The 144179-nt window shown below is 47.5% G+C and overlaps 1 protein-coding gene across 1 annotated transcript; it reads left to right on the forward strand.

Moving 5' to 3' along the window:
- The first annotated feature begins 37652 nt into the window (after positions 1-37652).
- On the forward strand, positions 37653-100367 carry LOC135563662 (uncharacterized). The gene is made up of 2 exons (XM_065006749.1): positions 37653-39708; positions 99711-100367. Exons 1-2 carry the CDS (start codon positions 39016-39018, stop codon positions 100365-100367), a joined length of 1350 nt encoding a protein of 449 aa, XP_064862821.1. The 5' UTR covers positions 37653-39015.
- The last annotated feature ends 43812 nt before the right edge of the window (positions 100368-144179 follow it).

A 144179-nucleotide genomic window follows, 5' to 3' on the forward strand; every position in this document is an offset into this window, starting at 1 on the left:
AAATATGCCAACATTTCTTTTTTTGCCATAATGGGCTATCATATGTAACGTTAGATGGGTGAGAAAAACATATTTAATTAATTTTGAATTCAGGCTGTAATACCGTTCAAAGTTTGGGGTCACTTAGAAATGTCCTTGTTTTTGAAAGAAAAGCAAAAATAAAAAACCATTAAAATAACATCATATCAATCAGAAATACAGTGTAAATATTGTTAATATTGTAAATGACTATTGTAGCTGGAAACCGATGATTTTTAACGGAATATCTACATACAGTAGGCGTACAGAGGCCCGTTATCAGCAACCATCACTCCTGTGATCCAATGGCACGTTATGTTAGCTACTCCAAGTTTATAATTTTAAAAGGCTAATTGATCATTAAAAAATCATTTTGCAATTATGTTAGCACAGCTGAAAACTGTTGTTCTGATTGAAGAAGCAATAAAACTTGCCCTAGTTGAGTATCTGGAGCATCAGCATTTTGTCGATTACAGTTTCAAAATGGCCAGAAACAAATAACTTTCTTCTGAAACTCATCAGTCTATTCTTGTTCTGAGGAATGAAGGCTATTCCATGCGAGAAATTGCCAGGAAACTGAAGAACTCGTACAACACTGTGTACTACTCCCTTCACAGAACAGCGCAAACTGGCTCTAACCAGAATAGAAAGAGGAGTGGGAGGCCCCGGTGCACAACTGAGCAAAGGGACAAGTACATTAGAGTGTCTAGTTTGAGAAAAAGGCACCTCACAAGTCCTCAACTGGCAGCTTCATTAAATAGTACCCGCAAAACACCAGTCTCAACGTCAACAGTAAAGACGCGACTCCGGGATGCTGGCCTTCTAAAAAGAAAAAGTGCTTTTAAACTGTAGTGTATATTTATGTATGTTATGTATTTGTTGTTTGTTGTGTTGCCTTGGCAGCAGCTAATTGGGGGTTCTAATAAATACTAAATACTAAGCTGTGCATCAAGGTTCAGATCAAACCAATTATCTATATTTATGGAAAGCTGCTCTCCCTGCCTAACTGTGACCATTTTCCATCACCAGTTTTCAAAGCTCTATGTGGCTGTTTGGTTTTCTGTCTGTTGATATTCCTGTGGTGTTAAGAGGATACTCACAGGTAGCTACGCTTGTTTATGGGTTAATTAGCCTATTCCTGTGTCTTGTTGACAAAGTACAGTATCTGCCTCTTTGTGGCTTAGGGTGATCATGAAGTGAAGACATACTCATGCACACACATGCACATATTTCCATTGTGTTTTCCAATATTGTTGTTTTGTATTTCTGTTTCATCACATCTAACTCATACCTTTCTATAGGAACAGGTGGCCATGTTTGGAACACACATGTGCATCCAGTAATTGACTGTGTTACAGAGTTCTGCATAGAGCCTCTGACTGATGGTCCAACGCTCTACACAAGTTAACGCTAATCACTTCTCTGATGAATTGTCCCCCGCTATAGCACTAATAGCATCATTAGAGCTGTTGTGGCGGTCTCAGCTCCTTGCCTTTCTATTCCCACAAGGAAGTTTTCTTTTCGTTTCCAGAGCAGGATCGGACAGGTTCACTTTCCACATCTAATTGGTTTTGATTCCGTGGGTAAAGCCAAATCTTCGCAACAGCTCAGTCTTAAAGGAAAGTTTTCCTCTTGCTAACGGCCCTGCTCACACCTGGCCTACAGCTGGGCCGGACAGCCGGTGTTCCTGTTACCAGGGCAACCTTATGAAAAAAGGTAGAGGGAATGAGAAAAGGAAAATTGATGATAATGATGAGGACGGTTTCGAGTGGCTCGTGTCACCCTGTACCCTCGTAAACAAAAGATTAAGCTGCAACAAAAGAATAGAGAATGTTTGTAATGAGAATTGCCATTTGTCAAGTCTAAGCAAGTTGTTATTTCAGGCGTCAAATCCATTACTGCCCACGGACTGAGCCAGTGCTCAGATAATATGCTCAGTCTACCACCCAGGTTTCAACCACCTGTTACTGCCAACGGACTGAGCCAGTGCTCAGATAATATGCTCAGTCTACCACCCAGGTTTCAACCACCTGTTACTGCCCACGGACTGAGCCAGTGCTCAGATAATATGCTCAGTCTACCACCCAGGTTTCAACCACCTGTTACTGCCAACGGACTGAGCCAGTGCTCAGATAATATGCTCAGTCTACCACCCAGGTTTCAACCACCTGTTACTGCCAACGGACTGAGCCAGTGCTCAGATAATATGCTCAGTCTACCACCCAGGTTTCAACCACCTGTTACTGCCAACGGACTGAGCCAGTGCTCAGATAATATGCTCAGTCTACCACCCAGGTTTCAACCACCTGTTACTGCCAACGGACTGAGCCAGTGCTCAGATAATATGCTTGGTCTACCACCCAGGTTTCAACCACCTGTTACTGCCAACGGACTGAGCCAGTGCTCAGATAATATGCTTGGTCTACCACCCAGGTTTCAACCACCTGTTACTGCCCACGGACTGAGTCAGTGCTCAGATAATATGCTCAGTCTACCACCCAGGTTTCAACCACCTGTTACTGCCCACGGACTGAGCCAGTGCTCAGATAATATGCTCAGTCTACCACCCAGGTTTCAACCACCTGTTACTGCCCACGGACTGAGCCAGTGCTCAGATAATATGCTCAGTCTACCACCCAGGTTTCAACCACCTGTTACTGCCAACGGACTGAGCCAGTGCTCAGATAATATGCTCAGTCTACCACCCAGGTTTCAACCACCTGTTACTGCCCACGGACTGAGCCAGTGCTCAGATAATATGCTCAGTCTACCACCCAGGTTTCAACCACCTGTTACTGCCAACGGACTGAGCCAGTGCTCAGATAATATGCTCAGTCTACCACCCAGGTTTCAACCACCTGTTACTGCAACGGACTGAGCCAGTGCTCAGATAATATGCTCAGTCTACCATCCAGGTTTCAACCACCTGTTACTGCCAACGGACTGAGCCAGTGCTCAGATAATATGCTCAGTCTACCACCCAGGTTTCAACCACCTGTTACTGCCAACGGACTGAGCCAGTGCTCAGATAATATGCTCAGTCTACCACCCAGGTTTCAACCACTTGTTACTGCCCACGGACTGAGCCAGTGCTCAGATAATATGCTCAGTCTACCACCCAGGTTTCAACCACCTGTTACTGCCCACGGACTGAGCCAGTGCTCAGATAATATGCTCAGTCTACCACCCAGGTTTCAACCACCTGTTACTGCCCACGGACTGAGCCAGTGCTCAGATAATATGCTCAGTCTCCCACCCAGGTTTCAACCACCTGTTACTGCCAACGGACTGAGCCAGTGCTCAGATAATATGCTCAGTCTACCACCCAGGTTTCAACCACCTGTTACTGCCCACGGACTGAGCCAGTGCTCAGATAATATGCTCAGTCTACCACCCAGGTTTCAACCACCTGTTACTGCCAACGGACTGAGCCAGTGCTCAGATAATATGCTCAGTCTACCACCCAGGTTTCAACCACCTGTTACTGCCAACGGACTGAGCCAGTGCTCAGATAATATGCTCAGTCTACCACCCAGGTTTCAACCACCTGTTACTGCCAACGGACTGAGCCAGTGCTCAGATAATATGCTTGGTCTACCACCCAGGTTTCAACCACCTGTTACTGCCCACGGACTGAGCCAGTGCTCAGATAATATGCTCAGTCTACCACCCAGGTTTCAACCACCTGTTACTGCCAACGGACTGAGCCAGTGCTCAGATAATATGCTCAGTCTACCACCCAGGTTTCAACCACCTGTTACTGCCAACGGACTGAGCCAGTGCTCAGATAATATGCTCAGTCTACCACCCAGGTTTCAACCACCTGTTACTGCCAACGGACTGAGCCAGTGCTCAGATAATATGCTTGGTCTACCACCCAGGTTTCAACCACCTGTTACTGCCCACGGACTGAGCCAGTGCTCAGATAATATGCTCGGTCTACCACCCAGGTTTCAACCACCTGTTACTGCCCACGGACTGAGCCAGTGCTCAGATAATATGCTCAGTCTACCACCCAGGTTTCAACCACCTGTTACTGCCCACGGACTGAGCCAGTGCTCAGATAATATGCTCAGTCTACCACCCAGGTTTCAACCACCTGTTACTGCCCACGGACTGAGCCAGTGCTCAGATAATATGCTCAGTCTACCACCCAGGTTTCAACCACCTGTTACTGCCCACGGACTGAGCCAGTGCTCAGATAATATGCTCAGTCTACCACCCAGGTTTCAACCACCTGTTACTGCCAACGGACTGAGCCAGTGCTCAGATAATATGCTCAGTCTACCACCCAGGTTTCAACCACCTGTTACTGCCCACGGACTGAGCCAGTGCTCAGATAATATGCTCAGTCTACCACCCAGGTTTCAACCACCTGTTACTGCCAACGGACTGAGCCAGTGCTCAGATAATATGCTCAGTCTACCACCCAGGTTTCAACCACCTGTTACTGCCAACGGACTGAGCCAGTGCTCAGATAATATGCTCAGTCTACCACCCAGGTTTCAACCACCTGTTACTGCCAACGGACTGAGCCAGTGCTCAGATAATATGCTCAGTCTACCACCCAGGTTTCAACCACCTGTTACTGCCAACGGACTGAGCCAGTGCTCAGATAATATGCTCAGTCTACCACCCAGGTTTCAACCACCTGTTACTGCCCACGGACTGAGCCAGTGCTCAGATAATATGCTCAGTCTACCACCCAGGTTTCAACCACCTGTTACTGCCAACGGACTGAGCCAGTGCTCAGATAATATGCTCGGTCTACCACCCAGGTTTCAACCACCTGTTACTGCCAACGGACTGAGCCAGTGCTCAGATAATATGCTTGGTCTACCACCCAGGTTTCAACCACCTGTTACTTCACTGAAGGACAAAGCGTCTATAAAGAAGTGACTTGCGGTGACTGTTCCCTATGATTGTTCTAGTCTATTTTTCACCAGAGGTCTGGAGATTTCCAAACCTCAGGCGCCATTAACGCCACCTCAGTGTCACTGAAGCTCAGACAATAACTAACATTTAACATTATTCTTGACCACACTATCACTAACAAAATTGAACATACCTCGACTGGACATGATATGAATTGTTAAGAGGTTCTCAGTAATGACTCTTCTTTGACCTCCTTAAAGCTAGAATCTGCATTAGGAGACAGCATCACTGTTTGCCCCAACACATTGGTTATTCTTTTTGTTTTGTTTATGAAACCGGAGAAGAGGGACATCCAGCATCATGGTATGAAAAAAACATTGCAGTACATACTCTGCTGTTCTATCGCGAGCGCAATGATGTTCAATGATGTGCGATGATCAGTTTCACCATTACTGATTACAGCTTATACTGGGTCTGCGGACATACACCCCTCATTACCATAGATAAGATTAATGTCAACAATCACAAACATCTTAATCAATACCCTTCTGACCCCTGCCATTATATTAACGCCTGGCACTATTTATATATATGATTACACCTCTGACCCCTGCCATTATATTAACGCCTGGCACTATTTTTATATACTATTTCTCCTTGAAGCAGTCCCCTGTCTAATGAATATGGATCATCAGGCAAGCTACCACCCTCTAGATTTATGAGCAATATATTGTACACATTTAACCTCTGGTTGAAGAGGGAAAACTGAAAAGCTACAGAGTTGTGATTTTTCTCATTGGCTTCATGATGGTCATAATAACCACTACAGTCGTTTATACAGTATTACAGTTTGAATAATGGATATTGAAGCAAGGGGAATACCCCTGCCAGGGATAAAAAATGCATGGTTTGTTAACAGATGCAGTGTGGCCCTCTGGGAACTGTTGTTCCAGCCTCAATTGCACTTGAACTCAGCGTGATTGGTCACGGCTGAGTGTGTCAGGGAGAATACAAAGGTATCTCTTTGGGATTCAGGTCACGTCAGCTCCTGCATCGCTTGACACAGCATGGTGGCCTTGCCAAGCATGTCGCCACGGCTACAGTCTGATGAATAGATCACTCCCTGGCCATTGTCTCATAAGGGAGTGATAAATAGCGATCCATTCACTCTCTGATCCAGTACAGTGATGATGATATACACAGACAATATACAGACGAAGAAGCATGCATGTACAAACAACATACAAGCTAGGCCTATACACACCTACACACACAGCACACTGGCGGTTTGAGGAAGTTCAGTATAGTCCTGTACCATCCTTACCTACAGTAGGTAAAGTGATGCCTCAACCCAACTGTGTAATCATGGACTCAGAGCCACCCAATTAAAATAGGATTGGCAGAAAAATCCATTGTTGAAATGCTGTGGTTTTTGCTCTCTCCCCTCTCCCCTGTCCCTCTAACACCTTTTGTCAATTTTTTATTTAACCTTTATTTAACTAGGCAAGTCCCTCTAACACCTAGTTAAGCCCTGGGTATGCTGGACTGGTTTTGAAAGGTCGATGTCGGTGGAGTGCATAGACTGGAATGTGCTTAGACTTTTCAAACTGGGTAGAGGGCTACAGGGTACTGAAAGGGGAGGTGGGTAGAAGGCTACAGGGTACTGGAAGGGGGAGTAGGTAGAGGGCTACAGGGCACTGGAAGGAGGAGCAGGTAGAGGGCTACAGGGTACTGGAAGTGGGAGTAGATAGAGGGCTACAGGGTACTGGAAGGGGGAGTAGGTAGAGAGCTACAGAGCACTGGAAGGAGGAGTAGGTAGAGGGCTACAGGGTACTGGAAGGGGGAGTAGGTAGAAGGCTACAGGGTACTGGAAGGGGGAGTAGGTAGAGGGCTACAGGGTACTGGAAGTGGGAGTAGGTAGAGGGCTACAGGATACTGGAAGGGGGAGTAGGTAGAGGGCTACAGGGTACTGGAAGGGGGAGTAGGTAGAGAGCTACAGGGTACTGGAAGGAGGAGTGGGTAGAAGGCTACAGGGTACTTGAAGGAGCAGGGGGAGTAGGTAGAGAGCTACAGGATACTGGAAGGGGGAGTAGGTAGAGGGCTACAGGGTACTGGAAGGGGGAGTAGGTAGAGGGCTACAGGGTACAGGAAGGGGGAGTAGGTAGAGGGCTACAGGGTACAGGAAGGGGGAGTAGGTAGAGGGCTACAGGGTACTGGAATGGGGAGTAGGTAGAGGGCTACAGGGTACTGGAAGGGGAGTAGGTAGAGGGCTACAGGGTACTGGAAGGGGGAGTAGGTAGAGGGCTACAGGGTACTGGAAGGGGGAGTAGGTAGAGGGCTACAGGGTACTGGAAGTGGGAGTAGGTAGAGGGCTACAGGGTACTGGAAGGGGGAGTAGGTAGAGGGCTACAGGGTACTGGAAGGGGGAGTAGGTAGAGAGCTACAGGGTACTGGAAGGAGGAGTGGGTAGAAGGCTACAAGGTACTTGAAGGAGCAGGGGGAGTAGGTAGAGAGCTACAGGGTACTGGAAGGGGGAGTAGGTAGAGGGCTACAGGGTACTGGAAGTGGGAGTAGGTAGAGAGCTACAGGGTACTGGAAGGAGCAGGGGGAGTAGGTAGAGAGCTACAGGGTACTGGAAGGGGAGTAGGTAGAGGGCTACAGGGTACAGGAAGGGGGAGTAGGTAGAGGGCTACAGGGTACTGGAAGGGGAGTAGGTAGAGGGCTACAGGGTACAGGAAGGGGAGTAGGTAGAGGGCTACAGGGTACAGGAAGGGGAGTAGGTAGAGGCTACAGGGTACTGGAAGGGGGGAGGTAGAGGGCTACAGGGTACTGGAAGGGGGAGTAGGTAGAGGGCTACAGGGTACTGGAAGGGGGAGTAGGTAGAGGGCTACAGGGTACTGGAAGGGGGAGTAGGTAGAGAGCTACAGGGTACTGGAAGGAGGAGTGGGTAGAAGGCTACAGGGTACTTGAAGGAGCAGGGGGAGTAGGTAGAGAGCTACAGGGTACTGGAAGGGGGAGTAGGTAGAGGGCTACAGGGTACTGGAAGTGGGAGTAGGTAGAGAGCTACAGGGTACTGGAAGGAGCAGGGGGAGTAGGTAGAGAGCTACAGGGTACTGGAAGGGGGAGTAGGTAGAGGGCTACAGGGTACAGGAAGGGGGAGTAGGTAGAGGGCTACAGGGTACTGGAAGGGGGAGTAGGTGGAGGGCTACAGGGTACTGGAAGGAGGAGTAGGTAGAGGGCTACATGGTACTGGAAGGGGGAGTAGGTAGAGGGCTACAGGGTACTGGAAGGAGGAGTAGGTAGAGGGCTACAGGGTACTGGAAGTGGGAGAAGGTAGAGGGCTACAGGGCTACAGGGTACTGGAAGGGGGAGTAGGTAGAGGGCTACAGGGTACTGGAAGTGGGAGAAGGTAGAGGACTACAGGGCTACAGGGTACTGGAAGGGGGAGTAGGTAGAGGGCTACAGGGTACTGGAAGTGGGAGAAGGTAGAGGGCTACAGGGTACTGGAAGTGGGAGAAGGTAGAGGGCTACAGGGTCCTGGAAGGGGGAGTAGGTAGAGGGCTACAGGGTACTGGAAGTGGGAGAAGGTAGAGGGCTACAGGGCTACAGGGTACTGGAAGGGGGAGTAGGTAGAGGGCTACAGGGTACTGGAAGTGGGAGAAGGTAGAGGGCTACAGGGCTACAGGGTACTGGAAGGGGGAGTAGGTAGAGGGCTACAGGGCTACAGGGTACTGGAAGGGGGAGTAGGTAGAGGGCTACAGGGTACTGGAAGTGGGAGAAGGTAGAGGGCTACAGGGCTACAGGGTACTGGAAGGGGGAGTAGGTAGAGGGCTACAGGGTACTGGAAGTGGGAGAAGGTAGAGGGCTACAGGGTACTGGAAGTGGGAGAAGGTAGAGGGCTACAGGGTCCTGGAAGGGGAGTAGGTAGAGGGCTACAGGGTACTGGAAGGGGGAGTTGGTAGAGAGCTACAGGGTACTGGAAGGAGGAGTGGGTAGAGGGCTACAGGGTACTGGAAGTGGGAGAAGGTAGAGGGCTACAGGGTACTGGAAGTGGGAGAAGGTAGAGGGCTACAGGGCTACAGGGTACTGGAAGGGGGAGTAGATAGAGGGCTACAGGGTACTGGAAGGAGGAGTAGGTAGAGGGCTACAGGGTACTGGAAGTGGGAAAAGGTAGAGGGCTACAGGGTACTGGAAGGGGGAGTAGGTAGAAGGCTACAGGGCACTGGAAGGAGGAGTAGGTAGAGGGCTACAGGTTACTGGAAGGGGGAGAAGGTAGAGGGCTACAGGGTACTGGAAGGGGGAATAGGTAGAGGGCTACAGGGTACTGGATGGGGGAGTTGGTAGAGAGCTACAGGGTACTGGAAGGAGGAGTGGGTAGAAGGCTACAGGGTACTGGAAGTGGGAGAAGGTAGGGGGCTACAGGGTACTGGAAGTGGGAGAAGGTAGAGGGCTACAGGGCTACAGGGTACTGGAAGGGGGAGTAGGTAGAGGGCTACAGGGTACTGGAAGGAGGAGTAGGTAGAGGGCTACAGGGTACTGGAAGTGGGAAAAGGTAGAGGGCTACAGGGTACTGGAAGGGGGAGTAGGTAGAAGGCTACAGGGCACTGGAAGGAGGAGTAGGTAGAGGGCTACAGGTTACTGGAAGGGGGAGAAGGTAGAGGGCTACAGGGTACTGGAAGGGGAATAGGTAGAAGGTTACAGGGCACTGGAAGGAGGAGTAGGTAGAGGGCTACAGGGTACTGGAAGGGGGAGTAGGTAGAGGGCTACAGGGCACTGGAAGGAGGAGTAGGTAGAGGGCTACAGGGTACTGGAAGTGGGAGAAGGTAGAGGGCTACAGGGTACTGGAAGGGGGAGTAGGTAGAGGGCTACAGGGCACTGGAAAGAGGAGTAGGTAGAGTACTACAGGGTACTGGAAGTGGGAGAAGGTAGAGGGATACAGGGTACAGGAAGGGGGAGTAGGTAGAGGGCTACAGGGTACTGGAAGGGGGAGTAGGTGGAGGGCTACAGGGTACTGGAAGGAGGAGTAGGTAGAGGGCTACATGGTACTGGAAGTGGGAGTAGGTAGAGGGCTACAGGGTACTGGAAGGAGGAGTAGGTAGAGGGCTACAGGGTACTGGAAGTGGGAGAAGGTAGAGGGCTACAGGGCTACAGGGTACTGGAAGGGGGAGTAGGTAGAGGGCTACAGGGTACTGGAAGTGGGAGAAGGTAGAGGACTACAGGGCTACAGGGTACTGGAAGGGGGAGTAGGTAGAGGCACAGGGTACTGGAAGGTGGGAGAAGGTAGAGGGCTACAGGGTACTGGAAGTGGGAGAAGGTAGAGGGCTACAGGGTCCTGGAAGGGGAGTAGGTAGAGGGCTACAGGGTACTGGAAGTGGGAGAAGGTAGAGGGCTACAGGGCTACAGGGTACTGGAAGGGGAGTAGGTAGAGGGCTACAGGGTACTGGAAGTGGGAGAAGGTAGAGGGCAGGGCTACAGGGTACTGGAAGGGGAGTAGGTAGAGGGCTACAGGGCTACAGGGTACTGGAAGGGGAGTAGGTAGAGGGCTACAGGGTACTGGAAGTGGGAGAAGGCAGAGGGCTACAGGGCTGGGGTACTGGAAGGGGAGTAGGTAGAGGGCTACAGGGTACTGGAAGTGGGAGAAGGTAGAGGGCTACAGGGTACTGGAAGTGGGAGAAGGTAGAGGGCTACAGGGTCCTGGAAGGGGAGTAGGTAGAGGGCTACAGGGTACTGGAAGGGGGAGTTGGTAGAGAGCTACAGGGTACTGGAAGGAGGAGTGGGTAGAGGGCTACAGGGTACTGGAAGTGGGAGAAGGTAGAGGGCTACAGGGCACTGGAAGTGGGAGAAGGTAGAGGGCTACAGGGCTACAGGGTACTGGAAGGGGGAGTAGATAGAGGGCTACAGGGTACTGGAAGGAGGAGTAGGTAGAGGGCTACAGGGTACTGGAAGTGGGAAAAGGTAGAGGGCTACAGGGTACTGGAAGGGGGAGTAGGTAGAAGGCTACAGGGCACTGGAAGGAGGAGTAGGTAGAGGGCTACAGGTTACTGGAAGGGGGAGAAGGTAGAGGGCTACAGGGTACTGGAAGGGGGAATAGGTAGAGGGCTACAGGGTACTGGATGGGGAGTTGGTAGAGAGCTACAGGGTACTGGAAGGAGGAGTGGGTAGAAGGCTACAGGGTACTGGAAGTGGGAGAAGGTAGGGGGCTACAGGGTACTGGAAGTGGGAGAAAGGTAGGGCTACAGGGTACTGGAAGGGGAGTAGGTAGAGGGCTACAGGGTACTGGAAGGAGGAGTAGGTAGAGGGCTACAGGGTACTGGAAGTGGGAAAAGGTAGAGGGTACAGGTACTGGAAGGGGGAGTAGGTAGAAGGCTAGGGCACTGGAAGGAGGAGTAGGTAGAGGGCTACAGGTTACTGGAAGGGGGGAGAAGGTAGAGGGCTACAGGGCAGGTTACTGGAACTGGAAGGGGGGAATAGGTAGAAGGTTACAGGGCACTGGAAGGAGAAGTAGGTAGAGGGCTACAGGGTACTGGAAGGGGGAGTAGGTAGAGGGCTACAGGGCACTGGAAGGAGGAGTAGGTAGAGGGCTACAGGGTACTGGAAGTGGGAGAAGGTAGAGGGCTACAGGGTACTGGAAGGGGGAGTAGGTAGAGGGCTACAGGGCACTGGAAAGAGGAGTAGGTAGAGTACTACAGGGTACTGGAAGTGGGAGAAGGTAGAGGGCTACAGGGTACTGGAAGGGGGAGTAGGTAGAAGGCTACAGGGCACTGGAAGGAGGAGTAGGTAGAGGGCTACAGGGTACTGGAAGGGGAGTAGGTAGAGGGCTACAGGGCACTGGAAGGAGGAGTAGGTAGAGAGCTACAGGGTACTGGTATGGGAGAAGGTAGAGGGCTACAGGGTACTGGAAGGGGGAGTAGGTAGAGGGCTACAGGGCACTGGAAAAGGAGTAGGTAGAGAGCAGGGTACTGGAAGGAGGAGTGGGTAGAAGGCTACAGGGTACTTGAAGGAGCAGGGAGTAGGTAGAGAGCTACAGGGTACTGGCGGGGGGAGTAGGTAGAGGGCTACAGGGTACTGGAAGGGGAGTAGGTAGAGAGCTACAGGGTACTGGAAGGAGCAGGGGGTAGGTAGAGAGCTACAGGGTACTGGAAGGGAGTAGGTAGAGGGCTACAGGGTACAGGAAGGGGAGTAGGTAGAGGCCACAGGGTACTGGAAGGGGAGTAGGTGGAGGGCTACAGGGTACTGGAAGGAGGAGTAGGTAGAGGGCTACAGGGTACTGGAAGGAGGAGTGGGTAGAAGGCTACAGGGTACTGGAAGTGGGAGAAGGTAGGGGGCTACAGGGTACTGGAAGTGGGAGAAGGTAGAGGGCTACAGGGCTACAGGGTACTGGAAGGGGGAGTAGGTAGAGGGCTACAGGGTACTGGAAGGAGGAGTAGGTAGAGGGCTACAGGGTACTGGAAGTGGGAAAAGGTAGAGGGCTACAGGGTACTGGAAGGGGGAGTAGGTAGAAGGCTACAGGGCACTGGAAGGAGGAGTAGGTAGAGGGCTACAGGTTACTGGAAGGGGGAGAAGGTAGAGGGCTACAGGGTACTGGAAGGGGGAATAGGTAGAAGGTTACAGGGCACTGGAAGGAGGAGTAGGTAGAGGGCTACAGGGTACTGGAAGGGGGAGTAGGTAGAGGGCTACAGGGCACTGGAAGGAGGAGTAGGTAGAGGGCTACAGGGTACTGGAAGTGGGAGAAGGTAGAGGGCTACAGGGTACTGGAAGGGGGAGTAGGTAGAGGGCTACAGGGCACTGGAAAGAGGAGTAGGTAGAGTACTACAGGGTACTGGAAGTGGGAGAAGGTAGAGGGCTACAGGGTACTGGAAGGGGGAGTAGGTAGAAGGCTACAGGGCACTGGAAGGAGGAGTAGGTAGAGGGCTACAGGGTACTGGAAGGGGGAGTAGGTAGAGGGCTACAGGGCACTGGAAGGAGGAGTAGGTAGAGAGCTACAGGGTACTGGTATGGGAGAAGGTAGAGGGCTACAGGGTACTGGAAGGGGGAGTAGGTAGAGGGCTACAGGGCACTGGAAAGAGGAGTAGGTAGAGAGCTACAGGGTACTGGAAGGAGGAGTGGGTAGAAGGCTACAGGGTACTTGAAGGAGCAGGGGGAGTAGGTAGAGAGCTACAGGGTACTGGAAGGGGGAGTAGGTAGAGGGCTACAGGGTACTGGAAGGGGAGTAGGTAGAGAGCTACAGGGTACTGGAAGGAGCAGGGGGGGTAGGTAGAGAGCTACAGGGTACTGGAAGGGGGAGTAGGTAGAGGGCTACAGGGTACAGGAAGGGGGAGTAGGTAGAGGGCTACAGGGTACTGGAAGGGGGAGTAGGTGGAGGGCTACAGGGTACTGGAAGGAGGAGTAGGTAGAGGGCTACAGGGTACTGGGAGGAGGAGTAGGTAGAGGGCTACAGGGTACTGGAAGGAGGAGTAGGTAGAGGGCTACAGGGTACTGGAAGTGGGAGAAGGTAGAGGGCTACCGGGTACTGGAAGGGGGAGTAGGTAGAGAGCTACAGGGTACTGGAAGGAGGAGTGGGTAGAAGGCTACAGGGTACTTGAAGGAGCAGGGGGAGTAGGTAGAGAGCTACAGGATACTGGAAGGGGGAGTAGGTAGAGGGCTACAGGGTACTGGAAGGGGGAGTAGGTAGAGGGCTACAGGGTACAGGAAGGGGGAGTAGGTAGAGGGCTACAGGGTACAGGGAGGGGGAGTAGGTAGAGGGCTACAGGGTACTGGAAGGGGGAGTAGGTAGAGGGCTACAGGGTACTGGAAGGGGGAGTAGGTAGAGGGCTACAGGGTACTGGAAGGGGGAGTAGCTGGAGGGCTACAGGGTACTGGAAGGGGGAGTAGGTAGAGGGCTACAGGGTACTGGAAGTGGGAGTAGGTAGAGGACTACAGGGTACTGGAAGGGGGAGTAGGTAGAGGGCTACAGGGTACTGGAAGGGGGAGTAGGTAGAGAGCTACAGGGTACTGGAAGGAGGAGTGGGTAGAAGGCTACAGGGTACTTGAAGGAGCAGGGGGAGTAGGTAGAGAGCTACAGGGTACTGGAAGGGGGAGTAGGTAGAGGGCTACAGGGTACTGGAAGTGGGAGTAGGTAGAGAGCTACAGGGTACTGGAAGGAGCAGGGGGAGTATGTAGAGAGCTACAGGGTACTGGAAGGGGGAGTAGGTAGAGGGCTACAGGGTACAGGAAGGGGGAGTAGGTAGAGGGCTACAGGGTACTGGAAGGGGGAGTAGGTAGAGGGCTACAGGGTACTGGAAGGGGGAGTAGGTAGAGGGCTACAGGGTACTGGAAGGGGGGTAGCTGGAGGGCTACAGGGCACTGGAGGGCTACAGGGCACAGGGTACTGGAAGGGGGAGTAGGTAGAGGGCTACAGGGTACTGGAAGGGGGAGTAGGTAGAGGGCTACAGGGTACTGGAAGGGGGAGTAGGTAGAGAGCTACAGGGTACTGGAAGGAGGAGTGGGTAGAAGGCTACAGGGTACTTGAAGGAGGAGTAGGTAGAGGGCTACAGGGTACTGGAAGTGGGAGAAGGTAGAGGGCTACCGGGTACTGGAAGGGGGAGTAGGTAGAGGGCTACAGGGTACTGGAAGTGGGAGAAGGTAGAGGGCTACAGGGCTACAGGGTACTGGAAGGGGGAGTAGGTAGAGGGCTACAGGGCTACAGGGTACTGGAAGGGGAGTAGGTAGAGGGCTACAGGGTACTGGAAGTGGGAGAAGGTAGAGGGGCTACAGGGCTACAGGGTACTGGAAGGGGAGTAGGTAGAGGGCTACAGGGCACTGGAAGTGGGAGAAGGTAGAGGGCTACAGGGTACTGGAAGTGGGAGAAGGTAGAGGGCTACAGGGTCCTGGAAGGGGAGTAGGTAGAGGGCTACAGGGTACTGGAAGGGGAGTTGGTAGAGAGCTACAGGGTACTGGAAGGAGGAGTGGGTAGAGGGCTACAGGGCTGGAAGTGGGAGAAGGTAGAGGGCTACAGGGTACTGGAAGTGGGAGAAGGTAGAGGGCTACAGGGCTACAGGGTACTGGAAGGGGAGTAGATAGAGGGCTACAGGGTACTGGAAGGAGGAGTAGGTAGAGGGCTACAGGGTACTGGAAGTGGGAAAAGGTAGAGGGCTACAGGGTACTGGAAGGGGGAGTAGGTAGAAGGCTACAGGGCACTGGAAGGAGGAGTAGGTAGAGGGCTACAGGTTACTGGAAGGGGGAGAAGGTAGAGGGCTACAGGGTACTGGAAGGGGAATAGGTAGAGGGCTACAGGGTACTGGATGGGGAGTTGGTAGAGAGCTACAGGGTACTGGAAGGAGGAGTGGGTAGAAGGCTACAGGGTACTGGAAGTGGGAGAAGGTAGGGGGCTACAGGGTACTGGAAGTGGGAGAAGGTAGAGGGCTACAGGGCTACAGGGTACTGGAAGGGGGAGTAGGTAGAGGGCTACAGGGTACTGGAAGGAGGAGTAGGTAGAGGGCTACAGGGTACTGGAGTGGGAAAAGGTAGAGGGCTACAGGGTACTGGAAGGGGGAGTAGGTAGAAGGCTACAGGGCACTGGAAGGAGGAGTAGGTAGAGGGCTACAGGTTACTGGAAGGGGGAGAAGGTAGAGGGCTACAGGGTACTGGAAGGGGGAATAGGTAGAAGGTTACAGGGCACTGGAAGGAGGAGTAGGTAGAGGGCTACAGGGTACTGGAAGGGGAGTAGGTAGAGGCTACAGGGCACTGGAAGGGGAGTAGGTAGAGGGCTACAGGGTACTGGAAGTGGGAGAAGGTAGAGGGCTACAGGGTACTGGAAGGGGAGTAGGTGAGGGCTACAGGGCACTGGAAAGAGGGTAGGTAGAGTACTACAGGGTACTGGAAGTGGGAGAAGGTAGAGGGATACAGGGTACAGGAAGGGGGAGTAGGTAGAGGGCTACAGGGTACTGGAAGGGGGAGTAGGTGGAGGGCTACAGGGTACTGGAAGGAGGAGTAGGTAGAGGGCTACATGGTACTGGAAGTGGGAGTAGGTAGAGGGCTACAGGGTACTGGAAGGAGGAGTAGGTAGAGGGCTACAGGGTACTGGAAGTGGGAGAAGGTAGAGGGCTACAGGGCTACAGGGTACTGGAAGGGGGAGTAGGTAGAGGGCTACAGGGTACTGGAAGTGGGAGAAGGTAGAGGACTACAGGGCTACAGGGTACTGGAAGGGGGAGTAGGTAGAGGGCTACAGGGTACTGGAAGTGGGAGAAGGTAGAGGGCTACAGGGTACTGGAAGTGGGAGAAGGTAGAGGGCTACAGGGTCCTGGAAGGGGGAGTAGGTAGAGGGCTACAGGGTACTGGAAGTGGGGAAGGTAGAGGGCTACAGGGCTACAGGGTACTGGAAGGGGAGTAGGTAGAGGGCTACAGGGTACTGGAAGTGGGAGAAGGTAGAGGCTACAGGGCTACAGGGTACTGGAAGGGGAGTAGGTAGAGGGCTAGAGGGCTACAGGGTACTGGAAGGGGAGTAGGTAGGGCTACAGGGTACTGGAAGTGGGAGAAGGTAGAGGGCTACAGGGCTACAGGGTACTGGAAGGGGAGTAGGTAGAGGGCTACAGGGTACTGGAAGTGGGAGAAGGTAGAGGGCTACAGGGTACTGGAAGTGGGAGAAGGTAGAGGGCTACAGGGTCCTGGAAGGAGTAGGTAGAGGGCTACAGGGTACTGGAAGGGGAGTTGGTAGAGAGCTACAGGGTACTGGAAGGAGGAGTGGGTAGAGGGCTACAGGGTACTGGAAGTGGGAGAAGGTAGAGGGCTACAGGGCACTGGAAGTGGGAGAAGGTAGAGGGCTACAGGGCTACAGGGTACTGGAAGGGGAGTAGATAGAGGGCTACAGGGTACTGGAAGGAGGAGTAGGTAGAGGGCTACAGGGTACTGGAAGTGGGAAAAGGTAGAGGGCTACAGGGTACTGGAAGGGGGAGTAGGTAGAAGGCTACAGGGCACTGGAAGGAGGAGTAGGTAGAGGGCTACAGGTTACTGGAAGGGGGAGAAGGTAGAGGGCTACAGGGTACTGGAAGGGGGAATAGGTAGAGGGCTACAGGGTACTGGATGGGGGAGTTGGTAGAGAGCTACAGGGTACTGGAAGGAGGAGTGGGTAGAAGGCTACAGGGTACTGGAAGTGGGAGAAGGTAGGAGGCTACAGGGTACTGGAAGTGGGAGAAGGTAGAGGGCTACAGGGCTACAGGGTACTGGAAGGGGGAGTAGGTAGAGGGCTACAGGGTACTGGAAGGAGGAGTAGGTAGAGGGCTACAGGGTACTGGAAGTGGGAAAAGGTAGAGGGCTACAGGGTACTGGAAGGGGGAGTAGGTAGAAGGCTACAGGGCACTGGAAGGAGGAGTAGGTAGAGGGCTACAGGTTACTGGAAGGGGGAGAAGGTAGAGGGCTACAGGGTACTGGAAGGGGGAATAGGTAGAAGGTTACAGGGCACTGGAAGGAGAAGTAGGTAGAGGGCTACAGGGTACTGGAAGGGGGAGTAGGTAGAGGGCTACAGGGCACTGGAAGGAGGAGTAGGTAGAGGGCTACAGGGTACTGGAAGTGGGAGAAGGTAGAGGGCTACAGGGTACTGGAAGGGGAGTAGGTAGAGGGCTACAGGGCACTGGAAGAGGAGTAGGTAGAGTACTACAGGGTACTGGAAGTGGGAGAAGGTAGGGGCTACAGGGTACTGGAAGGGGAGTAGGTAGAAGGCTACAGGGCACTGGAAGGAGGGGAGTAGGTAGAGGGCTACAGGGTACTGGAAGGGGGAGTAGGTAGAGGGCTACAGGGCACTGGAAGGAGGAGTAGGTAGAGAGCTACAGGGTACTGGTATGGGAGAAGGTAGAGGGCTACAGGGTACTGGAAGGGGAGTAGGTAGAGGGCTACAGGGCACTGGAAAGAGGAGTAGGTAGAGAGCTACAGGGTACTGGAAGGAGGAGTGGGTAGAAGGCTACAGGGTACTTGAAGGAGCAGGGGAGTAGGTAGAGAGCTACAGGGTACTGGAAGGGGAGTAGGTAGAGGGCTACAGGGTACTGGAAGGGGAGTAGGTAGAGAGCTACAGGGTACTGGAAGGGCAGGGGGTAGGTAGAGAGCTACAGGGTACTGGAAGGGGGAGTAGGTAGAGGGCTACAGGGTACAGGAAGGGGGAGTAGGTAGAGGGCTACAGGGTACTGGAAGGGGGAGTAGGTGGAGGGCTACAGGGTACTGGAAGGAGGAGTAGGTAGAGGGCTACAGGGTACTGGAAGGAGGAGTGGGTAGAAGGCTACAGGGTACTGGAAGTGGGAGAAGGTAGGGGGCTACAGGGTACTGGAAGTGGGAGAAGGTAGAGGGCTACAGGGCTACAGGGTACTGGAAGGGGGAGTAGGTAGAGGGCTACAGGGTACTGGAAGGAGGAGTAGGTAGAGGGCTACAGGGTACTGGAAGTGGGAAAAGGTAGAGGGCTACAGGGTACTGGAAGGGGGAGTAGGTAGAAGGCTACAGGGCACTGGAAGGAGGAGTAGGTAGAGGGCTACAGGTTACTGGAAGGGGGAGAAGGTAGAGGGCTACAGGGTACTGGAAGGGGGAATAGGTAGAAGGTTACAGGGCACTGGAAGGAGGAGTAGGTAGAGGGCTACAGGGTACTGGAAGGGGAGTAGGTAGAGGGCTACAGGGCACTGGAAGGAGGAGTAGGTAGAGGGCTACAGGGTACTGGAAGTGGGAGAAGGTAGAGGGCTACAGGGTACTGGAAGGGGAGTAGGTAGAGGGCTACAGGGCACTGGAAAGAGGAGTAGGTAGAGGCTACAGGGTACTGGAAGTGGGAGAAGGTAGAGGGCTACAGGGTACTGGAAGGGGAGTAGGTAGAAGGCTACAGGGCACTGGAAGGAGGAGTAGGTAGAGGGCTACAGGGTACTGGAAGGGGAGTAGGTAGAGGGCTACAGGGCACTGGAAGGAGGAGTAGGTAGAGACAGGGTACTGGTATGGAGAGGTAGAGGGCTACAGGGTACTGGAAGGGGGAGTAGGTAGAGGGCTACAGGGCACTGGAAAGAGGAGTAGGTAGAGAGCTGGGGTACTGGAAGGAGGAGTGGGTAGAAGGCTACAGGGTACTTGGAAGGAGCAGGGGGAGTAGGTAGAGAGCTACAGGGTACTGGAAGGGGGAGTAGGTAGAGGGCTACAGGGTACTGGAAGGGGAGTAGGTAGAGAGCTACAGGGTACTGGAAGGAGCAGGGGGTAGGTAGAGAGCTACAGGGTACTGGAAGGGGGAGTAGGTAGAGGGCTACAGGGTACAGGAAGGGGGAGTAGGTAGAGGGCTACAGGGTACTGGAAGGGGGAGTAGGTGGAGGGCTACAGGGTACTGGAAGGAGGAGTAGGTAGAGGGCTACAGGGTACTGGGAGGAGGAGTAGGTAGAGGGCTACAGGGTACTGGAAGGAGGAGTAGGTAGAGGGCTACAGGGTACTGGAAGTGGGAGAAGGTAGAGGGCTACCGGGTACTGGAAGGGGAGTAGGTAGAGGCTACAGGGTACTGGAAGGAGGAGTGGGTAGAAGGCTACAGGGTACTGGAAGGAGCAGGGGAGTAGGTAGAGAGCTACAGGATACTGGAAGGGGGAGTAGGTAGAGGGCTACAGGGTACTGGAAGGGGAGTAGGTAGAGGGGGCTACAGGGTACAGGAAGGGGAGTAGGTAGAGGGCTACAGGGTACAGGGAGGAGTAGGTAGAGGGCTACAGGGTACTGGAAGGGGAGTAGGTAGAGGGCTACAGGGTACTGGAAGGGGAGTAGGTAGAGAGGGCTACAGGGTACTGGAAGGGGAGTAGCTGGAGGGCTACAGGGTACTGGAAGGGAGTAGGTAGAGGGCTACAGGGTACTGGAAGTGGGAGTAGGTAGAGGACTACAGGGTACTGGAAGGGGGAGAGGTAGAGGGCTACAGGGTACTGGAAGGGGGAGTAGGTAGAGGCTACAGGGTACTGGAAGGAGGAGTGGGTGGAAGGCTACAGGGTACTTGAAGGAGCAGGGGGAGTAGGTAGAGAGCTACAGGGTACTGGAAGGGGAGTAGGTAGAGGGCTACAGGGTACTGGAAGTGGGGTAGGTAGAGAGCTACAGGGTACTGGAAGGAGCAGGGAGTAGGTAGAGAGCTACAGGGTACTGGAAGGAGGAGGGTGGTAGAGGGCTACAGGGTACAGGAAGGGGAGTAGGTAGAGGGCTACAGGGTACTGGAAGGGAGTAGGTAGAGGGCTACAGGGTACTGGAAGGGGGAGTAGGCAGAGGGCTACAGGGTACTGGAAGGGGAGTAGCTGGAGGGCTACGGCAGGGTACTGGAAGGGGAGTAGGTAGAGGGCTACAGGGTACTGGAAGTGGGAGTAGGTAGAGGGCTACAGGGTACTGGAAGGGGGAGTAGGTAGAGGGCTACTGGAAGGGGGAGGGTACTGGAAGGGGAGAAGGTAGAGAGCTACAGGGTACTGGAAGGGGAGTAGGTAGAAGGCTACAGGGAACAGGAAGAGTAGGTAGAGGGCTGTACTGGAAGTGGGAGTAGGTAGAGGGCTACAGGGTACTGGAAGGGGAGTAGGTAGAGGGCTACAGGGTACTGGAAGGGGAGTAGGTAGAGGGCTACACTGGGTACTGGAAGGGAGTAGGTGGAGGGCTACAGGGTACTGGAAGGGGAGTAGGTAGAGGGCTACAGGGTACTGGAAGGGGAGTAGGAGGGCTACAGGGTACTGGAAGGGGAGTTGGTAGAGAGCTACAGGGTACTGGAAGGGGAGTAGGTAGAGGGCTACAGGGCACTGGAAGGAGGAGTAGGTAGAGGGCTACAGGGTACTGGAAGTGGGAGAAGGTAGAGGGCTACAGGGTACTGGAAGGGGAGTAGGTAGAGGGCTACAGGGTACTGGAAGGGGAGTAGGTAGAGGGCTACAGGGTACTGGAAGGGGGAGTAGGTAGAGGGCTACAGGGTACTGGAAGTGGGAAAAGGTAGAGGGCTACAGGGTACTGGAAGGGGAGTAGGTAGAGGGCTACAGGGCACTGGAAGGAGGAGAGGCAGGGGCTACAGGTTACTGGAAGGGGAGAAGGTAGAGGGCTACAGGGTACTGGAAGGGGGAATAGGTAGAAGGCTACAGGGCACTGGAAGGGGGAGTAGGTAGAGGGCTACAGGGTACTGGAAGGGGAGTAGGTAGAGGGCTACAGGGCACTGGAAGGAGGAGTAGGTAGAGGCTACAGGGTACTGGAAGTGGGAGGGGTAGAGGAGCTACAGGGTACTGGAAGGGGAGTAGGTAGAGGGCTACAGGGCACTGGAAGGTAGGGAGTGGAAGGGGGTAGAGTGCTACAGGGTACTGGAAGTGGGAGAAGGTAGAGGGCTACAGGGTACTGGAAGGGGAGTAGGTAGAAGGCTACAGGGCACTGGAAGGGGAGTAGGTAGAGGGCTACAGGGTACTGGAAGGGGAGTAGGCACTAGTGGGAGGGCTACAGGGCACTGGAAGGAGGAGTAGGTAGAGAGCTACAGGGTACTGGAAGTGGGGAGTAGGTAGAGGGCTACAGGGTACTGGAAGGGGAGTAGGTAGAGGGCTACAGGGCACTGGAAGTGGGAGTAGGTAGAGAGCTACAGGGTACTGGAAGGAGGAGTGGGTAGGAGAGGCTACAGGGTACTTGAAGGAGCAGGGGGAGTAGGTAGAGAGCTACAGGGTACTGGAAGGGGGAGTAGGTAGAGGGCTACAGGGTACTGGAAGTGGGAGTAGGTAGAGAGCTACAGGGTACTGGAAGGAGCAGGGGGTAGGTAGAGAGCTACAGGGTACTGGAAGGGGAGTAGGTAGAGGGAGGGCTACAGGGTACTGGAAGGGGGAGTGGAAGGTAGAGGGCTACAGGGCACTGGAAGTGGGAGTAGGTAGAGGGCTACAGGGTACTGGAAGGGGAGTAGGTAGAGGGCTACAGGGTACTGGAAGGGGGCAGGGGGAGGGTAGGTGAGAGCTACAGGGATACTGGAAGGGGAGTAGGTGAGGGCTACAGGGTACTGGAAGGGGAGTAGGTAGAGGGCTACAGGGCACTGGAAGGAGGAGTAGGTAGAGGGCTACAGGGTACTGGAAGTGGGAGAAGGTAGAGGGCTACAGGGTACTGGAAGGGGAGTAGGTAGAGGGCTACAGGGTACTGGAAGGGAGTAGGTAGAGGGCTACAGGGTACTGGAAGTGGGGAGTAGGTAGAGGGCTACAGGGTACAGGAAGGGAGTAGGTAGAGGGCTACAGGGTACTGAAGGAAGGGAGTAGGTAGAGAGAGCTACAGGGATACTGGAAGGGGAGTAGGTAGAGAGCTACAGGGTCCTGGAAGGAGGAGTGGGTAGAGGCTACAGGGTACTTGAAGGGGGAAGGGCACTGGAAGGGGAGTAGGTAGAGAGCTACAGGGTACTGGAAGGGAGTAGGTAGAGGGCTACAGGGTACTGGAAGTGGGAGTAGGTAGAGAGCTACAGGGTACTGGAAGGAGCAGGGGAGTAGGGTAGAGAGCTACAGGGTACTGGAAGGGGAGTAGGTAGAGGGCTACAGGGTACTGGAAGGGGGAGTAGGTAGGGAGGGCTACAGGGCACTGGAAGGGAGAAGGTAGAGGGCTACAGGGACTGGAAGGTAGAGGGCTACAGGGTACTGGAAGGGAGTAGGTAGAGGGCTACAGGGCACTGGAAGGAGGAGTAGGTAGAGGGCTACAGGTTACTGGAAGGGGAGAAGGTAGAGGGCTACAGGGTACTGGAAGGGGAATAGGTAGAAGGTTACAGGGCACTGGAAGGAGGGGAGTAGGTAGAGGGCTACAGGGTACTGGAAGGGGAGTAGGTAGAGGGCTACAGGGCACTGGAAGGAGGAGTAGGTAGGGCTACAGGGTACTGGAAGTGGGAGAAGGTAGAGGGCTACAGGGTACTGGAAGGGGGGGTAGCTAGGGGCTACAGGGCACTGGAAGGACAGGAAGAGGAGTAGGTAGAGTGCTACAGGGTACTGGAAGTGGGAGAAGGTAGAGGGCTACAGGGTACTGGAAGGGGAGTAGGTAGAAGGCTACAGGGCACTGGAAGGGGGAGTAGGTAGAGGGCTACAGGGTACTGGAAGGAGGAGTAGGTAGAGGGCTACAGGGCACTGGAAGGAGGAGTAGGTAGGAGAGCTACAGGGTACTGGAAGTGGGAGAAGGTAGAGGGCTACAGGGTACTGGAAGGGGAGTAGGTAGAGGGCTACAGGGCACTGGAAGGGGAGTAGGGAGCTAGGTACTGGAAGGAGGGAGAGGTGCAGAGGCTACAGGGTACTGGAAGTACTGGAAAGGGGTAGGAGAAACTAAGGTAGGGCTGGAAGGGGCTAGGTGGAGGGTACTGGAAGGGGGGAGTAGGTACTGGAGGGGAGCTACAGGGTACTGGAAGGGGAGTAGGTAGGGGCTACAGGGGTACTGGAAGGGAAGGTAGGGGCTACAGGGTACTGGAAGGAGCAGGGGAGTAGGTAGAGGGCTACAGGGCACTGGAAGGGGGAGTAGGGAGGGCTACAGGGTGGAAGGGGAGTAGGTAGAGGGCTACAGGGTACTGGAAGGGGAGAAGGTAGAGGGCTACAGGGTACTGGAAGGGGAATAGGTAGAGGGCTACAGGGCACTGGAAGGGGGAGTAGGTAGAGGGCTACAGGGTACTGGAAGGGGGTAGGTGGAGGGGCTACAGGGTACTGGAAGGGGAGTAGGTAGAGGGCTACAGGGTACTGGAAGGGGAGTAGGTAGAGGCTACAGGGTACTGGAAGGGGAGTAGCTAGGGCTACAGGGTACTGGAAGGGGGAGTAGGTAGAGGCTACAGGGACTGGAAGAGGAGTAGGTAGAGGGCTACAGGGCACTGGAATGGGAGTAAGAGGGCTACAGGGTACTGGAAGTGGGAGGAGGTGGGCTAGAGGGCTACTGGAAGGTGGGTACTGTAGAAGGAGGGTACTGGAAGGGCAGGGGAGTAGGTAGAGAGCTACAGGGTACTGGAAGGGGAGTAGGTAGAGGGCTACAGGGTACTGGAAGGGAAGTAGGTAGAGAGCTACAGGGTACTGGAAGGAGCAGGGGGAGTAGGTAGAGAGCTACAGGGTACACAGGGAAGGAAGGGAGTAGGTAGAGGGCTACAGGGTACAGGAAGGGGAGTAGGTAGAGGGCTACAGGGTACTGGAAGGGGAGTAGGAGAAGGGCTAGGTGGGGCAGGGTACTGGAAGGGGAGTAGGTAGGGGCTACAGGGTACTGGAAGGGGAGTAGGTACTGGAGGGTAGGTACTGGAGTGGGAGTAGGTAGAGGGTACTGGAAGGGGTAGAGTACAGGCACTGGAAGGGGAGTGGGCTACAGACAGGGTACTGGAAGGCAGGATTAAGGTGAGGGGAGGTACTGGAAGGGGTACTAGAGGGCTACAGGGCTGGAAGGGAGAAGGTAGAGGGCTACAGGGTACTGGAAGGGGAGTAGGTAGAGGCTACAGGGTACTGGAAGGGGAGTAGGTAGAGGGCTACAGGGTACTGGAAGGGGGAGTAGGTGAGGGCTACAGGGCACTGGAAGGGGAGTAGGTAGAGGGCTACAGGGTACTGGAAGGGGGAGTAGGTAGAGGGCTACAGGGTACTGGAAGGAAGGGGAGTAGGTAGAGGGCAGGGGTACTGGAAGAAGGAGAAGGTAGAGGGCTACAGGGTACTGGAAGTGGGAGAAGGTAGGGGCTACAGGGTACTGGAAGGGGGAAGTGGGAGACTGGAAAGTAAGAGCTACAGGGTACTGGAAGGGGAGTAGGTAGAGGGCTACAGGGTACTGGAAGGAGGAGTGGCTACAGGTAGAAGGGGCTACACAGGGTACTGGAAGGGGAGTAGGTAGAGGGCTACAGGGTACTGGAAGGAGTAGGTAGAGGCTACAGGGTACTGGAAGGGAGTACAGGGCTATAGGGCACTGGAAGGGGAGTAGGTAGAGGGCTACAGGGTACTGGAAGGGGGAGTAGGTGGAGGGCTACAGGGTACTGGAAGGGAGTAGGTAGGGGCTACAGGGTACTGGAAGGGTGGGAGTAGGTAGAGGGTACTAGGTAGAGGAAGGTAGAGGGTACTGGAAGGGGAGTAGGTAGAGGGCTACAGGGTACTGGAAGGGGAGTAGGTGCTGGAGGGGGAGTAGGTAGAGGGCTACAGGGTACTGGAAGGAGGAGTAGGTAGAGGGCTACAGGGTACTGGAAGGGGAGTAGGTAGAGGGCTACAGGGTACTGGAAGTGGGAGTAGGTGGAAGAGAGCTACAGGGTACTGGAAGGGGGAGTAGGTAGAGGGCTACAGAAGGGGTACAGGAAGGGGAGTAGGTAGAGGGCTACAGGGTACTGGAAGGGGGAGTAGGTAGAGGGCTACAGGGTACTGGAAGGAGGAGTAGGTAGAGGGCTACAGGGTACTGGAAGGGGAGTAGGTAGAGGGCTACAGGGTACTGGAAGGGGAGTAGGTAGAGGGCTACAGGGTACTGGAAGTGGGAGTAGGTAGAGGGCTACTGGAAGGGTACTGGAAGGGGAGTAGGTAGAGGGCTACAGGGTACTGGAAGGGGAGTAGGTAGAGAGCTACAGGGTACTGGAAGGAGGAGTGGGTAGTACTGGAAGGCTAGGGGCAGGGTACTTGAAGGAGCAGGGGAGTAGGTAGTGGGAGCAGGCTACAGGGTACTGGAAGGGGAGTAGGTAGAGGGCTACAGGGTACTGGAAGTGGGAGTAGGTAGAGAGCTACAGGGTACTGGAAGGAGCAGGGAGTAGGTAGAGGGCACAGGGTACTGGAAGGGGAGTAGGTAGAGGGCTACAGGGTACAGGAAGGGGAGTAGGTGAGGGCTACAGGGTACTGGAAGGGGAGTAGGTGGAGGGCTACAGGGTACTGGAAGGGGGAGTAGGTGGGGCTACATGGTACTGGAAGGAAGCAGGGGAGTAGGTAGAGGGCTACAGGGTACTGGAAGGGGATTAGGTAGAGGGCTACAGGGTACTGGAAGTGGGAGAAGGTAGAGGGTAGGTACAGGGTACTGGAAGGGAGTAGGTAGGGAGCTACAGGGCACTGGAAGGGGAGTAGGTAGGGCTACAGGGTACTGGAAGTGGGAGTAGGTAGAGGGCTACAGGGTACTGGAAGGGGAGTAGGTAGAGGGGCTACAGGGGTACTGGAAGGGGAGTAGGTAGAGGGCTACAGGGCACTGGAAGGGGGTAGGTAGAGGGCTACAGGGTACTGGTGGGGACTGGGGGAGCTACAGGGTACTGGAAGGGGGAGTAGGTAGAGGCTACAGGGCACTACAGGGTACTGGAAGTGGGAGAAGGTAGTAGGGGCTACAGGGTACTGGAAGGGGAGTAGGTAGAGGGCTACAGGGTACTGGAAGGGGAGTAGGTAGAGGGCTACAGGGTACTGGAAGGGGGAGTAGGTAGAGGGCTACAGGGTACTGGAGGTGGGAGTAGGTAGAGGGCTACAGGGTACTGGAAGGGGAGTAGGTAGAGGGAGGGCTACAGGGTACACTGGAAGGGGAGTAGGTAGGGGGCTACAGGGTACTGGAAGGGGGAGGGTGGAGGGTACAGGGCTGGAAGGGGAGTAGGTAGAGGGCTACAGGGTACTGGAAGGGGAGTAGGTAGAGGAGGGGGCTACAGGGTACTGGAAGGGGGTAGGTAGAGGGCTACAGGGTACTGGAAGTAGGGGAGCTACAGGTAGAAGGGGGAGAGAGGGCTACAGGGTACTGGAAGGGGAGTAGGTAGAGGGCTACAGGGTACTGGAAGGGGAGTAGGTAGGAGAGGTAGAGGGCTACAGGGTACTGGAAGGAGGAGGGGTAGAGGGCTACAGGGTACTGGAAGGAGGAGTAGGTAGGGGCTACAGGGTACTGGAAGTGGGAGTAGGTAGAGGGCTACAGGGTACTGGAAGGGGACAGGGTACTGGAAGAGGGGAGGCTAGGTGGAAGAGGTGAGCTACAGGGTACTGGAAGGGGAGTAGGTAGAGGGCTACAGGGTACTGGAGAAGTAGGTAGAGGGGGGGGACAGGGCACTGGTAGGTGAGGGCTACAGGGTACTGGAAGGGGAGTAGGTAGAGGGCTACACTGGAAGGGGGAGGGTACTGGAAGGGGGTACTGGAACTGGGGGACTGGAAGGAGGGGAGTAGGTAGAGGGAGCTACAGGGTACTGGAAGGGGAGTAGGTAGAGGGCTACAGGGTACTGGAAGGGGGCTACAGCACTGGAAGGGGGTAGAGGGCTACAGGGTACTGGAAGGGGAGTAGGTAGAGGGCTACAGGGTACTGGAAGGGGAGTAGGTGGAGGGCTACAGGGTACTGGAAGGGGAGTAGGTAGAGGGCTACAGGGTACTGGAAGGGGAGTAGGTAGAGGGCTACAGGGTACTGGAAGGGGAGTAGGTAGAGTGGGGAAGGGGAGTAGTGAGGGCACAGGGAAGTGGGAGTAGGTAGAGGGCTACTGGAAGGGGAGTAGGCAGAGGGCTACAGGGTACTGGAAGGGGGAGTAGGTAGAGGGCTGGGGTACTGGAAGGGGAGTAGGTAGAGGGCTACAGGGTACTGGAAGGAGGAGTAGGTAGAAGGCTACAGGGTACTGGAAGGAAGGTAGACAGGGCACTGGAAGTGGGAGTAGGTAGAGAGCTACAGGGTACTGGAAGGGGAGTAGGTAGAGAGCTACAGGGTACTGGAAGGAGGAGTAGGTAGAGGGCTACAGTAGGTACAGGGTACTGGAAGGGGAGTAGGTAGAGGGCTACAGGGTACTGGAAGGGGAGTAGGTAGAGGGCTACAGGGTACTGGAAGGGGAGTAGGTAGAGGGCTACAGGGTACTGGAAGGGGAGTAGGTAGAGGGCTGGGGTACTGGAAGGGGAGAAGGTAGAGGGCTACAGGGCACTGGAAGTGGGAGTAGGTAGAGGGCTACAGGGTACTGGAAGGGGAGTAGGTAGAGGGCTACAGGGTACTGGAAGGAGTAGGTAGAGGGCTACAGGGTACTGGAAGGAGGATTAGGTAGAGGGCTACAGGGTACTGGAAGTGGGAGTAGGTAGGAGTGGGGCTACAGGGTACTGGAAGGGAGTAGAGGGCTACAGGGTACTGGAAGTGGGAGTAGGTAGAGGGCTACAGGGTACTGGAAGGGGAGTAGGTAGAGGGCTACAGGGTACTGGAAGGGGAGTAGGTAGAGGGCTACAGGGTACTGGAAGGGGAGTAGGTAGAGGCCACAGGGTACTGGAAGGGGAGTAGGTAGAGGGCTACAGGGTACTGGAAGGGGACTGGTAGAGGGCTACAGGGTACTGGAAGGGGAGGTAGGGAGTAGGGGCTACAGGGTACTGGAAGTGGGAGAGTAGGTAGAGGGCTACAGGGTACTGGAAGGGGAGTAGGTAGAGGGCTACAGGGTACTGGAAGGGGAGAAGGTAGGGGCTACAGGGTACTAGGTAGAGGGCTACAGGGTACTGGAAGGGGAGTAGGTAGAGGGCTACAGGGTACTGGAAGGGGGAGTAGGTAGAGGGCTACAGGGTACTGGAAAGTAGGGAGGGCTAAGGGTACTGGAAGTGGGAGTAGGTAGAGGGCTACAGGGTACTGGAAGTACAGGGACTGGAAGGAGGGTAGGGAGGGCTACAGGGTACTGGAAGTGGGAGAAGGTAGAGGGCTACAGGGTACTGGAAGGGGAGAAGGTAGAGGGCTACAGGGCTACAGGGCTACAGGGTACTGGAAGGGCCACAGGGGAGTAGGTAGAGGGCTACAGGGCACTGGAAGTGGGAGAAGGCTGGAAGAGAGGGCTACAGGGTACTGGAAGTGGGAGTAGGTAGCTACAGGGCACTGGAAGGAGCCAGGAGAAGGTAGAGGGCCACAGGGTACTGGAAGTGGGAGAAGGTAGAGGGCTACAGGGTAGGTAGAGGGCTACACTGGAAGGGGGAGGTAGGTAGAGGAATTGGGCTAGGTAGAGGGCTACAGGGCACTGGAAGTGGGAGGGCTAGGTGGAAGTGGGAGGGCTACAGGGTACTGGAAGGGGAGTAGGTAGAGGGCTACAGGGTACTGGAAGTGGGAGAAGGTAGAGGGCTACAGGGTACTGGAAGTGGGAGAAGGTAGAGGGCTACAGGGTACTGGAAGTGGGAGAAGGTAGAGGGCTACAGGGCTACAGGGTACTGGAAGGGGGAGTAGGTAGAGGGCTACAGGGCACTGGAATTGGGAGTAGGTAGAGGGCTACAGGGTACTGGAAGTGGGAGTAGGTAGAGGGCTACAGTACACTGTGAAGGGAGTAGTACACAGCGTTGTACGAGATCGTCAGTTTCTTGGCAATTTCTCCCATGGAATAGCCTTAATTTCTCAGAACAAGAATAGACTGACGAGTTTCAGAAGAAAGCTCTATGTTTCTGGCCATTTTGAGCCTGCAATCGAACCCACAAACGCTGATGCTCCAGATACAATTCTAAAGAAGGCAAGTTTTATTGCTTCTTCAATCAGGACAACAGTTTTCAGCTGTGCTAACATAATTGCAAAAGGGTTTTCTACTGATCAATTAGCGTTTTAAAATGGTCAACTTGGATTAGCCATTGGAACACAGGAGTGATGGTTGCTGATAATGGGCCTCTGTACGCCTAAGTAGATATTCCATGAAAAATCAGCCGTTTCCAGATACAGTAATCATTTACAACATTAACAATGTCTACATTGTATTTTTGATCGATTTGATGTTATTTTAATGGACAAAAAAATGTGCTTTTCTTTCAAATACAAGGACATTTCTAAGTGACCCCAAACTTTTGAACGGCAGTGTACATGCACACACACACACACACACACCACATGCACTCTCAAATCAGTGCAGTGTTGTCTCTGTCCATTCCTCTGTCGTGTGGACCAGGATGATACTCTAGACTAGAGTACTGTGACAGAGAGGGTTGTAGTGACCACTATTAGTGACCACTATCCACAACACCCTGAGGCCTAGCTAATGCACTGTCAGCAGGGTTGGAGCGTAACTGATTACATGTAATCTGATTGAAAAATAACTGTAACTGTAATCAGTTACAACACCAGAAAAAAATACATTGATACCTTTCTGACATTCAATGCAGCGTTAAAAAAAGGAGCACATTTAAGTTTGTTCCAGCTGAGTGAATCTGACCATAAGTCAGAGACTACTACAATAACACACCAAATGTGTTTGATGGATCCTTTTTGACTTCTTCTAATGCCTCTTAAGGGGAAAGTCATCCACAAGTAATGGAAAGTAATCAGATTATGTTACTGAGTTTGGGTAATCCAATCTGATTACTGGACTGATAACTAGTAACTCTAACAGATTACTTTAAGAAAGTAACCTACCCAACCCTGACTGTCAGGACTGGCTCAACAGGTGAAATCCTCTCACAGGCAGGTGGGAAACACAAACAAACAGTTACAACATGACCACTCTATTCACAGAGAGCAGATTAGTACAGCTCCTGTTTGGTTTCTGTCTGCAACCGTTTCACCATCAAAGACTGAGCCCAGAGAGGGAACAATATGCTAGCTTTTATCAGAGGGAAACAGCCGTCCCCCCCCACACACGGACAGCTCTCTCTTCTCTCAGTGTCAGGGCTGTGTGATGCAGGCAGCCATCCACACTCTCCTCTCCTTTAGCCTGTTGCCGTGTTCTTCAGCTGCAGTATCCTGAGCAGCAGGCACAGCAGCACAGAGCTACTGTCGACCATACCCCTCTACCTGCTCTGTCTATTTCCCTTCCCTAATGAATTCACCTCCTTACTCCCCACGCAGCCCTGATGACAGACTCAGGATGACAGAGACAGGAATTGAAAAGGGGAATTAAGGGACTCAGGAGAGAGCATGGGGTTGGTGTTGTCACACCCCCATTCACTCTAAATTATAGCACCCCTGAGCATGTATATCACAGCACCAGTGTACATACAGTACTCCTGTTTGTGAGACGGGTTTACGACCTCTTTCTAGTTCATTTCAGTGCACCTTAATCAGAGAGATGGCATCTCTGCATTGATAGGACCCCCATCAGACAATATGTGCAGTCATGTACCTGTTTGTGGGTGGAGACATGACAGGCACAGATGATGAAAGCACGATACAACAGGAATGACTTTTTCTTCACACAAACCTTGAGATACAAAGGCATTGAGCTGTGTAAAAATGTTGGCCATTGCTTTGCCAAATGTATAGTAGTATATATGTATAGTAGTATATATGTATAGTAGTATATATGTATAGTAGTATACATGTATAGTAGTATACATGTATAGTAGTATATATTTATAGTAGTATATATGTATACTAGTATATATGTATAGTAGTATATACATATAGTAGTATATATGTATAGTAGTATATACGTATAGTAGTATATATGTATAGTAGTATATATGTATAGTAGTATATACTTATAGTAGTATATATGTATAGTAGTATATACGTATAGTAGTATATATGTATAGTAGTATATACGTATAGTAGTATATACGTATAGTAGTATATATGTATAGTAGTATATATGTATAGTAGTATACATGTATAGTAGTATATATTGTATAGTAGTATATATGTATAGTAGTCCTGGATGCCTTCCTATTGGTCCTATTGATTCCTCAATAAATTGCACTGAACAAAAAATATAAACGCAACATGTAACAATTTCAAATATTTTACTGAGTTACAGTTCATATACGGAAATCAGACAAATGAAATAAATAAATTAGGCCCGGATCTATAAATTTCACATAACTGGGAATATAGATATGCATCTGTTGGTAACAGAAAGCTTAAAAGAAAAGTAGGGTCGTGTATCAGAAAACCCGTCAGTATCTGGTGTGAACACCATTTGCCTCATGCAGCGCGACACATCTCCTTCGCATAGAGTTGATCAGGCTGTTGATTGTGGCCTGTGGAATGTGGTCCTACTCCCCTTCAATGGATGTGCGAAGTTGCTGGATATTGTGGAGATATGGATAGCACTGTCTTACACGTCGATCCATAGCATCCCAAACATGCTCAATGGGTGACACGTCTGGTGAGTATAAACATGAGGTGATGTCGGCGGATGAATGACACGACAATGGGCCTCAGGATCTCATCACGGTATCTCTGTGCATTCAAGAGCACACTTCACAGATGAGCATTTGCTAGCTGAAATCGGTTACGACGCCAAACTGCAGTCAGGTCAAGACCCTGGTGAGGACGACGGCAAATGAGCTTCCCTGACAGTTTGTGCAGAAATGATTTGGTTGTGCAAACCTGTAGTTTCCTCAGCTGTCCAGGTGACTGGTCTCAGATGATCCCACAGGTGAAAGCCAGATGTGGAGGTCCTGGGCTGGCGTGGTTACACTTGGTCTGCGGTTGTGAGGCTGGTTGGACGTACTGCCAAATTCTCTAAAATTACCTTGGAGGTGGTTTATGGTAGAGACATTAACATTCAATTCTCTATTAACAGCTCTGGTGGACATTCCTGCAGTCAGCATGCCAATTGCACGCTCCCTCAAAACTTGAGACATCTGTGGCATTGTGTTGTGTGACAAAACTGCACATTTTAGAGCGGCCTTTTATTGTGCACAACGTGCACCTGTGTAATGATCATGCTGTTTAATCAGCGTATTGATATGCCACACCTGTCAGGTGGATGGATTATCTTGGCAGGAGAAATGCTCACTAACAGGGATGTACAAATTTGTGAACAACATTTGAAATAAATTATATTTCCGTGTGTATGGAACATTTCTGTGGTATTTTAATTCAGCTCATGAAACAAGTGACCAACACTTTTATGTTGTGTTTATATTTTTGTTCAGTGTATTTTGTGTATTTTGAATAACTGCAGCTGAACTCTCAGGGGGACCCTTCATCACCATCACACCTTGTACAGTATGCTGGTAACTAGCCCAGTTTGATTTGATTTGATTTGATTTGAGATCATTGACGTTGTTTCAAATGGGAGCAAATGAAGCATAGTGTGCAGAACAAGCAAGAAGGTGGGCAGAGCCAAGCACAAGCTAGCAAGATCCTATTGGTGTGTTCTAACATATATTTGCATATTTCCATTAGGGAACGCCTACTCTGTGAAGTGTGCATTGTGAAGTTACTCAAGTCGTCCTTGCGCTCCTTCTAAACAATGCAATGTTTAGAAACGTTTTTAAAGGGTCAAGTCTACAAAACTTAGTGCGCTCTGTTCATAACCGGATTGTAGTTTTGGGATAAAGAAAACTGTATTGAGATCGAATGTTACATCAATGAGAAAATGTGCGGAATGTCGGCCAAGTTTCATCTAGCTCATCTTCTCCCACTTCCCTCCACTGGTCTTATTTGGTGGTGAGAAGAAGTTGTAAACGGATGCTTCAGATTTATACATCACATCCGGTGAAGTATCTGGCTCCTACTTCTTTCTGTGGTATGACAGTCTTTCCCTGGTATACTGGCGGACCAGGAGTCATTTATCTCACCTCATTCTCTAGAGCCAGATTAGCTATAACACCAGCATGGATCAAGCTTCAGAAGAAGCTTCGTCTTCCACTGCAGACAATCTAAACGGGCTAAAGCATGTTTCACATGCTGTCTCTCTACAAACCAACAGTAGCTGTTGGTCTATGCACTATAACTAAGGCGCTGTAATGGCGTCGATCTATTTGAAAGATCAATATCTTGCACAGTAAGAAATAAGAAGTGAATATATTTATACATAAATAACACAGTGACCTGATGAAGATCTTTGCAGGATGGAAACGTAGTTTGTTTATGAATAAAGGTATTGTGGTGGGGCTTATGAGTGCCAGCTCTATTTCTATTGGCCCTGCACCCCACTAAGGAATGTTGGATCACACTTGACTATATAATTAACATAGCAACAACATGAAGTGTGTCTACACCAGACCAGATCACAGTAGACAAACAAACACCTGAATGATCCTGAGGCATCCCATCCATTTGGAGAGGTTGAGTGTGGTCGATACCAGATTGCATAGCTATTACTGTCCTCGCTCTGTGGTGTTGGTGAAGATGATGGCTGTCGTACAACATCTAATCAGAGACTACACACTACAGAGCAGCAGGGTTATGATTGGGATACAACAAACAGACCCAATCCCCCTATCTCCTCTCATTTCATCAAGCCAACTGATGATTATTCCATGCCATGACAACAACTAATAGCCATAATGACTGCAGTGAGCTCGAAGAACTCACCCACAAAGGGAACGTTCGATCTATTACCACCCTACAGCTCAGCAGCAGCCCTCCCTTTCATTTAGAGAGGAGGCGGTGTTTGAAGCCAGGGGAGGCCCTGCTACACCTACAGCCAGACAAGTGTGACTACGCTCGATTAAAAAACTCCTAAAATACAGAAAAGCCATTGATCGCCTGTTGTTGGTGTCATCTTAATGCATGCTGTGGATTTGATGGATGGCAGTGCTGCACAAAATACACTGTCTCCTCATCCTGCTCATCTTTCATCCTCTCCCCACGTCACTGCTTCTCTCCCTCATAGGGGGTAAAGGGTTAGCGACCCTCAAGCCGTCTTTTTGTGATTCAAATCCTTTAGCAACACGTAGAAAATGCTTGTATGAGGGAATCTGTATGTGTGTGTTGATTTTCTGTCTGCCTCGAAGTCCTGAGAGAAGAGATGCAATTCATCTATGGAAATCATAATAGCCTTTATACCCTTTCCGCACATCATTTCTTCATGGTTATTGTAGTATTGTTCAGTCCTTGAATCCTGGACAGTGTTTGTTGATGAAGGACAGGGGGTATTACACAGTAGATGCACACATCATTGTGGACAGAAGAATGCGTGTAATTGAATCAGATGGTTCAGGGATATATCTCTGATTAATCTCGGACTCCCCTGATGTTTTGGAGGCTGGCTAATTGGATATTTATGTTGAACCTTTGAGCTGTTCTCCTCTATACTGATGCTAGCTGGGCTACCCTGAATAACACTCCTCGTCTAATTATGCTGCTGTTGGATGGATTCAGACTGGATAAAGGACTGGCTCTGCAGTCCTTTAGGCTGCAAGGCGGTGCATTAGAAGAAACGGGTGCATGTTCATGATATGTGTGTGTTCCTATGGGTGAGATATACATTATACATTATTTTACATCTTCTATGTGTTTACAATTTTCCTTTTACGTGATTGTTATTTGTGGTTTTGTGTGTGTGTGTGTGTGTGTGTGTGTGTGTGTGTGCGTGATCCTCTATGTGAAGGGTTTTTCTAGGCGTGTCTGTGCGTGTGTGTGTGTGTGTGTGTGTGTGTGCGTGATCCTCTATGTGAAGGGTTTCTCTAGGCGTGTCTGTGCGTGTGCGTGTGTGTGTGTGCGTGCGCTTGTGTGTGCGCGTGTGTGTGTGTGTGTGCGTGGTCCTCTATGTGAAGGGTTTCTCTAGCCGTGTGTGTGGGCTGGGTGTGTGTGTGCGTGGTCTTCTATGTGAAGGATTCTCTAGCCGTGTGTGTGGGCTGGGTGTGTGTGTGCGTGGTCCTCTATGTGAAGGATTCTCTAGCCGTGTGTGTGGGCTGGGTGTGTGTGTGCGTGGTCCTCTATGTGAAGGGTTTCTCTAGGCATGTGTGTGGGCTGGGTGTGTGTGTGCGTGGTCCTCTATGTGAAGGGTTTCTCTAGTCGTGTGTGTGGGCTGGGTGTGTGTGTGTGTGTGGGCTGGGTGTGTTTGTGCGTGGTCCTCTATGTGAAGGGTTTCTCTAGGCATGTGTGTGGGCTGGGTGTGTGTGTGCGTGGTCCTCTATGTGAAGAAGGGTTTCTCTAGGCATGTGTGTGGGCTGGGTGTGTATATGACCCCTCAGTGTAGAAGGTTTTCATCACGTCTCCTGTGATCAGATCCTCATGGAGCTGTCAGAAATGTGTGTGGGCATTGACCCCTCAGGTTTTACAGCACAGATCACATGGAGCTGTCAGAAAGTCATACAACTGCAAGTCGGCCAAGCCAACGCAATGAGTTATAATGCTGCACATTACACATTTTCTCTTTCGATGTTGCTGTTTGTGTTTCCATAACAGCTACACAATTCACTTAGCCCCAGTGAGTCATACAAGATAAGCACAGATACCAGTTGTTATTCAGCTTGATAATGACTTAGTCATAGGGGACACACAGAGGGCAGATTCTACTGTACTTATAGTGTTTGTCCCAAATGGCACCCTATTCTCCATAAAGTGCACCACTTTTGACCAGGGCCCATAGAAAATAGGCTGCCATTTGAGACATAGTCTCTGCTGTTTTTTGAGCTGGGCTCCTATTCAACTCTCTCCTCTCTGTTAGCTGAGAACAGCTAGGAGCAACTCAATTAAACAAGTGAAAAATAATCCTCTCACTTGGAGGGAAAAAAAACCTTGTCATTAGCAGATGGATGCTCTGTCAAAAGCATTTCGGAGAATTCTTCCTCATCTTAAATGCAAATGAAGCAATATTACAAACCGAGATATTCAAATATGAATGTGTCTGAGATTATAGTTTCATTAGCGATTTTCTTTTTCCCAAAAAGAGATATGTGTAACCATAATCTGTTCCTCCTAAATAATCAATATGGTTATTGTATATAATATCTATATATCTTATTATATATCTTTTTCAACAGTTAAGAGGTACTAAATGACTGCATTGTTATGATGACGTTATAACTGCTACAGGCCAACTGGACAGTACTGAGTGGACTGTAGCTGGAACTGTCTGAGGTGCCCAGTAACACCACTGACTGAGTCAGACATGCAGGTGCAGCACTTTCTGTTGACCTATTATGATGATGCTTCTTCTTTTGTACTACACTCATGTCTCACTGTCTCATGCATTGTTTATTTGCCAGAATTGTGCTTCCAGTACTATGACCCCTGCAGTTCTCTAACACTCCAACACTCTCCATACTTATCAGAAGGGATGTAGTATCTACGCTACTGCTCATTTCGTTGTGTTGCACACAGTACATGTGTGTGGCGTCTTTGTGAATAAAAACGTCCACTATGTGAACGTGTGCAGATGTAAATGGGATGTAAATGTTAGGGGAAGGATAGTGGTCATGTGATTTCACTGAAGAGCACAGCTGAGCCAATGCTGTTAGGAGACATGACAAGTCAAAGTTGTCATGAGAGTTAGTTGGTGATGAGAAGCCATATGTACAGTGCAAACCAAGCCTGAAGCTCTACTAAGACGACCACAGAGCTTTTCAATGTTGCACTTAGGTGTTACTCTTGTTTGTCTTGTCATATTTCATTCAATCACATCCTTCCCTCCATCTGTCTAATGTCTTGATGTTGTCTACCCCCTATGTTGACAACATAATTCAAGATCATGTATGTTTCACAAACAGGCTGGAAATACTTTCCCCACATTCTGTAGGGCTGTTTTGTGTTTATTTGACAAAGGGAGACAGAGAGAGAGAGAGAGAGAGAGAGAGAGGGAGAGAGAGAGAGAGAGAGAGAGAGAGAGAGAGAGAGAGAGAGAGAGAGCGAGAGAGAGAGAGAGAGAGAGAGAGAGAGAGAGAGAAGACTAGGTTGAAAGAGGGTAAAGCAGCCAAAGCAATAATTCAGTATGATGCTGTTTGTCTCAGGCTCCCTCTCTGAGTGCACACACACTCTCCTGCTCTCCCATTCTGCTCCTGTTGTGTAAGTTGTGGCAGCAGCCGACAAACATAGGGGGAGGAGAGAGAGACAGAGAGAGAGAGAGAGAGAGAGAGAGAGAGAGAGAGAGAGCGCTGGCGTTCTCAGACTGACACTCATCACTCGCTCTCTCACTGGCTGGGTGGACAGAGCTGTGGCGCAGGAGGAGAGGAGCACAGAGAGGACACGCTGCCCGATGAGAGAGAGGGGACCAGAGGAACAGTCTGTCTGCACAGGAGGAAGAGAATACAGAAAATAACAGGGCAATATCCAAAGGAGGGGAAGTGAGAGAGAGAGAGAGAGAGAGAGAGAGAGAGAGAGAATGCACACATCTACTTCATGGGAGGAGGAGGAGCCTGGTTGGGGGTGGAGCTGAGATGGATTGACGGACATCGGCACAAGAGGAGGAGGAGCGTGAGGGCAAGTTAATGAATTTGATTTGGAGAGAAGTATTTTTAGAAAAGGAAGAAAACAAGAGGAGCGTTACGATTGGAAATGCCACAGTTCTGAGGGAGAGAAACAGAGAGTGAAAGAAAACTGGAGCGAGAGAATGAGGGAAAGAGAGATCTGGATCTGACCAGGATCTGAGCGTGACTGAACAGATTTTCCATCAACTCTGGTCAGGTTTCCCACAGGAAACGCAGTGTGTGTGCATGTGCTCCTCTCTCAGTGTGAATGAGTGTTTGCGTGCGTCTGGGACTAAGAAGCGTCTGCTCCTCGCACAAGACGGGCTGGCCGTACATTATCACCCGCAGGACACACACCCGCTCCTCCAGTCAAGAGAGGAGGAGAAGAGAAAGGAGAACGGAGGGGGGAATAGGGAGAGAGTGACAGATGGGAAGAGGGGAAGGCTGTAAATCAAGAAGATAAAAGTGAGCTCACAAAAAAAGCCGGAGAATAAATTAGCGAGGTAGACTCACAAAGGCAATTAGTGATGTACGGCTGCTCGTTTTAGCGGTGTCATGTAAACAAGTCCAGCCTCTGGCCGTGGTGGTGTTGGAGGGTTAGCAGGTTGAACGAGGCTGAGCATCACTGATCGAAGTGGAGCGACGGCAAAGTCCCAAAAGACAGCAGCCTCGGTCGGCAGAGAGAGGAGCGCCGACAGAGCAGAGGGAACCGGCAGGACGAGCCGTTCTTTGACAGACGGCACCAGAACCACAACAGACTCACTGCTCTCTTCTTTAACCTTCCGTTCTTTCATTTTGTCTGTGCTTCTCAGCCCATCTTGCCTCTCTCTCTCTCTCTCTCTCTCTCTCTCTCTCTCTCTCTCTCTCTCTCTCTCTCTCTCTCTCTCTGTGTCTCTTCCTCTCTCGCTCTGTGCTACACTAACTGGTGCGGATGCTGGAGTCGCTCATGTAGAAGCTGCACCGCTTGGTGCATATTTGCATGGCTGAATGTATTTTTTACTGCTGAGTTGGGTGAGTGGAGTACTTTCAGGTCAAGGGAACCAGATGGACTGAGTGGGAGAAGCCCAACAAGTAGCTAAAGAGTAAAACAGGAAACCAACAACAACAAACAGAAGACACTGTGACAGAGAGAGAGAGTTAGTATGTGTGTGTGTGAGTGAGTGAGGTTGTGTGTGAGGAGCTTGTACGGATTGTGTGTAACAGCAGAGTCAGATAAGCACAAATCCAGGTGTGGATTACATCAGTGGGGATATCGGTGCCCTGGAGCTCCATGTGGGGCCCAGCCCCTGAGGCCTGGCTGGGAGATGAAGCCTTTCTCTCTGTACTAGGAGCGGTTTGGGCAGCCATGGCTCTGGAGGGGCGATGTCTCCAGCGGGGATCCCCAGCCGTGGTGAGGAGAGGCCGCCGGCGCCTCCCTGCAAGGCCAGGCCTGTCCTCAATCACCTCCACCCTGCTGGCTGGGACAAGTCTGCATGGCCTCAGGCATGTTTGTGTGTCCGGTGGCTCCATAGGCCGTCGGGCCTTCTGGCTGCTGGCCCTGTGCACCTCATTGGGCCTGCTCCTGTCCTGGTCCTCCAACCGCCTGCTCCACTGGCTCTCCTTCCCCACCTACACACGGATCCACACAGAGTGGGCCAAGGAGATGGCCTTCCCCACAGTCACTATCTGCAACAACAACCCAATCCGCCTCTACAAGCTCACCAAAAGTGACCTGTACTTTGCTGGTCACTGGCTGGGCCTACTGCTGGCCAACCGGACAGTGAGACCCATGGTGCTGGATTTGCTGCAGGAGGACAGCCAGGCCTGGTTCAGCAAACTGTCTGACTTCAGGCTGTTCCTGCCTCCCAGAAACTTTGAGGGCAGCAACCTGGAGTTTATGGACCGGCTGAGCCACCAGCTAGAGGAAATGCTTCTCTCCTGCAAGTACCGAGGAGAAGCGTGCGGTCCCCAGAACTTCACCTCTGTAAGTCTCAGCATAGCTCCCTCTTAAATCACTTCTTCATTGACAGTTTAGCTCTGTGTGGTGGTTGAACCTCCCAGACTGTTCATCTGATTTCACCTGTTGTCTCTCCTCTTTTCATGGAGTTTCATCTCTTTCCTTGAAGTTCACAGTAGTTAACCGCAGGGTTTGGAACCCCAAAAAATGTCCAATCCTTTGTTCCGACCTGCAAAAGTTCTGAAAAAAAGTACCAGTTTATATCGTTCCTTTCTGTTTTCTTTTAAATGTCTGAAGTAATTGTCTTTTATTACATTAGCTCAGCATTACATTTCTTTACCAATCGGTGAGGATAAGGCTTGCAATGGAGCGGGCAAGCTATATTTGTTTTAGCCTAGGCAGCCAATGGTAGAGTTTTCATTGGGGCTGAACATTTTAGCCTGGTCCGACCCAAGCCCGATGAGCTGAAGCCCGAGCCCAGGCCTAGTCCGACATCCCATAAATGTAATGAGCCCGAAACCGAAACGATATCTGCTCTTTTGTTCAAGTTAAGTAGACTATTAATTTACAATGGTTTTTACAACAACGTGAGATGTTGTTGGAAGCGAGCAAAGTGAGGAGTGAGTGAAAAGCCCTAGCCTTGTCTAAGAGAAGTGATGAGAGGGGAAAACCCAACTTGAATATAATCAACAACTGTTGTATGTGGATCTCAGGGTTTATACAGTAAGACATCCATACTGTTGTATGTGGATCTCAGGGTTTATACAGTAAGACATCCATACTGTTGTATGTGGATCTCAGGGTTTATACAGTAAGACATCCATACTGTTGTATGTGGATCTCAGGGTTTATACAGTAAGACATCCATACTGTTGTATGTGGATCTCAGGGTTTATACAGTAAGACATCCATACTGTTGTATGTGGATCTCAGGGTTTATACAGTAAGACATCCATACTGTTGTATGTGGATCTCAGGGTTTATACAGTAAGACATCCATACTGTTGTATGTGGATCTCAGGGTTTATACAGTAAGACATCCATACTGTTGTATGTGGATCTCAGGGTTTATACAGTAAGACATCCATACTGTTGTATGTGGATCTCAGGGTTTATACAGTAAGACATCCATAATGTTGTATGTGGATCTCAGGGTTTATACAGTAAGACATCCATACTGTTGTATGTGGATCTCAGGGTTTATACAGTAAGACATCCATACTGTTGTATGTGGATCTCAGGGTTTATACAGTAAGACATCCATACTGTTGTATGTGGATCTCAGGGTTTATACAGTAAGACAACCATACTGTTGTATGTGGATCTCAGGGTTTATACAGTAAGACAACCATACTGTTGTATGTGGATCTCAGGGTTTATACAGTAAGACAACCATACTGTTGTATGTGGATCTCAGGGTTTATACAGTAAGACATCCATACTGTATAATAAGTATCTTCAGAAATGAGACAAATGCTTCTTCTGTTGTCTGTTTGGAAGTGTGTGTGTGTTTGGTTCCGTGAAGTGTGTGTGTGTTTGGTTCCGTGAAGTGTGCGTGCGTTTGGTTCCGTGAAGTGTGCGTGTGTTTGGTTCCGTGAAGTGTGTGTTTGGTTCCGTGAAGTGTGTGTTTGGTTCCGTGAAGTGTGCGTGTGTTTGGTTCCGTGAAGTGTGCGTGCGTTTGGTTCCGTGAAGTGTGCGTGTGTTTGGTTCCGTGAAGTGTGTGTTTGGTTCCGTGAAGTGTGTGTTTGGTTCCGTGAAGTGTGTGTTTGGTTCCGTGAGCTAATTGTTTTCGTTAGATCAGATTATCTGTGATTTCTTATCATTTTTTCAGCATTGTTTACACTGTTCCAAACGGTCAGAAAACAAATATTTGAATAATAGCCTACCTTTATGGGTCACACAGCGCTCAATCCTCTCCTCCTTCTTGATCTCTTTCTTCTTTTTGTTGTTGTGGTTATTATCAGAATTATAAAAGTATGTAAGCTAATATCATCAACAGTAGGCTTAGTTTTAAAATGAAATAACAAGGCAGCCTTGAATAATTAAACAAATGAACCACAACATGTCAGCAACTGTCGGAATGCAACTGTGTTTAATCTTTGTAGGCAGAAAAATGCATTTGTTCCTTAGAACAGACTCTGGAGGATTTCTTATTGGTTAGCTGTTGTTTACACGGTTCCATTTCAATGTTCAAGACTCCATGTCTAACACCTGTTTGGCAGTGGCACACAGCGCTCGGCTTACCCACCTTCTTCGGGTTCTTCTTAGGATTATTATTATTATTATGCAGTAATATAGTAGCCCATATAAGTACGAGTCAGTCAGTCATGACTTTAAATACAATCAAGCTTTTTATTTAGAAAATAAAATAAAACATGAAATGTTCTGCCTAATTAGGCCATGGTCTAGGCATTAAGGAAACAGAACAGAACACAACAAATGAACACATCAATTAAACAACACTGGAGCCATGGAGTCTTGAAGATTGAAATAATAAATACATGTTCTGGATATTATAAACCAGCCTATGTCCTAACGGGTGCATGTGTCACGTGAACAGAGCATGGCAGGGAAAGGCACATTTAGCAAATAGGGAATATTTTTGCATTCTCAACAAATTAGGTAACATAACTTTTCAGTCAGAGAAACAACAAGTAAGAAACTAGTGAATTACTGTAGTTAGATTGCAGCTTCAGCACCTCGGACAGCGCAATACACATGGCTGCCTGTAGCTGCTCCTGCAACTGACAGGGAGGAGAGAGAGACAAGGGTTCAGGCTGAAATTGAGAACTCTAGTGCATGGGCGCTATCAGCTGACTAAGCTATAGTTGTTTACATGCACGATGGACAGACAAGTGTAGGGTGCGAGATGCGACAGCGCTAGTGGTGACACCAGAGACTCTGGGTTCGCACCCAGGCTCTGTCGCATCCGGCCGCGACCGGGAGGTCCGTGGGGCGACGCACAATTGGCCTAGCGTCGTCCGGGTTAGGGAGGGTTTGGCAGGTAGGGATATCCTTGTCTCATCGCGCACCAGCGACTCCTGTGGCGGGCCGGGCGCAGTGCACGCTAACCAAGGTCGCCAGGTGCATGGTGTTTCCTCCGACACATTGGTGCTGCTGGCTTCTGGGTTGGATGCGTTCTGTGTTAAGAAGCAGTGCGGCTTGGTTGGGTCTCTCCCGAGCCCGTACGGGAGTTGTAGCGATGAGACAAGATAGTAACTACTAATTGGATACCACAAAATTGGGGAGAAAAGGGGGTAAAAAAAAAGAAAATAAAGAGCTGTTTACAAAACAGATAAGGGGGAATTATCTCTACTTCCTTAAAGCATTCAAACAAATAAAAGCAGGTTCTAACCAGTTCTCACAGACTATGTGTCAAAGATAGGGGAGTGATAAGATCTTTTGAACCTACAAAGACAGAACAAGAATCAGACTGTTTAGGCATTTACGGCCCCAGAGATAAGGGCCAATAACACATCCCTCCTTTGTGGGGTGTATGAAGAGGTTACTGGACAGCAGGGACAATTCCCAGTGAAAAACATTATTCAGCTCAAGGATTTTCATAGAATTTAGATTGTGACAAAACGATTTTGCCTCCACATAACTGTTACCCAGTTTTCACTTTGTACAGTATTTACTTATCCTTAGCAAAAATATAAATGCAACATGCAACAATTTCAAAGTTTTTACTGAGTTACATTTCATACCATATAAGGAAACCAGTAAATTCATTAGGCCCTAATCTGTGAATTTCACATGACTAGGTAGGGTCGCAACCATGGGTGGACCAGGGAAGGCATAGGCCCATCCACTGGGGAGCCAGGCCTATTCAATCAGAATGAGATTTTCCCAACAAAGTGGCTTTATTACAGACAGACAGGTCTCAGACGATCCCGCAGGTGAAAAAGCCGGATGTGAAGGTCCTGGGCTGGCGTGGTTAGACGTGGTCTGCAGTTGTGAGGCCGGTTAGACGTACTGTACTGCCAAATTCTCTAAAACGATGTTAGAGGCGGCTTATGGTAGAGACATTAACATTAAATTACCTGGCAACAGCTCTGATGGACATTCCTGCAGTCAGGTGGATGGATTATCTTGGCAAAGAAGAAATGCTCACTAACAGGGAGGTAAACAAATTTGTGCACAGAATTTGAGAGATTTTTTTTTTTTTGTGCATATGGAACATTTCTGGGATCTTTTATTTCCGCTCATGAAATATAGGACCAACACTTTACATGTTGCGTTTATATTTTTGTTCAGTATAGTATCTGCTCTGTTTATTGTAGTTTCTTCCGTGCTCGTTAGTGCCTGTTCATGGTTCTGTTGATTAGAGTTGGGCAATACTGTTGATCCATGTGGTGGCCTTGGCCTGGGAGCCATTTCATATCACAAGGTACAGTCTCTATTGCCAACCCCATGAGAACTGTATTGCCTCTCTCTCTCTCCCTCTCTCTCTCTCTCTCCGTGTTTGTGCTTCTCATGGTGCTGTGACAGTGACAGATGTTTTCTCTGAGGTGACACAAATACTCAAACACTCTTTGAAATGTTATTTTTGCATTTCATTTTTCTCTTCTTATCTCCCTCCATTGGCCCTAGATCCTGTAAAAGTCACTGGAGAACAGAAAGGGAGTGTCAAATGAAGGTGATGTGTGCAGTACTGTGTTTGTGAAGACAGAGTGTATGTGCCCATGTGTTCATGTGGGACTACTGCCACAGTCCTCACTGATGTGTCAATCATTATAGCACAAGTTGTAGGCTCTCAGCCACTCTCACTTCACTTTACATGTTGAGCAGCTGTGCATTAAAACCTACTAACAGAGCAATATTAACCTCCACCCCTTCAATAAATACAGTTGAATGAGTGCAAAGCAGTGGTCTCACTCTTCATGCTCCTTCATGGCCCCATTGAGTTGGTCAGCTTTGTGTCCATGGCTTCATAGAAATGGATGACTTTCATTAAGTTTAAACACAGCGTCCGATCAGCACTAGCTCTGTAATGATCCTGCTATCAGTCCTCTGTATCGGCGGCCTCCCTGTCCGGAACAGGACGAGGAGCAGAGCAGCACGCCGTCAAACAATGTGCTACTTAATCAGAAACATGCCCTCAGGCCAAGGCCCTGTAATAATGTCTCAAACCAATCTCAGTCATCTGGAGTGAGGTGCTCATCCTGATTGCAACACAGACATCAATTTATTTAGGATTCTCACCATGGTGGCTCCTGAAGTTTTGTGACTGAGCAATCTATACAGGGTATAGACAGGGTGGCAGACAGGGTGCGGACAGGGTATAGACAGGGTATATACAGGGTACAGGCAGTGTGTAGACAGGGTGGCAGACAGGGTGCGGACAGGGTATAGACAGGGTATATACAGGGTACAGGCAGTGTGTAGACAGGGTGGCAGACAGGGTGCGGACAGGGTATAGACAGGGTATATACAGGGTACAGGCAGTGTGTAGACAGGGTGGCAGACAGGGTGCGGACAGGGTATAGACAGGGTATAGACAGGGTACAGGCAGTGTGTAGACAGGGTGGCAGACAGGGTGCGGACAGGGTATAGACAGGGTATATACAGGGTACAGGCAGTGTGTAGACAGGGTGGCAGACAGGGTGCGGACAGGGTACAGGCAGTGTGTAGACAGGGTGGCAGACAGGGTGCGGACAGGGTATAGACAGGGTATATACAGGGTACAGGCAGTGTGTAGACAGGGTGGCAGACAGGGTGCGGACAGGGTATAGACAGGGTATAGACAGGGTACAGGCAGTGTGTAGACAGGGTGGCAGACAGGGTGCAGACAGGGTATAGACAGTGTGTATATACAGGGTACAGGCAGACAGGGTGGCAGACAGGGTATAGACAGGGTATAGACAGGGTACAGGCAGTGTGTAGACAGGGTGGCAGACAGGGTGCAGACAGGGTATAGACAGGGTATAGACAGGGTACAGGCAGTGTGTAGACAGGGTGGCAGACAGTGTGTAGACAGGGTATAGACAGGGTATATACAGGGTACAGGCAGTGTGTAGACAGGGTGTTTTTTATAAATTTGTTTTATTTTATTTAACCTTTATTTAAATTAACTAGGCAAGTCAGTTGAGAACAAATTCTTATTTACAATGACCACCTACCCCGGTCAACCCTAACCCGGACAACGCTGGACCAAATGTGCGCCGCCCTATGGGACTCACAATCATGGCCGGTTGTGATACAGCCTGGAATTGAACCAGGGTCTGCAGTGACGCCTCTAGCACTGAGATGCAGTGCCTTAGACCGCAACACCACTCGGGAGCCCTGCTGTAGAGAGGGTGTAGACATGGTATATAGACAGGGTATAGAAAGGGTGTAGACATGGTATATAGACAGGGTGTAGACATGGTAAATAGACAGGGTGTAGACATGGTATATAGACAGGGTGTAGACAGGGTGTAGACATGGTATATAGACAGGATATAGACAGGGTGTAGACATGGTATATAGACAGGGTGTAGACATGGTATATAGACAGGGTATAGACATGGTATATAGACAGGATATAGACAGGGTAAAAGAGAGCCGCACACTCTAGGATCTCAGATGCAAAAATGTAATTACCAACGTTTCGACAGCCAAGCTGTCTTCATCAGGTATTCTGGATAAGAGCGTCTGCTAAATGACTTAAATGTAATGTAAATGTAAATTATACCCTGATGAAGACAGCTTGGCTGTCGAAACGTTGGGAATTACATTTTTGCATCTGAGCTCCTAGAGTGTGCGGCTCTTTTATTTTCAAGTTTTCTACTCAGCTAGCCAGCACCTCGTCTTAATAGGTGTGCGTTTCTTTTTCTTCTATAGACAGGGTGTAGACATGGTATATAGATAGGATATAGACAGGGTGTAGACATGGTATATAGACAGGGTATAGACATGGTATATAGACAGGGTATAGACAGGGTGTAGACATGGTATATAGACAGGATATAGACAGGGTGTAGACATGATATATAGACAGGATATAGACAGGGTGTAGACATGATATATAGACAGGATATAGACAGGGTGTAGACATGGTATATAGACATGGTATATAGACAGGGTATAGACATGGTATATAGACAGGATATAGACATGGTATATAGACAAGGTGTAGACATGGTATATAGACAGGGTATAGACATGGTATATAGACAGGGTATAGACATGGTATATAGACAGAGTATAGACATGGTATATAGACAGAGTGTGGACATGGTATATAGCCAGGATATAGACAGGGTTTAGACATGGTATATAGACATGGTATAGACATGGTGTATAGACAGGGTATAGACATGGCATATAGACAGGATATATACAGGGTGTAGATATGGTATATAGACAGGGTATAGACATGGTATATAGACAGGATATAGACAGGGTGTGGACATTGTATATAGACAGGATATAGACAGGGTGTAGACATGGTATATAGACAGGATATTGACAGGGTGTAGACATGGTATATAGACAGGGTGTAGACATGGTATATAGACAGATTGTAGACATGGCATATAGACAGGGTGTAGACATGGTGTAGACATGGTATATAGACAGGGTGTAGACATGATATATAGACAGGATATAGACAGGGTGTAGACATGATATATAGACAGGATATAGACAGGGTGTAGACATGGTATATAGACATGGTATATAGACAGGGTATAGACATGGTATATAGACAGGATATAGACATGGTATATAGACAAGGAGTAGACAGGGTATAGACATGGTATATAGACAGAGTATAGACATGGTATATAGACAGAGTGTGGACATGGTATATAGCCAGGATATAGACAGGGTTTAGACATGGTATATAGACATGGTATAGACATGGTGTATAGACAGGGTATAGGCATGGCATATAGACAGGATATAGACAGGGTGTAGATATGGTATATAGACAGGGTATAGACATGGTATATAGACAGGATATAGACAGGGTGTGGACATTGTATATAGACAGGATATAGACAGGGTGTAGACATGGTATATAGACAGGATATTGACAGGGTGTAGACATGGTATATAGACAGGGTGTAGACATGGTATATAGACAGATTGTAGACATGGCATATAGACAGGGTGTAGACATGGTGTAGACATGGTATATAGACAGAGTGTAGACATGGTATATAGACAGAGTGTAGACATGGTATATAGACAGGGTGTAGACATGGTATATAGACAGGGTGTAGACATGGTATATAGACAGAGTGTAGACATGGTATATAGACAGAGTGTGGACATTGTATATATACAGGATATAGACAGGGTGTGGACATTGTATATAGACAGGATATAGACAGGGTGTAGACATGGTATATAGACAGGGTGTAGACATGGTATATAGACAGGATATAGACAGGGTGTAGACATGGTATATAGACAGGGTGTAGACATGGTATATAGACAGGGTGTAGACATGGTATATAGACAGGATATAGACAGGGTGTAGACATGGTATATAGACAGGGTGTAGACATGGTATATAGACAGGGTATAGGAAGGGTGTAGACATGGTATATAGACAGGGTGTAGACATGGTGTAGACATGGTATATAGACAGGGTGTAGACAGGGTGTAGACATGGTATATAGACAGGGTATAGACAGGGTGTGGACATGGTATATAGACAGGATATAAACAGGGTGTAGACATGGTATATAGACAGGGTGTAGATATGGTATATACACAGGGTGTAGACATGGTATATAGACAGGGTATGGACATGGTATATAACCAGCATATAAACAGGGTGTAGACATGGTATATAGACAGGATTTAGACCGGGTGTAGACATGATATATAGACAGGATATAGACAGGGTGTAGACAGGGTGTAGACATGGTATATAGACAGGATATAGACAGGGTGTGGTCATGGTATATAGGCAGGATATAGACAGGATATAGACATGGTATATAGACAGGATATAGACAGGGTGTAGACATGGTATATAGACAGGATATAGACAGAGTGTAGACATGCTATATAGACAGGATATAGACAGGGTGTAGACATGGTATATAGACAGGATATAGACAGGGTGTGGACATGGTTTAATAGACAGGTTATAGACAGGGTGTTCACATGGTATATAGACAGGGTATAGACAGGATGTGGACATGGTATATAGACAGGGTATAGACAGGATGTGGACATGGTATATAGACAGAGTGTAGACATGCTATATAGACAGGATATAGACAGGGTGTAGACATGGTATATAGACAGGATATAGACAGGGTGTGGACATGGTTTAATAGACAGGTTATAGACAGGGTGTTCACATGGTATATAGACAGGGTATAGACAGGATGTGGACATGGTATATAGACAGGGTGTGGACATGGTATATAGACAGGATATAGACAGGGTGTGGACATGGTATATAGACAGGGTATAGACAGGATGTGGACATGGTATATAGACAGAGTGTAGACATGCTATATAGACAGGATATAGACAGGGTGTAGACATGGTATACAGACAGGATATAGACAGGGTGTGGACACGGTTTAATAGACAGGTTATAGACAGGGTGTTCACATGGTATATAGACAGGGTATAGACAGGATGTGGACATGGTATATAGACAGGGTGTGGACAGGGTGTGGACATGGTATATAGACAGGGTGTGGACAGGGTGTGGACATGGTGTATAGACAGGATGTGGACATGGTATATAGACAGGGTATAGACAGGATGTGGACATGGTATATAGACAGGGTGTGGACAGGGTGTGGACATGGTATATAGACAGGATATAGACAGGGTGTGAACATGGTTTAATAGACAGGTTATAGACAGGGTGTTCACATGGTATATAGACAGGGTATAGACAGGATGTGGACGTGGTATATAGACAGGGTGTGGACATGGTATATAGACAGGGTGTGGACATGGTATATAGACAGGATATAGACAGGGTGTAGACATGGTATATAGACAGGATATAGACAGGGTGTAGACATGGTATATAGACAGGATATAGACAGGGTGTAGACATGGTATATAGACAGGATATAGACAGGGTGTGGACATGGTATATAGACAGGGTATGGACATGGTATATAGACAGGATATAGACAGGATGTGGACATGGTATATAGACAGGATATAGACAGGGTGTGGACATGGTATATAGACAGGATATAGACAGGGTGTGGACATGGTATATAGACAGGATATAGACAGGGTGTGGACATGGTATATAGACAGGGTGTGGACAGGGTGTGGACATGGTATATAGACAGGATATAGACAGGGTGTGGACATGGTATATAGACAGGGTGTGGACAGGGTGTGGACATGGTATATAGACAGGATATAGACAGGGTGTGGACATGGTATATAGACAGGGTGTGGACAGGGTGTGGACATGTGTTACAGGAATTAAATTGCTCCATGTTTTAATACCCAATTAAAATTAAACACTCTGTCAATTCGTAAGGATTTGTTGGACCCTTATTCTATAGTAATGGACAGAGCCCAGTCTTAAGGTCAAACAGCAGAGTTTATTCACGAGAGTACTGAACACGATACAGGTTACCACAGGTTATAAACTGAAAATGACGTCATTAGTTCCAGTACCAACCCGTCTCTTCTCCCACCCTGGTACAAAGGCAGTATCTCAAGCCTTCCCACATCGTCTCCCTACCAATTTAATATAATTTATGGTCGAGCCAAGGTCTTGTGTAGATAAGCATTCTAGCCAGTCTGAAGATATAGTTCATTCATTTCTACCAAGGAACAGACAGTCATTGTTCTAATTCTTGATTATATTTACACACATTATATTCAGTACTAGGATTAAGAAAGAAAATTCATACATATACAGTAACATAATAGTATTCTGATTAGTACATATACAGTAACATAATAGTATTCTGACTAGTATATATACAGTAACATAATAGTATTCTGATTAGTCAGTCCTGATTGAAATGTATACATAATTAGTCATTATTGATTAAAATTCCCTTAACAACATGGTATATAGACAGGGTATAGACATGGTGTAGACATGGTATGTAGACAGGGTGTAGACATGGTATATAGACAGGGTGTAGACATGGTATATAGACAGGGTGTAGACATGGTATATAGACTGGATATAGACACAGTGTAAACATGCTATATAGACAGGATATAGACAGGGTGTAGACATGGTATATAGACAGGATATACACAGGGTGTAGACATGGTATATAGACAGGATATAGACACAGTGTAGACATGCTATATAGACAGGATATACACAGGGTGTAGACATGGTATATAGACAGGATATAGACACAGTGTAGACATGCTATATAGACAGGATATAGACAGGGTGTAGACATGGTATATAGACAGGATATAGACAGGGTGTAGACATGGTATATAGACAGGATATTGACAGGGTGTAGACATGGCAGTGCCTTAGACCGCAACACAGGCAGTTAACCCACTGTTCCTAGGCCGTCATTGAAAATAAGAATTTCTTCTTAACTGACTTGCCTAGTTAAATAAAGGTAATAATAAAAAATAATAATAATAAATAAATGCCACTCAGGAGCCCTGCTGTAGAGAGGGTGTAGACATGGTATATAGACAGGGTATAGACATGGTATATAGACAGGGTATAGATGACTTCAAGCCAGTTCTCTCAGGATGTAAGTGGCTGTGTTTGATTTTGACTTTGTACATGTGCAGTGTCTGTTACAGTCAGACTGTGTAAAGATGTCCGTTACAGTCAGACTGTGTAAAGATGTCCGTTACAGTCAGACTGTGTAAAGATGTCCGTTACAGTCAGACTGTGTGAAGATGTCCGTTACAGTCAGACTGTGTGAAGATGTCAGACTGTGTGAAGATGTCCGTTACAGTCAGACTGTGTGAAGATGTCCGTTACAGTCAGACTGTGTGAAGATGTCCGTTACAGTCAGACTGTGTAAAGATGTCCGTTACAGTCAGACTGTGTGAAGATGTCCGTTACAGTCAGACTGTGTAAAGATGTCCGTTACAGTCAGACTGTGTAAAGATGTCCGTTACAGTCAGACTGTGTAAAGATGTCCGTTACAGTCAGACTGTGTAAAGATGTCCGTTACAGTCAGACTGTGTGAAGATGTCCGTTACAGTCAGACTGTGTGAAGATGTCCGTTACAGTCAGACTGTGTGAAGATGTCCGTTACAGTCAGACTGTGTGAAGATGTCCGTTACAGTCAGACTGTGTGAAGATGTCCGTTACAGTCAGACTGTGTGAAGATGTCCGTTACAGTCAGACTGTGTAAAGATGTCCGTTACAGTCAGACTGTGTAAAGATGTCCGTTACAGTCAGACTGTGTAAAGATGTCCGTTACAGTCAGACTGTGTTACAGTCAGGCTGTAAAGTCAGTTACACTCAGACTGTGTGAAGATGTCCGTTACAGTCAGACTGTGTGAAGATGTCCGTTACAGTCAGACTGTGTGAAGATGTCCGTTACAGTCAGACTGTGTGAAGATGTCCGTTACAGTCAGACTGTGTGTAAAGATGTCCGTTACAGTCAGACTGTGTAAAGATGTCCGTTACAGTCAGACTGTGTAAAGATGTCCGTTACAGTCAGACTGTGTGAAGATCCGTTACAGTCAGACTGTGAAGATGTCGTTACAGACAGTGTAAAGATGTCCGTTACAGTCAGACTGTGTAAAGATGTCCGTTACAGTCAGACTGTGTGAAGATGTCCGTTACAGTCAGACTGTGTGAAGATGTCCGTTACAGTCAGACTGTGTGAAGATGTCCGTTACAGTCAGACTGTGTAAAGATGTCCGTTACAGTCAGACTGTGTGAAGATGTCCGTTACAGTCAGACTGTGTAAAGATGTCCGTTACAGTCAGACTGTGTAAAGACTTACAGTCAGACTGTGTAAAGATGTCCGTTACAGTCAGACTGTGTAAAGATGTCCGTTACAGTCAGACTGTGTAAAGATGTCCGTTACAGTCAGACTGTGTAAAGATGTTCGTTACAGTCAGACTGTGTAAAGATGTCCGTTACAGTCAGACTGTGTGAAGATGTTCGTTACAGTGAGACTGTGTAAAGATGTCCGTTACAGTCAGACTGTGTAAAGATGTCCGTTACAGTCAGACTGTGTGAAGATGTCCGTTACAGTCAGACTGTGTGAAGATGCCAATCTGCAGTCACTGTTTAGTAATTTCTGCGTCTGTTTCTCTTTGTGTCCACAGAGCCTTGTGCCTGGATTGGGTTGTGTTGGTTGTATCGGTGGTGTGGGTGTCGTTCTTTGTATGCACAGTATGTAGCATTGAGCCGTGGTTGAGTTGTATTGTAATGGTGGTGGGTGTGTTTCTCAGCTGGCTGTGTGTTTAAGCCTACTGTACAGTAGTGATTGATCTCAGTCTCCTGAGCCAGTAGGATTCCAGTGAGGCTCTCCTCTCTCCTCTCCATCCACTGTTATAACACAGGAGGAAGCCTGATGTGATGTCTGTATCTGGCCCCCTCAGTGTCAGTGTGCACATCTCATTAGACCATCAGTGCATCAGAAAAAGGCTTCCCTCAGGCCAAATCATATATATATATATATATATATATACATACACACACAGTGGGGCAAAAAAGTATTTAGTTCTCCCACTTAAAAAGATGAGAGAGGCCTGTAATTTTCATCATATATACACTTAAACTATGACAGACAAAATGAGGGAAAAAATCCAGAAAATCACATTGTAGGATTTTTTATGAATTTATTTGCAAAGTATGATGGAAAATAATTATTTGGTCACCTACAAACAAGCAAGATTTCTGGCTCTCACAGACCTGTAACTTCTTCTTTAAGAGGCTCCTCTGTCCTCCACTCGTTACCTGTATTAATGGCACCTGTTTGAACTTGTTATCAGTATAAAAGACACCTGTCCACAACCTCAAACAGTCACACTTCAAACTCCACTATGGCCAAGACCAAAGAGCTGTCAAAGGACACCAGAAACAAAATTGTAGACCTGCACCAGGCTGGGAAGACTGAATCTGCAATAGGTAAGCAGCTTGGTTTGAAGAAATCCACTGTGGGAGCAATTATTAGGAAATGGAAGACATACAAGACCACTGATAATCTCCCTCGATCTGGGGCTCCACGCAAGATCTCATCCCGTGTGGTCAAAATGATCACAAGAACGGTGAGCAAAAATCCCAGAACCACACGGGGGGACCTAGTGAATGACCTGCAGAGAGCTGGGACCAAAGTAACAAAGCCTACCATCAGTAACACACTACGCCGCCAGGGACTCAAATCCTGCAGTGCCAGACGTGTCCCCCTGCTTAAGCCAGTACATGTCCAGGCCCGTCTGAAGTTTGCTAGAGAGCATTTGGATGATCCAGAAGAAGATTGGGAGAATGTCATATAGTCAGATCAAACCAAAATATAACTTTTTGGTAAAAACTCAACTCGTCGTGTTTGGAGGACAAAGAATGCTGAGTTGCATCCAAAGAACACCATACCTACTGTGAAGCATGGGGGTGGAAACATCATGCTTTGGGGCTGTTTTTCTGCAAAGGGACCAGGACGACTGATCCGTGTAAATGAAAGAATGAATGGGGCCATGTATCGTGAGATTTTGAGTGAAAACCTCCTTCCATCAGCAAGGGCATTAAAGATGCCAATGATCCCAAACACACCGCCTGGGCAACGAAGGAGTGGCTTCGTAAGAAGCATTTCAAGGTCCTGGAGTGGCCTAGCCAGTCTCCAGATCTCAACCCCATAGAAAATGTTTGACATCTGTCATTGCCAACAAAGGGTATATAACAAAGTATTGAGATAAACTTTTGTTATTGACCAAATACTTATTTTCCACCATAATTTGCAAATAAATTCATAAAAAATCCTACAATGTGATTTTCAGGATTTTTTTTTCTCATTTTGTCATAGTTGAAGTGTACCTATGATGAAAAATAACTTGCACAATTGGCGGCTGACTAAATACTGTTTTGCCCCACTGTAGAGAGAGAGAGAGAGAGAGAGAGAGAGAGAGAGAGAAAATTTAAATGCGGGACCATAATTCTGCCCAAACTTCGGTGGTAGCCTCCCTTGTGCCAAATCTATCACAGAGAACAGGAGCTAAGGGACAGCTCCCTGATCAATAAATCCATTAGATGTTTGTTATAGTTTATGGAGGTCCATTTCCCTCTCCCCCTCAGCCTTACGTCACAGACAGAAATATACACTGAACCAAACCACTCTCTTCCCCACTTCATTGTCAAGGATTACTGAGCCACAGTGATTTTTCTGCCATTGAAATCCCTGAGCGGGCCGCTTTAGTGTTTTTTTGTGCCGCCTATGTCCAAACAGTGGCTAAAAAAGTAAATGTCAAGCCCTGCACATTGACTCACAGATGTGTGGAAGCGAAGCTCATTGCCATTCACTCCCAGGGCTCTATTTTCGTCTGGCATTAAGTCAGCACAATTGTCAAACGCACGCTCGCAATGTCTGAAGTGGGGGCCTCTAAAGTTGAGCCACACCCATTGCCATGCCCCCTGCCACGCCCACCCACCTAAACCCATAAGACCCATAACCCAATAAACTCCCAGATGGCCTTAGCATCCCCCAAATGATGATGTGTATCATACCTGATCAAAGCTGTGCAGACGTAGTAGATAATCCATTCTCTACTGTATATCACATGTACAGATCTATACCCTACCTAACCAAGCCCCTGTGTGAAACAGATGTGGCACCTCAGATGATACATTCAAACAATGCTCAGAGATGGAGATTACTAGCAAATCAAGCACTCTCAACAGGACACATAACACTTCTGCCTTGACTAACCACTATAATCTATCAGCTATGTCCCTGGAGAAGTCTTAGAACCACGTTAACTTATTAACAGCTTTGCTGCTAGGTGTGCTGTTGCACTGTGTGTGTGTGTGTGTGTGTGTGTGTGTGTGTGTGTGTGTGTGTGTGTGTGTGTGTGTGTGTGTGTGTGTGTGTGTGTGTGTGTGTGTGTGTGTGTGTGTGTGTGTGTGTGTGTGTGTGTGGCAAAGGCCTGTAGGATTCAGTTAGTTATCGGTGTAGACGTGAATCGATTTTTCCTCATTGCAAGCCATTTTTCCATAATATTTCTTAATATTAAGAGGCTTTGTGGATAATTTGTGGATAATTCATTTTATAGAGGCAGGGTAAACTCACAGTGCCTCAGAGTGATCTATGTTCTAGATGGAGAAATGAAAGCATATTCACTGAGTGGATTGCCATGAAGTCACAAAGTTACTCCAGTCACAGTACCTTGAATAAGCTCTTGCTTTGCACTGCACGTCAAGTCTAACCTCAAACAATATCATTTTTTCAAACTTTTTTTGTGCAAATGTCAGTTTGGTTTTTCACATCTCTTATGAAGCCTACTGTTGCCACTGTTTCTTTGTATAGCAGAAAGCTTCCTCCACCTGTTGTTTCCCAGACCAAGTAGATCACCTCCCTGTTTGGACATGAAGACAGTGTGAGGTGATTGACATGGCCCTGTTTAGACATGAAGGCAGTGTGAGGTGATTGACATGGCCCTGTTTAGACATGAAGGCAGTGTGAGGTGATTGACATGGCCCTGTTTAGACATGAAGGCAATGTGAGGTGATTGACATGGCCCTGTTTAGACATGAAGGCAGTGTGAGGTGATTGACTTGGCCCTGTTTAGACATGAAGGCAGTGTGAGGTGATTGACATGGCCCTGTTTAGACATGAAGGCAGTGTGAGGTGATTGACATGGCCCTGTTTAGACATGAAGGCAGTGTGAGGTGATTGACATGGCCCTGTTTAGACATGAAGGCAGTGTGAGGTGATTGACATGGCCCTGTTTAGACATGAAGGCAGTGTGAGGTGATTGACATGGCCCTGTTTAGACATGAAGGCAATGTGAGGTGATTGACATGGCCCTGTTTAGACATGAAGGCAGTGTGAGGTGAGTGACATGGCCCTATTTAGACATGAAGGCAGTGTGAGGTGATTGACATGGCCCTGTTTGGACAAAGCTAGTCCAGTTACCATGGGGCCTGGGAGAGCAAGCGATGGCATTTAAAAAACACCTGGTTAAGAAAGCCAAGCTCTCCTTTGGTCTTTCGTCATTGACCTTTCAGTGTAGCTAATAGTAAAATCTATACCATTGACATGTGTTACGGACGGCGTGATGCTCAGGCTGCTGGTCATTTATATGCTAGTAGGAGTGATGCTCAGGCTCCTGGTCATTTATATGTTAGTAGGAGTGATGCTCAGGCTCCTGGTCATTTATATGCTAGTAGGAGTGATGCTCAGGCTCCTGGTCATGTATATGCTAGTAGGAGTGATGCTCAGGCTGCTGGTCATTTATATGCTAGTAGGAGTGATGCTCAGGCTGCTGGTCATTTATATGCTAGTAGGAGTGATGCTCAGGCTGCTGGTCATTTATATGCTAGTAGGAGTGATGCTCAGGCTGCTGGTCATGTATATGCTAGTAGGAGTGATGCTCAGGCTGCTGGTCATTTATATGCTAGTAGGAGTGATGCTCAGGCTCCTGGTCATGTATATGCTAGTAGGAGTGATGCTCAGGCTGCTGGTCATTTATATGCTAGTAGGAGTGATGCTCAGGCTGCTGGTCATTTATATGCTAGTAGGAGTGATGCTCAGGCTGCTGGTCATGTATATGCTAGTAGGAGTGATGCTCAGGCTGCTGGTCATTTACAGTTGAAGTCGGAAGTTTACATACATTTAGGTTGGAGTCATTAAAACTTGTTTTTCAACCACTCCACAAATTTCTTGTTAACAAAACTATAGTTTTGGCAAGTCGGTTAGGACATCTACTTTGTGCATGACACAAGTAATTTTTCCAACAATTGTTTACAGACAGATTATTTCACTTATAATTCACTGTATCAGAATTCCAGTGAGTCAGAGGTTTACATACACTAAGTTGACTGTGCCTTTAAACAGCTTGGAAAATTCCAGAAAATTATGTCATGGCTTTAGAAGCTTCTGAAAGGCTAATTGACATCATTTGAGTCAATTGGAGGTGTACCTGTGGATGTATTTCAAGAACTACCTTCAAACTCAGTGCTTCTTTGCTTGACATCATGGGAAAATCAAAATAAATCAGCCAAGACCCCAGACAAAGAATTGTAGACCTCCACAAGTCTGGTTCATCCTTGGGAGCAATTTCCAAATGCCTGAAGGTACCACGTTCATCTGTACAAACAATAATACGCAAGTATAAACACCATGGGACCATGCAGCCGTCATACCGCCCATACCGCGTTCTGTCTCCTAGAGGTGCGAAAAGTGCAAATCAGAACAACATTAAAGGAACAACATTAAGAACAACATTAAAGGACCTTGTGAAGATGCTGGAGGAAACAGGTACAAAAGTATTTATATCCAGAGTAAAACGAGTCCTATATCGACATAACCTGAAAGGCCGCTCAGCAAGGAAGAAGCCACTGCTCCAAAACCGCCACAAAAAAGCCAGACTACGGTTTGCAACTGCACACGGGGACAAAGATCGTACTTTTTGGAGAAATGTCCTCTGGTCTGATGAAATAAAAATAGAACTGTTTGGCCACAATGACCATCGTTATGTTTTGGAGGAAAAAGGGGGAGGCTTGCAAGCCGAAGAACACCATCCCAACCGTGAAGCACGGGGGTGGCAGCATCATGTTGTGGGGGTGCTTTGCTGCAGGAGGGACTGGTGCACTTCACAAAAGCAGGAGGGACTGGTGCACTTCACAAAATAGATGGCATCATGAGGCTGGAAAATTATGTGGATATATTGAAGCAACATCTTAAGACATCAGTCAGGAAGTTATAGCTTGGTCGCAAATGGGTCTTCCAAATGGACAATGAACCCAAGCATACTTCCAACGTTGTGGCAAAATGGCTTAAGGACAACAAAGTCAAGGTATTGGAGTGGCCCTCACAAAGCCCTGACCTCAATCCTATAGAAAATGTGTTGGCAGAACTGAAAAAGCGTGTGCGAGTGTTACGCCCCTGAAAACAGGGGAGAAATAATCATAAGAGTGATACGGTGTTGTTTTCTCAATTCAACTTTTAGTGCAATGAGAAAAGACCGCAATTTCCCCAGGAATATGGGTGGAGACCAGAGCAATCGATCTCAGGCTCATAGATTAAGAGCATTTAGTAGATCACAGATTAACACTTTTAGGCACCACAAAATAAAGTAATCAATATAACGTTTACACATTACTCTCACAATTCGTACCCTTTGTACGCTTGACAGATTTTAACTTTAACACAATTATATGAATGTTATCAATCTCTATCAACTAATACTGAATGCATGATCTTTTTAACCTTAGATGTTTTAAGATCCTCAAATACTATGAATTTACTAATACTTTTTAATGTATAACAGGATATGAATATTTCCTTTAACCTGTCACACTCTCCATGACAAAATAAATGTTGTCCCAACATTACCAACATTGTCTTCTTCAACAGTCCGTATGCACTGGACCTAGAAAATCCTCTTCTGTAAGGTAGTACTTGAGCAGAGGTCAAGGGTCACAGTTCAAATATAACTAACCAGTTATATTCACAGTCCTATCTGTTGACCAGCTATAGAACATAAGCAGTCTTTTCTCATACTATTGATCAACAGTCCATACATTTTAATGATCTATATGCATGGTCTCTTTTGACAGTCTGTGAAATCAGACAGTAGTCCATGGTCAAACATGTCAACTCTGTAGCCTCATGTTTGCTGAAGCCCATACATGTAAGGTGGCTGAAAGTAACATTGCTGTAGTGATGGCAGCCATGGAACCAGTCCTGGTGCAGAGTAGACAGGGAACAACTGTGGCTGTGGCTGGATACTGTAGCAGGAAGGGATACCAAGCTGATCATAGGTGATACGTCTTGGAGGGTGTCTCTCTCTTTGTGGCAGCCTGTAGGCTGGTTCCTCAGGTTCAGCAGCATCAGTTAATGAAGGAAAGGCACTTGGTGGACGATCATCAGGCAAATTTTCAGCAGGCAAGTTCATCTCCTCAGCAGGCAGATCTTTAACTGTTGTTGTCTCCTCCAGCCGCTTTTCAACAAGAGGCTGTGCTGGTAGCTTATCAGGGACTGGCACTGTAACTGTCTGTTTCACTGTTGGGGGCCTGTGTTCCCACTCTCTCGCTGGTTCAGCATTCCTCTCCTCAGGTACTGTAGGAGATGTGGGAACCTGTAGCGGCTCATGATGAAGGTCATATTCATCCCAGCTGTCTTCATCAGAATTTAGAGGCTGTGATGCAGGCTGGTGTCTCCTCGTTTTCTGACTTTTGTCCACTTTGGTCATTTCTGGTTGTGTCTCAAAAGGTAAGTGGTCACAGGACATGAGCAGGACCCTGGAGTGTCCCCTACCCTTTTCTGGTCTCAATTCATAAATCGGCAGGTCTGAACCCATTTGTCTCACCACTGTGTGAATTGTATCTTCCCAATAGTTACAGAGTTTTCCTGGTCCTCCTCTTGGTGTCAGGTTTTTAATCAGAACTCTCTCGCCAGGCTGTAGCACTGAACTCCTAACTTTAGTGTCATAGTACTTCTTACTTCGTTCAGCGGCTTTCTGAGCATTTTCATTTGCAATGGCGTATGCTTCTTCCATCCCTTGTTTCCAGTTCTCCACGTAGTCTCGCTGGTTACTGGAACCTGCCTCTGTGCACAATCCAAAGAGCATATCAACTGGAAGCCTGGGTGATCTCCCAAACAGAAGATGAAATGGTGAATAGCCAGTCACTTCGCAACGGGTGCAGTTATAGGCATAAACCAGTTTGTTCAGAGACTCCTTCCAATTTGACTTTTGTGTCTCAGTTAGTGTCTTCAACATTTGCAACAATGTTCTGTTCATGCGTTCCACTTGACCGTTTCCCATCGGGTGATAGGGTGTTGTCCTGGACCCCGCCATGCCACTGAGTTTCTTTAACTGATGGAACAACTGATTTTCAAATTCTCCCCCTTGGTCATGGTGGATGCGGGACGGGAACCCAAACTTCAGGGCAAAGTCATTGAAGATGAGATTTGCAGCAGTTTTACCTGACTTTGATGTGGTGGCGTAGGCTTGAGTGAAACGTGTAAAATGATCAACAATCACGAGGATGTACTCATATCCCCCTTTGCATCTGTCGAGATGAAGGAAGTCTATACATACCAGTTCAAATGGCTGTGTTGTCACAATGTTTGTCAGAGTAGCTCTTGTTTCATGGGTTGGCTTTTTCTGCTTGACACAGCTTCAAGTTTTAGTCACATAGTGCTCGATGTCAGATTGCATATATGGCCAGAAGAAGCGGTCACGTACTAGTGATACAGTGCGGTCAGTACCTTGGTGTCCCATGTTATTGTGCAACTCTTCCATCACTTTACCTTTGTACTGCTCTGGTAGAACTAACTGCTTGCGGGCTGTAGTGATTCTGTACAGAATGCCATCACTATCTATTGTCAATTTGTCCCATTCTCTGAATAGGCATTTTGTCTTTGGACTGAATTTCTTTTGCTCTTTAACTGGCGGTTTGGAACCAGACAGTTTGAAATTGAGCACAGGACGGATGACCGGATCAGATTCTTGTGCTTCTCTTATCCCATCTTTTGGGATCGAGCTGGTTGTTGCAGTGGTTGTCTCACCTTCAGCTGATACTGACATAGATGCAGCTGAAAGTGACCAAGGTACAACAGCCTCTTTCTGTACCTCAACTGCTTGTATCGTGGCGGCAATGGTGTCTGGTGGAAGCTCCTCAGAACATTCTCTCATCAGTGACTCTACATCCAGTGGCATCCTTGACAAAGCATCTGCATCACCGTTCTCTCTGCCTGGTCTGTACTTTATTGTAAAGTGGAAATCAGCCAAGTCTGCAACCCACCTGGAAGTGGTTGCGTTCAGTTTTGCAGTAGACAGAATGTAGCAGAGCGGGTTGTTATCGCTGTATACAGTGAAGGTCGGAGCATAGTACAAATAGTCATGGAACTTATCAGTGATTGCCCATTTTAGAGCTAGAAATTCTAGCTTGCTCGAGTGGTAGTGATAGTTCTTCTCAGCTGCTGTTAAGGTTCGAGAGCCATAAGCAATGACCCTAAGCTTCCCATCTTGCTTTTGATAAAGAACTGCTCCCAAGCCTTGGTGTGAAGCATCAGTGTGTACAACAAATGGCTGCGTGAAATCAGGGAAACCTAAAACTGGTGGGTGAAGCAAACACTCAATCAGCTGTTCAAGTGCCTGTTGATGCTGGTCAGTCCACAGGATTGGCTTGTTTGAGGGCACCACATGACTTACTTTCTTTGTTTTTGTTTTCCGTGGGTGGTCAGGTAATTTCTCTGAATCTGCTTTCAGGAGGTCATCCAGGCAGCTGGCACTCCTAGAAAAGTCTTTGATGTACTGTCTGTAGTAAGTGAGTAAACCAATCATTTTTCTGAGCTGGCCCACAGTCTCTGGTCTGATTTCTTTCAATGCTCTTACTGCTTCAAAATCGGCTGGGTCAACTCGGCTGCCCTCTGCAGACACTATTCTGCCCAAATAACGGACCTGGGGTTTAAAGAGATCACACTTAGTTGGTTTGAATTTAATGCCATACTCTCTGAGACGCTGCAAAACTTTTCGCACATCATTCACATGGCTGTTGAATGTTTTACTGAAAACTAGCGTGTCGTCCAGATAAGGAATGCAGATGTTATCCCAGAGCCCTTCCAAACACTCCTCCATACACCGCTGAAAAGCTGCAGGAGCGTTCATGAGGCCGAATGGCATACGTATCCACTCATAGAGTCCCCACGGTGTCACAAATGCTGTCAGTGGTCTGCTTTCTTCAGAGATGAACCCCTGGCGATACGCTTTTCGCTGATCTAAGAGGGAGAACCAGGAATTACCACCTAAACTGTCCATGATGTCTTGGACTCGAGGGATGGGCTGGCGGTCAGGATATGTCTTTCTGTTCAGGTCTCTGTAATCTATACACAACCGGAGGGTCCCGTCCTTCTTACGAACGCACACGACAGGTGAAGAATATGAAGAGTTTGACTTCCTAACCCAGCCCTGGACTATGAGGTCATAAAGGTAACCCTTCATCTCCTGATACAGTGGCCTGGGCACTGACATGTATGTGCGCTTTACTGGTTCAGAGTCCTTTAGAGAAATAGTCATTTTCAATCGTTCAATGCAGCCAACATTTTAAACTCTGCTGACGCAGAGAATCACTGGCTTTGGCTGCAGTAATCTGCTCAGTTCCCACCCCTTGTTGTGGGGTTACAGTTCTCAGTTCCTCTATTCTGTGATGTGTTCCGGCTGGTTCAATATCATGGTCAATTTGCCCTGTTTTGTTATATATGCCACTGATCATCTCTGTCATTTCGCCTTTAAGTAGCAACAATTCCGACATACCGCCATCTTCTAACTCTGCAACTTCCTTTCTTTCAAGGAACATCATAATGCGAGTCATTAATGTTATGCGGGATTTGTCTTTAACATCTCTTCTCTGTTCGCCTGATATTTCAAGGAAATCACATACCTCTAGTAATTTGTCTTTAGTCAGGGTGTGCAATTCTCCTACTACCTCTTCCTGTAGTTCGTCCAAGGCGCTTGTCATGTTGACAGAACAGGAGGAACTTTTACTGTGCAGGAGTTGACTCTGAATTAGATGGTCCTTACTGTCTCTGATGGTCGATCAATGGCCTCAGTTGACACGTACTTAAACACTAACTTCCAACTTCCCTCGAACAGCAACACTTTCCTCACTGCAGCCTGCCTGAGTTGTTATGTGGAGATTTAGCTGGCTCAGAATTCAGCGACCAGGGTGTGGAAACTGGACATCTGAGCAGCAATCTCAGCGGAGCCTCCAAAAATGTTACGCCCTTGAAAACAGGGGAGAAATAATCACGAGAGTGATACGGTGTTGTTTTCTCAATTCAACTTTTAGTGCAATGAGAAAAGACCGCGATTTCCCCAGGAATATGGGTGGAGACCAGAGCAATCGATCTAAAGCTCATAGATTAAGAGCATTTAGTAGATCACAGATTAACACTTTTAGGCACCACAAAATAAAGTAATCAATATAACGTTAACACATTACTCTCACAATTCGTACCCTTTGTACGCTTGACAGATTTTAACTTTAACACAATTATATGAATGTTATCAATCTCTATCAACTAATACTGAATGCATGATCTTTTTAACCTTAGATGTTTTAAGATCCTCACATACTATGAACTTACTAATACTTTTTAATGTATAACAGGCTATGAATATTTCCTTTAACCTGTCACACGAGCAAGGAGGCCTACAAACCTGACTCAGTTACAACAGCTCTGTAAGGAGGAATGGGCCAAAAATTCACCCAACTTATTGTGGGAAGGTTGTAGAAGGCTACCCGAAAACGTTTGACCCAGTTAAATAATTTAAAGGCAATGCGACCAAATACTAATTGAGTGTATGTAAACTTCTGACCCACTGGGAATGTGATGAAAGAAATAAAAGGTGAAATAAATCATTCTCTCTACTATTATTCTGACATTTCACATTCTTATAATAACGTGGTGATCCTAACTGACCTAAAACAGGGAATTTTTACTAGGATTAAATGTCAGGAATTGTGAAAAACTGAGTTTAAATATATTTGGCTAAGGAGTATGTAAACTTGGATCTTCATCTGTATATGCTAGTAGGAGTGCAGACTGCTATAGTAAACCAGCACTACCACCACAGGCTGTCTGACAACACCCCCAGCCCTTTGATAACTTGTTGGTATTCAAGGTCATGTCTATGCAAAGCCCCCAGTACTCCTAAAAGGTTAGTGTTGGAATGGAAGACTAATGGACGGTGTTCTCCTCAATGAATATCATTCGCTGTCTTCATCTGGTCTATCCTCAGCTACACCCAGCCGGAGTCATGCTTGACCTGCTTCACATGTTCATGCACACTACCTGAACAGTGACGCGCTCCAGCGTTGAGTCGAGGTTGAGCTTTCGAGAAAGAGAGATCGAGGTTACTGTTAAGTGAACAACATGGAGAAGATCCAAGGTCTCTTCTCTCCCACACCGCCTCCCCCGTCCCCAGCCTACACCTCCCCTGCATAAATAAAGCAGCCACACACACACACACACACACACACACACACACACACACACACACACTCTCAGAGGCTTTATTAACATTCATACCAACAAGCAGCACAAACACCCAATCATACTCACCCAGCATCCATCCACGGCATCCATCTAGCCATATGAGAGACGCGTGGCCAGTGACGACCACAGCCAACCAGCCAGCCAGCCAGCCAGCCAACCACAGCCAGAGCAGAGGGCAGTCCACACACCCAGAGACAGAGACATAATGAGGCCTTACAGCTGTCTCACCCACTGTATGAATCGCCATACTCTCTGTCCTCAGGTAGACAATTACAAATAAAGTCTAGAACCTATAGCCCTCAGGTCCCAACGGGACGTTAAAGGGGGTTCATTTAAGAAATGTGCCTGTGTCCAGATCTGCCCAAGCACTGGTTCAGAACATTTCAGATCAGCATAGTATCTGTCTATTCTTCAAATCTCTTGTCATCGTCTACACCCTAGCATTCAGGATCTGTCAGCTGTATAAAGCATGTGTTTAGTATGGTAGGGTAGTAGTGTGTGTTGGCCATTTACGGTCCTGAGAGATTGGCCTGCCGGCTGTGAACGTAGTGGAAGATTAGGTCAGATAGCAGGGCTGCTCAGCATCAGAAAAGGTTCCAGCCTGCTGCCTGAGCCTTGAGATGAAACACAAACGCATTAATATGATGGATATTATCTCACCTTGCTGCATCTTCCATAACTCACCGCTCTGTAACATGAATCCCTGACATGCATAACAACACCCCCAGACGGGATCAAATACTACTATATCATTATGGTGCTGTTGTCAGCCGCCACAGCCCAAAACGCAGTAAACTGAACCCAGCGGTTCTTTATTTCAGATTTCTGTATGTGATGCGCATGTTTTTTTATCCCAGGAATATGCTTACTGGCAGCGTCTTGTGACTCCCAGAGTTATCTGTCTAAAGCAGCTTGAATCTGTTTTATGCCCCAGAAGGTCTCTGTTCCAAACCCTGGTTGTTGAGCTCCCTTTGCCACAGCAGAGAGGCAGTGACATGAAAGGCATAGCAGGTTTTTCTACCCAGCTCATTATTTGCTGACGGTACTGTGAGGGAGAATGAACATAACCTGACAGAGGGTGGATGCTCCTGACAACTTTCTACCTGAATCTTTCCATTGATTCCATATCTGACACACGCTGCACACGCAGCAGCTTTACAGCTTCCTGTCTCAGGTAAAAAGGATGTCCAATGACCTTTCCTCTGACCTTTCTGGACTCATTGGTCACCCAAGGTATCTGGACTGGATAATCCCCTCCATAATCCATATTTTATTACCTTTCCATGTATCCATCTATCAATATGAGGAAATGCAGCAAGGCAACATATTTAGATGCATAGAAGGCTGTGGTTGATGCATACATGTCAATCTCCCTTCTATAAACCCATAGTGTACAGTCTGGGGTTGGACATGTCCATCTCCCTTCTATAAACACATAGTGTACAGTCTGGGGTTGGACATGTCAATCTCCCTTCTATAAACCCATTGTGTACAGTCTGGGGTTGGACATGTCAATCTCCCTTCTATAAACCCATTGTGTACAGTCTGGGGTTGGACATGTCAATCTCCCTTCTATAAACCCATAGTGTACAGTCTGGGGTTGGACAAGTCTATCTCCCTTCTATAAACCCATAGTGTACAGTCTGGGGTTGGACATGTCCATCTCCCTTCTATAAACCCATAGTGTACAGTCTGGGGTTGGACATGTCAATCTCCCTTCTATAAACCCATAGTGTACAGTCTGGGGTTGGACATGTCAATCTCCCTTCTATAAACCCATAGTGTACAGTCTGGGGTTGGACATGTCAATCTCCCTTCTATAAACCCATAGTGTACAGTCTGGGGTTGGACATGTCCATCTCCCTTCTATAAACCCATAGTGTACAGTCTGGGGTTGGACATGTCAATCTCCCTTCTATAAACCCATAGTGTACAGTCTGGGGTTGGACATGTCCATCTCCCTTCTATAAACCCATAGTGTACAGTCTGGGGTTGGACATGTCCATCTCCCTTCTATAAACCCATAGTGTACAGTCTGGGGTTGGACATGTCCATCTCCCTTCTATAAACCCATAGTGTACAGTCTGGGGTTGGACATGTCCATCTCCCTTCTATAAACCCATAGTGTACAGTCTGGGGTTGGACATGTCAATCTCCCTTCTATAAACCCATAGTGTACAGTCTGGGGTTGGACATGTCAATCTCCCTTCTATAAACCCATAGTGTACAGTCTGGGGTTGGACATGTCCATCAGGCCTGTAGAGGACTGTTGTCTCTGTTTTATTACCTTACCTTATACACATCTGATCCTTTAATACACTGCCAATAAAAGGAGATGGGAGAGAGAGAAAGAAAGAGACAGCAAGAGAGAGACAGAGTGAGAGAGAGTGAGTGAGAGAGAGAGTGAGTGAGAGAGAGAGAGAGAGAGACAGAAAGAGAGAGAGAGAGAGAGAGAGAGAGAGAGAGAGAGAGAGAGAGAGACAGAGTGAGTGAGTGAGTGAGTGAGTGAGTGAGTGAGTGAGTGAGTGAGAGCGTGCGAGAGAGGATATAAAGAAAGAGGGGGGAGAAGGGCATTATGAAGGAAATGGAAAGACAGTGTATAGAGGGAAGTGAGGGGGAGAAATAGAATAAAAACAAAGAACAGACAGACAAGCTGAACAATATGAAAGAGAAATTCCTCACTGAGATTTGGAGTGCCTGTCAATAATTGAACATGCAGAATGTCTCAGTGTTGTGTTCTTCCCATGGAATCTTCATGAATTATGGAAATACAGGAGCATTTCCACAGCAAGACATCCTCCTGTCTTAGTTGTTCTGCTAAATCTAGTGAATAGTATACAGTACATCACCAATTAAAATCCATAGACAAAAGAGGTCATGTTTGAAGTTGACCCTCACAGTGCATTGCTTATGAGCTCAACTATAATGTTGGAAATAATGAGGATTATTTTTCTCAAATCTAATTGATAGGGCCTTTATTCAAAGTTTCTTCGCCAAAACATGCATATTCCTTTTGGAAAATATTGACTTTACAATTGTAATACCCCTTCGATGTCAAGTGCAAGTTCACATTTTCTCTCTGTGTCCCCATCAGTGACTTCAACCTGGGATTAGGGTTCTATTATTTAGCAACAGCCACCACAGAGTAACTTTAGAATACCCCAAAATAATGGGGTTAAATAGTGATAATAATAATGATAATAATAATAATAGGCTGGAGGATGTCTTTAAATATCTCCCACTCAAAGCACTGTCTGAAGTGCATGATTAAATCTACCCAAAGTAGCTTCAGATCCAGCCTTGCAGCACAGTCTGTTAACTATGCAGACAGGGTGCTTAGCTGGTGGCTGGGATTTGATTTAGACAGGTTGAGATAGAATAGGCCCTGCAGCCAGACGTGATCCAGGATCAGGCCATGAGAGGAGCAGAGAGGAACACAATCCAAGGTTAGTAGAGTAAACTAAAACTAAAATAAAGCAAACATTTGAAAAACTGTTTAGTAAACTGAAAAAAAACTAAACTGAAACTCTTATCTTTGACTGCAAAACAAACTAAACTGAAACTCTTATCTTTGACTGCAAAACAAACTAAAACACTGTGACGTCCGTCGTTGGAATGAGACCAAGATGCAGCGTAACCCTAACCCTAACCTTAACCCTAACCCTATCACTAGGATACTCATATTCTTTAATGATAACCAAGAAAGACAAGAACGCCTTGTAGGGCTCAACAGCAACAATACAAGAACAAGATCCCACAACATAGGTGTGGGAAAAAGGCTACCTAAGTATGATTCCCAATCAGAGACAACGATAGACAGCTGTCCCTGATTGAGAACCATACCTGGCCAAAACAGAAATAAAGAAACCTAGAAAACTAAAAATAGAATGCCCACCCCACATCACACCCTGACTGAATCAAATAGAGAAAGAAAAGGGCTTCCTATGGTCAGGGCGTGACAAACACTTATGAATTATGTTTAGTTTGAGTTGTTTTCTTCTAAATCCAATTTAGGTTTTCGAGCTTTTTTAAAAATGGGTTTTTATGAATTTCTGAATTTGGTGGGTAAATGCTGCCTGTATATGCCGATGTTTCAAATAGGCCTAGCTTGTGGATCACTATCACTAACTAACAGGGAAGAAATCCGAGGGCGACCACGGAGCGTGGCTGGGCCAAGCTAGAGCAGCGTGTGAAGTTGCTGGAGCCATTCACAATCCACACAGACCTTCAAACTGATGTGCCTTCTCAACCTTGGGGCACACTTGCAGTCAACTACTGTTGCAAAACAGTTGGCACAGGTCCACCTGAAGTCAATGTGTGAGCACTTCCCATGCATACTGAATCCTCTAGCAGCCAACTTTGATCTAACCCCTGCAGCAGCTTGCCTGATGGGCCAAAGTGTGTCTCTGGCACTTCGCTCAACAGAGGCACTGATGAGGGAAGCAGTCTTTTTTACGTCAGCAAATCAGAGAGGACAGCTATGGAGCAGCAGGACCCCAGCATGAGGCCAGTACGTTGAATCCAGCAAGCATCTTGACCACAGTTCTTCAGAAATATATGTTGCTTCCTCGCATTGAAGATTGTGTCTCTGTCCAGCCGGAGGGTCAACCAGGCAGGGCATTAAGTGCCCCGTGTGAGCTGCAGAAGTAACTGAAAGAGGTAAAGGGGGGCATGTTTATAGAGTCACCTTTCCAGTATTTGCAGGCAAGGATGGCTGTTTATCCAAAGATGTGCCCTGTGGCACTGTATCTGGTTTCTGCACCTGCATCCCAAGCGTTCGTGGAGAGAATATTCAGCCTGTCAACAGGCTTGAGAAACCGAGCGACCACCCCTCTGGAGCCTTGAAGATAAACCAGAAAATCTTTGTTTGGTTGAACAGAAACACACACAGACAACCTGGCAGGTTGTGAACTGATATATTTGTGAAGAAGTGTTGTGTTGTTTCTGCTTTTGCTGTTGTTGCAGCTGTTTTTATTAACCCTATTTAGTCAGTGATACATGTTTAATATTACATTTCATATCATGTCAAATGTGCCATAAATGTATTTGTTGTTTTTTCCTCTTTCTGTCAGAGAAATGTAAAAGTACTTGATTATTCTTACATCTACTACTAAAGTTAAAAAAGCATTGGATTTGTCAAAAGTCTAGTTGATGCAGGTAAGGCAGAGTCAGGAGCAGGACACAGAGATGAGTAATAACCGTAACTTTACTCAAAAACAATATTCCATAAAGGAGACAAATAATCCAGGTCACAAAACGAGACAACTTGACAATAACAAACACGCACAAAACCAAGGGGGAAACCAGAGGGTTAAATAGGGAACAATGATTATGGAATGGAAACCAGGTGTGTGTAATGAAGACAAAACAAATCAAAAATGAAACGTGAATAGGTGGTGACTAGAAAACCGGTGACGTCGACCGCCGAACGAGAGACACTCTGGTAAGAGAGACACTCTGGACCCCGGACATTGAACTGCTTTCTGTGTCACTGCGACCTTACTATCTGCCCCGTGAGTTCCCCCAATTGTTTGTGACCGTTGTGTACATTCAACCTAAAGCTAATATAACAAAGGCATCAGAGATTATTTAGAATCTGTCACAGAAACTGGAATCCATCTCCCCGACGCACCCAAATTTATTTTAGGGGATTTTAACAACTCTACCTTGCACAAAGTCTTGCACACATACCATCAGTATGTGAAATGTCACACTAGGAAAAATAGGACTCTTGACTTGTGCTATAGAACAATACCAAAGGCATTCATTCTCTGCCACCACCAGACCTCCCCTGGGGACATCAGACCACAATGTGGTCTACCTCAGGCCAACCTACTGTCGGCTCCTGGAGAGGGAGAAACCTACAGTTAAAACTACCTCAGGCCAACCTACTGTCGGCTCCTGGAGAGGGAGAAACCCACAGGTAAAACTACCTCAGGCCAACCTACTGTCGGCTCCTGGAGAGGGAGAAACCTACAGTTAAAACTACCTCAGGCCAACCTACTGTCGGCTCCTGGAGAGGGAGAAACCTACAGTTAAAACTACCTCAGGCCAACCTACTGTCGGCTCCTGGAGAGGGAGAAACCTACAGTTAAAACTACCTCAGGCCAACCTACTGTCAGCTCCTGGAGAGGGAGAAACCTACAGTTAAAACTACCTCAGGCCAACCTACTGTCGGCTCCTGGAGAGGGAGAAACCTACAGTTAAAACTACCTCAGGCCAACCTACTGTCGGCTCCTGGAGAGGGAGAAACCCACAGTTAAAACTACCTCAGGCCAACCTACTGTCGGCTCCTGGAGAGGGAGAAACCTATAGTTAAAACTACCTCAGGCCAACCTACTGTCGGCTCCTGGAGAGGGAGAAACTTACAGTTAAAACTACCTCAGGCCAACCTACTGTCAGCTCCTGGAGAGGGAGAAACCCACAGTTAAAACCGTCCAGATCTGGAACAACAACCGTACCACTTGTCTCCAGGGGTGTTTTGACTGTACAATGTGGGAGGTATTTGGTCTCCAGGGGTGTTTTGACTGTACAATGTGGGAGGTATTTGGTCTTCAGGGGTGTTTTGACTGTACAATTTGGGAGGTATTTGGTCTCCAGGGGTGTTTTGACTGTACAGTGTGGGAGGTATTTGGTCTCCAGGGGTGTTTTGACTGTACAATGTGGGAGGTATTTGGTCTTCAGGGGTGTTTTGACTGTACAATGTGGGAGGTATTTGGTCTCCAGGGGTGTTTTGACTGTACAATGTGGGAGGTATTTGAGGACAGCAGCTCTGATCTGGATGAACTCACAGATGTTATTTCAGACGATGTAAACTTCTGTGTTAAGTCAGTTGTGCCTACTAAGACCTGTAAAATCTTCCCTAACAACAAGCCTTGGGTATCAAAACATCTAAAATCACTACTTGATAGTAAGAAGGCAGTTTATGCTGGGGGTGATAGACAGGCTTTAAGAGATGTACAATGTGAGATCAAAAGACAGATACTGGTGGACAAGGAGGCAAACAAGCAAAGGGTGGAGAGGACCCTCTCCTCAGGAAACGCAACGGTGGCCTGGCACGGGATTAAATCCATGGCTAGCGCCCCCATTATAGGCAGGGGGAAAACCAGTGCTGACCTTGGGGGATATGAGGGCCAGAACATGGCTAACGAACTGAATGTTTTCTTCTCAAGATTTGAATCAGACATCTTTGTGTTGGTGGTAAAACAAATGGAAGCAGCATTACAAATGCTTGAGGATGGATGTAACACATACAAAAGCCCAGGCCCAGACAAAATAAGTGGACATGTGTTAAAGCACTGTGCTGAACAATTGGCTGGTGTTTTTACAGACATTTTCCAATCCTCACTTGACCAGCAACACGTGCCAGTATTGTGGGAAAACTCAATAATTATACCAATTCCTAAAGCATCTAATCCCTCTTTGGTGAATGACTACCACCCTGTCACTTTGACATCCTTAGTAATGAAATGCCTTGAGAAAATTGTGAAAAGTCATATTCACAGTGTCACCCAGCAGTTCCTCGACCCATTTCAGTTTGCCGATCAGCCTAGCAGAGGAGTTGATGATGCCATTCTTACCCTCCTTAATTAACATGGTCTATAGACATCTAGAGGGTGCCAAATCCCAAGTCAGGGTTCTGTTTGTTGACTTGTCTTCTGCCTTCAACACAATCCAGTCTTACATTCTGGCACAGAGACTCATTCGGGACTTCTTCTTAGACAGGGGGCTGGTTTTGTGGCTGTTGGACTTCCTGAGCCAATGCTCACAGCGAGTCAAAATAGGTCCCCATGTGTCGGATATACGCAATACCAACACAGGCTCTCCTCAGGGATGTGTTTTGTCCCCACTTCTGTACATCTTGTACACTAATAGTTGTACTAGTTCCCATTCTGACAGACACCTCGTTAAGTTAGCTGATGACACTGCCTTGATCAGCCTGTTGCATGATGACGAGGAACATCATGGCCCGGTCCTAGATGACTTTGTAGAGTGGTGTGAGGAATCACACTTGGTCCTCAATACCAACGAGACCAAAGAGATGTGCATAGACTTCAGGAAGCGTACAACACCTACCTCTGCAACATCTATCAGAGGTCTGAACATAGAGATTGTAGAGGAATACTAATACCTGGGTGTCCTCTTGGACAATAAGCTTCAGTGGAGTAAATGTACAGACCTGATCTACAGAAAGAGCCAACAGAGACTGTACTTTCTCAAAAAGTTGGGTTCTTTTAATATAGACTGTACTATACTGACTCTGTTTTACAAATCCTTTATTGAGAGTATTTTAACTTGTTGTATTGTTTGTTGGTTTGGCAATGCCACTGTCAGCCAGAGAAACATGCTGAGAAGGATTATTACCACAGCAAGCAAGGTACTTGGAGTCAAACAGACAGGCCTGGATGAGATCTTTAAGGTCAGGACCCTCCGTAAGGCTCACAAAATAATTTTAGACCCAAGTCACCCCCTGTACCTGGACTTTGAATTACTCCCCTCTGGGCGCAGGTATAGGGCACCCCTCAGCAGGAAAAACAGAACGAGACCATCATTGTGCCAGGTGTGATATCCCTCCTAAATAGCTCGGGGAATGTTCCCATTGACTCCGTAAACCCAGCAGGCTAGTCTTTTCTGCTTTTTTATTTCATATCTTTTTTCTGACTATCATTATTTTTATTGGTGCGTAACTGTTATGAAAGTTGTATTGTCAATTTTGTTTTGTATTTAAATGCCACTTTATGTGTACATGACACTGCAACAAAATTTCCCCATGGGGACAATAAAGTCAGTTAGTAAGTAAGAACGCCGCCCGAACAAGGAGAGGGACCAACTTCGGCGGTAGTCGTAACAGGATTGGTTTAAACACGGGCGAGAGAGTTTCCTTCCACCATATTTCTTACATTCCTTAAAATCCAAGTCACATTAGGATTGTTTTATAATTGAATCTTAACCCAACCTATGTCCTGGCCATGGAGTTGTATGGAGTTCTCTAGTGGCGGAAACCCCGTCTTAGCATGGGCAGCGCCACTGAGGACGTTTGCCGTTTTGATTTAGTCAACTGTGTGGGACTTCCTACTTCATTGGCTGATCCCTCCTGATGACCCGGTTAGAATGACTCATGACCCGTTTGGAGGGTGCCATCAGGAGGGAAAAGCCAATTAATTTTAATATGAAGAAAATATACTATTTCATGATGAAGGCCTCAATGGCGTTGCCCATGCTCTCACAGACGCCATCATGACACAGATACGGTCCTGGCCCATCACCGTATGTATTACTGCCCCCCAGTAGCAAGAAGTGACATCCCCAATAAGTCAGACTTATTGAGGTAGTATGTACATGTAGGTATGTTAACTGTGCATATATGATTAACAGAGAGTAGCAGTAGCGTAAAAGAAAGGGATGGCGGGAGGTGGGACACAATGCAGATAGCCCAGTTAGCCAATGTGTGGGAGCACTGGATGTTCAGACCAATTGAGGTAGTATGTACATTGATGTATTGTTAAAGTGACTATGCATATAAGATAAACAGAGAGTAGCAGCATCGTAAAAGAGGGGGTGGAGGGGGCACACAATGCAAATAGTCCGGGTAACCATTGGTTACCTGTTTATAAGTCTTATGGCTTAGGGGTAAAACTGTTGAGAAGCCTTTTTGTCCTAAACTTGGCCCTACGGTACCGCTTGCCATGTGGTAGTAGAGAGAACAGTCTATGACTAGGGTGCCGGGGGTCTTCCTCTGACACCGCCTGGTATAGAGGTCCTGGATGGCAGGCAGCTTTGCCCCAATGATGTATTGAGGCCGAGCAATTGCCGTACCAGGCAGTGATGCAACCGGTCAGGATGCTCTCGATGTTGCAGCTGTAGAACCTTTTGAGAATCTCACGACCCATGCCAAATCAGTTTAGTTTCCTGAGGGGGAATAGGCTTTGTGGTACCCTCTTCCGACTCTCTTGGTGTGTTTGGACCATTCTAGTTTGTTGTTGATGTGGACACCGAGGAATTTGAAGCTCTCAACCTGCTCCACTACAGCTCCTTTTCCTGTAGTCCACAATAATCTCCTAATTATTGGTTACGTTGAGGGATAGGTTGTTATTCTGGCACCACCCGGCCAGGTCTCTGACCTACTCCCTATAGGCTGTCTCGTCATTGTCGGTGGTCAGGCCTACCACTGTTGTGTCGTCTGCAAACTTAATGATCGTGTTGGACTCGTGCCTGGCCATCCAGTCGTGGGTAAACAGGGAGTACAGGAGGGGACTGAGCACGCACCCCTCGGGAGCTCCAGTGTTGAGGATCAGCGTGGCAGATGTGTTGCTACCTACCCTCACCACCTGGGGGTGACCCGTCAGAAAGTCCAGTATCCAGTTGCAGAGGGAGGTGTTTAGTCCCAGGTTCCTTAGCTTAGTGATGAGGTTTGAGGGTACTATGGTATTGAACGCTGAAATGTAGTCAATTAACAGCATTCTCACATAGGTGTTCCTTTTGTCCAGGTGGAAAAGGGCAGTGTGGTGTGCAATAGAGATTGTATCATCTGTGGTTCTGTTTGGGTGGTATGCAAATTGGAGTGGGTCTAGGGTTTCTGGAATAATGGTGTTGATGTGAGCCATTACCAGCCTTTCAAAGCACTTCATGGCTACAGACGTGAGTGCTACGGGTCTGTAGTCATTTAGGCAGGTTGCCTGCTTGAAGCATGTTGGTATTACAGACTCAATCAGGGACATGTTGAAAATGTCAGTGAAGACAGCTGCCAGTTGGTCAGCACATGCCCGGAGCACACGTCCTGGTAATCAGTCTGGCCCCGCAGCCTTGTATATGTTGACCTGTTTACGGAGAACGTGATCACACAGTTGTCCGGAACAGCTGATGCTCTCATGCATGCCTCAGTGTTGCTTGCCTTGAAGCGAGCATAGAAGTGATTTAGCTCGTCTGGTAGGCTCGTGTCACTGGGCAGCTCGCGGCTGTGCTTCCCTTTGTAGTCTGTAATAGTTTGCAAGCCCTGCCACACCCGACGAGCGACGGAGCCGGTGTAGTATGATTTAATCTTAGCCCTGTATTGACGCTTTGCCTGTTTGATGGTTCGTCGCAGGGCATAGCGGGATTTCTTGTAAGCTTCCGGGTTAGAGTCCCGCACCTTGAAAGCGGCAGCTCTACCCTTTAGCTCAGTGCGAATGTTGCCTGTAATCCATGGCTTCTGGTTGGGGTATGTACGTACAGTCACTGTGGGGACGACGTCCTCAATGCACTTATTGATAAAGCCAGTGACTGATGTGGTGTATTCCTCAATGTCATCGGAAGAATCCCGGAACATGTTCCAGTCTGTGATAGCAAAACAGTCCTGTAGTTTAGCATCTGCTTCATCTGACCATTTTTTTATAGACCGAGTCACAGGTGCTTCCTGCTTTAATTTTTGCTTGTAAGGTCGGATTTACCAAATGGAGGGCGAGGGAGAGCTTTGTACGCGTCTCTGTGTGTGGAGTACAGGTGATCTAGAATTTTTGACCCTCTGGTTGCACATTTAACATGTTGATAGAGATTTGGTAGAACTGATTTAAGTTTCCCTGCATTAAAGTCTCCGGCCACTAGGAGCGCCGCCTCTGGGTGAATAGCATTCTCCTCATCAGCATTCTCCTCATCAATTAGCTTTGGAGACCGGGCTGCAACTAGCAGTTCAGTCCGGTCTCCAAAGCTAATTGATGCATCCCTCAGTGTAGTAATTGCATATTTCTAAATGTTTGTGAATAGAGAGTTACATAGGCACGGTCCAGCAAGGGGAAAAGCTCACAGTTGGGGGAGTGAGACAGAGGGGTGGAACAGCGGAATAGACTGGCACATGGGTCTTCAGACACTAGTCTCAACAATGGCACTGCCCTATTACCCAACCCCCCGCGGACCATCCCATGAATGACAGGAATATAAACCTATTAGTACTGCTACTGCTGCGCTCTGCAGTATTTACAGTGTGTGTGTGTGTGTGTGTGTGTGTGTGTGTGTGTGTCATCTCCATGTCAGCCATCTCCATGTTCTTTTCAGACCAGAATAAACAACAGCTCTCACTCATTAAAAAAACAACCAAGATTGATGTTAATAAAAACTCAAAAGAGTAAACATACTAGTGGAGTCTCTATGTTCCTTTGTATGAGAATAGTACTGGTTACTGTTAATATAGTGGGAGAAAAAAAAGAGAGAAAAAGAGAGAGAGAGAAAGAGGCCAGCAGGAAAATAGGGCAAGAGATAAATTCACAAAGACAGAAGTGCAGAGATAGAGAAGTTTATATTGAATCCATACTAGACTAGGCAGAATGGAAGAGTACTGGGACACTGTTATAACACACACACACACATCCATATACACTGTACATACATGAAATGCCAACACAAGCATCTTCAATCTGGCCCAGCAATGAATGATTCATAGACATAGCAGAGGGAGGGTGTTATTGGCATTCATGTCTTCGATCCTCCCTGTTATCAGGTGGTAATCATGCTCTCCTCCACCTGTACCACTGACTACCAGTCTCATAAGTCAGCATTAAGACTGGAAGGGAACACTGCCAGGGATAAAACACTCCTCTCCTCACTCAGGCTCCCAGCCCAGTGCCAGACTATGTCTATGTCTCAAATGGCACTCTATTCCATTTTTAGTACACTGCTTTTTAACCAGGGTCCATAAGGCTCTGTTGAAAAGTAGTGCACTATATAGGGAATATGGGGTCATTTGGGATGCAGGCTACATCTCTGCTCCAGCCTGTTTCACTCCTGGCCAGATGGGTCTATTTCATGGGTTCAGACGCTGGGTAATCACTGTAAAATCAAATCAGAACTATCCTAGTGGTGCTTCCCTTCCTCGTTTTGTAATGGTGTGTTTGGTGTCTTGGTTGGATCCAGTGGCTGACTCCTCTCACTCTCTCACCCAGTCACTGTGGGTGAGAGAGTGAGAAAACTATCTCAGGCCCCTGTTTTGAACGGACAGGGTTGGAGAGCCAGGGGAGGGGTGGAGAGCCAGGGGAAGGGTGGAGAGCCAGGGGAGGGGTGGAGAGCCACGAGAAGGGTGGAGAGCCAGGGAAGGGGGGAGCCAGGGGAGAGGTAGAGAGCCAGGGGAGGGGTGGAGAGCCAGGGAGGGGTGGAGAGACACGAGAAGGGTGGAGAGCCAGGGGAGGGGTGGAGAGCCACGAGAAGGGTGGAGAGCCATGAGAAGGGTGGAGAGCCAGGGAGGGGTGGAGAGCCAGGGAGGGGTGGAGAGCCAGGGAAGGGTGGAGAGCCAGGGGAGGGGTGGAGAGCCACGAGAAGGGTGGAGAGCCAGGGGAAGGGTGGAGAGCCAGGGGAAGGGTGGAGAGCCAGGGAGGGGTGGAGAGCCACGAGAAGGGTGGAGAGCCAGGGGAAGGGTGGAGAGCCAGGGGAAGGGTGGAGAGCCAGGGGAGGGGTGGAGAGCCACGAGAAGGGTGGAGAGCCAGGGGAAGGGTGGAGAGCCAGGGGAGGGGTGGAGAGCCAGGGGAGGGGTGGAGAGCCAGGGGAGGGGTGGAGAGTCACGAGAAGGGTGGAGAGCCAGGGAAGGGTGGAGAGCCAGGGAGAGGTAGAGAGCCAGGGAGGGGTGGAGAGCCAGGGGAGGGTGGAGAGCCACGAGAAGGGTGGAGAGCCAGGGAGGGGTGGAGAGCCAGGGAGGGGTGGAGAGCCAGGGGAGGGGTGGAGAGCCAGGGGAGGGGTGGAGAGCCAGGGGAAGGGTGGAGAGCCAGGGGAGGGGTGGAGAGCCAGGGAAGGGTGGAGAGCCAGGGAGGGGTGGAGAGCCAGGGAAGGGTGGAGAGCCAGGGGAGGGGTGGAGAGCCACGAGAAGGGTGGAGAGCCAGGGAAGGGTGGAGAGCCAGGGGAGGGGTGGAGAGCCACAGGGTGGAGAGCCAGGGGAGGGGTGGAGAGCCAGGGAAGGGTGGAGAGCCAGGGAGGGGTGGAGAGCCACGAGAAGGGTTGAGAGCCAGGGAGGGGTGGAGAGCCACGAGAAGGGTGGAGAGCCAGGGAAGGGTGGAGAGCCAGGGGGCCAGGGGAGGGGTGGAGAGCCAGGGGAGGGGTGGAGAGTCACGAGAAGGGTGGAGAGCCAGGGGAAGGGTGGAGAGCCAGGGAGAGGTAGAGAGCCAGGGGAGGGGTGGAGAGCCAGGGGAGGTGGAGAGCCACGAGAAGGGTTGAGAGCCAGGGGGGGTGGAGAGCCACGAGAAGGGTGGAGAGCCAGGGGAAGGGTGGAGAGCCAGGGGGAGAGCCAGGGGGGTGGAGAGCCAGGGGAGGGGTGGAGAGCCAGGGGAGGGGTGGAGAGCCAGGGGAAGGGTGGAGAGCCAGGAGGGGTGGAGAGCCACGAGAAGGGTGGAGAGCCAGGGAAGGGTGGAGAGCCAGGAGGGGTGGAGAGCCACGAGAAGGGTGGAGAGCCAGGGGAGGGGTGGAGAGCCAGGGGAAGGGTGGAGAGCCAGGGGAGGGGTGGAGAGCCACGAGAAGGGTTGAGAGCCAGGGGAGGGGTGGAGAGCCACGAGAAGGGTGGAGAGCCAGGGGAAGGGGAGCCAGGGAGGGGTGGAGAGCCAGGGGAGGGGTGGAGAGCCAGGGGAGGGTGGAGAGTCACGAGAAGGGTGGAGAGCCAGGGGAAGGGTGGAGAGCCAGGGAGAGGTAGAGAGCCAGGGAGGGGTGGAGAGCCAGGGAGGGGTGGAGAGCCACGAGAAGGGTTGAGAGCCAGGGGAGGGGTGGAGAGCCACGAGAAGGGTGGAGAGCCAGGGGAAGGGTGGAGAGCCAGGGGAGGGGTGGAGAGCCAGGGGAGGGGTGGAGAGCCAGGGAGGGGTGGAGAGTCACGAGAAGGGTGGAGAGCCAGGGGAAGGGTGGAGAGCCAGGGGAGAGGTAGAGAGCCAGGGAGGGGTGGAGAGCCAGGGGAGGGGTGGAGAGCCACGAGAAGGGTGGAGAGCCAGGGGAGGGGTGGAGAGCCAGGGGAGGGTGGAGAGCCAGGGGAGGGGTGGAGAGCCAGGGGAGGGGTGGAGAGCCAGGAGCCAGGGAGGGTGGAGAGCCAGGGGAAGGGTGGAGAGCCAGGGAGGGGTGGAGAGCCACGAGAAGGGTGGGAGAGCCAGGGAAGGGTGGAGAGCCAGGGGAGGGGTGGAGAGGGAAGGGTGGAGAGCCAGGGGAAGGGTGGAGAGCCAGGGGAAGGGTGGAGAGCCAGGGGAGGGGTGGAGAGTCACGAGAAGGGTGGAGAGCCAGGGGAAGGGTGGAGAGCCAGGGAGAGGTAGAGAGCCAGGGGAGGGGTGGGGCCAGGGGAGGGTGGAGAGCCACGAGAAGGGTGGAGAGGGGAGGGGTGGAGAGCCACGAGAAGGGTGGAGAGCCAGGAGAAGGGTGGAGAGCCAGGGGAGGGTGGAGCCAGGGAGAGGTAGAGAGCCAGGGGAGGGGTGGAGAGCCAGGGAGGGTGGAGAGCCACGAGAAGGGTGGAGAGCCAGGGGAGGGGTGGAGAGCCAGGAGGGGTGGAGAGCCACGAGAAGGGTGGAGAGCCAGGGTGGGGAGGGAGGTGGAGAGCCAGGGAGGGGTGGGGAGGGGGTGGAGAGCCAGGGGAAGGGTGGAGAGCCAGGGGAAGGGTGGAGAGCCAGGGAGGGGTGGAGAGAAGAAGGGTGGAGAGCCAAGGGAAGGGTGGAGAGCCAGGGAAGGGTGGAGAGCCAGGGAGGGGTGGAGAGCCACGAGAAGGGTGGAGAGCCAGGGGAAGGGTGGGGAAGGGGTGGAGAGCCCGAGAACGAGCCAGGGAGGGTGGAGAGCCAGGGGAGGGGTGGAGAGCCAGGGGAAGGGTGGAGAGGGGAAGGGTGAGAGCCAGGAGAGCCAGGGAGAGCCAGGGGTGGAGAGCCAGGGAAGGGTGGAGAGCCAGGGAGGGGTGGAGAGCCAGGGAGGGGTGGAGGAGAAGGGTGGAGAGCCAGGGGAGGGGTGGAGAGCCACGAGAAGGGTGGAGAGCCAGGAGAAGGGGGGAAGGAGGGGTGGAGAGCCAGGGAAGGGTGGAGAGCCAGGGGAGGGGTGGAGAGCCACGGGAAGGGTGGAGAGCCAGGGAAGGGGTGGAGAGCCAGGGAGGGGTGGAGAGCCACGAGAAGGGTGGAGAGCCAGGGAGTGGTGGAGAGCCACGAGAAGGGTGGGAGCCAGGGGGGTGGAGAGCCAGGGGAGGGGTGGAGAGCCAGGGGAGGGGTGGAGAGCCAGGGGAGGGTGGAGAGCCAGGGGAAGGGTGGAGAGCCAGGGAGGGGTGGAGAGTCACGAGAAGGGTGGAGAGCCAGGGGAAGGGTGGAGAGCCAGGGGAGGTAGAGAGCCAGGGAGGGGGTGGAGAGCCAGGGGAGGGGTGGAGAGCCCGAGAAGGGTGGAGAGCCAGGGGAGGGGTGGAGAGCCACGAGAAGGGTGGAGAGCCAGGAGAAGGGTGGAGAGCCAGGAGGGTGGAGAGCCAGGGAGAGGTGATGGGGAGGGGTGGAGAGCCAGGGAGGGGTGGAGAGCCACGAGAAGGGTGGAGGCCTGGGTGGAGAGCCAGGGAGGGGTGGGAGCCAAGGGGTGGAGAGGAGAAGGGTGGAGAGCCAGGAGAAGGGTGGAGAGCCAGGGAAGAGAGGGGGAGGGTGGAGAGCCAGGGAAGGGTGGAGAGCCAGGGGAAGGGTGGAGAGCCAGGGAAGGGTGGAGAGCCAGGGAAGGGTGGAGAGCCAGGGAAGGGTGGAGAGCCAGGGGAAGGGGTGGAGAGCCAGGAAGGGTGGAGAGCCAGGGGAAGGGTGGAGAGCCAGGGAAGGGTGGAGAGCCAGGGAAGGGTGGAGAGCCAGGGGAGGGGTGGAGAGCCACGAGAAGGGTGGAGAGCCAGGGGAAGGGTGGAGAGCCAGGGAGGGGTGGAGAGCCACGAGAAGGGTGAGAGCCAGGGGAAGGGTGGAGAGCCAGGGGAAGGGTGGAGAGCCAGGGGAGGGTGGAGAGCCAGGGAAGGGTGGAGAGCCAGGGAAGGGTGGAGAGCCAGGGGAGGGGTGGAGAGCCAGGAAGGGTGGAGAGCCAGGGAAGGGTGGAGAGCCAGGGGAGAGCCAGGGGTGGAGAGCCAGAAGGGTGAGAAGCCAGGGGGGGGGAGAGCCACGAGAAGGGGAGCCAGGGGAAGGTGGAGAGCCAGGGAGGGGTGGAGAGCCAGGGAGGGTGGAGAGCCAGGGAGGGTGGAGAGCCAGGGAAGGGTGGAGAGCCAGGGAGGGGTGGAGAGCCACGAGAAGGGTGGAGAGCCAGGGGAGGGGTGGAGAGCCAGGGGAGGGGTGGAGAGCCAGGAGAAGAGTGAGAGCCAGGGAGGGGTGGAGAGCCACGAGAAGGGTGGAGAGCCAGGGAAGGGTGGAGAGCCAGGGAAGGGTGGAGAGCCAGGGGAAGGGTGGAGAGCCAGGGGGGTAGAGAGCCAGGGGAGGGTGGAGAGCCAGGGGAGGGGTGGAGAGCCAGGGAAGGGTGGAGAGCCAGGGGAGGGGTGGAGAGCCACGAGAAGGGTTGAGAGCCAGGGGAGGGTGGAGAGCCAGGGAGGGGTGGAGAGCCAGGGGAAGGGTGGAGAGCCAGGGGAGGGTGGAGAGCCAGGGGAAGGCTGGAGAGCCACGAGAAGGGTGGAGAGCCAGGGGAGGGTGGAGAGCCAGGGAGGGGTGGAGAGCCAGGGAAGGGTGGAGAGCCAGGGGAAGGGTGGAGAGCCAGGGGAAGGGTGGAGAGCCAGGGGGTGGAGAGCCACGAGAAGGGTGGAGAGCCAGGGAAGGTGGAGAGCCAGGGAAGGGTGGAGAGCCAGGGGAGGGGTGGAGAGCCACGAGAAGGGTGGAGAGCCAGGGAAGGGTGGAGAGCCAGGGAGGGTGGAGAGCCACGAGAAGGGTGGAGAGCCAGGAGTGGTGAAGAGCCACGAGAAGGGTGGAGAGCCAGGGGAAGGGTGGAGAGCCAGGGGAGGGTGGAGAGCCAGGGGAGGGTGAGCCAGGGGAGGGGTGGAGAGCCAGGGGAAGGTGGAGAGCCAGGGGAGGGGTGGAGAGTCACGAGAAGGGTGGAGAGCCAGGGGAAGGGTGGAGAGCCAGGAGAAGAGAGCCAGGGGAGGGGTGGAGAGCCAGGGAGGTGGAGAGCCAGGGGAAGGGTGGAGAGCCAGGGGAGGGGTGGAGAGCCAGGGGAGGGGTGGAGAGCCAGGGGAAGGGTGGAGAGCCAGGGGAGGGGTGGAGAGCCAGGGGAAGGGTGGAGAGCCAGGGGAGGTGGAGAGCCAGGGAAGGGTGGAGAGCCAGGGGAGGGTGGAGAGCCACGAGAAGGTGGAGAGCCAGGAGGTGGTGGAGCCAGGGAGGGGTGGAGAGCCAGGGAGGGGTGGAGAGCCAGGGGAAGGGTGGAGAGCCAGGGGAGGGGTGGAGAGTCACGAGAAGGTGGAGAGCCAGGGAGGGGTGGAGATCCAGGGAGGGGTGGAGAGCCAGGGAAGGGTGGAGAGCCAGGAGGGGTGGAGAGTCACGAGAAGGGTGGAGAGCCAGGGGAAGGGTGGAGAGCCAGGGGAGAGGTAGAGAGCCAGGGGAGGGGTGGAGAGCCAGGAGGGGTGGAGAGCCAGGGGAAGGGTGGAGAGCCAGGGAGGGGTGGAGAGCCAGGGGAGGGGTGGAGAGCCAGGGGGAAGGGTGGAGAGCCAGGGGGGGTGGAGAGCCAGGGGAGGGGTGGAGAGCCAGGGGAAGGGTGGAGATCCAGGGAGGGTGGAGAGCCAGGGAAGGGTGGAGAGCCAGGGGAGGGGTGGAGAGCCAGGGGAAGGGTGGAGAGCCAGGAGAGGGTGGAGAGCCAGGGGAGGGGTGGAGAGACACGAGAAGGGTGGAGAGCCAGGGGAGGGGTGGAGAGCCACGAGAAGGGTGGAGAGCCAGGAGAAGGGTGGAGAGCCAGGAGGAGGGGTGGAGAGCCAGGGGAAGGGTGAGGAGCCAGGGGAGGGGTGGAGAGCCACGAGAAGGGTGGAGAGCCAGGGAAGGGTGGAGAGCCAGGGGAGGGTGGAGAGCCACGAGAAGGGTGGAGAGCCAGGGGAAGGGTGGAGAGCCAGGGAAGGGTGGAGAGCCAGGGGAGGGGTGGAGAGCCACGAGAAGGGTGGAGAGCCAGGGAGGGTGGAGAGCCAGGGAGGGGTGGAGAGCCACGAGAGGGTGGAGAGCCAGGGAGGGTGGAGAGCCACGAGAAGGGTGGAGAGCCAGGGGAAGGGTGGAGAGCCAGGGAGGGGTGGAGAGCCAGGGGAGGGGTGGAGAGCCAGGGGAAGGGTGGAGAGCCAGGGGAAGGGTGGAGAGCCAGGGGAAGGGTGGAGAGCCAGGGGGGGTGGAGAGCCAGGGAGGGAGAGCCAGGGGAGGGGTGGAGAGCCAGGAAGGGGTGGAGAGCCAGGGGGGGAGCCAGGGGAAGGTGGAGAGCCACGAGAAGGGTGGAGAGCCAGGGGAGGGTGGAGAGCCAGGGAAGGGTGGAGAGCCAGGGGAGGGTGGAGAGCCAGGGGAGGGTGGAGAGCCAGGGAAGGGTGGAGAGCCACGGGAGGGTGGAGAGCCAGGAAGGTGGAGAGCCAGGGAGGTGGAGAGCCAGGGGAAGGGTGAGAGCCAGGGGAGGGTGGAGAGCCAGGGGAGGGTGGAGAGCAGCCAGGGAAGGGTGGAGAGCCAGGGGAGGGGTGGAGAGCCAGGGGGAAGGGTGGAGAGCCAGGGGAGGGGTGGAGAGCCAGGGAAGGGTGGAGAGCCAGGGGAGGGGTGGAGAGCCAGGAAGGGTGGAGAGCCAGGGAGGGTGGAGAGCCAGGGAGGGTGAAGGGTGGAGAGCCAGGGAGGGTGGTGAGAGCCACCAGAAGGGTGGAGAGCCAGGGAAGGGTGGAGAGCCAGGGAGGGGTGGAGAGCCAGGGAGGGGGTGGAGAGCCAGGGGAGGGGTGGAGAGCCAGGGGAAGGTGGAGAGCCAGGGGGGGTGGAGAGCCAGGGAAGGGTGGAGAGCCAGGGGAGGGGTGGAGAGCCAGGGGAGAGGTAGAGAGCCAGGGAGGGTGGAGAGTCCAGGGAGCCAGGAAGGTGGAGAGCCAGGGGAGGGGTGGAGAGCCAGGGAAGGGTGGAGAGCCAGGGGAAGGGGTGAGAGCCAGGGGAGGGGTGGAGAGCCAGGGGAGGGTGGAGAGCCAGGGAAGGGTGGAGAGCCAGGGGGGTGTGGAGAGCCAGGGTGGAGAGCCAGGGGAGGGGTGGAGAGCCAGGGAAGGGTGGAGAGCCAGGGGGGGTGGAGAGCCACGAGAAGGGTGGAGAGCCAGGGAGGGTGGAGTTAGAGAGCCAGGGAGGGGTGGAGAGCCAGGGAAGGGTGGAGAGCCAGGGAGGGTGGAGAGCCAGGGAGGGGTGGAGAGCCAGGGGAAGGGGAGCCAGGGAGGGGTGGAGAGTCCAGAAGGGTGGGTGGGTAGAGAGCCAGGGGAGGGGTGGAGAGCCAGGGGAGGGTGGAGAGCCAGGGGAAGGGTGGAGAGCCAGGGGAGGGTGGAGAGCCAGGGGAGGGGTGGAGAGCCAGGGGAAGGGTGGAGAGCCAGGGAGGGTGGGCCAGGGGAAGGGGAGAGCCAGGGGAAGGGTGGAGAGCCAGGGGAAGGGTGGAGAGCCAGGGAAGGGTGGAGAGCCAGGGAGAAGGGTGGAGAGCCAGGGAAGGGTGGAGAGCCAGGGGAGGGTGGAGAGCCACCGAGAAGGGTGGAGAGCCAGGGGGTGGAGAGCCAGGGGAAGGGTGGAGAGCCAGGGAAGGGTGGAGAGCCAGGGGAGGGGTGGAGAGCCAGGGAGGGGTGGAGAGCCAGGGGAGGGGTGGAGAGCCAGGAGGGTGAAGAGCCAGGGGAAGGGTGGGGAGGGGTGGAGAGCCAGGGAGGGGTGGAGAGCCAGGGGAGGGTGGAGAGCCAGGGGAAGGGTGGAGAGCCAGGGGAGGGGTGGAGAGCCAGGGGAAGGGTGGAGAGCCAGGGGAGGGTACGGGGCCTCTGGAGTACTGCCTGATGGAGATGATGGGGATGGTTACTGGCTGGGTGAGCAGGGGAAATTGAGAGAGCGAGAGGACATCTAATCAACAGTAGCTAGAGGGGAAAGAGTTCTGTTTTTCTAAACCTAGTAGCCAAATCAAAGCTTCCCATCCCTTATGTCCACCCTCTTACCCTGTAGAACCTTGAGATTGCCTGTGGGGGTCCAAGTCTCTGTCCCTCAGTGAGTCATACCGGCCTGTCTGTGGCTCCTAGAACTCCTGTTCCTGTCTGAGTGACTGCACTTCTCCAAGGGGATAATAGTACACCTCTGTCACTAGCCAAGGGGATAATAGTACACCTCTGTCACTAGCCAAGGGGATAATAGTACACCTCTGTCACTAGCCAAGGGGATAATAGTACACCTCTGTCACTTGCCAAGGGGATAATAGTTCACCTCTGTCACTAGCCAATGGGATAATAGTTCACCTCTGTCACTAGCCAAGGGGATAATAGTACACCTCTGTCACTAGCCAAGGGGATAATAGTTCACCTCTGTCACTAGCCAAGGGGATAATAGTACACCTCTGTCACTTGCCAAGGGGATAATAGTACACCTCTGTCACTAGCCAAGGGGATAATAGTACACCTCTGTCACTAGCCAAGGGGATAATAGTTCACCTCTGTCAATAGCCAATGGGATAATAGTTCACCTCTGTCACTAGCCAAGGGGATAATAGTACACCTCTGTCACTAGCCAAGGGGATAATAGTTCACCTCTGTCACTAGCCAAGGGGATAATAGTACACCTCTGTCACTTGCCAAGGGGATAATAGTACACCTCTGTCACTAGCCAAGGGGATAATAGTACACCTCTGTCACTAGCCAAGGGGATAATAGTTCACCTCTGTCACTAGCCAAGGGGATAATAGTACACCTCTGTCACTAGCCAAGGGGATAATAGTACACCTCTGTCACTAGCCAAGGGGATAATAGTACACCTCTGTCACTAGCCAAGGGGATAATAGTACACCTCTGTCACTAGCCAAGGGGATAATAGTACACCTCTGTCACTAGTCAAGGGGATAATAGTACACCTCTGTCACTAGCCAAGGGGATAATAGTTCACCTCTGTCACTAGTCAAGGGGATAATAGTACACCTCTGTCACTAGCCAAGGGGATAATAGTACACCTCTGTCACTAGCCAAGGGGATAATAGTACACCTCTTTCACTAGCCAAGGGGATAATAGTACACCTCTGTCACTTGCCAAGGGGATAATAGTACACCTCTGTCACTAGCCAAGGGGATAATAGTACACCTCTGTCACTAGCCAAGGGGATAATAGTACACCTCTGTCACTAGCCAAGGGGATAATAGTACACCTCTGTCACTAGTCAAGGGGATAATAGTACACCTCTGTCACTAGCCAAGGGGATAATAGTTCACCTCTGTCACTAGTCAAGGGGATAATAGTACACCTCTGTCACTAGCCAAGGGGATAATAGTACACCTCTGTCACTAGCCAAGGGGATAATAGTACACCTCTTTCACTAGCCAAGGGGATAATAGTACACCTCTGTCACTTGCCAAGGGGATAATAGTACACCTCTGTCACTAGCCAAGGGGATAATAGTACACCTCTGTCACTAGCCAAGGGGATAATAGTACACCTCTGTCACTAGCCAAGGGGATAATAGTACACCTCTGTCACTAGCCAAGGGGATAATAGTTCACCTCTGTCACTAGCCAAGGGGATAATAGTTCACCTCTGTCACTAGCCAAGGGGATAATAGTTCACCTCTGTCACTAGCCAAGGGGATAATAGTACACCTCTGTCACTAGAGTGATTTCACTAAAAGCCACACATGCTGGAATCTTCGTTTGAACAGATTTTTTAAAGAACATTTTCAGAGTTTATCATGGTTTTGTAACATAAGGGAGAGGGTGATGCAGAGAGGAGCTTTGGGGGATTTTTCTGTACATTTAATATGTTTTCCTTTGCTTACCTTTCCTTCACTGTTAGAGCAGTATAGCGAGACAGACTAGCTGACATGTTTTATTTAAAGCTGCCAATCTAATCTATGGGTATTTGGTTGGAGCGATGTAGCTTCAGCTTTAAACTGTTATTCATTATTTGAACCCTTCCATCTGAGATGGTGAAGATTCCTCATGTAATGAAAATATGATCTTGTGTTTACTTTCCACTGGGCTGTAGAGAGATATACAGCATGGCTAGCTGGGGCAACACCGAGAGGAACACAGTAATGAAAGATAGATGCCACCATGATAAAAGACAGGAGAATAACAGAAATGACAAGGAAAGATGGTGGTTTGGATGCTGTTATTGACTCTCTTCTCTTCACTGCGTTTTGAAAATGATTTGACTCTTGATTTATGATCCTGTTTACCACCGTAGTTAGAATTCTACTCTCAAAGATGAAAACTCATCGAACATGAAGTTATAAAACCTGAACTTCTCATTTAGTGTGTGATGCTGCATGATGAATGTTGGGTGATGAGAGACAATACAATCAGTGCAGGGTACAGCAGCCTCACTCTAACTGAGGCCCTGGGACTCCCATCTCAACCATTTAAAGGTGCTTCAACATTTCACTGATTGATTGGATGAAGCGTTGAGAAGACAATTGCAGAAGTCTACACTAATTAAATTGAAATTAATCACAAATGGCATTTTATATTTAAAAAGAAGAAAAACTAACCTGATTGTAAAAAATGTCTTCATTATTTACTTCTTTTTGATCTGAATGTATAGTTTGTCTTCATTATTTACTTAGTTTTGATCTGAATGTATAGTTTGTCTTCATTGTTTACTTCTTTTTGATCTGAATGTATAGTTTGTCTTCATTATTGACTTAGTTTTGATCTGAATGTATAGTTTGTCTTCATTGTTTACTTAGTTTTGATCTGAATGTATAGTTTGTCTTCATTGTTTACTTAGTTTTGATCTGAATGTATAGTTTGTCTTCATTATTTACTTCTTTTTGATCTGAATGTATAGTTTGTCTTCATTATTTACTTCTTTTTGATCTGAATGTATAGTTTGTCTTCATTATTTACTTAGTTTTGATCTGAATGTATAGTTTGTCTTCATTATTTACTTCTTTTTGATCTGAATGTATAGTTTGTCTTCATTATTTACTTCTTTTTGATCTGAATGTATAGTTTGTCTTCATTATTTACTTCTTTTTGATCTGAATGTATAGTTTGTCTTCATTATTTACTTAGTTTTGATCTGAATGTATAGTTTGTCTTCATTGTTTACTTAGTTTTGATCTGAATGTATAGTTTGTCTTCATTGTTTACTTAGTTTTGATCTGAATGTATAGTTTGTCTTCATTATTGACTTATTTTTGATCTGAATGTATAGTTTGTAGAAATGTGTTTTGACTCTTGGCCTTTCAATACTGTATAGCAGCTGCAATTAAAACAATTTGAGACAATTTACGAGTTCCAATTAAGTCTAATCAACTAGTGCTGACTGATAATTGTACATTAGTTAGAGTGCTTTGTTTATTTCCATGTTTTCAAAGCACTAAATGTTTCATTGTGCAGTGGCTGAAGAAATGTATTATGTCTATTTTCAAGTGAGACTAGTGTAATTTCAAAAAAATTCAGGCTGGTATTTTATAATTAGTAGGAAATGTATATTATTTTACACCTACATTAGGCAGACGTGGAAGAGCTAGTGTAACTTGTTGAAAGTTTGCCAGGAGGTCACAAAACATCCATTAGAATTTCTCCTCTCTCTGTGAACAAAAATAAATGACACTATTTAAGGTGTAAATTATCAACTGTCACTCCGTCAGCCATTTTGAAACTTCAAAGCTGGTGTGGTGAAAAGCATTAGTAGACACCTGCTGTAACCATGAAGACCACAGCAGCATGCGGTGTACCGTACAGTCCTTTAAAGCTTTTCCCCGCTCTCACTTCCTACCTCTCCCTCTCCCTCCCCCTCTCTCCCTCTCCCCTCCCTCTCCCTCTCCCTCTCCCCCTCCCCCTCCCCTCTCCCTCTCCCTCTCCCTCTCCCCTTCCCTCCCTCTCCCTCTCCCTCTCCCCCTCCCCCTCCCCTCCCCTCCCTCCCTCTCCCTCTCCCTCTCCTCTCTCTCTCCCTCTCTCCCTCTCTCCCTCCTCTCCCTCTCCCTCTCCCTCTCCATCTCCCTCTCTCTGTCTCTGTCAGAAGGACTTAGTATCACAGACAGTCAGCATGTTTTCTCCCCAGTGCGTTGTGTTTGATCACACACTCAGGGTGTGTAAGAGGAATGACAGGCGCCCCTTTGGTGTGCCACTTTTTTGAAGTCATGTCCAAACTCTGAGGCATCCCTCCTCCATGTGGCTCCCCCTACCTTTACCTAGCAAGCCACTGGAGCGTAAGGCCAGGGCAGCCTTGGTGAACAGACCTACTGCTCTCTCAATTTCAATTCAAAGGGCCTTATTAGCATGGGAAACAAATGTTTACATTGCCAAAGCATATGAAATATAATAATAATAAACTAAAGTGAAATTATCATTATAAAATGAACAGTAAACATTACACTCACAAAAGTTCCAAAGGAATATAGCCATGGCAAATGTCATATTATGTCTATATACAGTGTTAAAGTACAAAAAGGAAAATAAGTAAACATAAACATGGGTTGTATTTACAATGGTGTTTGTTCTTCACTGGTTGCCCTTTTATTGTGGCAACAGGTCAAAATGTTGCAGCTGTGATGGCACATCACGCATTTCACCCAATAGATATGGGAGTCTGTCAAAATTGGATTTGTTTTCTAATCCTTTATGGGTCTATGTAATCTGAGGGAAATATGTTTATCTAATATACATTTGGTAGAAGGTTAGGAAGTGCAGCTCAGTTTCCACCTCGTTTTGTGGGCAGTGTGCACATAGCCTGTCTTCTCTTGAATACCAGGTCTCCCTTCGGCAGACTTTCTCAATAGCAAGGCTATGCTGACTGAGTCTGTACATAGTCAAAGATTTCCTTCATTTTGGGTCAGTCACAGTGGTCAGGTATTCTGCCACAGTGTATCCTCTGTTTAGGGCCAAATAGCATTCTAGTTGGCTCTGTTTATTTGTACATTTTTTCCAATGTGTCAAGTAATTATCTTTTTGGTTGGATCTAATTGTGTTGCTGTCCTGGGGCTCTGTGGCGTCTGTTTGTGTTTGTGAACAGTGCCCCAGGACCAGCTTGCTTAGGGGACACTTCTTTGTTTCATTTTAGGTGGTTGTAGAATTTACCTGCTCTTTTCTGGATTTTGATATTTAGCGGGTATCGACCTAATTCTGCTCTGCATGCATTATTTGGTGTTTTACGTTGTACATGGAGGATATTTTAGCAGAATTCTGCATGCAGAGTCTCAATTTGGTGTTTGTCCCATTTAGTGAATTCTTGGTTGGTGAGCGGACCCCAGACCTCACAACCATAAAGGCCAATGGGTTATATAACTGATTCAAGTATTTCTAGCCAGATCCTAATTGGCATGTCGAATTTGATGTTCCTTGCCTTGTCTGTCAGACCGTTCACAGCTTACCTGTTACCTGTGGCACTGATGTTTAGGCTGAGGTATGTATAGTTTTTTGTGTGCTCTATGGCAATGGTCTCTAGATGGATTAAGGAGCAAATTAGAGAGATTGTTGTTAACATCATTGTAAGTCTTTACCTTCCCTCTCCTCTACTGTGTTGTGACCTCTATCAGTGTGTTGGTGTTGGTGTTTGTGTTTGTGTTGTCTGTTTCTGTGTTTGAGAGGGTTAGATAGAGATAGATGGGGGTGAGAGAGACGGGGGTGAGAGAGAGAGAGACGGGGGTGAGAGAGAGAGACGGGTGAGAGAGAGAGAGAGAGAGAGAGAGACTTGGGGGTGAGAGAGAGAGGAAGCAGTCTAAATTCATTCTGTAAATTATAAATTCCCCTCTTGTTCTGGTTAAGGGCGATTCTATTTCATTCAAACAAAGTCAGAGAATTCTTTTAGATTCAGGCCATTTGAATTTATTTTAATATACATAATTTCTAGGGCTCTGGTCAAAAGGAGTGCACTATATAGATAATAGGGTGCCATTCTGGACTCATACATTGAGTGAACTCATCAGGGAATGTGGAAGGGAGTGATTGGGTTAACAGTATTTATCTAAGTCACTGGTCTGATTGACTTGGTGATAAGAACATGCAGGGAGGGACACAATCTGTCTCATCAGACATTATTCATGAATTGATCAATCATATTAAAGTGTTGTATTAAAGTGTTGAATCAGATTTCCATAACTGCCAATCACCCACCTCTGCATATGTAAGAATATGAGAGTGTAACCAACCGTTCGCCCAGCGGCCAGGTGGCATGTTATGGATTTATTTTGGATGATGAGTGGATGAGGAGTGTTGCATGTTACACAAAATATGTGAATGAATGTGAATGAATCAGTTGGATTGTTTTATGAACTGCCAAACAAGGAGTTTGAGATTGGTTTCATGGTTTTCAAACTAAATGTGCCGTGAAGAGGAAAATGGACATGAAATAGGTTTATAGGTTGTGCAAAACATGTAAACAGTTTATAGACTGTAGTTTTCAGGTGGTAAAATGTTCAAGCATAAACAATAAAATGTCCAGTTAACCCTCTTGGTGTGTTATGTATACCCTCCTCTCCCTTTATCCTCTCCATCAATCCTCTCTATCCTCTCCCTCCATCCTCTCCCTTTATCCTTTCCCTTCATCCTCTCCCTTCATCCTCTCCCTCCATCCTCTCCCTTCATCCTCTCTCTCCATCCTCTCCCTCCATCTTCTCCATCCTCTCCCTCCATCCTCTCCCTTCATCCTCTCCCTTCATCCTCTCCCTCCATCCTCTCCCTTCATCCTCTCCCTCCATCCTCTCCCTCCATCCTCTCCCTTCATCCTCTCCCTCCATCCTCTCCCTTCATCCTCTCCCTCCATCCTCTCCATCCTCTCCCCCATCCTCTCCCTACTCCATCCTCTCCATCCTCTCCATCCTCTCCATCCATCCTCTCCATCCTCTCCATCCATCTTCTCCATCCTCTCCATCATCTCCATCCTCTCCCTCCATCCTCTCCCTCCATCCTCTCCCTCCATCCTCTCCATCCTCTCCCTCCTCTCCATCCTCCTCCTCCTCTCCATCCTCTCCATCCTCTCCCTCCATCCTCTCCATCCTCTCCCTCCATCCTCTCCATCCTCTCCCTCCATCCTCTCCATCCTCTCCCTCCATCCTCTCCATCCTCTCCATCCTCTCCCTCCTCTCCATCCTCTCCCTCCTCTCCATCCTCTCCATCCTCTCCCTCCATCCTCTCCATCCTCTCCCTCCATCCTCTCCATCCTCTCCATCCTCTCCATCCTCTCCCTCCATCCTCTCCCTCCATCCTCTCCATCCTCTCCTTCCTCTCCATCCTCTCCCTCCATCCTCTCCATCCTCTCCATCCTCTCCATCCTCTCCCTCCATCCCTCCATCCTCTCCATCCTCTCTATCCTCTCCATCCATCCTCTCCATCCTCTCTCTCCATCCTCTCCATCCTCTCCACGTGTTATTTTCCATATGAACATGCAGTTAAACTCATAGGACGTGTCTGACTCTATATCCCCCATGACTTCCTTGTTGAGTGGGTGGGCCGCTAACTCGCTTTACCTTCTTTTATCTGACTTACTCTCTCCTCGTTCTGTCATCCCTCTATTCCTGATCTAGCCTCTTCCTGATCTAACTTCAACATATGCTAGGTGGTTGTGACAACCTTGTAAAAGCTTGGTAAAGCTCAAGTCTGGTCTGTTGGTAGGACTATACAGTCAGCTCAATGAGAATCAAAGCCTCCCAGCTTAGTACCTTCAGCTGCTGCACGTGTGTCACCCTAGGAGGTAGGATTTATACTGCACACCCACCCACACCCCACCCCTCCACACACACACACACACACCCCACCCCACACACACAATTAGGTAGGTTGTTAGGATGGGCTTTAATACAGCGGGGAGATGATTCCTGTTTAAGAGCTAATAAATCAGATAGATCAATCTCATTAGAGATGAATTATCTTCTTAATCGCAGAGCACAGCACTTCTTCACCAGCAGGCTCTTGTAGGCTTTTATGAGCATCATCTATTTTCTGCTGCACAATATCCTTCACTGTTTTTCATAATGGGCCCGTCAACCCACTGGGGAGCATTACTGAAAACATAGAAAGGGATTGAGTTGACATTTGGGATCAGTCTTATTTGTAAGGTTTATACCCCAGTGGTTTGCTGGAAACAGAAAGGGATTGATTTGGCATTTGGGGACAGTCTTATTTGTAAAGTTTATACCCCAGTGGTTTGCTGGAAACATAGAAAGGGATTGAGTTGACATTTGGGGGCAGTCTTATTTGTAAGGTTTATACCCCTGGAAACATAGAAAAGGATTGATTTGGCATTTGGGGGCAGTCTTATTTGTAAGGTTTATACCCCAGCGGTTTGCTGGAAACATAGAAAGGGATTGATTTGGCATTTGGGGGCAGTCTTATTTGTAAGGTTTATACCCCAGCGGTTTGCTGGAAACATAGAAAGGGATTGATTTGGCATTTGGGGGCAGTCTTATTTGTAAGGTTTATACCCCTGGAAACATAGAAAGAGATTGAGTTGACATTTGGGGGCAGTCTTATTTGTAAGGTTTATACCCCAGCGGTTTGCTGGAAACATAGAAAGGGATTGATTTGGCATTTGGGGGCAGTCTTATTTGTAAGGTTTATACCCCAGTGGTTTGCTGGAAACATAGAAAGAGATCGAGTTGACATTTGGGGGCAGTCTTATTTGTAAGGTTTATACCCCTGGAAACATAGAAAGAGATTGAGTTGACATTTGGGAGCAGACTTATTTGTAAGGTTTATACCCCAGTGGTTTGCTGGAAACATAGAAAGGGATCGAGTTGACATTTGGGGGCAGTCTTATTTGTAAGGTTTATACCCCTGGAAACATAGAAAGAGATTGAGTTGACATTTGGGGGCAGTCTTATTTGTAAGGTTTATACCCCTGGAAACATAGAAAGGGATTGATTTGGCATTTGGGGACAGGTCTTATTTGTAAGGTTTATACCCCTGGAAACATAGAAAGGGATTGAGTTGACATTTGGGGGCAGTCTTATTTGTAAGGTTTATACCCCAGTGGTTTGCTGGAAACATAGAAAGAGATCAAGTTGACATTTGGGTACAGTCTTATTTGTAAGGTTTATACCCCAGCGGTTTGCTGGACACTTTTAACATGCTTTAGAAAGTAATTTGGAAAAAGTGTGATGCCTTTCAGCCTCTTCTGCCCTCTGTTTTTCATTGTACCAAGAGACATGTTTTAAGTCTAAGTGCACATTGCTGTCTTTACTCTTGTAAACTTGTTATTTATTCTTTATTAAGAATAAATATGTCTTTAACATGTCCCCTTAGGATTACCTTAAATGTAATTTTTTGAACCAACTTACCAAGAAGCGGAACTTTCAAAGTTATCCAAGTGTACCGGCCTGGTGAAGTGTAACATATCATCAGTAAGTGTACAGCAGACCTACTCCTTCATAAGCCCTTTGTCCTGGTTAACTGGTCTCACAGGTGTGTGAGAGGTGGATATTAGCCCTTGGCCTCTCTAAGTAGCCTACGTGGGGAGATTACTCTCCAGGATCAGGTAGAACTCTCCCCTCCCTCTGCCGCTGTGCCAGTGTGGCTCTTCTGTCCATCGATCCCCCGCCCGCCCCCCTGCTGCTGTGAAGAGAGACTCCAGCCTGCCATGTGAGAGGACTGCCTATCGATCAGAAGAATTTAATTTCTGTGCCTTTTAAAAAGGAGAAAAGCATGTCGGGTCCAGAAACGCAGTAACAACTCACCTTCCCAAGGTCAATGTCCTCAGAACGTGGTCTGAATTCATATGTCAATCTCCACTCACACACAAACACACACAAATTCATTTGTACTTTAAAATTATATTAGTTCTGCTTCGGAGTCAGCTGCATCAAAGTCAGTTGACATTTTTCTCTTATTGGGTAATTGCTTATTAATAGATTCAAATCTCTGCCGGGCAAGCCGGGCCAATTGACATGTTCACTACTATTTCAAAGAGAAGCTCAGAAGAGAACGATGAGAAGAGAGAGGAAAAAAGGAGATCAAGGTAAGAGTAATTAAAAGAGAGAAGACGGGGATAGAGCCATAGCGAGGTAAAGTGTAATTCTGATAAATGGAGAGAGGGAGGCTTTTATGAGCATCATCTATTTTCTGCTGCACAATATCCTTCACTGTTTTTCATAATGGGCCCGTCAACCCACTGGGGAGCATTACTGAAAACATAGAAAGGGATTGAGTTGACATTTGGGATCAGTCTTATTTGTAAGGTTTATACCCCAGTGGTTTGCTGGAAACATAGAAAGGGTTTGAGTTGACATTTGGGATCAGTCTTATTTGTAAGGTTTATACCCCAGTGGTTTGCTGGAAACATAGAAAGGGATTGAGTTGGCATTTGGGGGCAGTCTTATTTGTAAGGTTTATACCCCTGGAAACATAGAAAGGGATTGAGTTGACATTTGGGGGCAGTCATTGTCATCCTGCAAGAAACCTGGTATAGAGGAGATGGACCCACTGGTTGCCCTCTAGGTTACAGAGAGCTGGTAGTCCCATCCACCAAACTACCAGGTGTGAAACAGGGAAGGGACTCAGGGGGTATGCTAATTTGGTATAGAGCAGACCTAACTCCATTAAATTAATCAAAACAGGAACATTTTACATTTGGATAGAAATTCAAAAGGAAATGATCTTAACAGAGGAAAAATGTCCTCCTGTGTGCTACCTATATCCCCCCCATCTAGAATCTCCTTACTCTAATGAAGACAGCTTCTCCATCCTGGAGGGGGAAATCAATAATTTACAGGCCCCGGGACATGTACTAGTCTGTGGCGACCTAAATGCCAGACCCGGACAAGAACCTGACACCCTCAGCACACAGGGGGACAAACACCTGCCTGTAGGTGACAGCATTCCCTCCCACATATGCCCCCCAGGCACAACTATGACAACATAACCAACAAAAACGGGTCACAACTCCTGCAGCTCAGTCGCACACTGGGTATGTACATAGTCAATGGTAGGCTTCGAGGGGACTCCTATGGTAGGTACACCTATAGCTCATCTCTTGGCAGTAGTACTGTAGACTACTTTATCACTGACCTCAACCCAGAGTCTCTCAGAGCGTTCACAGTCAGCCCACTGACACCCCTATCAGCCCACAGCAAAATCACAGTCTACTTGAACAGAGCAATACTCAAGCATGAGGCATCAAAGCCAAAGGAACTGAGTAACATTAAGAAATGCTATAGATGGAAGGAATGCCGTTTGGAAACCTACCAAAAAACAATTATGCAACAACAAATTCAATCCCTTTTACACCATTTCCTGGATAAAACTTTCCACTGTAATAGTGAAGGTGTAAACTTGGCAGTAGAAAATCTTAACAGTATATTTGACCTCTCAGCCTCCCTATCAAATCTAAAAAATCTCAAATAGAAAACCAAAGAAAGTAAACAACAATGACAAATGGTTTGATGAAGAATGCAAAAATCTAAGAAAGAAATTGAGAAACCTGTCCAACCAAAAACATAGAGACCCGGAAAACCAGAGTATACACCTTCACTATGGTGAATCACTAAAACAATACAGAAATACACTACGGAAAAAGAAGGAACAGCATGTCAGAAATCAGCTCAATGTAATTGAAGAATCCATAGACTAACCACTTCTTGGAAAATTGGAAAACACTAAACAAACAACAACACAAAGAATTATCTATCCAAAATGGAGATGTATGGGTAAACCACTTCTCCAATCCTTTTGGCTCTATAACAAAGAACAAAGAGCAAAAACATATACAGGATTAAATACAAATCTTAGAATCAACTATTAAACACTACCAGAACCCACTGGATTCTCCAATTACCTAGAATGAGCTACAGGACAAAATAAAAACTCTCCAACCCAAAAAGGCCTGTGGTGTTGATGGTATCCTTAATGAAATGATCAAATATACAGACAACAAATTCCAATTGGCTATACTAAAACTCTTTAACATCATCCTTAGCTCTGGCATCTTCCCCAATATTTGGAAACAAGGACTGATCACCCCAATCCACAAAAGTGGAGACAAATTTGACCCCAATAACTACCGTGGAATATGTGTAAACAGTAACCTTGGGAAAATCCTCTGCATTATCATTAACAGCAGACTCGTACATTTCCTCAATGAAAACAATGTACTGAGCAAATGTCAAATTGGCTTCTTACCAAATTACCGTACAATAGACCATGTATTCACCCTGCACACCCTAATTGACAACCAAACAAACCAAAACAAAGGCAGTCTTTTCATGCTTTGTTGATTTAAAAAAAGAGAAGAGTCCCCTAAGCAAGCTGGTCCTGGGGCTCTGTTCACAAACACAAACATACCCCACAGATCCCAAGGACAGCAGCACAATTAGACCCAACCAAATCATGAGAAAACAAAAAGATAATTACTTGACACATTGGAAAGAATTAACAAAAAAACAGCGCAAACTAGAATGCTATTTGGCCCTAAACAGAGAGTACACAGTGGCAGAATACCTGACCACTGTTACTGACCCAAACTTAAGGAAAGCTTTGACTATGTACAGACTCAGTGAGCATAGCCTTGCTATTGAGAAAGGCCACCGTAGGCAGACATGGCTCTCAAGAGAAGACAGGCTATGTGCACACTGCCCACAAAATTAGGTGGAAACTGAGCTGCACTTCCTAACCTCCTGTCCAATGTATGACCATATTAGAGACACATATTTCCCTCAGATTACACAGATCCACAAAGAATTTGAAAACAAAGCCAATTTTGAGAGACTCCCATATCTACTGGGTGATATTCCACAGTGTGAAATCACAGCAGCAAGATTTGTGACCTGTTGCCACAAGAAAAGGGCAACCAGTGAAGAACAAACACCATTGTAAATACAACCCATATTTATGCTTATTTATTTTTCCTTGTGCACCCTTAACCATTTGTACATCGTTACAACACTGTATATATACGTAATATGACATTTGTAATGTCTTTATTGTTTTGAAACTTCTGTATGTGTAATGTTTACTGTTAATTTTTATTGTTTATTTCACTTTTGTATATTTTCTACCTCACTTGCTTTGGCAATGTTAACACATGTTTCCAATGCCAATAAAGCACCTTGAATTGAATTGAAGAGAGAGAGAGAGAGAGAGAGAGAGAGAGAGAGAGAGAGAGAGAGAGAGAGAGAGCTCCTTGTAATGCAGGTCATGTCCTCCCTGTATATCTTGGCCAGTGGTAGCATGGTTCTGGGCCCAAGGCACTGGATGAGACTTAAATTGCTCCTGAGTATTACAGTTCAGAACTCTCGCAGCAACCTGAGGCAAAATCCCCCTAAGTTTTTTCCCCTGAGGCAAAATATATCTCCCATCCTCCTGGGAGACATGAATCAATGGGAGCTTATGCCCACTTTAAATGTTCTTTACTCTCTCTCTCTCTCTCTCTTTTTCTACTCTACTCTTACTAAGCCGCATGACTCAGACAGACAATTCATTTCAACCACTTATGCTTTTCAATTTCCTTATATCTCATAGTTTTCTTTGTTCTTGGATTGTCTGGGCAGTTTGGGATCAGTTGCAGTATCCAATAAGTCTATGAGTAATATTTATAAATTCTTGTGGTAGACAGTCCTCAGCAGCCCATTATCTTGAGATGTCAGTTTGCTCTGCCAGCCAGTCCATAGTCCATCACAGTAATGTGTCTGCATCAGCAGCCCCGTTGTGACAGGGTCTCTTGCGGGTTCACACAAGACTGGCTACTTAACTCAAACACAGTGACTCAGACCCACACCCCCCTCTCCATGTCTGTGGCATTACGTATCACACCTCAGAGACGGGCCCTTACCTACACATCTCAAAGAGGAAAGAAGGGAGAGATGGAAGGAAGGAGGAAAAGAGAACGTCTTTATAGTGTAGAAATTAAAGTTGCTGAGATTCAGATACGCCTACACCAACACCCATGCCCCTACCAGCCCCCCAGCAGTCTCCCAGCCCTCCCCCAGCAGTCCCCCAGCCCCTACCAGTCCCCAGCAGTCCCCCAGCCCCCCCCAGCAGTCCCCCAGCCCCTACCAGTCCCCAGCAGTCCCCCAGCCCCCAACAGTCCCCAAGCCCCCAACAGTCTCCGAGCCCCCTACCAGTCCCCAGTAGTCCCCAGCCCCTACCAGTCCCCAGCAGTCCCCCAGCCCCCCTACCAGTCCCCCAGCCCCCCAACAGTCCCCCAGCCCCCAACAGTCCCCAAGCCCCCTACCAGTCCCCAGCAGTCCCCCAGCCCCCAGCAGTCCCCCAGCCCCCACCAGTCCCCAAGCCCCCTACCAGTCCCCAGCAGTCCCCCAGCCCCCCAGCAGTCCCCCAGCCCCCCAGCAGTCCCCAGCCCCCAACAGTCCCCCAGCCCCCAACAGTCCCCAAGCCCCCTACCAGTCCCCAGCAGTCCCCCAGCCCCCAGCAGTCCCCCAGCTCCCCAGCAGTCCCCCAGCCCCCTAGCAGTCCCCCAGCCCCTACCAGCCCCCCACCAGTCCCCAAGCCCCTATCAGTCACCAGCAGCCCCCAGAAGTCCCTTAGCCCCTCAGCAGTCCCCCAGCCCCTACCAGCCCCCCAGCAGTCCCCCAGCCCCCAACAGTCCCCCTGTGTGAAGATTGAATTACCTGATGGGAATAGAAGCCTCTGTCAATTAGAGCAGCCTGTGATGAGTTTATTACTGGTGCAGCCATATTGGTGATTTATCAAAGTGTAACACTGCTGCCAGGCATGGATGCAGACCAGCAGAGCAGTGCTTTTAAATATATATATATATTTTAAGGGGTGGATCAGCTTAATATTGCGGAAAGAATGTTGCTTCCAATGTAATTGTCTGCATCATTTCCAATCCCCCATATTTTTTGGGTAAATATACATATCCATACACGCATGCATACATATACACATATATATATACACATACCTACAGTATATAGACATACATACTTTTTTAAAGAATATACCTTTATTATTATTCCCCGCAAAACCTACCGCCGATCCCCCAATTGGAGTTAACTAATAAACACTTCTTCTTTTACCTTCAATTTATACATCTTATACACATTTTACAGACACAGTCTACTTTACAATAGTTCTCTCTTGTTTGTACTTAGTCCTTCCTCTATTTATGATGTCCATCCAGTTTGATTTATATTTGTAACTATGATATTTCACAAAAGTTCCGAACCTATATACATTTTACAGATCCCGTATGCTTTACATTGTTTATCTTGTTATTAGTCCCACCCTTCAGCTCCATTCAACCCCTCCCATCTGTCTCTCAACATCATCTATTTCGGATTTCTATTTGCCATATATTTTTCAACTGTGCTGTGATGCTTCACAAAATAATTGAACCTTCCTATTCTCATAGCTTCTACAGATTATAAATTAAAAATAAACATTTTTGCCAAAATAATTATTAGATTATTGATTAATTGACTATGGCTTTTCAAATCACCCAGTATTGCTATCTGTAGCGTTAGTTCTAGGCAAATGTTGCAATTCTTCAGCCATTCCTGGACCTGTGACCCAAAAATTTGCTACATATGGACAATACCAAAATACATGATCTAATGACTCTGCCTCATCACAGCAGAATCTGCAGAGCTGGGAAGATTATATCCCCCATATATATAACATTGTATTAGTTGCAAGAATTTTGTAAATTGAAAAATGTGAAGTTTTGAATCCGGTGTTGTTTTGCATATCAATTCATAAACCATGTGCCATGGAACGGGTACATCGAAAATCTCTTCCCAACTATTTTGCCATTTATATGGCACCAGCTGTCAATTTTTGGTCCTTACATGAAATTGGTATGTTTTTATTTATCACACTTTTCTTTAACCATTTATGTTCTTTAATACAGGGCCAACATACAAGTTCCTTACTTTTTTCCCCTTCTACTTGCCTCTTCCATTTTTGTGGTAATGCTGCAATTAATTGGTTGTAATTTTGGGTAGAGCAGAAATTTCCATGTGTCTGTGTTAGCTGCATGTGTGACATAACTCCACCAGTCCTATTTATGATATCATTCACTGAAAGTATACATTTTTTAAACATTTCTTCGATATATACAGTTTTTTAAATCAATTATATTTTAATTTAACCACAATATTTGTTGTACTATTTGTACTTTCTAATGCTTAAAAAGGTTTAAAAAATTAAGATATTTTGGAGAAACAACCAAAAGTGAGCAGGTGTAATCTGAATAAAGGGGAAAAGGCCCTTCCTGAATATAGGATGAGACATTCGTACCAATTGACTAGAGAACCAGTTTGGAATTAAGTATAACTTTTGTATGACTGATGCCTTTAGTGAGAGGTCTAATGCTTTAATATTTAATCATTTCTGCCCACCGAATTCATATTCGTTATATAAATAGGCCCATTTAATTTTATCTGGCTTGCCATTCCAAATAAAATGGAATATTTTTTGTTCATATAATTTAAAAAGCAGGTCACTAGGTGTAGGTCAAACCATAAGCAAATAGGTAAACTGTGATATAACTAGAGTTAATCAGGGTGATTTTTCCACAAATAGACAGTTATTTTCCTTTCCATGGTAGCAAGATCTTATCTATTTTTGCTAACTTTCTATAAAAATGTATTGGAGTGAGATCATTTCTTTCTTTTGGGATTTGTATACCGAGTATGTCCACATCTCCGTCAGACCATTTAATTGGTAAACTACATGGTAATGTAAAATGTGCATTTTTTTTGTGATCCAATACGTAATATGGATCACAAAAATACATAGTACATTTATCATAATTTGGTTTTAATCCAGAGAGGATATCAAAAGTATCTAGATCCTCTAAGAGGCCGTGGAGAGACTTGAATTGTGGTTTTAAAAGAAAACATGAATCATCAGCGTACAATGACACCTTAGTTTTTAAGCCACGGATTTCTAATCCCTTAATATTATTGTTTGATCTAATCTTTGCAGCTAACATTTCGATGGCAATAATAAATGTAACGTCGTTCTTCGTTTGTCGAAAGAGAGGACCGAAATGCAGCGTGGTGGTTACTCATGTCTTTAATGAATGAAATGACGATACATGAAATAACTGAATAAACAAAACAACAAACGGAACGTAAAACCTAATTACAGCCTATCTGGTGAAACTACACAGAGACAGGAACAATCACCCACAAAATACAAAGTGAAACTCAGGCTACCTAAATACGGTTCCCAATCCGAGACAACGAGAATCACCTGACTCTGATTGAGAACCGCCTCAGGCAGCCAAGCCTAACTAGACACACCCCTAATCATTCACAATCCCAATGCCTACAAAAAAACCAATACGACAATACAATAAACCCCTGTCAAACCCTGGCCTGAACAAATAATTAAAGAAAACACAAAATACTAAGACCAAGGCGTGACAATAAATAGATATGCTGATAGTGGACAACCTTGTTTTACTCCTCTAGCTAGTTTAAAACTTTCTGAGATGTAGACATGATTTACTATTTTGCACCTAGGGTTACTATACATAACCTTAATTAACCCATTTTATAAGAGATTCCCCAAAATTGAAATGTTCTAGGCATTTATATATAAACTCCAGTCGTATTTTATCAAAAGCCTTTTCAAAATCAGCTATGAAAACCAGGGCTGGTGTCCCCGATATTTCATAGTGTTCTATTGTTTCCAGTACTTATCTTATATTAACTCCAATGTATTGTCCATGTAATAAACCTGTCTGATTAGGATGAATAATATCTGACGATACTTTTTTAATTCTATGTGCCAAGCATTTTGCTAGGATTTTTGCATCACAACACTGAAGTGTAAGAGGTCTCCAATTTTTTAAATCGACTGGATCTTTATATATACCACTTGGGTCCTGTTTCAGTAATAATGATATCAGACCTTCTTGTTGCGTGTCTGATAATCTACCATTTACAGTGGGGCAAAAAAGTATTTAGTCAGCCACCAATTGTGCAAGTTCTCCCACTTAAAAAGATGAGAGAGGCCTGTAATTTTCATCATAGGTACACTTCAACTGTACCTAATATTAAGTTATACTTTTCTGATGTATCAAATACTTATGTCATGCAATAAAATGCAAATTAATTACTTAAAAATAATACATTGTGATTTTCTGGATTTTTTTAGATTCCATCTCTCACAGTTGAAGTGTACCTATGATAACAAATTACAGACCTCTACATGCTTTGTAAGTTGGAAAACCTGCAAAATCGGCAGTGTATCAAATACTTGTTCTCCCCACTGTATGTTATGTCTGAAAAAGTCAGTTATAAATGATTCTGTCCTAGTTCTAAACTATTTATCATCTAGTAGGCTTTGATTAAATTTCCAATATCCTCGCCAACGTGGAAATGGTGTAATATATATGCCAATTATGTGATGATCCGGCCACATTCTGTCCCCTATCAACACATTTTAAACTTTTGGTGCCAGAGAGAATGGTATAAGAAAGTAGTCAAGACGACTAGCTTGATTAACCCCATGTACAGTATATCTCAATAGATCAGGGTATTTAAGTCTCCATATATCCATTAATTCCAATATATCCATGACATTCATGATTTCGTTAAGTGCCTGAGGGTGATAGTTTGTAGTGTGATTTCCTTTCCGGTCCATAGAGGTATTTAAGACCGTATTAAAATCTACAGAGATCATACGTTAATATAATAATAGAGAGTCTAGTGTCTAGAGTCTAATAGTGTTGCTTGTAGAGTTGATCAATTCTTATATATATTTTCAAAGAAGCTTGGATTATCATTATTCGGACCGTATAGGTTAATAAGCCATATCTGTTTATTGTCCAATAACATATTTATAATAATCCATCTACCTTGAGGATCTGTTTGGACAATTTGCACATTTGGATCAAAATGATTGTTAAATTAAAACCATCACCCCTTTTGAATTTCTTTGCCCATGGGAGAAGTATATTTCGCCCCCCCCAGTTCTTTTTCCACAAAACTTAATCTAAAACTATTGAATGGGTTTCCTGTAAACAATATATATTATATTCCTTCTCTTTTAGCCAGGTAAATACTGATTGTCTTTTCTTATTATCTGCTAGGCCATTACAATTGTAACTGGCTATACTTATTTCACCACCTATCATAATGAGACACAACTTTCAATTCTTTTTATCAAAATCTATGTTTGTTAACATACCATTATAAAGTATTATGATGATTGAGTGTCTATATAGCTGTACCATGATCTTTGCATTTCTACTAAGTAAACCTCCAATTGGTCCCTACTATTCCACCCGCTAAAAGCCCTCCTCATCCCGAGTTGGGTTGTCATCCCAATGCCCGGCAGACCACCCTCGACCCCCTGTATCCCATAACCCATAACCGACTGGGATCCATCCTTTGAAAAGAGCACACAGTGCCATTTACCGAATTGAAGTAGATTAACTGCCAAATGCATTTCCATCGCCCTCACCTCGATTTGTATTATATATAGCAGTGGATTATCCTCTATTGTCCCTAACGTCTTTTACTCCTTCGCAACAGTTGTGGGATACACACACACACACACACACACACACACACACACACACACACACACACACACACACACACACACACACACTCAACCCATACCCCCACACAACCATAAGCTCACTTACTCAACAATTGCACCACCCCAGAGCCCAACTCAAGATAGGTCTTGATTTACAAATGCACTTGCAGTTGCAGCTGCATGAGAAGGCCTGCAAGACTGCACAAAAAATAGGCAAAAATTGAGAGATTTTATTTACCATTGTCACATCCTAGATGATGGAGGTCAAATGTACACCTCTACCCTGAAACACCCACAACACGGTCACCCGTATTGACCATATTCCCAAGCATCTCCATGCAGTCCGACTTTGATTTTGTGCCACTGGGGTCACAATATTATACCCCCTTCTGAATGTCCGAGTGTGAAAGCAGAGCAGTGCTTTATAGGACTTTCACTATGTCCCCGCTGGCTGTACTTCTGCATACACAACGAAGTGGCTTTCCTCATGTGACATTGTAATCAGATGTGTTTGTCTTGATAAAGTTTTCACCCCAACATGCCCCCATACCTGCATTGTCTTGTGTGTGTGTGTGTGTGTGTGTGTGTGTGTGTGTGTGTGTGTGTGTGTGTGTGTGTGTGTGTGTGTGTGTGTGTGTGTGTGTGTGTGTGTGTGTGTGTGTGTGTGTGTGTGTGTGGCTGCTTTATTTATGCAGGGAGGTGTAGGCTGGGGACGGGGGAGGTGGTGTGGGAGAGAAGATGTGTGCACATGCATGCTTACGCGCCTACGTCCATGTGTCTGAGTGTGCTATTATAGACCTGACATTTTTGGGGGGTATGAAGCTCACACTGTTTGCTGCTTGTACTCTCTGTGGGTGTGGGGATCATTGGCTATGACCTGACAGGTAGGGTGAAGGTGGATGCCAACCCAACTCAAGGTCACTGTTCATTACCTGTCCTACACAGAGACACAGAGAGCACTCAGGGGAAAAGCCCATCCATCCATCTGAAACTACAGCCTTATTGTTCTGACTGCTCCCAATAACATGTAGTTGTGTTACTGCTTTGTCATCCACTGAGGAGGTCCGTAAGCATACAACTCAGTCACTGTGTTTCTATATCTGGGTAAGAGCATGCACAGCCTGGGGCTCGCCAGCTAACACAAACACATAATCTGCCCCAGGTCTGTGTGAAGTTTATGGTGTTTTCAGACAACACACTTGCTACATCAAATATTGGATTTATCAAATGTGGGCTTGTGGAGACCAGTAGAGCAGGAGAGGAAAAACTCTCCCTGAGTGTGAATTCATCTATTTAGAAGTGTTTGTTGTTCTGAGCCGTAGTTTGTCACTCATTCTGGCCCCCTGGCTGAGCTCGCCTCACACCTCCTTGGTGGGGCGCCCCCAGTTGATGGACCCCCTGTGGGTCCTCTGTGATTGGTGGAGGTGGTGAGAGACTGTCGGGTGTCTGAAGATAACGCCTGCCCAGGGCCAGGACCCTCAGGATACAGGTAGAGCAGGTCCAGGGGGCCAGAATCAGAACAGATTAGAGAGAAGAATATTGACTGACTCTGTGCCAGCATGTTTCTCTTTCTCAATCTCTTCTTCCCTACCCCCTTCTCTCTCTCTCTCTCTCCCTCTGATTCCCATCCTACATCTCTCTCTATTCATCTATTTCTCTCTCTCTCTCCCTCTGTTTCCCATCCTCCATCTCTCTCTCCATCTCTTTCTCTATCTCTGTTTCTCACCCTCCATCTCTCTCTCCCTCTCCATCTCGTTCTCTCTCTCTGTTTCTCACCCTCCATCTCTCTCTCCCTCTCCATTTCGTTCTCTCTCTCTGTTTCTCACCCTCCATCTCTCTCTCCATCTCCTTCTCTCTCTGTTTCTTACCCTCCATCTCTCTCTCTCCCTCTCCATCTCGTTCTTTCTCTCTGTTTCTCACCCTCCATCTCTCTTTCTCCCTCTCCATCTCGTGCTCTTTCTCTGTTTCTCACCCTCCATCTCTCTCTCTCCATCTCATTCTCTCTCTCTGTTTCTCACCCTCCCTCTCTCTCTTTTCCCTCTCCATCTCTTTCTCTCTCTCTGTTTCTCACCCTCCACCTCTCTCTCTCCCTCTCCATCTTGTTCTCTCTCTCGGTTTCTCACCCTCTATCTCTCTCTCCCCCTCCATTTCGTTCTCTCGCTCTGTTTCTCACCCTCCATCTCTCTCTCCCTCTCCATGTCGTTCTCTCTCTCTCTGTTTCTCTCTGTTTCTCTCTCTCCCCCCTCTTTCTCTCGTTCTCTCTCGTTTCTTACCCTCAATCTCTCCCTCTCTATCTCACTCTCTCCCTCTCTATCTTTTTCATGTAGTTGTTCATATTCTCAGTGTGACCTCTCAGTAGAATGGTTTGTGCTCTCTGGTTATGATTATTCAAGTGGATCCAATGAGCAGGTGTTTACTGAAATGATCATTCTCCTGTAAGAAAATAGGCAGAATATTTTCCCTGCACTGTTTACCAGTGTATGTGTGATGAGGGACACAGATTTGGTGTCATTTCTAATATACAATAATAATAAATAAATATACTATGTATATATATACAGTATATATATATATATTTTTTAAATCCCCTTTATCTTCCCAGTTTCGAGCTTGTCTCATCGCTGCAACCCGCAGCTCCTCGCCCAAGCCTCTCCAGGTTCTCCTTTACCCAAATCCCGATAGCAGATGTTCTGAAAGAGCTCCAAAACCTGGACCCGTACAAATCAGCTGGGCTTGACAATCTGGACCCTCTATTTCTGAAACTATCCGACGCCATTGTCGCAACCCCTATTACCAGCCTGTTCAACCTCTCTTTCATATCGTCCGAGATCCCCAAGGATTGGAAAGCTGCCGCAGTCATCCCCCTCTTCAAAGGGGGAGACACCCTGGACCCAAACTGTTACAGACCTATATCCATCCTGCCCTGCCTATCAAAGGTCTTCGAAAGCCAAGTCAACAAACAGGTCACTGACCATCTCGAATCCCACCGTACCTTCTCCGCTGTGCAATCTGGTTTCCGAGCCGGTCACGGGTGCACCTCAGCCACACTCAAGGTACTAAACGATATCATAACCGCCATCGATAAAAGACAGTACTGTGCAGCCGTCTTCATCGACCTTGCCAAGGCCTTCGACTCTGTCAATCACCATATTCTTATCGGCAGACTCAGTAGCCTCGGTTTTTCGGATGACTGCCTTGCCTGGTTCACCAATTACTTTGCAGACAGAGTTCAGTGTGTCAAATCGGAGGGCATGCTGTAGGGTCCTCTGGCAGTCTCTATGGGGGTGCCACAGGGTTCAATTCTCGGGCCGACTCTTTTCTCTGTATATATCAATGATGTTGCTCTTGCTGCGGGCGATTCCCTGATCCACCTCTACGCAGACGACACCATTCTATATACTTTCAGCCCGTCATTGGACACTGTGCTATCTAACATCCAAACGAGCTTCAATGCCATACAACACTCCTTCCGTGGCCTCCAACTGCTCTTAAACGCTAGTAAAACCAAATGCATGCTTTTCAACCGATCGCTGACTGCACCCGCATGCCCGACTAGCATCACCACCCTGGATGGTTCCGACCTTGAATATGTGGACATCTATAAGTACCTAGGTGTCTGGCTAGACTGCAAACTCTCCTTCCAGACTCATATCAAACATCTCCAATCGAAAATCAAATCAAGAGTCGGCTTTCTATTCCGCAACAAAGCCTCCTTCACTCACGCCGCCAAGCTTACCCTAGTAAAACTGACTATCCTACCGATCCTCGACTTCGGCGATGTCATCTACAAAATGGCTTTCAACACTCTACTCAGCAAACTGGATGCAGTCTATCACAGTGCCATCCGTTTTGTCACTAAAGCACCTTATACCACCCACCACTGCGACTTGTATGCTCTAGTCGGCTGGCCCTCGCTACATATTCGTCGCCAGACCCACTGGCTCCAGGTCATCTACAAGTCCATGCTAGGTAAAGCTCCGCCTTATCTCAGTTCACTGGTCACGATGGCAACACCCATCCGTAGCACGCGCTCCAGCAGGTGTATCTCATTGATCTTCCCTAAAGCCAACACCTCATTCGGCCGCCTTTCATTCCAGTACTCTGCTGCCTGTGACTGGAACGAATTGCAAAAATCGCTAAAGTTGGAGACTTTTATCTCCCTCACCAACTTCAAACATCAGCTATCTGAGCAGCTAACCGATCGCTGCAGCTGTACATAGTCTATTGGTAAATAGCCCACCCATTTTCACCTACCTCATCCCCATACTGTTTTATTTATTTACTTTTCTGCTCTTTTGCACACCAATATCTCTACCTGCACATGACCATCTGATCATTTATCACTCCAGTGTTAATCTGCAAAATTGTAATTATTCGCCTACCTCATGCCTTTTGCACACATTGTATATAGACTCCCCCTTTTTTTCTACTGTGTTATTGACTTGTTAATTGTTTACTCCATGTGTAACTCTGTGTTGTCTGTTCACACTGCTATGCTTTATCTTGGCCAGGTCGCAGTTGCAAATGAGAACTTGTTCTCAACTAGCCTACCTGGTTAAATAAAGGTGAAATAAATAAAAAAATAAAACTCCCCAATGGGCTCAGGAGGCGAAGGTGGAGCATGAACCACCAAACCACCAAACCACGCTTCTTAACACCCGCCCGCTTAACCCGGAAGTCAGCCGCACCAATATGTGCCGCCCTATGCGCCTCCCGATCACGGCCGGTTGTGATACAGCAAGGGATCGAACCTGGGTCTGTAGTGACACCTCTAGCACTGTGATGCAGTGCCTTAGACTGCTGCAACACTCAGGAGGCCTTATTATTCAATATTTCTATCACTGATAGTGCTCGCTTATCTCGTGTTTATGTGTGTGTAGGCATACACACATACCGGTAAAGACACACACACACACACCTCCCTTTGTCTTCTGAAATTCGTTTTTCGGCACATTTCATCATGAGTAGCATTGTCTGAGGGAGAAAGACTGATTTTGTTGCTGCTATTTTGACTTCAGACAGAACATGTTGTCAAACTGAACAAGGAGGGAAGGAAGGTTGAGGGAGATAGAGGGGGCATGCCATGCAGGAGAGATGAAGATTGCTTTAATTGAAGGAGCTGTGGATCATCAGAACCTGAGTTGCCTTGACACTGCTTGTCATCCCATCCATAGCTTTTGATGTCAAGAAAACATCCAAATAGAAAACAGAACTCCTGTCTAGACGCTGAGCCACAGGACCTCTTTGAAGACGTCCAGGCTCTGGCTAATCCAAACGGATGCATGATTATGTGTTTGTGTTTGCATGATTTGAGTGTGGGTGTTTGTGTTTGCATTGATTTGAGTGTGTGTGCATTATTGTGTGTTTGTGAGTGTAGTATTTGAGTGTGTGTGCATGATTGTGTGTTTGTGTGTGCATGATTTGAGTGTGTGTGCATGATTGTGTGTTTGTGTGTGCATTATTGTGTGTTTGTGTGTGCATTATTTGAGTGTGTGTGCATGATTGTGTGTTTGTGTGTGCATGATTTGAGTGTGTGTGCATGATTGTGTGTTTGGATGTCTATGATTGTGTGTTTGTGTGTGCATGATTGTGTGTTTGTGTGTGTATGATTTGAGTGTGTGCATGATTGTTTGTGTGCATGGGTGTGTTCGAGAGAATCCTGTCATCGTCCCACTGTTATGGCAATCTAGATAACACCCCCTCTTTTAATCCCAACTCGACCCCTCATTTGTCAGAGCAATGACAGAGCACAGAGGTCATACAGTATATGCCATTCAGGAGATCATACAAAACAAGGATGTCATTTCCCAGCAGCTACAATGACACACATTTGCGTGTGTCTGTGCGCTTAGTCTATGTCTGTGCGCTTAGTCTATTTCTGTGCGCTTAGTCTGTGTCCATGTCGTCATGGGCATTATATAGCCTACTTGTGCACAATCAATAAAACACACGTGCATCTGTGGATGTATTCTCATCGTTCACCACTCGTACACCCCACTATATCAGTATGCATATGGCAGGTTCTGTGTGTGTTTGTGTCTGTGTCAGAGAGATAGAGCGAGCAGGTGGAGGGGGACCTAGAGACAGAGGAAATATGGTTGTGTATTAACAGGCCCGTCTGTCCATGTCATTTGGCTGATCTGTTTCCTTCTAACCTCCCTTTATCTTTCTCTCCATGTCACCAGCAGCTCATTTCTCTCTTTCCTCATTCGGCCGCACGGTTTTGAAGGAAGACATTTCTCTGGGGTTACTGCCAATTGATAAGAGAAACAAAAAGCACATCTGCAGTTTTCTAGGAATATCTAATCATAGACAGTGTAAGCTCCCTGCTCTGCAGTCTCCCAGTGTCTCGAACCAGGCTCTCAGATGGGAGGAAGACCGTCTGGGACAAGAGACATGCTCAGAGAGGGCCAATGACCTTTGAAACCTAGTGTCACACATCCAGCACCCCCTGCCACATACTGCTCAGTGAAACAGAGAGGCCTGGAAGGGACATGGTATGGAAACAGGCACACTTAACCCCTTCCGTGACCATGACACTGCACAGGCTGACACCGCCCTGAGACAGGGGAAGACAGGCTGACACCGCCCTGAGACAGGGGAAGACAGGCTGACACCGCCCTGAGACAGGGGAGGACAGACTGACACCGCCCTGAGACAGGGGAGGACAGGCTGACACCGCCCTGAGACAGGGGAGGACAGGCTGACACTGCCTTGAGACAGGGGAGGACAGGCTGACACCGCCCTGAGACAGGGAAGGACAGGCTGACACCACCCTGAGACAGGGGAGGACAGGCTGACACTGCCCTGAGACAGGGGAGGACAGTCTGACACCGCCCTGAGACAGGGGAAGACAGGCTGACACCGCCCTGAGACAGGGGAGGACAGTCTGACACCGCCCTGAGACAGGGGAAGACAGGCTGACACCGCCCTGAGACAGGGGAAGACAGGCTGACACCGCCCTGAGACAGGGGAGGACAGACTGACACCACCCTGAGACAGGGGAGGACAGACTGACACCGCCCTGAGACAGGGGAGGACAGGCTGACACCACCCTGAGACAGGGGAGGACAGACTGACACTGCCCTGAGACAGGGGAAGACAGGCTGACACCGCCCTGAGACAGGGGAGGACAGGCTGACACCGCCCTGAGACAGGGGAGGACAGACTGACACCGCCCTGAGACAGGGGAGGACAGGCTGACACCACCCTGTGACAGGGGAGGGCAGACTGACACCGCCCTGAGACAGGGGAGGACAGGCTGACACCGCCCTGAGACAGGGGAGGACAGGCTGACACCGCCCTGAGACAGGGGAGGACAGACTGACACCGCCCTGAGACAGGGGAGGACAGGCTGACACCACCCTGTGACAGGGGAGGGAAGACTGACACCGCCCTGAGACAGGGGAGGACAGGCTGACACCACCCTGAGACAGGGGAGGACAGACTGACACCGCCCTGAGACAGGGGAGGACAGGCTGACACCACCCTGAGACAGGGGAGGACAGGCTGACACCGCCCTGAGACAGGGGAGGGCAGGCTGACACCGCCCTGAGACAGGGGAGGACAGGCTGACACCGCCCTGAGACAGGGGAGGACATGCTGACACCGCCCTGAGACAGGGGAGGACAGACTGACACCACCCTGGGGAGGACATGTTGATCAGAGGAGATGTGAGGGTAATTTTAAGACCTTACATTTAGCTGGTCATTTTTCAGTATGTGTATCTGAATGTGTGTGTGTGTGCATGAAAATATGACCCTTTGAAAGTTTGTATTGACTGCCTTTGTGTGTGTGAGAGTGTTTTAGTGAATGTGTGTATTTGCACTGTGTATCGGCCTGTCTGGCAGTGTCCCAGTAGGTACCGGAGACTCAGTAACCATGTTTACTTTCTCTTCTCTGTGTGTTTGCTCAGCATTGTGTTTGACAGCAGAGGTCAGAGGATACAGCACTTGGACTGGACACAGGCTTTCAAACTGCAAAACCAACAGAGAGAGAATTAGAGAGAGTCCCAATCGCCCTCTATTCTTTTTTTATGGAAGAGAGAGCAGGGACACAGAGGGATAAAGAGAGGGAGACATTTTTATTTGTATAGGAGAGAGAGAGGATTTGTGTGCTTTGTGATTTGGCAGAATGTTGACTTGAAAACTTATTTTGTATGCTTCAAAGTTCCCATTTGGCCTCCATTTAAGAGGAGAGTTGTGTTTGTGTCGGCAGAACAGAAGTGAGACCAAAGGGAGAGGAAGTTGATAAGCCGAGGCATCCTCACTCTCGCTCTGACCAATCAGCAGTCTGAGAGCAGAACAGCCAGACCAATCTGCCTCTTCAAAGTGACTTTAGGTCCTTGAAAAGTGCTATATAACTACCATTTATTATTATTATTATTATCTCTTTAACGATGCTCTTTGGCTCGTCGTTTTGTTGTTGTTGTTTCCCCTCTCTCTCTTTTTTATTGTCTGTGTGTGCAGAGACTTCCCAGCCTGACTGTAAAGCCATTATCGCTCCTTTTATCATTATCAGGCTTTTATGTTGAATCCAGAGTACAGACAGGCCCAGTCCCCGGAGAGGCAGGGAGCTGCTGACTGTTGACTAGCTGCCAGGGGCCCAGACAGACACACAGGCCAAAACCTTATCATCCTCACCTTGCTGGGAGGGATTATGCAAATAAGGGAGTTTGGAGTAAAGCTCTGTATTTCCCATAGGCTTCTCTTGACTAGCAGTGTGAAATGCAGGGTAGATTACCATGAGATGGGGATCATCAACCTGTACGAGCATGTCATGTTGGTGAATGTTAGAGCTAATTGGACTACCTCATTGACACAGTGAATATGGTGAAACCATGAAACCCCAATCCCTCCACATTGGCCTTGTTATGGCATTCAATCAAGTGCCAGGAGACTGATTTACATCCAGTCTGGCAATAATGTTAAGCAATGAATGCAAATGATGTTAGCCATGATTTCTTACAGTTTAGGCATTGAAAATGGTCTTGTTTGTTGGGTTTTAGAATGAAACCAATGAGCTCTACATTTTCCTCAGTTTTAAATATAGTAAATGAGAAGAGAGGTGCTCTGTCTGTCTCTCCAAGAGTGTGCATATTGTTCATAGTGAAGCTCAGTGAGGGGCACATTGTTGTATTTCAGTGGGGCAAAGCTTTTATGTCCTGCTTGTAACATCCCATGCCCTAGAAATGTAATTATGTCTTGTATATGGTTCTGGACAAAGCTCTTAAAACCCACGGCAGCAACAGTATTCTCCCTGTGTCCACTCTGATCCTTGACTAAACTTTTAAAAGTGTGCTGAAAAAGTTTTCAAGGCAAAGCATTCCCTCGCCTTCCTAACAATTTCCATTCTTTTCAGCATCTCTTTAAAATGTTCCTCTTTAATCTCCTCTAAGAGGGAGAGACAATCCCTCCAAATCAAGACTTTGCGAATTTCACATGGCCTCATCCGTGTCAGGAGATTCTCTTCAGCTCCTCCTCTCCCACTTCTACTCTTCCCAACCTTAAACCCATGGCAGGCTCCTGGCTAAATATAGTCACTCTGTCTCTTTCCACTCTTCCCAACGTTAAACCCATTTAATCTTCTCATCCCAGCACATGAATGATAATTCCTTCAGAAGAGTTGTGTCTCTCTCTCCTGGTTTTCTGGCTCTGTTTCTCCCACCATTTCAACATAGAAATCACTAGGTTCATTAACCACAGCTACACCATGGAGTCATAATAATGGAAGGCTTAGTATGCTAATTACTACATTTACTGAAACCAGCGTTTCAAATGTGTGATTTTTAAATCTATTCTTCATACCTAGTTTTTTTTAACCTATTGTCCTTGCCATTCTGTTTGGTTGCCAGGCAACACATAGCTGGCTTGTGTTACCTTTTAGCACAAACAACTAAGCCTATGTCTTACTAACATAAATATACTGTATATATACACAGCAAAAAAAGAAACTTCCCTTTTTCAGGACCCTGTCGTTCAAAGATAATTAGTAAAAATCCAAATAACTTCACAGATCTTCATTGTAAAGGGTTTTAACACTGTTTCCCATGCTTGTTCAATGAACCATAAACAATTAATGAACATGCACCTGTGGAACGATCGTTAAGACACTAACAGCTTACAGACGGTAGGCATTTAAGGTCACAGTTATGAAAACTTAGGACACTAAAGAGGCCTTTCTACTGACACTGAAAAACACAAAAAGAAAGATGCCACGGGTCCCTGCTCATCTGCGTGAACGTGCCTTAGGCATGCTGCGAGGAGGCATGAGGACTGTAGATGTGGCCAGGGCATTGAGGGCTTGTAGGCCTGTTGTAAGGCAGGTCCTCACCATACATCACCGGCAACAATGTCGCCTATGGCACAAACCCACCGTCGCTGGACCAGACGGGGCTGACAAAAAGTGCTCTTCACTGACGAGTCGCGGTTTGTATCACCAGGGGTGATGGTCGGATTCACGTTTATCGTCAAAGCAATGAGCGTTACACAGAGGCCTGTACTCTGGAGCGGGATCGATTTGGAAGTGGAGGGTTCGTCATGGTCTGGGGCGGTGTGTCACAGCATCATCGGACAGAGCTTGTTGTCATTGCAGGCGATCTCAACGCTCATGTGGTACCCTTCCTGCAGGCTCATCCTGACATGTCCCTCCAGCATGACAATGCCACCAGCCATACTGCTTGTTCTGTGGGGGATTTCCTGCAAGACAGGAATGTAAGTGTTCTGCCATGGCCAACAAAGAGCCCGGATCTCAATCCCATTGAGCACATACAGTGCCTTGCGAAAGTATTCGGCCCCCTTGAACTTTGCGACCTTTTTCCACATTTCAGGCTTCAAACATAAAGATATAAAACTGTATTTTTTTGTGAAGAATCAACAACAAGTGGAACACAATCATGAAGTGGAACGACATTTATTGGATATTTCAAACTTTTTTAACAAATCAAAAACTGAAAAATTGGGCGTGCAAAATTATTCAGCCCCCTTAAGTTAATACTTTGTAGCACCACCTTTTGCTGCGATTACAGCTGTAAGTCACTTGGGGTATGTCTCTATCAGTTTTGCACATCGAGAGACTGAATTTTTTTCCCATTCCTCCTTGCAAAACAGCTCGAGCTCAGTGAGGTTGGATGGAGAGCATTTGTGAACAGCAGTTTTCAGTTCTTTCCACAGATTCTCGATTGGATTCAGGTCTGGACTTTGACTTGGCCATTCTAACACCTGGATATGTTTATTTTTGAACCATTCCATTGTAGATTTTGCTTTATGTTTTGGATCATTGTCTTGTTGGAAGACAAATCTCCGTCCCAGTCTCAGGTCTTTTGCAGACTCCATCAGGTTTTCTTCCAGAATGGTCCTGTATTTGGCTCCATCCATCTTCCCATCAATTTTAACCATCTTCCCTGTCCCTGCTGAAGAAAAGCAGGCCCAAACCATGATGCTGCCACCACCATGTTTGACAGTGGGGATGGTGTGTTCAGGGTGAAGAGCTGTGTTGCTTTTACGCCAAACATAACGTTTTGCATTGTTGCCAAAAAGTTCAATTTTGGTTTCATCTGACCAGAGCACCTTCTTCCACATGTTTGGTGTGTCTCCCAGGTGGCTTGTGGCAAACTTTAAACGACACATTTTATGGATATCTTTAAGAAATGGCTTTCTTCTTGCCACTCTTCCATAAAGGCCAGATTTGTGCAATATACGACTGATTGTTGTCCTATGGACAGAGTCTCCCACCTCAGCTGTAGATCTCTGCAGTTCATCCAGAGTGATCCAGGGCCTCTTGGCTGCATCTCTGATCAGTCTTCTCCTTGTATGAGCTGAAAGTTTAGAGGGACGGCCAGGTCTTGGTAGATTTGCAGTGGTCTGATACTCCTTCCATTTCAATATTATCGCTTGCACAGTGCTCCTTGGGATGTTTAAAGCTTGGGACATCTTTTTGTATCCAAATCCGGCTTTAAACTTCTTCACAACAGTATCTTGGACCTGCCTGGTGTGTTCCTTGTTCTTCATGATGCTCTCTGCGCTTTTAACGGACCTCTGAGACTATCACAGTGCAGGTTCATTTATACGGAGACTTGATTACACACAGGTGGATTGTATTTATCATCATTAGTCATTTAGGTCAACATTGGATCATTCAGAGATCCTCACTGAACTTCTGGAGAGAGTTTGCTGCACTGAAAGTAAAGGGGCTGAATAATTTTGCACGCCCAATTTTTCAGTTTTTGATTTGTTAAAAAAGTTTGAAATATCCAATAAATGTCGTTCCACTTCATGATTGTGTCCCACTTGTTGTTGATTCTTCACAAGAAAATACAGTTTTATATCTTTATGTTTTAAGCCTGAAATGTGGCAAAAGGTCGCAAAGTTCAAGGGGGCCGAATACTTTCGCAAGGCACTGTATGTGACCTGTTGGATCAGAGGGTGAGGGCTAGGGCCATTCCCTGCAGAAATGTTCGGGAACTTGCAGGTGCCTTGGTGGAAGAGGGGGGTAACATCTCGCAGCAAGAACTGGCAAATCTGGTGCAGTCCATGAGGAGGAGATGCATGGCAGTACTTAATGCAGCTGGTGGCCACACCAGACAGTGATTGTTACTTTTGATTTTGACCTTCCCTTTGTTCAGGGACACGTTATTCCATTTCTGTTAGTCACATGTCTGTGGAAATAGTTCAGTTTATATCTCAGTTGTTGAATCTTGTTATGTTCATACAAATATTTACACATGTTAACTTTGCTGAAAATAAACACAGTTGACAGTGAGAGGACGTTTATTTTTTATTTTTCTGTCTCACCCATGCAGTCAATTCAACACAGTCTGTTCTATACTGCCTGACACTTACACCACCACTTGTAGAGTGTGTGTGTGTGTCTGTGTGTGCGTCTGTGTTTGGGTGTCTGTGATTTGTTTCAGTTTTGCTGTCTGGCAGTAAGTGCTGGTGTTTGGCAACACTTTAGTCATCGTGAGCTGTGTAACGTGCAGTTGGATGTTTAAAGTGGATTGGGATGGATGCCACGTCTGGTAATGGCACCTGTGTGAGAGTGTGTGTAGGTGTGTCGCCTTAATAAAGCAATAAACCACAGTGTATTCTAAGTATGTTTTATCTCTCCATTAAAGCTTAAAGGCTCATTTCAGCCATTTTTATCTCAATATCAAATCATTTCTGGGTAACTGTTAAGTACCTTAATGTGATAGTTTAATTAAAAGAGGTGAAATCGGAGGTGATTTTGTAGATTTTAAATTTTGCAGTCGGCATTACTTAACTCAAATGCAAAGGAACACTTAAAGAGATTGAACCGGTTCTTAAGTACTTACAAATTCGTAACATATTCTACAAATTGGATGACATTGTGCACAATTGTGCACTATTTTCAGGGACCCGTTTTGGTTTGTGAGAGCTACTTTCAAAACTACTGGCTGAGATGATACAAAACCGTAGCATCACTTTCAACAGTCAAATCCTCTGCTCTCAAGATGGCGCCGACTCGAGATGATCGCCTCACTTCACATCCTTAGGAAACTATGCAGTATTTAGTTTTTTATGTATTATTTCTTTCAATGTTAGCCCAGAAAATCTTAAGTGTTAACCTCTTAAGTCGACCCTCTACTTTTTTGAACATTCTGTTAAAAATCGCGCAACATTTCAGCGCCCTGCTACTCATGCCAGGAGGTGCATCAAGCTCCATATAGTGCATTTATATATGCATTTGCTTAGTCTGTGTGGATAGAAAACACTCAGACGTTTATAAAACTGGTTAAATCACTGCTGTGGCTTTAGTGCCCAGAACAGAGCATTTACATCGTAGGCAAGCAAGCACAGGAAAAACTGATCACTGAAAATGGGAAAATATATCCAGACGGGAGATGACAAGTGCTACTTGAACCCATTGATAAAGGTGAACCACAATTAATTGACTGAGGTTGCAGTACCTACAGTCCTTCCACACGGTGTCTAGGTGGTGAGTCTTGTCATTTCCCTTCTAGATTTTTTTCTTGGTCAAACACATGCAGGGCACCGTATCTCCTCGGGTCTAGGACCGGATATTTTCGTTGAGTTTCTAGCCGGACATTTTTCCAGACGGACAGCTAATGATCTTTACATCGCCTCCTGATTAATTTTATCGCTTGAAACCTACTGATTTTAACGTTTACTAATACCTAAAGTTGCATTACAAACGTATTTCAGAAGTGTTTTGTGAAAGTTTATCGTCATCGACTTTTTGAATTTTAAAAAATGACGTTGAGCAAACCAAGGGGCAGTGTTTTGTGAAAAGTTTATGGATTTGGAATTTTAAAACGTTTTGAAACGATGTTTTTTTCGTTTATCACACAGTCTACATATAACGATATCTAGGCTTTATATGGACCGATTTAATCGAAATAAAGACCCAAATAGTGTTTATGGGACATCTAGGAGTGCCAACAAAGAAGATGGTGAAAGGTAATGAATGTTTTCTATTTTATTGTGCGGTTTGTGTAACGCCGAAATGCTAATTATTTTGTTTACGTCCCCTGTGGGTCTTTTGGGGTGTTACATGCTATCAGATAATAGCTTCTCATGCTTTCGCCGAAAAGCATTTTAAAAATCTGACTTGTTGCCTGGATTCACAACGAGTGTAGCTTTAATTCGATACCCTGCATGTGTATTTTAATGAACTTTTGAGTTTTAACTAATACTATTAGCATTTAGCGTAGCGCATTTGCATTTCCAGAGCTCTAGTTGGGACGCAAGCGTCCCGAGTAGAAGCAAGAGGTTAATATATACAGCCGGGAAGAACTATTGGATATTAGAGTGATGTCAACTTACCAACATTACAACCAGGAATACGACTTTCCCGAAGCGGATCCTTTTTTCGGGCCTACACCCTGGACATTGGATCTAATCCCAGAGGCCGACCCAAAACAACGTCGTCGCCGTAGGAGAGGCAGACGGAGCGGCATCCTGGTCAGACTTAGAAGGCGAGCACACCATTCACAGTTTCCGAGCATATTAGTCACCTAGACAGCAAGGTGAACAAAATTAGGGAATGATTTGCCTTCCAGAGAGACATCAGAGATTGTAACATTCTCTGTTTCACGGAAACATGGCTCACTCAGGATACGTTGTCAGAGTCGGTACAGCCACCGGGTTTCTTCATGCGTCGCGCCGACAGAAACAAACATCTCTCTGGTAAAAAGAAGGACAGGGGGTGTATGCCTCATGAATAACGACTCACGGTGTAATCATAACAACACACAGGAACTCAAGTCCTTTTGTTCACCTGACCTAGAATTCCTTACAATCAAATGCCGACCGCATTATCTCCCGAGAGAATTCTCTTCGATTATAGTCACAGCTGTGTATATCCCCCCAAGCAGATACCTCGACGGCTGTGAAAGAACTTCACTGGACTGGAAATCATATATCCTGAGGCTGCATTTATGTAGCTGGGGATTTTAACAAAGCTAATTTGAGAACAAGGCTAACTAAATTCTACCAGCACATTGATTGTTGTACCTGCTCGAGCAAAACATTGGACCACTGCTACTCTGTCTTCTGTGATGCACACACGGCCCTCCCCCGCCCTCCCTTTGGCAAATCTGACCATGACTCCATCTTGTTGCTCCCCTCCTATAGGCAGAAACTAAATCAGGACGCACCCGTGCTTAGGTCTGACCAATGGGATTCCACTCTTCAAGATTGCTTCAATCACGTGGACTGGGATATGTTCCAGGTAGCCTCAGACAATAACATCGACGTATATGCTGACTTGGTGAGTGAGTTTATTAGGAAGTGCATTGGAGATGTTGTGCCCACTGTGACTATTAACACCTTCCATAACCAGGAACCGTGGCTTGATGGCAGCATTCGAGCAAAACTGAAAGCGCAAACCAGTACATTTAATCATGGCAAGGCAACTGAAAACATGACGAATACAAACAGTGTTGCTATGTGTAGCTACAACAGTGTAGCTACAAGCAATAGAGACAAAGTATAGAGACAAAGTGGAGTCACAATTCAACGGCTCAAACACGAGATGTATGTGGCAAGGTCTACAGACAATCACGGACTACAAAAAGAAAACCAGCCCGTCGCGGACATCGATGTCTCGCTCCCAGACATATTAAACAACTTCTTTGCACGGTTTGAGGACAATATAGTGCCACTGACATGGCCCGCTCTCCATCAACGTGGCCGACGTTAGTAAAACATTTAAACGTGTTAACCCTTGCAAGGCTGCCGATCCAGACGGCATCCCTAGCTGCGTCCTCAGAGCATGCGCAGACCAGCTGGCTGGTGTGTTTAAAGACATATTCAATCAATCCCTATCCCAGTCTGCTGTCCCCACATGCTTTAAGATGGCCACCATTGTTCCTGTTCCCAAGAAAGGTAAGGTAACTAAGGTAACTGAACTAAATTACTATCGCCGCCCCGTAGCACTCACTTTGAGAGACTAGTCAAGGATCATATCACCTCCACTCCACCTGATACCCTAGACCCACTCCAGTTTGCTTACTGCCCCAATAGGTCCACAGACGATGCAATCACCATCACACTGCACACTGCCCTATCACATCTCGACAAGAGGAATACCTATGTAAGAATGCTGTTCATTGACTACAGCTCAGCATTCAACACCATAGTACCCTCCAAACTTATCATTAAGCTTGAGACCCTGGGTCTCGACCCCGCCCTGTGCAACTTGGTCCTGGAATTTCTGACGGGCCGACCCCCAGGTGGTGAAGGTAGGAAACAACATCTCCACGCCGCTTATCCTCAACACTGGGGCCCCACAAGGGTGCATTCTCAGCCCTCTCCTGTACTCCCTGTTCACCCATGACTGCGTGGCCATGTACGCCTCCAACTCAAACATCAAGTTTGCAGACGACACTACAGTGGTAGGCTTGATTACCAACAACGACGAGACGGCCTACAGGGAGGAGGTGAGGGCCCTCGGAGTGTGGTGTCAGGAAAATAACCACTCACTCAGCATCAACAAAAGCAAGGGGATGATCGTGGACTGCAGGAAACAGCAGAGGGAGCACCCCCTATCCACATCGACGGGACAGTAGTGGAGAAGGTGGAAAGTTTTAAGTTCCTCTGCATACACATCACGGACAAACTGAAATGGTCCACCTACACAGACAACGTGGCCTGCTCCACCTCTGGCCTGCTCGCCTCCCTACCACTGAGGAAGTACAGTTCCCGCTCAGCCCAGTCAAAACTGTTCGCTGCTCTGGCCCCCCAATGGTGGAACAAACTCCCTCACGACGCCAGGACAGCGGAGTCAATCACCACCTTCCGGAGACACCTGAAACCCCACCTCTTTAAGGAATACCTAGGATAGGATAAAGTAATCCTTCTCACCCCCCCCCCCCTTAAAAGACCTAGATGCACTATTGTAAAGTGGCTGTTCCACTGGATGTCATAAGGTGAAAGCACCAATTTGTAAGTCGCTCTGGATAAGAGCGTCTGCTAAATGACTTAAATGTAATGTTAAATGTGAAGAAGGCGCAACAGCACCTCTTTAACCTCAGGAGGCTGAAGAAATGTGTCTTGTCACCTAAAAGCCTCACAAACTTCTACAGATGCACAATCGAGAGCATCCTGTCAGGATGTATCGGCAACTGCACCGCCCTCAACCGCAAGGCTCTCCAGAGGGTGGTGCGGTCTGCATAACGCATCACCTGGGGCAAACTACCTGCCCTCCAGGACACCCTCAGCACCCGATGTCACAGGAAGGCCAAAAAGATCATCAAGGACAACAACCACCCGAGCCACTGCCTGTTCACCCCGCTATCATCCAGAAGGTGAGGTCAGTAAAGGTGCATCAAAGCTGGGACTGGGAGACTGAAAAACAGCTTCTATCTCAAGGCCATCAGACTGTTAAACAGCCATCACTAACATAGAGAGACTGCTGCCAACATACTGACTCAAATCATTGGCCACTTTAATACATGGACTTAATAATGGTATTACTAGTCACTTTAAATAATGCCACTTTAATAATGCTTACATATCCTACATTACTCATCTCATATGTATATATTGTATTTTATACCATCTACTGCATCTTGCCTATACCGCACGGCCATCGCGCATCCATATATTTATATGTAAATATTATTCCATCCCCTTACATTGTGTGTATGAGGTAGTCATTGTGAATTTGTTAGATTACTTGTTGGTTATTACTGCATTGTCGGAACTAGAAGCACAAGCATTTCGCTACACTGCCATTAACATCTGCTAACCATGTGTATGTGACCAATAAAATGTGATTTGATTTGTTTTAGCATCACTTTAACAGTCAAAACCTCTGTAACATCACTTTAACAGTCAAAACCTATGTAACATCACTTTAACAGTCAAAACCTATGTAGCTTCACTTTAACAATCAAAACCTCTGTAACATCAGTCAAAACCTCTGTAGCATCACTTTAACAGTCAAAACCTATGTAGCTTCACTTTAACAGTCAAAACCTATGTAACATCACTTTAACAGTCAAAACCTCTGTAGCTTCACTTTAACAATCAAAACCTCTGTAACATCAGTCAAAACCTCTGTAGCATCACTTTAACAGTCAAAACCTATGTAGCATCACTTTAACAGTCAAAACCTCTGTAACATCACTTTAACAGTCAAAACCTCTGTAGCTTCACTTTAACAATCAAAACCTCTGTAACATCAGTCAAAACCTCTGTAGCATCACTTTAACAGTCAAAACCTATGTAGCATCACTTTAACAGTCAAAACCTCTGTAACATCACTTTAACAGTCAAAACCTCTGTAGCTTCACTTTACCAATCAAAACCTCTGTAACATCAGTCAAAACCTCTGTAGCATCACTTTAACAGTCAAAACCTATGTAGCTTCACTTTAACAGTCAAAACCTCTGTAACATCACTTTAACAGTCAAAACCTCTGTAGCTTCACTTTAACAGTCAAAACCTCTGTAACATCACTTTAACAGTCAAAACCTATGTAGCTTCACTTTAACAGTCAAAACCTCTGTAGCATCATTTTAACAGTCAAAACCTCTGTAGCATCATTTTAACAGTCAAAACCTCTGTAGCATCATTTTAACAGTCAAAACCTATGTAGCATCATTTTAACAGTCAAAACCTCTGTAGCATCATTTTAACAGTCAAAACCTATGTAGCATCACTTAAACAGTCAAAACCTCTGTAGCTTCACTTTAACAGTCAAAACCTCTGTAACATCACTTTAACAGTCAAAACCTCTGTAGCTTCACTTTAACAATCAAAACCTCTGTAACATCAGTCAAAACCTCTGTAGCTTCACTTTAACAGTCAAAACCTCTGTAACATCACTTTAACAGTCAAAACCTCTGTAGCTTCACTTTAACAGTCAAAACCTCTGTAACATCACTTTAACAGTCAAAACCTCTGTAGCTTCACTTTAACAGTCAAAACCTCTGTAGCATCACTTTAACAGTCAAAACCTCTGTAGCATCATTTTAACAGTCAAAACCTCTGTAGCATCATTTTAACAGTCAAAACCTCTGTAGCATCATTTTAACAGTCAAAACCTCTGTAGCATCATTTTAACAGTCAAAACCTATGTAGCATCATTTTAACAGTCAAAACCTCTGTAGCATCATTTTAACAGTCAAAACCTATGTAGCATCACTTAAACAGTCAAAACCTCTGTAGCTTCACTTTAACAGTCAAAACCTCTGTAACATCACTTTAACAGTCAAAACCTCTGTAGCTTCACTTAAACAGTCAAAACCTATGTAGCATCACTTTAACAGTCAAAACCTCTGTAGCATCACTGTAACAGTCAAAACCTCTGTAACATCACTTTAACAGTCAAAACCTCTGTAGCATCACTTTAACAGTCAAAACCTCTGTAACATCACTTTGACACAGTATTGCCGCAGTTGTTAAACATAAAAGTCTAATCATAGTCCAGCCACTTCTGTAGTAATAAAAAAGTGTCTACAAATCCAGTTGTTAAAAAACCATCTACATACAGTAGATATAACACCAGCACATTTCACTGATATCTTATCAGTGTTATCTTGGAATGAGGGTGCTCAAGCTGAAGTAATGACCACCACATTCCTCCTGGCCTGAGGGCTCAAGAGACAGGTGGTAAGAGGAGATGTCAAGTCAGCAGTATTTCCCCTTGTTTTTCCCTGCAGAGAGAGTAAGTCGAGGTGCTAAAGTCTGAGAAGACAGAGGACAATGAGTAACCTGTTTGGGCAGTGTTCCCTAAGGTTACAACTGGGCAGCACTGTCAGGACAATTACCTTCCTCCCTTCTGTTCATTAAAGCTGCAGTGGGTACAAGCATAAAACATTCCCTTTCTGAAATGTCACTGGGTATTTTAATTTCATGTGTGACAAGTGACATCATTACTTCGCACTCCTTGTGCTTCACCTCTGTCGATGCCTGCACTTCCTCCTCAGACTGGAACACGACAACATACCTAGTTCCTCAGCTACTGCTATGTTTGGCTGGGGATGGCTGCAAATTGCTTCTCTCCTCTGTGGCAGTGGACACCCCCCTCTTCTGACAGCAGCTCTGATTCTCCTCTCTCTCTCTCTCTCTCTCTCTCACTCTCTTGGTCACGGCAATTTGTTATGGCACTCTAGGCCCCTCCTTTGAAGGGAGATCTGAGGGTGCTGGCTGCTGGGTGTCAGATGCTAATCCAGCCAGGCTAATAGCTCTCTCCTCCAGGGTTAGCTGGTGCTTGCTGCTGCTGCTGTTTGTAACCGGTCTCAGCCTCAGCATCTTTCCTTCAAGCTGGCTCCTCATCACTGCTTGGCTGGCTCAACCACACATATAAAATATCAGTGGTCATCTAAGTGAATGTGTTTTCATGCATAAAATAAGGTATTCACTGAAAAGAAGCCTCGACCTAAAACTGAGCTTTCTTCAAGAAACACTGTTGTTTCCACACAGACATACAGCATTGGGATAAGTGATTGTTGAACTCCTGATTGTTGACCTCCTGAGGTGCTTTCTTCAAGAAACACTGTTGTTTCCACACAGACATACAGTAGAGTGATTGTTGAACTCCTGATTGTTGACCTTCTGAGGTATTAATTTGCACACTGGCTGTAGGAGTCCACAATAATGTGACTGAAAGGCAAGTTAACCACATCTAATTCTGCCTATTTAGACAGGGCTATGTTACCCCAGGGACTCTCCATATTAGAACTCTTCTGTGGGAGAATGTGAAAGCAGGGCTTTCATTGGAGCACACATGGCTGTAATGTTGTCTGGGCCTGGGCTGACGCAGTGGAATGGATGTCCTGATTAATTAGAAAGCTAAAAGCGAAGGCACCCACTTCCTCATTATGACCTGAGAGACATGAGACAGTCACCTGTGGGATACCTCCACCCCAGGTGTCACGCCCTGATCTGTTTCACCTGTCTTTGTGCTTGTCTCCACTCCCCTCCAGGTGTCGCCCATCTTCCCCATTATCCCCTGTGTATTTTACCTGTGTTCTCTGTTTGTCTGTTGCCAGTTCGTTTTGTTTTGTCAAGCCTACCAGTGTTTTTCCCTCTATTCCTGTCTCTTGATTTTTCCTGTTTCCTAATTTTCCCAGTGTTGACCTTTCTGCCTGCCCTGACCCTGAGCCTGCCTGCCGTCCTGTACCTTTGCCCCACTGTCTCCAGCCGAAAACGTATGCAAACTTAACACCCAAAGTTGTCTGTATTGCGGAACTGCCGGTCACACATTTATTCAAATGTTTTTTCCCGGCCAAGAAGATTCCTTTCCTTTGAAAGTTTGTTTCTTAATTTCTTTGTTGTTGTTGTAATTAATTTCCCCCAACATTTTAAATACCTTGCCTGTCATGAAGCATGATGGCCATCGTAATCATATAAGCCAGGTAGGCCTATCACGTAAACTCAGCAAAAAAATAAACAGCCTCTCACTGTCAACTGTTTTCAGCAAACTTAACATAAATATTTGTATGAATATAACAATATTCAACAACTGATACATAAACTGAACAAGTTCCACAGACATGTGACTAACAGAAATTGAATAATGTGTCCCTAAACAAAGAGGAGGTCAAAATCAAATGTAACAGTCAGTATCTGGTGTGGCCACCAGCTGCATTAAGTACTGCAGTGCATCTCCTCCTCGTGGACTGCACCAGATTTGCCAGTTCTTGCTGTGAGATGTTACCCCACACTTCCAACAAGGCACCTGCATGTTCCCTGACATTTCTGGGGGTAATGGCCCTAGCCCTCACCCTCCGATCCAACAGGTCCCAGACATGCTCAATGGGATTGAGATCGGGCTCTTCGCTGGAAATCACGCACAAAACGAGTAGTATGGCTGGTGGCATTGTCATGCTGGAGGGTCATGTCAGGATGAGCCTGCAGGAAGGGTACCACATGAGGGAGGAGGATGTCTTCCCTGTAACATCAGTGAACTTTTTGCCAGTCCTGTCTGGTCCAGCGACGGTGGGTTTGTGCCCATAGGCGACACTGTTGCAGGTGATGTCTAGTGAGGTCCTGCCTTTACAACAGGCCTACAGGCCCCCAGTCCAGCCTATCTCATCCCAGTCATCAGTAAGACAGCATTGGGGTAGGTGCATGTCTGACATCAATTTGTGCGCAATGATGAATTTAAAAAAATGTATGCCACATTTCCAACCACTCAGTTCGTCAAATTTCTGCCCTGCTAGAGCTGCCCCAGTTTACTGGAAATGCTGATATTGTGAAGTGTAAATGTCTAGGAGCAACAACGGCTCAGCCATGAAGTGGTAGGCCACACAAGCTCACAGAATGGGACCGTTGAGAGCTGAAGTGCCTATCGGGTAAAAATCATTTTTCCTCGGTTGCAACACTCACTACCATGTTCCAAACTGCCTTTGGAAGCAACGTCAGCACAATAACTGTTTGTCGAGAGCTTCATGAAATGGGGTTCCATGGCCGAGCAGCCGCACACAAGCCTAAGATCACCATGCGGAATGCCCAGCGTCGGCTGGAGTGGTGTAAAGCTCACCACCATTGGACTCTGGAGCAGTGGAAACTTGTTCTCTGGAATGATGAATAACGCTTCACCATCTGACGGATGCCAGGAGAACGCTACCTGCCTGGATGCATAGTGTAAAGTTTGATGGAGGAGGAATAATGGTCTGGGGCTGATTTTCATGGTTCGGGCTAGGCCCCTTAGTTCCAGTGAAGGGAAATCTTAACGGTACAGTGACATTATAGACAATTCTGTGCTGCCAACTTTGAGGCTACAGGTTGGGGAAGGCCCTTTCCTGTTTCAGCAGGACAATGCCCCCGTGCACAAAGCGATGTTCATACAGAAATGGTTTGTCGAGATCAGTGTGGAAGAACTTGACTTAAACAAAGCCCTGACCTCAATCCCATCAAACACCTTTGGGATTAATTGGAATACTGTCTGCGAGCCAGGCCTAATTGCCAATCATCAGTGCCCGACCTCACTAATGCTCTTGTGGCTGAATGGAAGCAAATCCCCACAGCAATGTTCCAACATTTAGTGAAAAAGCTTCCCTGAAGAGTGGAGACTGTTGTAGCAGCAAAGGGGGGACCAACTTCAAAGGGGGGACCAATACCAATGATTTTGAAATGAGATGTTCGACGGGCAGGTTTCCACATACTTTTGGTCATGTAGTATATGTCTGAACAGGTTTCAATGTATGTGTCATGACAGTGTTATGACCATATTATGACATGTTATGGCAAGATGTCAGCTGTTATGACATATTATGACATGGTTATAATGTGTTATGACACTGGGTGTCAAGTAAAGTGTTACCACCCTGTTCACATATGTGCGTTATTAATGACCTCCCTTCATTCTCAGGCTTTCTATCTCCCCTCTCTCACCCTCCCTCCCTCTTTCATATTATTTTCTTCCACTGGAATATTAGAGGATGAGAAAGAACACTATGCTGTTCACTGCAGTGTAGTGTGGCATATGATCCCATAATTATTCATTACTCAAATAACATGCCTCGGGCACTGGCGAATTTGCACAAAACCTTGTCTCTCTGTCGTCTCTCTCGAGGTGGGACTGAACCATGATGAGAACAACACAGAGATAAAGCCAGTGTGGTGGGTCATTGACTCACGATAAGCTGGGCTACAGATGGTTAGACGGGCATTTGGGGTGTGTTCTGAACTTCACTGTGGAGATCTAGCCTTTTTGTAGTGTCTTTGCTCTGGCCTCTGTACTGTGGCTCCTCCATTATGGGACTGATGTCTATAGCCAGGGAACAGAGGTGCACCATGGAGAATTGATCTGCGTCGGACAGGAGATGAAAGAGGAAAGGTAAGAGACACGTACAGAAGGAGCACAAGAGAAAGAATTCTAATTGAACAGATAAAGAGAGGACAAGAGGGAGGGAGAGAAAGATGGAAAGCAAGCGGCAGAGCGAGCTGGTTGGAGTGTTTCTATTCGCAATAGCAATGATTGTAGTGAGAGGTAAAGAGAGAGAGCGAGGCAGAGAGAGGAAAAGAGGGAGCGATAGAGGCTTTGATATTGGACATGTGTGTCTCCAGTACAGAGAATGAGCGGGGTACCCGAGAAAACCATTAAAAACGACATATTTAACTTATTCTCTTTTTCTGTCACTCGGAACCTCCATATCTCCTTTTCTCTATTTTCTGCCCTGTCACCTGCGGATGAGAGGATCGATGAGAGGTGAAGGAGTTTGGTGACGACTACACACATTTAGTTTGTACAGTCACACCGCAGGGCTGCTGGGGCAATACACACACGCACACACACACACTTTGCAGCTCGGGATTTTAACAAAGAAAATTGAGGAAAACGCTACTGAAGTTCTCTCAACAATTGACTGTAGTATTCACGCTGGGAAAACACCTGACCAATGCTATGCCTATAAGGCCCTCCCCCGCCCTTACTTCCGCAAATCAGATCATGACTCCATTTTGCTCCTCCCTTCTTATAGGCACAAACTCAAACAGGAAGTACCCATGCTAGGTATATTCAACACTGGTCTGACCAATCAGAATCCATGCTTCAAGATTGTTTTGATCATGCAGACTGAGATATGTTCTGGGTTGCCTCTGAGAATAACATTGACGTATACACGGACACGGTGACTGAGTTCATCAGGACATGTATAGGGTATGTTGTTCCCACTATGACTATTAAAACCTACCCAAACCAGAAACCGTGGATAGATGGCAGCATCCGTGCTAAACTGAAAGCGCGAACCACCGCTTTTAACCATGTCAAGGTGGCTGGGAATATGGTTGAATAGTTGTTTCCTCAGTAAGACAATCAAACAGGCAAAACATCAGTGCAGAGACAAAGTGGATGGCTCAGATATGAGACGTATGTGGCAGGGTCTACAGACAATCACGGATTACCAGCGGACACCGACGTCTTGCTCCCAGAAGAGCTAAACACCTTCTTCGCCCACTTTGAGGATAATGGCATGGCCCGCTCCCATGGACTGTGGGCTCTCCTTTTCCGTGGCCGACTTGAGTAAGACCTTTAAGTATGTTAACCCTCGCATGACTGCCGGCACAGACGGCATCCCTAGAGCATGCACAGACCAGCCGCTGGAGTGTTTGCGGACATATTCAATCTCTCCCTATCCCAGTCGACTGTCCCCACATGCTTCAAGATGTCCACCATTGTTCCTGTACCCAAGAAAGCAAAGGTAACTGAACTAAATGACTTTCGCCCCGTAGCACTCACTTCTGTCATCATGAAAGTGCTTTGAGAGGCTAGTTAAGGATCACATCACTCTACCTTACCAGAAACCCTAGACCAGGGATGGGAAATTCCAGTCCTCAAGGGCCTGATTGGTGTCACAGTTTTGCCCCAGCCCCACCTGACTCAAATAACCACCTAATCATGTTCTTCAGTTTAGAATGCAATCTGATTATTAATCAGATGTGTTTCCTAGGGATGGAGAAAAAGTTTGACACCAATCAAGCCCCCGAAGACTAGAGTTGCTCCACTTCAATTTGCTTACTGCCCCAATTCACAGACGATGCAATTGTCATTGCACTGCACACTGCCCTATCCCACCTGGACAAGAGGAATACCTCTGTAAGAATGCTGTTCATTGACTCGAGCTCAGCCTTCAACACCATAGTACCCTCCAAGCTCCTCATCAAGCTCGGGGCCCTGGGTCCTGGACTTCCTGACGGCCGCCCCCAGGTGGTGAAAGGAGGAAACAACACCCCCAATTTCACTGATCCTCAACACAAGGGCCCCACAAGGGTGCGTACTCAGCCCCCTTTTATACTCCCTGATCACTCCCTGCAACACACGCCTCCAACTCAATCATCAAGTTTGCAAACGACACAACCATAGTAGGCCTGATTACCAACAATGACGAGACAGCCTACAGGGAGGAGGTGAGGGCCCTGGCGGAGTGGTGCCAGGAAAATAACCTCTCCCTCAACATCAACAAAATGAGTTGATCTTGGACTTCAGGAAAAGCAGAGGGAGCACGCCCATATCCACATTGGCGGGACCTCAGTGGAGAAAAGCTTCAAGTTCCTCGGTGTACACATATCTGACAATCAGAAATGGTTCACCCACACAGACAGTGTGGGTGAAGAAGGCTTGGCCACTAAGACCCTCACAAACTTTTACAGGTGCACAACTGAGAGCATCCTGACTGGCTATATCACCGCATGATACGGCAACTGCACCGCCCACAATCGCAAGGATCTCCAGAGGGTGGTGCGGCCTGCCCAACACATCACAGCGGACACACTGCCTGCCCTCCAGGACACCCTCAGCACCCGAGCCATGGCCTGTTCACTCCACTATCATCCAGAAGGCGAGGTCAGTACATGTGCATCAAAGCTGGGACTTAGAGACTGAAAAACAGCTTCTATCTCAAGGCCATCCCTAGCCGGCTACCACCCGGTTACTCAACCCTGCACCTTAAGAGGCTGCTGCCCTATATACATAGACATGGAAGCACTGGTCACTTTAATAATGGAACACTAGTCACTTTAATAATGTTTACATACTGCTTTACTAATTTCATATGCATATACTGTACTCTATTCTACTGTAATTTAGTGAATGCTACTCCAACATTGCTCGTCCTAATACTTATATTCTTCTTAATTCCATTATTTTACTTTTAGATTTGTGTGTATTGTTGTGAATTGTTAGATACTACTGCACTGTTGGAGCTAGGAACACAAGCTTTTTCCTACACCAGTAATAACATCTGCTAAAAATGTGTATGTGACCAATACAATTTGATTTAATTTGATTTGATTTGAGACACACATGCAGACACATTCGCAGACAGACAGAGAGAGAGAGAGACTGAGAGACAGAGAGAGACAGAGAGAGGGAGAGAGAGTCAGAGACAGAGAGAGAGAGACAGAGACAGAGAGAGGGGAGAGAGTCAGGCAGAGAGACAGAGACAGAGAGAGGGAGACAGAGAGAGTGAGAGAGAGACAGAGAGAGAGACAGAGAGAGAGAGAGTCAGAGACAGAGAGACAGAGAGAGCGAGTCAGAGAGAGAGACAGAGAAACAGAGAGAGGGAGAGAGAGAGACAGAGAGACAGAGAGAGAGGAAGAGAGACAGAGACAGAGAGACAGAGAGAGAATGTCTGAGACAGAGAGAGAGAGAGAGAGAGAGAGAGAGAGAGAGAGAGAGAGAGAGGGGGGGGGGGGATCGAGAGAGAGAGACAGAGAGCAGAAAAATGTGGTCACTGCATGACAGGGGAGATCAACAGAGATGCACCTTTACTTCACCTTCACCTTTACTGTGAGAAATATTCCTCACCAAGAGATTCATTATTCACAGAAATTACTACATTTATTCAAAATTTTTACTTATTAAACCCAGAGCAAAAACAAAAAATACTCCTGGGCGAAGGAGCATAGCAATAGCCTGTGGGACACTGAATAATAACATCTGCATAATAGTAGTGGTACGGGTAGTAAGGGTGATGGTAATGATAACAGTTTAATGGTGGTGGTGGTGGTAGTAATAGTAATGATGATGGTCATGCAGTATTGATATAATGGTGAGGATGCCAGTTAGTTAGTTATAAGTTAGGTATAGTTTCATTTTCCATGTTTAGCTTTTTCTATTTATTGTATTTCTACTATTGACTGTTACCGTTTTATTGTTGTTATTTACAACCATTTTATATTATTATTATTATTCATTTTATTACAATGTATATTGTATACATTGTTGCTTTGGCAATATTGATGCAATGTTCTACATGCCAATAAAGCAGCTTGAATTTGCGAGAGAAAATATCCATATTTTCTCCCCAGACAGACTCCATCCAGGCCATTGTATCCATGGCCCCAGTCCAGTGAGCACACAGCAGATAGACTCCACAGCCTTCATATTTAAGCCACAGACAGATTACAGGGATTAAGGTGGTTCTCTGTTGTAATTGAATGGGTCACCCCATGGCTTTGTGTTTGAAATTAAATCTATTAGAACGGGGCTGAATAGCCCCAAAACCTTTTCACTCTTAAAAAGAGCAATCATTTTCTGTGTGTACTTTCTCTCCAATTGTCTATTACCCCTCTCATTCACTCTTTCTATCTCTTTCTCGCTATATCTCTCCTCTCTCTTTCGCTCATTGTCACACACAAACTCACTCTTTCTATCTCTTTCTCACTTTGTCTCTCCTCTCTCTTTCGCTCATTGTCACACACAAACTCACTCTTTCTATCTCTCGCTCTCTTCACTCCCTATCTCTTTCTCCTCCCTCACTATCTTCCACTCTCCTTTCTCTCTCTCTCTTTCTCTCTCTCCTCTTTTTCTTCTAAATATAGTTCTACTCCTCAATCTCCCTGCCAGGGCCCTTCTTAATGGCCTCTCAATAAAAGCATTAGCATGACATGTCTGTCAGTCCTCAGCCTCAGGAGCTCTGTGTGTATCAGCAGGGAGGGTGACAGATCATTACTGACACTTCACTCTCAGTCCCACATAGACAAAATACACCTGTATCAGACCTTTCCACAATCAATCCTAGACTTTGAGCAGCGAGCTTTTGTCCTAAAGAGAAAGTTATGATAAGTCATGACCTGTGGATGGAGTTCAGTAAAGGCCAAGCTTGGAGAGAGGGAAAGGGAGAGCGGGGGAGAGGGAGAGGGAGAGAGGGAAAGTGGGGGAGAGGATGAGAAGGTAGACAGGGGCCCACTGGGGGCAAGAGACATAATTGACAGCGGCTCCAAGCAGTTAGGTATCAAAGTAGAACGTTAGTCAGTGAGGGGATTGAACCGACTGACTCTGACACACCTGACACACCTGACGTGATACAATGACTGCTAATGATATGTCATATTAATGACATGAGAGTGCAGATGGCTCCATAATAAAGAAGTATCAATGAGTTCCCAGGAGCTCTCCACTGTACCAAATACAGTATTAAGAGATCGGACATCATCCTTTTGAGGGGATTTTGATCATTTTTCAACGTGTTCAGTTCATAAAGGGCCCGAGACTTGTTCTCTCTTTTTATCCCCCCTGTTTAGTGCATTATTAGAGGAGTTTAGAGTGGGTAGGAAAAGGCATGCAGCATCGGTCCCTGAATGGGAGGCCATTTTAATGATTTAATGGCGCCCTTTAGTATTAATTTCACTGTGTTGAGGAAAAACTTGTTCCAAGGATCAGGCAGAGCTCAGAACAATTTTTTCCTTAAAACAACTGTGAGCCGCAGCTCCTATCTGTGCTGCACATGGCTGTCATTTTAAAGTGGCAGCCAATCAGACACAGTAAAGCAAGGTCACAGATCTGCCACCTCATACCTCGCACCTACCCACATCTCCTCCAAGAGAAATAAGCACTTAACTCCATCTCTCTTCCTCTTCCCTGTTGCCCCTCCCACTTGTCTTTCACTCTGCCTGTTCTAACCTGCTTAGAAGAAAACTGAGGAGAGCAGGTGTTAGGAGCCATTCTAGCCACTTAGGTCGTTGAGCCCAGCGCTGCCTCTGTGCTGGCTATGGAGAGAGTGGCTCATTCTGATCCCCCTGCCCTCCTGGGGTTCTGTTCTGTGAGTGAACAGAGGGAGACAGTGACAGACAAAGACAGAGAGATTAGTGATGCAGGAAAGTGCAGTGTCTCTGTGCTGCAGTGCTCTGTTTACTGAGTGTCCTCCATACTGATGGTGACAAAGGGCACAGTGGTGTCTCTTCACACAGAGCACCTCTCTCACACTCACACACACATACTGACACAAACACTGACTTCCCGTGATGGAATAATCACAGACATGTAGAGACAGACACCACTTGACTACCAAACAGATGTTGCTGATATATAGAGAGTACTGAGGGAACAGGTCTACTATAGCAAGTTCAAGCATTCATGGTCATCTAAGAAACAAGACAATAGAACGTGATTTGACCTTTGATCTAATAGGAGGTTGAAGTACAGTACATTACATTGAGATAACATTGAATATATTAAATGTATGGTAATATGCTGTTCCACATGAGCAATTCTAACTATCCTCTCCACTCTGTGTCATTGAGCGTGTCTGGTACACAATGATTCCACTCATCCCGGTGTCCTGCAATCAGTAGAGGAGATGGCTTGATTTCTCCCTCCTCACCGTCTAGTCTGACACTCTAATGGAGTGCTAGTTGAGTCATCATGGCTGACCTGGCATCATCAATCACCGGGCGGGGAGGTTTTCATCCCTACCAGAGTTAAATGTCAATAGTGACGTGGGGCTGAAGGTGAACACTCGAAACGTGATGGAGCAAAACCACCAGCCCATTGACATTCACCACAGGGGGAGGTCCTTATCAAAATGACACTGAACAAAAATATTAACGCAACATGTAAAGTGTTGGTCCCATGTTTCATGAGCTGAAATAAAAGATCCCAGAAATCTTCCATATGAACAAAAAGCTTATTTCTCTCAAATATTGTGCACTAATTTGTTTACATCCCAACTCATTTGCCAAGATAATCCCTTCAACTGACAGGTGTGGCATATAAAGAAGCTTATTAAACAGCTTGATCTTTACACAGGTGCACCTTGTGCTGGGGGCAATAAAAGGCCACTCTAAAATGTGCAGTCTTGTCACAAAACACAATACCTCATATGTTTTGAGGGAGCATGCAATTAACATACTGACTGCAGGAATGTTCACCAGAGTTGTTAAGAGACAATTTAATGTTAATTTCTGTACCATAAGCCACCTCCAATGTAATTTGAGAGAATTTGGCAGTACGTCCAACCGGTCTCACAACCGCAGACCACATGTAACCACGACAGCCCAGGACCTCCACGTCTGACATCTTCACCTGCAGATCGTCTAAGACCAGCCACCCGGACAGCTGATAAAACTGTGGACAGCTGATAAAACTGTGGAAAGCTGATAAAACTGTAGCCAGCTGATAAAACGATGGACAGCTGATAAAACTGTGGACAGCTGATAAAACTGTAGCCAGCTGATAAAACTGTAGCCAGCTGATAAAACTGGATTTCTGCACAAACTGTCAGAAAATGTCTCAGGGAAGTTTGTCTACGTCGTAACCGACTTTAGTGGACAAACACTCACCTTCGATGGCCACTGGCACGCTGGAGAAATGTGCTCTTCATGGATGAATCTCGGTTTCAACTGTACCGGGCAGTTGGCAGCGTGTATGGCATTTTGTGGGCGAGCGGTTTGCTGATGTAAACGTTGTGAACAAAGTTCCCCATGGCGGTGGTGGGGTTATGGTATGGGCAGGCATAAGCTACAGACAACGAACACAATTGTATTTTATCGCTGGCAATTTGAATGCACAAAATTCTGTGATGAGATCCTGAGGCCCATTGTCGTACCATTCATCTGCCACCATCACCTCATGTTTCAGCATAATAATACACAGCCACAAGTCGCAAGGATCTGTACACAATTCCTGGAAACTGAAAATGTCCCAGGTCTCCATGGGTGGCATATTCACGAGACATGTCACCCATTGAGCATGTTTGGGATGCCCTGGATTGACGTGTACAACAGTAAATTCCAGTTCCCGCCAATATCCAGCAAATTTGCACAGCCATTGAAGAGGAGTGAGACAACATTACACAATCAACAGCCTGATCAACTCTTTGTGAAGCAGATGTGTCACGCTGCATGAGGCAACTGGTGGTCACACCAGATACTGACTGGTTTTCTGATCTACGCCCCTCCCTTTTATTAAGGTATCTGTGACCAACAGATGCATATCTGTATTCCCAGTCATGTGAAATCCATAGATTAGGGCCGAATTAATTAATTTCAATTGACTGATTTTCTTACATGAATTGTAACTCAGTAAAATCTTCGGAAATTGTTGCATGTTGCGTTTATATTTTTGTTTATATAAAGATATTTTCTACTTCATCCACATAGAAATACACTACAACACTACATGACAAAAAGTATGTGGACACCTGCTTGTCGAACATCTCATTCCAAAATCATGGGCATTCATATGGAGTTGTTTCCCCCTTTGCTGCTATAACACCTCCACTCTCCTGGGAAGGCTTTTCAGAACTTGGAACATTGCTGCGGGGACTTGCTTCCATTCAGCCACAAGAGCATTAGTGAGGTTGGGCACTGATGCTGGCCAATTAGGACTGGCTCGCAGTCGGCGTTCCAATTCATCCCAGATATCAGAACTCAGGATAAGACCCAGATGCAGACAGCTTGAGTCACAAACAGGGGGTAGGCAAAAGACAGGTCAAAGGCAGGCAGAGGTCTGTAATCCAGGGCAGAGTCAATAAGGTACAGAACAGCAGGCTCGGGGTCAGGACAGGGAGAGGTTTGTAAACGGGTCAGAGTCAGGCAGGTACAGAAAGGAGAAACTAGGAAACAGAACTTGAGAAATCAGGGAGATGGGAAAACACACTGGTAAGACCTGACAAGACAAGACGAACTAGCAACAAACAAACAGAGAACACAGGTATAAATACACTGGGGATAATGAGGAAGATGGGTGACACCTGGAGGGAGGTGGAGACAAGCACAAAGACAGGTGAAACAGATCAGGGTGTGACACCAAAGTTGTTTGATAGGGTTGAGGTCAGGGTTTTAAAACCAGCCCTAGACTATTATTCCTCCTCCACCAAACTTTACAGTTGGCACTATGCGTTTGGGCAGGTAGCTTTCTCATGGCATCCACCAAACCCAGATTTGTCTATAGGACTGCCAGATGGTGAAGCATGATTCATCACTCCAGAAAACACATTTCCACTGCACCAAAGTCCAATGGTGGTGAGCTTTACACCACTCCAGACGATGCTTGGAATTGCTTATGGGGATCTTAGATTTATGTGCAGCTGCTCGGCCATGGAAACCCATTTAATGAAGCTCCCAACAAACAGTTATTGTGCTGACATTACTTCCAGAGGCGGTTTGGAACTCGGTAGTGAGTGTTGCAACTGAGGAAAGAGGATTTTTACCCGCTACACGCTTCAACACTCGGCAGTCCCTTTCTGTGAGCTTGTGTGGCCTACCACTTCACGGCTGAGCTGTTGTTGTATTAGAAATTTCCACTTCACAATAACAACACGTACAGTTGACCGGGGCAGCTCTAGCAGGGCAGAAATCTGACAAAACTGACTTGTTGGAAAGGTGGCATCCTATGACGGTGCCACCTTGAAAGTCACTGAACTCTTCAGTAAGGCCATTCTACTGCCAATGTTTGTCTATGTTTATTGCATGGCTGTGTGTTCGAATGTATACACCTGTCAGCAACGAGTGTGGCTGAACTAGCTGAAACCATTCACTTGAAGGGGTGTCAACATACTTTTGTATATATAGTATATAACAGTGTATGTGAACAAGCGGAATTCATCAGACACACTGGGCTACAAAACCCACATTCACAACTCCTCCAGTTTTACACTTCCCCTGTCTTTTTCCTTGAATAAATCCAATTTGGTGACTGAAATGTTTCATAGAGCTCTGGTTTCTATGAACCCAGTGCTGCTGTTCTTCACAGCATTTGATTTAACCTCAGATGAATCTCTCATCCTCCCTCTCCATTCCCTCCCTCCCCTCTCTTTCTCTCCCTCTTCTCTTCTTCACTCCCTCACTCTTATCACACCTTTTCTTTGTCTAGTCTTGCTTGTTCTGTCTATCTATCCTCCCTTCTCACTCCATTTCTCTCTGCCACATGGGTCTGTCTGTCTGTCTGTCTGTCTGTCTGTCTGTCTGTCTGTCTGTCTGTCTGTCTGTCTGACTGAACCAGACAGACTGACTGAACCAGTCTGTCTGTCTGTCTGTCTGTCTGTCTGTCTGTCTGTCTGTCTGTCTGTCTGTCTGTCTGTCTGTCTGTCTGTCTGTGTCTGTGTGTGTGTGTGTGTGTGTGTGTGTGTGTGTGTGTGTGTGTGTGTGTGTGTGTGTGTGTGTGTGTGTGTGTGTGTGTGTGTGTGTGTGTGTGTGTGTGTGTTGGGTAATGGTTACCTAGGTGGGGTGTTACAGAGTGGGCTGATCTGGGCCTTCATACAGGAACATCAGAGGCCTGCTGCTGATCACTAAATCTCCCCAGTGGGGTGGTGGTTGAGAGTGTGTGTGGGCAGAGAGCAGAGAGCTCTCACAGGAAAAGCCCTCAAACAGAGGACGCCTTGTGTGGTTGGACAGATCGCCATGATCAAAAAAGCACAGCCCTGCAGTGCAGGTGATATCTCTCTCACTCTCTAATCCTGACTGCTTATTCATGTTATTTTCATTTTCACAGTACTGGTATTTATATTCCCCCCCAGACCAGTCTTTGACTACATGCATACCCAGCAGCCCCTCTCGGGGTCCCACACTGCTATCACAAACATATCCTTTGAACATGATCTCTCTTTCTCTCTCTCCCCCCCCCTCCCTCTGCTGTAACTTGCACTCCCTCCACTCATGTTCTCTGTAGTTTCCAGACACACATTAAGGCGCCACCATCCACCCTCACACATGGCTACCTACGGTACATTCATCACCTGGTGCAGTGGATGAATGCAGTGTGTATTGTGAAGGACAGATGGGATGCTGACTGTTGGAATCAACCCAGCCAATGCAGTTTGGTTTTGGATAAACCTACCAACCAACTGAAGACTGAGTGAAGTGGACATACAGTCTCAGTGCTGAGCTGGCTGGCCCGCTCAAAAACTGTGGAAATGCTACAGGTTAGAGTTGTTAGTGTTCCAGTGAAGGAGATGCTACAGGTTAGAGTTGTTAGTATTCCAGTGAAGGAGATGCTACAGGTTAGAGTTGTTAGTGTTCCAGTGAAGGAGATGCTACAGGTTAGAGTTGTTAGTGTTCCAGTGAAGGAGATGCTACAGGTTAGAGTTGTTAGTATTGCAGTGAAGGAGATGCTACAGGTTAGAGTTGTTACTATTCCAGTGAAGGCCCCCCAATGGTGGAACAAACTCCCTCACGACGCCAGGACAGCGGAGTCAATCACCACCTTCCGGAGACACCTGAAACCCCACCTCTTTAAGGAATACCTAGGATAGGATAAAGTAATCCTTCTCACCCCCCCCCCCCCTTAAAAGACTTAGATGCATTATTGTAAAGTGGCTGTTCCACTGGATGTCATAAGGTGAAAGCACCAATTTGTAAGTCGCTCTGGATAAGAGCGTCTGCTAAATGACTTAAATGTAAATGTAAATGTAAGGAGATCCTACAGGTTAGAGTTGTTAGTATTCCAGTGAAGGAGATGCTACAGGTTAGAGTTGTTAGTGTTCCAGTGAAGGAGATTCTACAGGATAGAGTTGTTAGTATTCCAGTGAAGGATTTGCTACAGGTTAGAGTTGTTAGTATTCCAGTGAAGGATTTGCTACAGGTTAGAGTTATTAGTATTCCAGTGAAGGAGATGCTACAGGTTAGAGTTATTAGTATTCCAGTGAAGGAAATTCTACAGGATAGAGTTGTTAGTATTCCAGTGAAGGATTTGCTACAGGTTAGAGTTGTTAGTATTCCAGTGAAGGAGATGCTACAGGTTAGAGATGTTACTATTCCAGTGAAGGAATAGGTTAGATTTGGTTGCCTCATCCAGACACCCGTGAAGGACAGGTAGCGGTTGCCTTTGATTAGCCAGTCTGAGTTAGCTCTGCTACAAAAATAATAAAGGCATTTGGTATGAACACACACATACACCATGAGGAGAGATCAGATGCTAATTAAGAGTCAATTAGCCTGCAGCCTGGTGGGTGATTGACCTCTCTAACGTGGGGATAGGGACCGCTCCCCCAGCTCATTTATTTACAGTCCCACTGACTCTCCTTCCTCTGTTTACCACACACTCTGACTGGATCCCTCTGTCAGAAACTGTCCTTCCTCATGCAGACCACAAACACACACACACACACACACTGCCACGGACCACTGGGGATGAAAAACAAAAACATGTCTTTGTGCCCACTTACCGTCATCATGGTTTGACTTTGAACACACTACTGATGTGTACAAGACAATGTTCTCTCCAGACAGGTCTGAAGAAAGCAATATATACACTTATCCAACCTTTTCACTTTGCACTTCATGTGCCATTTAAATAGAAGGGTCCATCCTCCCCAAGTTGTGTGTAGCCTTACGCAAAGTGTACTTGAAAACAGACACACTGTTTGTATTGTTTCTAATAAAACATTGCAGATACCCGCTCTGTGTTACAGAGGGTAGTGCGTATGGCCCAGCTTTCTGCCATTCAGGATCTTTATACCAGGCGGTGTCAGCGGAAGGCTCTAGAAATTGCCGAAGACTCCAGCCACCCTAGTCATAGACTTTTCTCTCTGCTACAGCACGGCAAGCGGTACCGGAGTGCAAAGTCTAGGTCCAAAAGGCTTCTTATTAGATTCTACACTCAAGCCATAAGACTCCTGAACAGCTTATCAAATTATTTTATATTTTTTATATTTTTTATTTCAGTTTATTTTAGTAAATGCTTTCTTAACACTTATTTTTCTTAAAACGGCATTGTTGGTTAAGGGCTTGTAAGTTTGCATTTCATTGTAAGGTCTACTACACCTGTTGTATTCGGCACGTGACAAATAACATTTGATTTGATTTGTGTTGATTTGCTCTCACACATTACATTACATTTTCCTCTTCTGCTTTCCTTTGAGGTGGAGATTGTTCTTTGCTCTGGGGGAAAGATCAATGATGGTTCTCTACCTCCTGGCTCAAAATTCCCTGTGTGGACCTGTGTTGTTCTAGTTGGGTCGATGTGGTAGTTTGAATATAGAACATACTCTCTCTCTCTCTTTATTTAACCTTTATTCTCTCTCTTTCTCTCTGTCTCTCTCCTCGCTTAGTCTTAAGACTATACTTAAGGCTATACTATACTGAACAAGCTGTCGTACACGTCAATTGAAAACATCCCAAACATGCTCAATGGGTGACATGTCTGGTGAGTATGCAGGCCAAGAAAGAACTGAGACATTATCATCTTCCAGGAATTGTGTAGAGAATTGTGCGACATGTGAATGTGTATTATCATGCTGAAACATGAGGTGATGGCGGCGGATGAATGGCACAACAATGGGCCTCAGGATCTCGTCACGCTATCTCTGTGCATTCGAATTGCCAGCGATGCAATTGTGTTCGTTGTCTGTAGCTTATGCCTGCCCATCCCATAACCCCACCACCGCCATGGGGAACTTTGTTCACAACGTTGACATCAGCATACCGCTTGAGGTTGTGAGGCCGGTTGGACATAATGACAAATTCTCTAAAACAACGTTGGAGGCGGCTAATGGCAGAGAAATTAACATTAAATTATCTGGCAACAGCTCTGGTGGACATTCCTGCGGTCAGTATGCCAATTGCACGCTCCCTCAAACCATGAGGGAAATCTTTTATTTCAATTCATGAAACATCGGGCCAACACTTTACATTTTGCATTTATACATTTTTTATTCAGCGTAAATATATTCCCATCTCACCAAATAGTTGATGAAAACACACTGTTTTGCAATGAAGGTCTACAGTAGCCTCAACAGAACTCTGTAGGGTAGCACCATGATGTAGCCAGAGGTCAGCTAGTTTCCTTCCTGCTCTAGGTACATTGACTTCAATACAAAACCTTGGAGGCTCGTGGAGGACGTCCTCCCACCTATCAGAGCTCTTGCAGCATTAACTGACATGTTTACTACACAATCAAAGGATCACAGAATGAATCTAGTGCTGAAAGCATAAGCTACAGCTAGCTAACACTGCAGTGCATAAAATATGTTGAGTAGTTGACTCAAAGAGAGAGAAAGACAATAGTTGAACAGTTTTGAACAAATTCATTTCTTCAAAAATGGAGAAGTGAGAGAGCTAGCTATATATATATTTTTTTCTTCACTTACTTAGCTAGCGAATGCAGCTAGCTAGTTTATACTACTCAAACATCCGGCTCAAAGAGAGACGGTGCTATGTTAGCTAGCTGGCTATGGCTATCCAACGCTGGAACTCTTCCAATGAAGGTAAGCTGTTGGTTTGATTAATTTATTGCCACCAGGGCCTGCCAGTGTAACTGTTAAACTGCTTGCTGCTAACTCTACAATGTACTCCATGATTGTAGCGGGTTTACTAACCCGTTAGTTCTAGTAGCTATGTTGACTATGACGTTAATATGGTGACAACGATGTAAATTGTGTGTAGCGGTTAGGGATTATGATATAAAGGTTTGGATTGGAAAGATGTTTTTGCCTGGTCACAGACAGCTGATGTGTTGTGCACTCCAAAGTCCACAAGCGAAGGGAGAAGGTGACAGGAGAGTGCATAGGAGAACACTGTCCAATTTACGGTAGCTATTACAGTGAAAGAATACCATTGAGTGTATAATTATGAACTCGAAAATGTATTAATAAACCAATTAGGCACATTTGGGCAGTCTTGATACAACATTTTTAAAAGATATGCAATGGTTCATTTTATCAGTCTAAAACGTTGCACATACACTGCTGCCATTTAGTGGCCAAAATCTAAATTGCGCCTGGGCTGGAAAAATACATGATGGCCTTTCTCTTG

The sequence above is a fragment of the Oncorhynchus nerka genome, linkage group LG21 (assembly GCF_034236695.1).
Source record: "Oncorhynchus nerka isolate Pitt River linkage group LG21, Oner_Uvic_2.0, whole genome shotgun sequence".
NCBI lineage: Eukaryota > Metazoa > Chordata > Actinopteri > Salmoniformes > Salmonidae > Oncorhynchus > Oncorhynchus nerka.

Coding starts and splice junctions, on each gene's coding strand:
- LOC135563662 (XM_065006749.1), top strand. CDS start 39,016: ATGTGGGGCCCAGCCCCTGAGGCCTGGCTGGGAGATGAAGCCTTTCTC. Junction 39,709..99,710: donor GTCCCCAGAACTTCACCTCT/GTAAGTCTCAGC, acceptor TGCCCCTACCAG/CCCCCCAGCAGTCTCCCAGC.